Raw genomic sequence first — 142,168 nt, 5'->3', positions numbered from 1 at the left:
TGCCAGCCAAGACAAATGGTGCTTGTAAAGCCTGTAAGTATTAATCCTGCAACTGCAGCTGAGAGACTGTAATAGACCACCTGTTAGGTGAGGCACAAAACAATTGCTAGCACATTACAAATGATCTGAATTCCGGTGAAAACAGATGAGACTTGTGCAGTGTCCCAGAAACTTCCAGACACCCTCCTCCCACTTGCCCTGTATCTCATGCTGGCTCCTCAGGTGTGTGGCTGGATTCATTTTCACCTGGACGCTTTGAGAACCCTTTGAAGGCATGGGAGGCTCATGATAAGACTCTGGGAGGTGGCTGTTGACATGTCACAGGTGACTTTCCCCGGCTCCCCACCCTTCTTTGCTTTCCCTCCAGCCTCCAGAAAGCATTTTGTGACATCCCCACTGATAAGCAGGGGTTGTGCTGGAGAAAAAATGACAACATAGAACATGAACACCGACATGAGGCTCCACAGGAGGTGGTGACGTTGATAGAAGCAGACTTCTGAATACCAAGTAGCTTCTTGAGCCCTGAATAGCTGTTTAGGCTGCTGCTTTTGTTTCACGGCTGCAAGCGTAACTCTTTGCAAACGCATCCCGTGATCTTTCACAGCCGGGTGTCTGCGTCTTCCAAAAGCCTTAAAATGGCCTGAAGCACAGGTCCGTAGTGCCAGCGAAAAAGCAAGCTTGCAATGGGATGAGACACAAGATCGCTAGGGTTGCAGGCGGCCGCGGAATCCTGCGCTCGGGCTGCAGACGGACGCTCGCTGGCAGTGAGCAGCTGGGGGCAGTAAACACCTCTCGGATGGAGCCAGAGCCGCATGTCCCACCTCCAAAGGTGACTGTTTGGGGCAGGAAAGTTCCCAGCCCACAGAAACTCATGCCTTGGCCTTAAAATAGGACTAGGGGAGGACAAAAGTGGAGCCCAAATGTTGTGTGAGATATAGGAGAGGACTGGACCATGCTGTGCCAAGCAATGGATACCAGCTGTCTCCATCATCTGGGTATTTCTGGCTGTGTAACTCACCCTCAGAAGCATCCTGACGTGCAAGCATAGTGCAAGGAGGACCTCAGAAGGACAGGGTGGTACTCCACTGAAGTTTCCGCACCAAACATCTGCCAAGGCAGGGGTCGAGGTTTCTCTCTTTTTTTTTTTTTTTTTTTTTTTTCTGTAGAAAGCCTCCAAACTGAGTGACAGCCCCTAAGATCACATCAGCAGCCAAAACAGTGGTACCAGACAATTAATTCTTGCACTTACGTCCTTCCCAGCAAAACAGTCCAAGGGGTCACTGATGGTGATTAACACATGTATGAGCAAACACATTGCCCTGGGCCCATTCTCTGGCCCTGAGGCCAAGCACCCGCAGCCCAGCTCACGTCCCCGGGGCCAACCTCACTGTTTCTTTGTGCACCACCCACACAGTGGCAAACAGGCCATGGCTCTGCTCTCCAAGCCCATGAAACGTGGCAACCTTACAGTTCAGTGCTGTTTAGGGATGAGCTTGCACTGACACAGGGGTTTTTGCTGCATGGCTTGGCTGGATCTGGCTCCTCCTGTGGAGCTGCGTCCCAGTGCCATCCTACCGGCTGTGCAGCCAGACGGCGTGCAGGCCACACAGAGCTGCCTCACTTGGGTGACAAAGAAAGGTGTGAGTCAGATGCAAGCTTGGTGTATCCTGTGTGTCCATAAAGACTGTATACAAAAGACAATTCTATTCCCCTCCCTGGCTGCTGCAGACACTCTGAGCAGGGAGAAGCCTCACCAGTTCCTCCAGCAAGCTCTTCCTCTGAAGAGCCTCACTTCTCCTTTTCTTTGCAGGATGCAGTCAGACGATTTGCAATCCATGGAGTTAGCAGGGAGCCACGCATGCCTGATGCACTTGTTTGCGCTCTCAGTCTGCACCAAGTGTCCAAGGCAGAGTCTTGGCTGCAGGAGTCAGGCTGAGGACAAGGTCTGCTCATGTGTGAGCAGTCTGAGGCTTGACCGAGAGGGAACCAGAACTCTGAAGATTGTGACCCTCAGCCCCCCAGAAAAGACCCTTTCTGTTTCCACCTACCTCCAAAGGCAGCAACACTAATTTTTGACCTTATTTTTTTTTCTAAGCACTGCATCTTGAGTAATCTGTAGTTCTGCCATCCAAGTCTACCTTCTGCAGTGAGCCAGGTATCAAAATGACATAACTGGGCATGGTTTCAGACATGCCACGGCCATGCTCATTTGCCTAAATGCAGTCACGCAATGCTATTTTAAGTGCCTTAGTTTACCCTGCCCAGCCCCTGAATGGCTGCTTTACCCATCCTAGAATACCCAAAACATCCATACAAGACAGGTACGTCTGACATGCAACCCATAAGAGACCCACGCACTTCTGGACTGGCAGGGAAGGGCTGAGAGGGATCCACACGCCTGCCCAAAATAGCATCAGGCATCCCTGCTTAGGCAGCCCCGTCCTTCCCACTGCCAGCTTCGGTGTTTGGCTGGCCTGTCTGCCCGTCCCGCTGCTCCAGCACTTTTTCTGCATTGGTGCAGTTTTCATTTGCCAGAGGTGCACCTGGGTAGGACTGGTTATTTATTGTCTCAGCAGGATTTGGTTCAAAGTAATTTGCAAAGCGGTGTTTAATAAAGTTCGGGATAACCTGGCACCCGCAAGAGCATAGAGCAGTACAGAAATGCCAGAAGTAATATAGGGTTCGATAGGACTTGGCTGGCTTCATGGTGTGACTGCTCCCAGATCACAAGCCTGGACCTTTATGGATCTGCATCTTGTGCGGTTATTTATTATAGTATAAAACGGGTCTAAGTGTTAGCAGGCAGATTTAGAAGTACTTTGCAGCAAATTTACACCAGAATAAATTACTGTAGAGCCATGCTATCTGTCGTTCCTTTAAATCTACTATCACAACAAAATCTTCCTGCCTTAGTGTTCTGTGTTTTCTCAACGTCGGGCTCCAGCTATATGTGCCTTCTGGAGGAAAACTGGAGATGTGATGACTGCACTACTTGTGCAAACACACCTCGCCACACCACCAAGCCGATGCTGCAGTGGGAAGGGCAAACAGCCCCGGTGGCACACTGCAGCCTTGCTGGGGCTGTCGCACATTGGCAGAGCAGGGCAAGGTGGGAGCTACAGCCCTTCGCTGAGTGCTGCTTGCACCGTCACCTCCGTCATCGATGGCGTCTTGCGAATCAAAACTGCTTCTTTAGGATGCAGCAATGGCTTGCTTTGGCAGACAAAAACTATAGTGTATTGGCTTCTCTCCCCACCAGCCGAAATGGCAAAGCCAGGGCAGGGAAAAAAGTGCAGGCACAAGACGCTAGCTGCTGCCAGAAGTTGCACACACACAGTGGTGCACCCATTTTCTGCCTTTTTTCAGAGCCATACCATGTCACCCAGCAGTACAACTCCGACCTGTGGCCTGCAGTTGTCAACTCTCTTTTTGTTTCCTTTTTCTTTTCACTCTGCTTTCTTCCTTCTCTCACTGAACAAGCCCTCCGATGGCCCATCCAGTTTGGCTGTGGTGTGTCCAGGTTGCGGCAGCAGCAGCCGCTCGGCTGCTACACGGTGCTGCGCATGTCTGGATGTGTTTAAATAAAGTTGTGTTTAATTACAGCTGCTCAAAAATTAAAAGTGTATTTAAGATCATGCTCAAAACCACATCAGCTCCTCAGGCAGATCTGGGTCAGCACAGCTGGAGTGAAATTGCCGGGAAGTGCAGCACGCAAGTGGGGAACGTGCTGACTCCTTTGGTGCGGCAATGCTGCCGACACCGAGAGTGCAGAAATCCTGAGCTCCACTGTTTGTGCAGCAACGTTCTGGCATGTTTTGCACCAGAATTTGATTGTTTTCTCCCTGCCCCTCTTCCCTTTTAGCTGCCCTCGTTCGTCTTCCTGCCTGGACACAAGATCCAGAAGTGTCCCCTTTGCCTTCAGGGAAAGCCGAGATGCTCTTACAAGCACACGAGGTAGGTGCCATAGGTCTGAGGAAAACACTGGATATCCGAGCCCTGAGATGAATTCCCACATTCTGACAACTCCCAGTCACTTTGCTAAGTGCTAAGAAGATGAAAATAAAAGGCAAGCATCTGCACCCCGCCTGCTTTGGCCTGAGGAATTCAGCAGCACAGGGAGTGCTCCTTCAGTGGGTGACGGAGGGAGGGCCTGTGCCCAGCAGAGAAACAGGGGCAGCGGTGGAAATTCTGGGAGTTGTCAAGATTCCAGACCTTTGTGCAAAGGAATCTCAGCGTTTTCTTACATTATTTCTCACAGGAGCAGCACTCCTCACACAGGGACCGCATTTTGCTCCTGCAAAGCACCCTCATGATCTTTCACACAGCTACTGCTTCCAGAGTAGGGCTGCTTTGTCAGGGGTGATGGGGCTGCCCCCGTGAAGGCCCAGCACCCAGTGCTGCATGAAGCAGCTCCGTGCTGCGGGAAGCGGGTGCTGGCAGCATCCTGCACGGATGTCCTGGGCTTCCCCCTCTCGCCCCACTGCCTCCGGCACTTCCAGCTCCACACTCCCTCCCCTCGTTGTCAGCCACTGACCCTAGCATGACACACTACTGACGTCCACAGTTTCAAGGGCCTTGTTTGTCTTTCCCACCCCACCTAATTCCAGAAATACACCAGCGGGAGCGTGAAACGTGCTCTTTTCAGCCCGGCTCTGAACCCTCTGCGCGCTGTTTGCTGGAGGAGGCAGGGTGGTGTTTTCTGGCCTCCTCTCGCGGCCAGCTGCACACCCCACGCAGAGCCAGGGACTCAAGCAGCCTCAGACACACTGACACCGCTTGAGCATTTGCTGGTAATGTGCAAAAGTGATAAAATGCAATGAGCCATGCAGGGTAGCACAATGCTACATGAAGCTGCACAGAGCAGTGCTGGGCAAAGCAAGGCACGGCAAGGCAAGGCAGTGCAGTGCACCACAATAGAACGCAATGTGATGCCGTGCCGTGCCGTGCCGTGCCGTGCCGTGCCGTGCCGTGCAGTGCAGTGCCGAGCAGTGCCGAGCAGTGCCGTGCCGTGCAGTGCAGCGAGCCAAGCGCCAGGCGCCGCCGCCCCGGCGGGAAATGGGTCAGCGCGCGCTTGCACAACTCGCGCCCCGCCCCCACGTGACCCGGAGGCCCCGCCTCCGGCATATGCAAATCAGCCGGGCGGCGGCGGCCAATGGGGAGGCGGCTTGTGCCGTTGTATTTATAGACGCTATTTAAAGAGCCCCTGGGAGGCGCCGCACAGCGCTGGGCGGCGGCGGCGGTGGTGGTGGCGGGGCACGTGCGATCGGGAGGGGGCGGGGGGGGGCCCGCGAGCCGTTGAAGCCGTTACGGCCGTTACAGCCGTTACAGCCGCTGAGGTGCGCCCGGCCGCCCCACAGCGCGAGGTGCCGAGGCTGAAACAGTCCGGGCGCTCTCAGTTCAAAAAATAAAGTCGCTTCTGTCAGGGCTGGCTTGTGGGTCCGGGTTGCTTTTCCGTTCTATTTTTTGTTGTTGTTTTATTGGGACTTTGCGCCCAGGTGTGGCGCCTTAGGAGTGCCTGAGGTCCCGGGGCTGGTGCGTGCGTCTGCTCCAGGCGGTAACGAAGCGGCAGGGTTTTGTAACCGCCTCGCGCTGACATAAGCGGTGAGGTAAGGCGGCGGTGACTCTGAGCCCGTCTCGCAAGCCTGCCCTTACATGAGTCCTCTCTGAGGAAATGGGACCCGAGGAGTCCCCTGTCAGAATGCACAGGCTTGCTGAGAGTCACCGAGCTGCTGCTCTTTCCAGTACAATTTCCCCCTTGTGCAGTGTTGGATTCACAGCATCCAGCGCTGTTGAAATCTGTAGCGTTTACCCCTTTGTTCAGAGACCCAGCCCTCTGTAGCTGTGCGTGTTTTCATGCAGACCCACCGCACATGGCTGCTTGCCTCACGATACCACTGAGCACTGACTGTAATAAGAATTGCAAATGTCTCTTCTCGTGCTTTAAAAAAAGCCTCAGCAACGTGCCTTTTGGCGAGGCAGCACGCTCACTGCTAGTGGGTTTGAGAGGAGATGCTCTAGCTCTTAAGGTTAGGCACACTTCCCACCAGAGGCAGACGGATAGGTTTCCCTCTGGCTTTTATTAGGATTTCTTCAAGCAACCAGGAAAGGAAGAAGGAAACAAAACAAATAAACAAATAAAAAGGCATTAAAATAAATAAGTAAATAGCGCACACACACACACACCGAGCCTACCTCTGTGTAGAGCTGACTGACTGCAGGGCTCCCAGTAGCCTGAAATTTGTGCTGCTAGTTCCCAACAAACAATTTACCTCAATAGTACTGTGAGTGTGCAGTTTGACTTGACCCCTGTTTATCAGCGCATGGCAGTAGTTTCCAGGATAAAGCGTAAGTGGATCTGGGAAAGGGAAAGACGCTGTGAGTAAATCAGTAAAAAGAGCAACAGATTTCTTATTCTTGTGCTCTTAAAACTAAATCATTCAATCCATTCAATCAGTGCAAAGACTTGCTGATTTTAGCAGTCTTTGGGTCAGGCCCTTGCAGAACCTGTATGCTAAAATGCTGTGGTGGGTAAGTACCTCTTACAAGGCTTTTTGAAATGCTCAGGCTGCCAATTTCCTTTTTTGTTAAGGATCTCATCACTGCCACAGTGGGAGAGAAGACGAAACATATTTCATAGATGGAATGTGCTTCAAGCGAGCAGTTTCACTTGGGTTGTGGCTTTTTTCTGTTTATTCTAACCCTGCTACTTGCACTGTTGTTGGCATCCACTTGAAAATGACTGTGATGTCTACATTCAGTTTTAAAGCTGTGGGTTTTAATACACTCTGCAGTTTAAGTGAATTTACGGAAATTTATGTAGTGAACTTCTTGACCGTTTCAGTGTATGACATTGCCTCAGCCAGTAGTGCTGTGGCTTCTTCCTGCTCTGAATTGAATTTCACAATAAATGAAAGCGCAAACCAGCCAGATCCAAAAAGTTAAACTTGTGGAGTGTCACTGGCAAGCACCATCTGCCTAGCAGTCAACGTCTTGGTCACTAATACAAAGGATTCTCAGCCCCCACCCCTCGACTCTGTACATACAAAGAAACGAACCACTTCCAGATTTAAAATGATCAGATACCGGAGGCGGGTGGGAGGATGGAGGCTTTTGTGAGCGCAGAAGCTTTCACGTGATGGGGCTGGGGAGCAGGGACAGCCGCGCTTAGCAGTCCCCTGTGGCTGCTGAGCAGAAGGCTCATCCTGAGGGGCAGGATCAGGTGGAGAGGCAGGGCGTGAGCTGGCAGAGGAGAGGAAAACAAGCACCATCTGTACCGTGTAGCCTGTGAAGAGTTCCTGTCTTGCTGGAAGGTTCGTACATTTCAATCCAGCAACCCCCAGTGTGTGCTGTCAGGGGCTCACGCTTGTCACTGAGCAGCCTGAGCTGGGGAGCAGTGCTGAAATCCCTCTCTCTTACGCCTACTTACCTGTGTTTATTTGTCTGCCTGTTGTTATACTAAAGACTCAATCTAGTTATCAGCTCTGATTCAATTTTGGGGATTTTTATATATTTATTTTTTTTTATCACTACCCCTGAAAACTGAATATCATCAATGTAGCCTCAGGCTATCAGCGTCCTGTTACCAGGCGTGCAACAGCCCCATGGGTACAAAATCCCCCCGAGCTTTGCGAACAGAATACAGCCGGTTACCATAATTGTGTCCGCACTGGCACTTGTGCCAATGAACCTCTTTGATGGAGATACTGAATATGAATTAAGTAATTACAGCAATCATAACTACTTGTGTTTCGCTTCCTTGCAAATGTTTCTCAAAGGCCTGAGTTAGGGATTCTCTCAGTGTGGAAGTGGTCTGTCTTGGGCTTCGTTGGCAGGATTAAAGCAGTGCGGAGCCTGTGGCACAGTTACTGTTACGCCGGTGTTTCCTATTCATAGTTACTTTCATAGATTAACACAAAATAAACCCAACTCTTTGCAGTTGGTGGCTATGTGGCAGGGACTGTGGCTGCAATGGCTTTTTGGCGCCAGGAGGGATCCTACCCATTGCTGCCTTTTGCTACCAGTCATGATGGTGGGGGACCTTGCTCCGGCCCTGACTCTTGCTGTCTACTGCTTGAAACTGGCCCAATTCACTCACACAGCAGAAGACTAGTACCAGTGGTAATGATTGAGAAAAGTGGCAAGTTCTCTGCTAGATGAATGGGCTGAATTATTTCCTTTCTGTTTCGATGAGCAATAGAGAGCTCAAGGGGCCATGCAGGGCAGCCCAGGGAGGGAGAAGTGGAAGCAGTGCCTCTTTTGGAGGCCACAAGCTGCTAGGTGGGTGCAGGATGAGGTGGGATGGTGCAACTAAGACATTTTTGGTACTGGAATTGCTGCATTTGCTGTCTCAGTGTAGTTATTTCAGTAAGGCTGTAGAAAGATGTCACGTTCCACATGCAGCTTGTTGGCCATTTGTAATTGTCTCCTGGAGGAAGACTGCTGTTCCCATCAAGCTGCTTAGTCTGTGGGAGCACGTCCTAATTCCTTGCCAGGCAGAAATCAGGCAGGCTGGTCTGCATGGTAGCAATAACTGGCCTGAGCTTGTCTGAAGTGAAAGGAGGAGCGCTCGCTGGAACTGCTCCACAGGCAGTTAGATGAGGACAACAACCAGCAGAGGGGCACAGGGTGGTAACAGATTTTACCAGCACAGCCAGACTCAGAAGATGACGTGTGTTCACAGCCAAGAAAAATCATCTCTAGATCCAAAATACATCATACCCTTACAAAAAGGAGTATTTAAGCCTTCTTTCGGGTAGCACTTGGACTACTTTAATGTACTTTTTTCAGCCTTTAAGTTACACCAGTGTTTCAGTCCTTACACCGACTTGAGTCATGTCTATCAGTCATGGGTCTGAGGGCATTTGAGCATGTGAAAAGGAGTCAGAGTGCAGAAAAGGGACTTTGAATTGTGAGTTTGGCTTGCCATCTGCCCAACAGGCTAAAGGAAGTGAAGGAGAAAGGGCCCAGAGGAAAGATAAACCCAGTGGCGTGGTTGAGGAAGGTGGTTGTATTTTTCACTTACAATGGAAAGTCAAACAGTTGTTTGTTTGTTTTAATCTGAATAAAGTATACTCCAAAGGAGCATTGAAAGCATGGATATTGGTCTTCTGATGGTAGCCCTAAATGTGTATCTGTACAGACTTTTCTTCTTTCTGTGTTGTTAATTATTAATCCAGTGTGTTGAGAGCAACATTCTTCTGAGTGACTCCTCCCATGTTTCCAACCTGGGCAACTTGTCTTGCATTATTAGTCTGCGGACTGAAATTGCTCCTTCATAAAACACTCTGCTCTGGAAAGAAACCCAGGCAGCAGAATGTACAGAAGGTGTGTCATTCAGGCCTTGTGGCACGTTATAATGTGAGAAATGCCTTGCTTATCCATTATGGTGCATTCCTAAATGACCCCTGCAGCATTCAGTAAAATGGCCTCAGGTTACTGTGGACTTTGTGGTCTTTTCAGCACATGCAATTAATCAGGGGGGACAAATAAATCTAGCATCAGAACAAGTATTTTACTGGAACTGAATTGCAATTCCTGTGCATAATTTAACACTTTGGGGAATGAGCATTCTCTGCTTTCTTGAAATAATTTAGAGGCAGTTTTGAAATAGAACACATTTGTGTAAATAATGTCCTGGGATTAAAGAGCTCATATTTAGTTTTCTCCGACATTGCGTCTCTGTCTATAGCATGTGCTATGCAGTAATCTCACAACTGTGTTCTGCAAACCGTTTCTCCTTCGAGTAGACTCAAAATAGTTCTCCTGGCATATTTTAATTTCTTCCCCTAAAAAAGGGACTGCAGGATAAAACCCAATGCAGGGTAGTTCTGTGCCTGTTTTATAGATGGGAAAGCTGAGAAGTTTGGCTGAAAGTGGCCTCAAGCTAGTGGTTCACATTTTTCAGCACTAAGCAAGGAAAGCAGCTGTTATAACACACAGGTTTCCCCAGAATTGCAGCCCTTGGAGTTACAGATCACTTTTGAGAGCTGTCCCAAAATTACCCAGTTAACCTGCAGCAGAACCAAGCATATGGTTCAAAGGCACTCATTCTCTGCCCTCTCCTGCATTAGTGGTACAGCTGGGTTTATACACCCTTAGTGAGAGATCCCACATTGATAAAGTTGATAATACTTATTGGGATGAAATTTGCATGAAATCTGGTGAGAAATTTGTAAACATATTCCGGCCCATTGACGTGTGCTATTTACAAACAGCTTTGTTTGTCCTTTCTTCTTTGTTCCTTCTAAGACTAAGTAGCTTATTGGGGATCTGATGTTAACGTGACTCAGGGGAAAGCTCACAGATTCTGTTCAAGGTCCGTGAACATTTCGGTGAGTTTTTTTTTTTTTTTTTTACTCCAAAGGCTGAAGGACCTCTAAGCATGCACCAGAGCAGCAGAATATGGATCAGCACAGGCAGCAAGCACTAGTGATGGCATTTAGAGAGAGCTTTTTGCTGTGACTGTGGTATGGCATTTACTCAGCAGTTGTAATAAGTTTTCTGTGCATGCTTTCACTATCAGTAAACAAAAGGTTTCTCAAGTAAATGAACAGCAGTGTTGTTTAATATGTTTTTAAAGCTAGGACTCATTTATTTTACAGTTAAATAAAACCTGTTAGGTAAGTTAGGGTGTAGGTTACCACACTTCAAACTGCAGTAATTTACACTCCTTTGCCAGTGGCATCAGCATTTACCTGCAAGCATGTTATCTGCAAGAGGGCAGAAGTTTTTAATTTCTCCAGCTTGATGAATCTTGTAGATTAGTACAAAACTGCATTATCAGATGTCTGGGTCAAAGCTATTCTTTTTCTCCGGCGTCAAGGGACACCCTGCTTGTAACCCCTGCATGAAGAGGGTGGTGCTGAGTTACCCTGATGGGCTTTTGTGCTGGAGGCTTGGAGTTACGCTAAGGGCTGAGAGTGAGAACCAGAGGATCGATTCCTGGGGTGACCCCTTGGGGGACAGAGCTGAGCACGGTGATGGCACAAGAACGTCTGTCACCTGGAGTGCACCTGGGCTGCGCTGGGAGGCAACCTCAGCTCCCAGCCAGCATGTGGCGAGAGGGTCGTGGCTCAGTCACCTCCTTCAGCTCTGCAGGACAGAGGTCACACCCGGTGCTTAGGGTGCTGCGCAGAGAGGAGACGTGAGGAGGTCTGAAGTCCCCTCAGCCAAAGGAGGCTCAAAACCATACATCTCCTCTTCGCAGGAATGCCACCACCATACCAGGTATTCTGAGTAAGAGCCCTCATTTCCTCCTATTTTGAAGGCCCTCAAATGTTTTGGTGAGTTTGATGGCTTGTTTGTTTCTACTCCAAAGGTTTCCCAGTGTTCCCTTTTTGCAGCCAGGTAGGTAGCTCAGCTGTCCAGCTTGCAGTTGTTAGCCCATTCTAGGAAACAGGCCCCTGAAGACGAGGTATCTGAGGCTTTCATTGGACCCACCTCTACACGTTTTCATTTGATGTCTTAAAGGTGAATCACTGTTGCTCAGAGGAAACCAGCAGCTCCGAAGCCTGAGCCTGATAGCTTGCTTGTGGTGTTATGCAGTCAGGTTCCTGCTTCATCAGATAAGGCTAACGTCATTTTCCTATTGATCAGGTAAGCAAGAAATTTCAGTCTGCTGTTTTCAGGGTACTGCAGCAAGGCACGCTCCTTTCTGGAGCAGGAAAGTAATGTGGCTGCCCCATCTCCCTCCAGCTCCATGGGGGCTGCCTGCTGGGGCTCCTACTGGTCTCCAAACTCACAAGGAGCTGCTGTGTTTTGTTCATTTCCCCATTTTGTGCCTCTGTTGGAGGAACATCCAGGGCTGTCTGACTTTCTGCCCCACCCTTGGTACAGCCCTGAATATATTAGTGGCCCGTGGTTCCCGGAGAACCCCAAAATGGAGCCACAGGGTTGATTTTGGATATTAAATGATCAAACACATGATTCCTTAAACTGGTATCACAACTGCTACTAATGTTATTTTTTTATATTTATTTATTTATTTATTTTGGTAATTGCTCAATTGCAAAGCAAGTCAGAGTTTTGCCAGGAATTAATTTGGCCAAGTATTCTCAGTAAACCTCACAACCGACAGCAAAATGCCACCAGTAAAAACCCTTATATTAGTATGGAGAGCTTCTGTCAATAGGCAGGGGAAAGGTACTTTTGCAGAGCAGACAAAAGCCACATTAAGCTACCTGCATGGAATGGCACACTGAGAAAAAAGAACACCTTTTAGAGAGCAAGGAAGTGTTATTTCTAAAATAGTGTCTAATTTGCGAGACTGAATGCATAGGTCTCGCTTCACTTGCCTGTCTGGGCTGTGTGCGCACCCTTTGAGCAAGAATTATTGCACGGTCAAATCTGAAATTCATTTTCTGCCAATGTACAGCAGAGGAAGTGCACTGCCTGAATATTTTTGCCCAGGCATCTCAAGTGCTTGCAGAAATCTGAAAAAAAAAAAAAAAAAAGCCGTAAAGACTGAATATATTACCGTATTTGTGTTTTCCACTCAACCCCTACTATATCAATACCTTGTAGCTGGCACTTGGATGACAAATGAGCAGACAAGAAATACAGAAACAAAAGCACAAGACTGAGCAAAGTCAGTTACTGTCTGCTTCAGTAAACAGTTCACACATACAAGAAGTTAAGGCTAGCAATTTCACATGGACAGCTGCTGTTCTGTAATGTGTTATCCCTCATCAAACTATGAAGTAATGAGAAAATGATATGCTGACAGTTCCTATCATTATCTGGTAACTCTCTTGGGCTTTATTGCTGGGCTGTTGCAGATTTACTGTGTCATCTTGGGCAAGTGATTTGAATCTGTGGTGCCTCAGTTTCCCCTGCTGCAAAATGGAGGCAACGCCTACCACACAAAGGTGATTTGGCCTTGGAAAAAAGCTTGCAAAAGCAAATTGAGGGTTTTAGTTGAAATAGCCCATCTAGAAGATTGCAAAATGTTATTTTCAGGTTGCACATAAAAGATAGTAATGAACAAGAAGTCTTGTTTCTTAGTACCAGGACGTGAGCTCGAGGTCCCGGGCATTCTCTGTAAAATACAGAATGTTGCATGCGAGTTGTTGCCAAAAACGTGTCTGCTACCGCATTGTCAGTACAGTCATGCCTGTTAACAGCTAGTTCATTAGCACACAGGCTTGCACATCTGTAGCGTAAAGCACACTGTGTACTTCCGTTGTGTCTTCTTCTTGATTCAATTTGTGTCACAGGATAAGTGGAGATTTTCCCTCCCTTCCCTTCCCTTCCCTTCCCTTCCCTTCCCTTCCCTTCCCTTCCCTTCCCTTCCCTTCCCTTCCCTTCCCTTCCCTTCCCTTCCCTTCCCTTCCCTTCCCTTCCCTTCCCTTCCCTTCCCTTCCCTTCCCTTCCCTTCCCTTCCCTTCCCTTCCCTTCCCTTCCCTTCCCTTCCCTTCCCTTCCCTTCCCTTCCCTTCTTTTCCATTTCAGTTAATTGTGAAGTTAACTGAATAATAAACAATAAAAAGAATAACTTGTTTTTTGTTTGTTTGTTTTGGGAATTACTGAAATAACATAATAGCAAGATTTAGGACTCTGGAAGCAAAAGGCTGTCCATTTGAGTTTTTTTTTTTAAGTTTGTTTTATCTAAATTGAAAAAGATTTTTTTTTTCATATCCATACAGACAATAAATACAAATATCAAAAAAGGCATACTAATCGTTGTGAAACATTATAAAGTAAAAATGTACTTATGCCTATGTTAAGGGAAAACAGAGTCTGAAAATAAGAGTTAATTCAAACCAGAACCTGAGATCCAAACACTGAATGCTTTTGAGGACTTCTGAAATCCAAACATTGGTACTGCAGTCTTAAAAAATAAAGCAAAACCATATGAAATGTCAAAAAGTAAGATTGTTTTTGAACGTTTCTCTCTCTGTTCTTCAGCCTTTCATCTTTTGTTGTCTAACTCTTTTTCAGTAGTTTTAGTGTCCATTTACTTAGTCTCTTTCTTCCAAATGTCCTTCCAAACCAAATTTCTACAGAAATGAAAAAATGGGGGACCCATTCTGTCACAAAATCTCCTCTGACACTCAGCACGACTGTCTTCTGCTGGGCTGTTAGTGGTCAGTGTCTGCTTGGTGTGGATGTACTGGAGGTCATACAACATGCTTTGACATGGCCTGCACCAGGACACATTACCACCCTGACTTTGGGAAATACCAGTAGGAGGAGCTTTTGATTAATTATTGTTATTTATGCAGTCATTGTTTCAGAGTGTTCTACTAGGATACTGAAAACGTCACTGTTTTAACTCAGTTGGGCGAAACCTACTGAATCACTGAGGTTTTGGACTATTGCAGGGATGGTTTTCTTTTATTAAATACTTTTACTTATCATATTATCTTGTCATTATATAGATAGCCTAGTCTATGTTTTTATTTATTGCAGATCTTATCTGCAGCTTTTCATGTGTTCCAGTTTTAAATTGAGACAGTAATAAATAGAGGGTAATGGCCTATCTTTCTTTTGTTGTAATTTTAAAGAATAATTTAGACATGATAAGGGAAAGAGCATCACAGAAAAGTTCTCTCACAGGAACTTCAAAGTCTTTCTAGCACCCTGTGGCGTTCCTGAGTGTGGTTTATTTGGGGGAGAACATTGGGAAAATGCCTTTGGAGACTTTTACAGTTTTGATCACTAAAAAGGTAATGAATGTTTGACTCCAGGGTAAAAATGAGGAACAAAGAAACCAGTTCAGCCCTCCCCAGTACTGTGACCCCCTTTATGTCTGCAGTGCTGTTCAAAGGGGACGTCACACGGTAGAAATGGTTTTCTTTGGAGTCCCATGTTGCAAGAGAGAAGCAAAGCAGTCACCAGCTGCCTGCAGACCTTCTGCCTTGCTCCCAACATGGGAACCTGCCAAACATGGAGCAGATGAACAGGGCAGAGGTTACATGGAGAGTGTTTGCCTACTCTTTTGGATTTAATCCTCCTGCTCTTCTAATTTATGCTGAACACTGGGCCAGTCCAGTGAAGAGACAAACATTAGAGGGCACCATTCTGGTCTACAAAAAGGGAGGCACCTTGATGAAGTCTGATACGAGCCTGGAACAAATCATATGAAATCCTTTCACCTCTTTGAGCTTAATATGAAGGTATTAAGGGTGAAAGTGATGGCATTAAAACCCTTTCTGCTTTCTTAGTTACAGAGCAGGCTGTTTACAGCAAATATTGTAGACCATGGAAAATTGATTCAGGGAGCACTGACCTTGAATTACACCACATTACTCCACCAAAATCATCATAGGATCATTAGAACTGAGTACCGTGTGTGTTTCCACTGCCACACAGAACATACGGACACTTACCTGTCCGAAGAGGCTTGTCAGGATAGATATATTGTACAGCTAGGTTTCCCAGTTAATGCAGAACCAATTTGTGGTCACAGAAATATTTTTGAGAGCATATATTATGCCATTTGTAACAACTGATAGACTCTCCTTTTGGCGATGTAGCTGAAAGTGCCTTTTCTGGGAGAGCTGTGCTGCAAAGAAATGGGAGATTTATTCCCATGTATCCACATGGGAACTGTGGATACAGTGGAACTCCTGCTCTCTTGTAACTATACTGGCTTCATTTTTAATTGCAGACCAGAGCAAAGACTTAGCACTTTCACAATTAGCAGTGTAAATAGACATGATGTACAGAATGACTTTTACTCCCATAAAGTTCTATTTGATGCCCAATTTACATAGGTAATTGCCTGTGTAATTGCACGTATAGGATAAGAAAGTAAATAAGCATATGCTTTATAAAAGACATGCCAGAAGGTAAATTTTCTCCCTGCTCCTCTTTTGGAATGAGAGTCTGAGCCTCTTCACTGAGACTTCAACAGGATGTGCCCGAGTCCTCAGAGGACTGAAGCTGAAGCTGCTGATGTTTGCAAGATAGCCTGGTGCAGCTGCAGTGGATGCTCCGTACTGCATTGACTCTCCTGTCCTAGAAAGTAGCTGCTAAAGCTGCGGAGATTTGGACAACACTAATGGTGAAATAGGTAAGCTCTTTAGCCTTGACTTCGAGACAAACTCGTGCCTGTTCTTTGGATGTTGACCATGTTGGATATGTCTGTTAAGTCTAGTTGCTTTCTAAATCTTGCTGTTGTTGTTGCCTGTTAGAGAGAAGCTCAGCTGGAGTTCTAGATTTAAACTTCCCCATTTTTTTTGAGTTCACATTAATGTGCATTAATGAGATCAATGGTGTCGGCCCATCACCATCAATGGCAAAAAGTAGAGAACAAAACAGGACAATAAGTTTAAACCTAGGTGATGAAATACTGGATTCTGTGTCTGTGTTATATTCCATGACAGGAGAAATACTGTTATTTGGTGTAGTACTAATGGTGTTATTTGGTGCAGTACTAATGAAGGTGAGGATGTTGATACACAGCAGGAGACTGATGTGGTCTTTGGATAGTCTCTGAATTGGAAGCAGAAGTAGATGCAACAGGAGACTGTATGAAAGCTAGCAACGAGGGGTTTCAGTGAGACAATTAGATAAATGCACAAAACTTTGGAAAATAAAGAAAAGGAAGAGGGAAGAGTCATTCTTGAGGAAGATATTATCAGGAAGTATGAGAAATCTGCCTTCTGTTCTGCCAAGAGCTGGCCTGTTTCCAGACAAGACTTAGGTGGGACTGCAATGCAGTTGGAGTGCCTGTGCGTGGTGTGAGCACTGCCTCTGTAGCCTTTCTGCTTCCTCCTAGCCTGCACCTGGCTAGGAGGAGCAGTCTTCAGCTCCAGCATACAACTAAGAACACATGGGCAAGAACTATGGTCACTACAAATCTTCAGTCGCTGGTGGCTTGTAGGTGTAGGAGCTTACTTGCTTACTTTTTGACTGCAAGATCTGTGCCTTAGCTGCCAAAAATTCTTCTGAATTGCTACTCTTGGAATCTGTTATTTCTCAATGTTTCAAATATGCCAGAAGTTGGCTGGCAATATCCTATTCTTGCTGGACTGAACCATATAGAATGTTAATGGAAACCTCTTTGATCAAACCGATCACTTGATAAGATTGTATAATAATTGTAGTGAATGGAAGTGGTTCTTGCTTCACTGAAACAATATTGTTCTGCTGAAGCTCTGCTCAGTGGCGGGACTTTTTGATCAGCATTCAAGCGTTAAGTGAATGGAACTTAGCTTGTAGGTAACTGGTTGTTGAGTAGGTATTACACTTCAACTATGTTTCTGATGAGGGAATGAACAAATGAAGATGGCATCCATGTCTATATTTTTGCTCCTGTCTTTTGAGTAATCAGGGCTTTCTTCTGCAACTTCTACAAAGTCTAACCTATGAAATGTCTGATGTAATACACCCAGCAGAGATAAGCAGGGACTGTAGAGGCAACAGCAGGTCAGAGCAGGTGACCTGGATTTTGTTTCCAGCTCAGCTACTGATTTCTATGTCCATTTAAGAAACTGACATACAGCTTCCTGTGCCTTACATTTATATACAATGGGGATAATAGCATTTCCTTTATTCAAAAATAGTGAGCAGTATTCCTCGGGCAATGTGTTTGAAGTACTTTGTGTGCTCCCTTGTGACAGGACATAAACTCCACTGCATTTTTGGCCAAGTCATTCACAGGGGCGCAGTCAGATCTCCCCAGTCCGGGATCCTCGTGGTGTGCAGAGTAGGAAGGCAGACCTGCAGGGGTTAATGTGGGAATGACCTTTGCAGCTGGAGCCCAGCTGCTGGTCCCAGCTGACAGCTGCATGAAGAAGGGAAGGGGGTGGGGAGAAGTGGTGCTAGTCCAAAGGTGGGGAAGAATCTGCACTGGAGAAATTAAAGGGCTCTGTGCTCATTTGCCTCCCAAGAAGCCCATTGTACTTCATTTTCCTCCTTGTTCCCAAGGGAAGGAAGAGCCCTTTCTAAACATGCAGGTATCCTGGAAAAGAGAGAGACCACCCTCTGTAACAAACTGAACTGCACTGAAGTGCCTGAATGTGAACCAACTTTCCTGGACTGAAGACCCACCTATGCCTGATATAGCCTTGGATCGTCTCTTTCTTCAGTCTAGTCTGACATGGTTGGTCTTTGTTCCACTTTAACTTCCTCTTGCATAAATGGATTTTATTTATTTATTTATTTATTTTTCTGGAGACAGCTGTGAGACTGCCTCCATAAATCTGCTTTTTCCAGATGTAGGGGGTGCAGAGAGAAGCTTAATTGATTTGTGTAAAGACTAGGAGTCATAAACCCTAAAAAAAAAAAAAAAATAGATACAAGAATGTTCCAGAAATAATATCATTACCCATTTTACTGCCAAACCTTGCTTTCTTAGGGACCTGAAGGGCTGACAGCCTCTCTTTAATGTGACATTTGGTTTTTACATCTCTACCCAAAGACCTGAAAACAGACTATGTGTTCACTGTAATTATGAGTCAGTCTTTACTGATGGTGACTCAAATATGCAACTCTGGCACCTGTTTCATGTCTGTCTGGATTTCGGATAGCGCTGATGGTGGCACCTAGAGCAAAGGTAAACATGAGTGTGTTCCTTCCCAGAAGCTATTTGCTCAGTGCTTTGGATGATAAAGAACAAAAGCTGTTATAAAAAGGTGCTTACAAAATTGCAGCTGCAATAATGGAACTTAGTGGGGGGTGTCTTGTATCACTTGCTTCATAGAGGGAGCGGCATTCAGACTGGGTGCCAGTGACTCTAGCACTTCCTTTGGCAACTTTTTGCCTGTTTTATGCACTTTCAGGGGAAGGAGGAGGGAGAATTAAGTTAGCTATTAGTATTAACACTAGTGAGGCACCTTGTGGATGAAAAGTGCTACTTAAGTGTTTGATATTGCTATTATTCTCAAGGGAAAAAAAAATACTCAAGTGACCAAAATGTTCTGCATGTTTTCGAGCCATACAACCGCAGGTATGTGGAGGGGAGGAGAATCAAGGCATCACTCTACAATTGTCAACAAGGAGGTGCCAAGCTTTAAATGTATGTACATAAAGCTAGCTCTGATTTACCCTAGTAAATTTATGATGTACACCTGAAAATAATACCCCACCAAACACAGATTTGGTGGCTCAGCTTTCCACTGTATATTATTGCCTGAAGTAAGTCATTAGTGTTGCATGACAGCTCAGTCCGAGTCTATTTAAGTGTAGGGAAATGTTTCTCACTGAATGTTGCACTTGGTCCTGTCAGGTGCGAAAAGGCATTTTACACCTTTTCAGGGACATTTGTGACACAACAGGCCAAGCACGTGTATTAGCATTTCCAAAAACTTTACAGTCTGAGGAGGTGAAGTTTGAGACCGGTTCTTTAAGATGAGATCAGTAATGACTGTAAGCAGGACCAAGACGGGAGAAACACAAAACATAAACCTGAGCTGGCCCCAGACAAACCCTAAACAAAAGCAAAGCTAAAGAGCTGGTGTGCACAGAGTGATGGAGTCCTAACCATGTGGGTTAAGAGTGGATCTTCAGCTTATCAGTTTATGGGAGTAGGGGAAGGAGGATTTAAGGATTTGATCTCGGGATAAATGGTTCTCTTTCTGTCTTCTTTTGACACTTCTACCTTTATAAACCTTTACAACACATTTTGTATGGTTTACATAAATGCTCTTACTTGCTTTTACCTTGCTATGATTCATGTTAATGACAATTGCAAGGTAAGGGTCTAACATCAACATATTCCTTACTTACATGAGTGGCACATTACAGGTGTTTTGTTTTTCCTGTGTATTTTGGGTATACACATTTGCTAGCATAAAACAACATTTCAAGAAGCAGCATTCTTCCAGGGAGATAGGGCACAGTTGCAGAGGAAGGTAACAGAGAGTGTATGCTTCTACTTATCCTAGGATGTGTTTGTTTGTTTTGTTTTTTCAAGGAACAGAAGATATCATCTTGCATCTCCCATGTGTCATGAAAGCTATTTTAACTGGGGAGGAATGACCCTATGCACCACTACAGGTTGGGGGCCAACCAGCTGGAAAGTAGCTTTGCAAAAAAAGGACCTGCAGCTTTACTGACTATCAACTAGGCAAGTAAAGCTGACTATCTGCCTGCAATATGTCCTTGAAGTAAAGAATGAAAGAACCTCCATGACTGCATTAGGAAGAGTATTACCAGCAGGATGAAGGTAAAATTGATCCATCTTTTTTGTTCAGCACTGTTGAAACACATCTGGAGTGCTGGGTCAGGTACTAGAATCCTCAGCATAGACAACACATGGAAATAGCACAGTGAGTGCAGCAAAAAGCCACTAGGATGATTAAAGAATTAGAACATCTGTCATAAAAGGAGAGACTGAGCTGGGCTGAGGAGGCTCAGTGGATTTTATCAATGTGTATAAATATCTGACAAAAGGGTATAAGGAAAACAGAGGCAGGCTTTTCCCTGTAGTGCCCAGTGACAGGACAAGAGGCAATGGGCCCAAACTTTCCACCTTAAAAAAGAAAAAGCTTTTTCACTGTAAGGGTGATCAAACACTGGAACAGATTGCACTAGAGAAGTTGGAGATATTCAAAACCCAACCTGGAATGGACCTGAGTGACCTGGTCTAGATGACCCTACTTTGAGAGCAGGAGTGTGGATGAATTCCAGAGGGGCTTTCCAACCATAAGTATGCTGTGATTTTGTCCAGGAAATGCTACTGGAGGACAGTGAAAAGAGAAATGATTCACAACTAGACAAATCATGATGTACCCTGCTGGAACATGAGTGGAGTCAATGAATGAGACTCCAAAAATTTTACAAAGCCATTTAAAGAGGCGTTGATGGTGTGAGGAAAAGCCAGAGTTAACTCAGTGTATTGCTAATTGCACATGACCATACAGAAGCCATTGGGTCAAGTTTATTCCTGGTTGGTCAGCCACAATTTGGGATAGACAAAAGCAGCTTTAGCTTACCTGGCAGGTTGTGTGGCAGAAGGGACTGGAATCAAAGTAGGCAAAATGGGAGGCTTGAACTATTTTAAACCAGGGGTGAGAAGAGCAGACACTCACCAAGAATCCTCAGACAAGAGCTTTGAGATGAGTGGAACTGTGGGAGCAGGGACAAGGAGCCAGACAGAGTAGGACACGTTGCAACAGAAGCAAATTAGCATCCAGCATCTCATCATCAGCAGCTCACCTGTTGCATCATCTATCCATAGGGGACAGATACATGACAGCATTATAAGGGAGGCTCCTGTCAGGGTGATAACTTGCATCTTTCAAAAGGCTCTGCAAGGCTCCATGTTACCTGCATTACTTTCCCAGGGAAAAAAAGCAACTCTGGCTGTTTTCAGCCCTTTGAGTCCATAATGAATATCACTTAGAGAAGCTCCTTTTGCCAAAGTTTTGTGCTGTTCCAGGGACACTTCACCAGAAAATCTGGAGCTTCAAGAAGTAAAAACATGCAAGTATAGTGGAAGTATATGTTAAATGTTGTAGCTATGCAAAGAACTTAGCTAATAACAAGAGAACAGTGAGAAACATTTTTTTCCTTGAATAGGGAACAAAAAAGAAATAAATCTAAGGTTATCTGCTTTCTTTAACAGCACACCCAGAGAACAAAAGCCCCTTGCTCTTTCTGCCCTCCCTGCATCTAGCTGACAAGCCATAAAAATTTCATAATAAACACATTTGGACATTCAGACTTAGTGTATGTCCTATGTCTTCAGATTATGTTCAGACAGGAAAATCAGAAAATCTCAGTTTGGGAAGGTATTCTGGCTTTCATATTTATCCCCACATTTATTTATGTACCCTATATTTACCTCCAATTTATATTTGGAGGCAGGATTGAAGTCTTCCATTTCTGTTCTCTATTCTTCTCATCTCCGTTAAATATTGATCTTTATTTTATCCAGAGAGCAATTTAATCATTTCCCACTGATTAGCCAGGCTTAGTCACCTTCTGGGCTCAATCCCTGATAAATTGGTAACCCATGAAAATTTAAAATGCTCTCTCCCTCCTCAGTGATGTGCTGACCTCAGTCTGAAGTGTGTCCTTCCTGAATGTATAGATGTGTGACCTGCAGACCATACTTCATGCACACACATCTGGGATCCATGCACCCAGCTCCTGACGGACACTATACCCTGTGGCCGTCAGCCACTCTGGGTGACAAAGGGTGTGGGGGGAAGAAGCCCATCTTCCTATGAGACAGAGACTTCTACAAATAAACAGTTGGTGTTTGTGCCACATGGGTGGGCTGCTTGAGTGTTTTAAAAGGCTTTCCAGTGGATTGAAGTGTTTCAGAAGCAGTGGTGTGCTTTGCCCAGAAGCAGAAATGAGATGACAGAAAGTTCTTCATGTTGTGGAGACCCCAGCAGCTAATTAACTAGAATGATGTGCTCCAAATTGTGGCCTTGACTACACCTTAGCCCTCTAGGCAAAGCCTAGGGAATCCAAGGGACACAAGGCAGTTCATTAAGCTGCTGAATGCATATGTGTAAAACTGCCACTGAAGTCATCATTTTTTGTGCTAAAATCATTTTAATTTGCTGAGGCAAACTTAATTCTTCCCATATACACATCAACAAACAACTTGATCCCACCCACAAATATGCAGACAAATGTATAAGTTAAGCCAACTATTTATTCTCCTGGCTGCCAAGTAAGAAAGGGAGATTGTTACTGTGACTTCTATTTTTAAATACTTGGGAGGTGCTCCAATACTACAGCTAGGGGGACTATATAATACCTAGGCTCAGTCTGAAGGAACTCCAACAGCAACGCTCTCTGAAATAGCTGAGTGGTGAAATTGTCAGTCTAAATGATGTTAGCAGAACTGTACCTTCTGCTTTAAATTGAACCTTCTTGAGCATAGCTACCCTGTGAATTTCTAGCAGGCTACAAATATCCTAACTGCTCTCCCACAGCTTTGTTGTGCATGAAACCCAGTGTATTAAAACATTGCCCAAACCTTGCCCAGTCGTTCCTCTCTGTACTCTATTTTGGGCTGTGGCTAGGTGTAGGGACTAAGATGTTTCATTGTACAGAAGCTAGAAGAAAAGGCCTGTTGTTCAGAACGGGAGGTGTGTTATGGGACACGTCGTGGGAAGGATGTGTGCTTGGAAGGTTTGATGTGTAGAAATCATTAGTAGGGTGTGTACAGCACAGAGGGGGAAACACAGCCATGGGAGGAAAAAGCCAGGAAGGGGAGAGCAAGAAAGGGTGACGGTAGAAGGAGCAGGGGTGGAGGGACAGGGAGTAAGACTTCCCTCTTTGGGCTGTTGGTTTGGTGCAGCCTTGACGTGAAATAGTACTCTCCACAGACTTTAGTAATCTGATCCAAGCTTATTGGAATGAAGAAAAGAGATGGTTACTACAGAGTTAATGTGTAAGTGAAATTTGGTCATTGATAATAAATGATTCAGTGATGATAGATTTAATTTAGTGGCAACAATTGGGCCTACAAAAGTCACTGCTGGCTGTTAAATGCATGAAAATAAACTCAAAGTCATCCTCTGAGGTGCCCAAGAGGATGAGTGTTGCATTTAACTGCTGATGTCCTCACCTTAGTAGTGCTAGGTCTTCAGGCACAAAGGAGATGAACTGAATGCAGAACCTGTGGTGAGAGGTACATCTTTCAAAATCAGTATTTCCTTTCCATTAAAACCTTGCAGGGCTGGGATTAATTTGGCTCCAGGGTATTTTAATCCAAAAGCTGCTTTAAAATATTCTTGTACAGGTGGTTCTGTTGCAGGGGTGCCTCAGGCCTGGCCCAGGCAGTGCCCTATAAAGTTTCCTGGTCTGCATTGAGAGCAGGTGGCGTGAACCACCTTTACGCCACAACTGGATTTCTCTTGTCAAGAAAACACTAACTACAATTTTAGGACAGGTCTTTGCCTTGCTGGTACAACACAAAGAAGTTAGCGCTAGGAGCCAGAACTGGCTTTGGCCCACTATGTTAAAGGGAGTCTAAATCACAGAAAGGAGATTGTGCAGCAGAAGCAAACAAGAGGGTGTAAGTTAAAGACCAAAAATGTACCGTCCTGTTTGCTCTGCCTGCTCCACACCTTTTCTGGCCCCTGTCCTTAGCTATACCTGCGGCTTAGCTCCTAGTCTCCTTGGAACCACTAATTCAAATCCTGGCAGGATTGATTCAGCACCTCTGTAATTTTGAGGTTGAACAAAACTGTAAAACCAAAGATTTTGTGGTGAAGTGCTTGCCCTGGTATGCTTGACCAAAATTGTCCTAATGCTTTTTGTACGTGGCATGCTGAGCCTATTGGTGTCCTGTCATTGGTTCTTCACTTCTAATGTATTAAATATTTTAATTACTTTACTGCCTCAGTTTTACTGAATTAGTCATGTGTTTTAAGGGAGATAGTGTAGTGTATGGTTACTGTCCACATCTTCAGCAAGTGCTAATTGGTGTAGCTCTATTGCCATTCCTGGATTTACGATGACTTCTTTATGAGCTGAGTATCTGCTCATTAAGCATAACCATTAATATTCACAACAGTGTTCTGTGTTCAGTATTTAATGATTATTAGCTGAGATGGATTATTTACTCTTGAATACAAAACAGGGATGTGGGCAAATTGGAAAAGATAAATCTGAAATATCTGTCATTATCTGTCAGACTGGAAGCAGGTTGGATGGGGATTTTGTTGTTTTTCTTTAAAGGAAAAAAAAATACATGGGTGACAAAATATGACCCAACCCATGCTTTTAAAAACTCTCTCTTTCTAAACTTAAAAACAACCTTCTATGTTCTTCCTTCTTTTTTTTTTCTTTTTTTTTTTTCTTTTTTTTTTTCTTAAATAAAATATTGCTAAAAATATTCTTCTGACCTGAAAGCTTTGGCTGCCAAGATTCAAGTCTTCAAGCATGCTTTTATAGCCAAGTTACAAATCCACGAAAAATAGATTTATCGTCTAAGTAGAAATTAACTTGAACATCCCTAAGCCAAGATCCACATGATTCCTTTATACTTTAGGATAAAATGTCTGTTGTTTTTCCTTCTCCCTCCCAACTCTTGTAAATGCTGTCTATAAAAGCCAGGTATAGAAACAAATGCTTTTTAAAAATAGGTCATAACTCAAGTTGTTAAAAGATAAAGCTCTACAACATAAAAACAACTCAAAACAACTTATCATTCAGTTCTTTTCTCCAAAGGTCTTCCATGATTTAAACAAAATAATGAAAACTAAGTCATGACATTGCCAAATACAGCAGTGAATAAGTGGACTCCTGAGCAATAGCAGCAGAAGCAGCATTTAACTTGTTCAGGAGCCCATTTAGTTACTTTTTAGTTACTGCAAATAAAATTCCAGTCCCATGGGACCAAGATTTCACTCTCTAGGTCTGTGGGACTCCTGGCAGGAACATCAACGTCACGCCCTCAACGTGCTCCTTGGGTGGGTCCTGGCCACAGTCTGAACCCCCTTGGACGATGATGTACATAAAGCCAGTACATAAAGCTATCCTTCCCATACCTCATATCCTTCATGTCCCAGCCTAGGTCTTGTTCAGCGCTCAATTCAAAGGCCAGTGAAGTCAGCGAGTTGCCTTGTGCAGGGTTGGTGGCTGTTGCAGCCCTTGGGGAGCCCCAGCACCACTGCAGCCACTCCCTGCATCCTGCTGCTTGCTTCTCCTTTGAAACTGGTGAGCTCCCCGGAGTTCAGAGAGGCTCCACCAGCAGTAAGCACAGAGCTCTGAACTGAGCTACCATACTTCTAACTGTAAAAATGAGGATGAGAAGCTGAAGGTAGATGCCAGGGTAGTAGCATTAAGTAACCATGGGCAGCCCACCCACTAGAGCCCAGGCCTAACTGGGAACGCCTGGAAGTGAGCTCATCCCAGGAAAATCCAACTTTGCCTGACCCCCAGGCATCCCAGCTATCTGTCCATCTTGTCTCAGAGCTCTTTGCACTTCCCAACCAGAGCTCCCATCCACCAACACTTCTATTTCAGTATGGCTACTGCTGCCTGTCACAACAAGGTCTGTCCTCACTGTACCACTGCAGAGCCCTTCAGCCCTTACAGTGCCCACTTCCCCCACCCTCCTGCCAGGATTGTCCTTCCTCCAAAGCTCATTTCCCACCAACATGCTCCATTTCTGCTACAGCTCAAACCCCCATCCTCTGGGTACACCCCAGAAGCTCCTTCCTCTCCCTGACTATGCACTACCTCTGTCTGCTTGACTCCTCCAGCTCTGCCTGATGAAACACTGTTGCCTCATGCATTGGCTCTCCTTGCCTCCTACCTGCTGCTCTCATACTGCTGCCTGCCAGCCATAAATGCAAAAACCACAGTCCTGCTCTCGTGGGAACTACAGAAAACTTGGCTCAGCTTGCACTTCCTACAAGTGTGCCCAGATAGGACTCTGGAAGAACAGAAGAACACATCAGAGGAAAAACTGGGTCTGTGGTAGCTCTCTTCAACAGCCTTGTTTGTTGGTTGGGAGCAGCTTTTGGGAGCTGCAAAAACAGTATTTGTCAATTTTTCCCCCATCACAATGGCTGCAGATTAAAGCTGTTTATATTTTAAGCATTTCCATAGCAACATCTTGTCAGCATTAATTTTGCTTAAAAGCTGTGCTTTATCTGTGGTATTACAGTAAAGTCTATAAGATATCACTCATAGAAGATGTTTTAAAATGCTTGTTTAAAAATCAGATTAAAAATGCTTAAAATGCTTGTTTTAAAAATTAAAGATCATGTTATTTAGGTGAAAAAAAAAAAAAAAAGTTGCTGGCATTTCATAGCATAGAAGAGATAATAGAAAATAGTTTTTTTTGATGTAAAACTACCCAAGATTTTATTCAAGAGTGTAGGGCTGGAATAACTATCTCCACATAGGTAGTAAGGAACAGCTATTCCAAACTATTTTTCCATGTAGATATGTCCATGTGGTTTTAGCAAAGGCCACTTTGGAAATGGATCAACTTAACCACAAAAAGGCCCTTTTAGTACAGAGTAAGAGTGTCCACGTGGGCACTTAGACCACAGTAACTAAATTCACACCCTGGCAAGTGTTACAATAGCTTCCCCGAACAGTGACATGTAATTGTTGCAAGCTTACTGCAGCTGAGGACAGAGACTTGAAGGAGTCCTATGGTGGAGAGGTGGTTACTGTCACTTGTAGGCTAAAAGAGCTTGAAGCAACGGAAGAGGAAATGACTCAGGCTAAGAAAGGAAAATCAACTGATGGCACTGTTTATTAGAGGATGTAGAGAAAAAATAAGCGTAGCATCGTCAGGTCTGTTCAAAATATTTTCAAGGTATCAAATTGTTGGTATGAATTACATATCAGTAGATCAGAGAATCCTGTATTTAGAACATAGATAGACAACAGCTGAAATGTTGTTTTTTTTTTTCCCCCAGCCACCCCTCCCTTTTCCTCTCTTCCCACCCACTCTTTTCCTTCTTTGTAAACTTTGGTAGTTCAGATAAACTGAAACATGGATCAAGCCTCATCTCCCATTAGAGTTTGCAAAAGGAAATATCTGCAAGTAAGATGTTTTGAGACCAGGACCAGTTAGCCATGTGCATCCTTCCTTTATAGTGATTCCTCTGTTGTGGATTCAACCTTCAAGTTTTACTTTCTTGGTGCAAGTAGAACATAAAAATTGAAAATGAAAGCATAAACACGCTAATTGTTATTTATTCATAGCCCAATTTGTAAATGAACAATAGCGGCATAACCACCTACATTAGGCTAAGACAGTAAACCAAAAGAAAAAATGAACAAAAAGCAGTTTTAGAAGTTATTTATAGAAATCCCTTCACATGAAGGGATTTCAATACCATCAATGTACACTATGAACTAAGTAAATTTTTACTCCCTTTTGTGGCTGTGTATGAAGTAGAGCACATTTTAACAGACTCTATACATTTTTGTTTTACAGACTGTAAAATACTGCAATGTAGAAACAGTTGTGGAGTTGTGCTTGCTTTTATTTTTTAATAATTTAAATTAACTAGGAAAACTAAGTAGGCAGAGTGCATTTGTTAGCAGATGTTTGGGCAGGATTTTGAGATTAACATTACTCCTGTTAGGCTAGGAAAGGGTCTGAATAGGCTAGGCAATCGGATTTAGGTAAAAGGTGCAATGCTTTTTTTGTAGGAGCCAGCCTCCCTTGTAACAGGCTAGAGGACAAACAGGGAGTAACCACTCACAAGCGAGAGCTAAATTTAAGCATCAAATTTGGCACCTGGAAGTTCATTGACACAAGCATTTCATAGTGTTTTTGGTCAACCTTTGTGTAGGGGGATATGGCCCAAAACTTTGTTGAACATAATTTTGAAAATTGTCCTCCAGACTTTGCAACATCAGTTTCTTCCAGAAAGCTTTTGAGCGACATGTTTGCTACACAAATTGAATGTTCAATTAATCTAAAGTTTTCGCTGTCTGTCATGCTTGTTTTCATCACAACAAGTTCACCAGTGAAGAAGTATGCTTTGAAAAAGAAGATTTGAAAAAGACAATAGCATCTGTTAAGGGCTGAGGAGGGAGTTGTGATGTGACTTCATTAAATGCCACACAAAATATGTCAAAAATTTGTGAGACGTAGTTCTTGAAATGCTGCTAAAGAAAAGATACATTCTTACCCTGCCCCCACATTGCTACCATGCTGCTTTGCTAGGTTTAACCTTTGTAGCTCGCAGTCAGCGTCTGATTTTTGTACCTCAGCTACACTTAAATATAGAAAATACAAGTGATAAAAATTCCTTATCCTTTTCATACAGCAACTTGTTTGAATTAAAATATGTTTGCTATACTCTATAAAAATGCTTTACTTCTACAATCTAATCCTCTCCTTCTGATCAAGACACATCTTCCCTCAATACCTGCTTCTGTCATACTACAACTGTTACACACACATTGGAGGAGAGTGGCAGCAGTTAAAAAAAGCAGGAATTGATTTCATTGCCAAGTAAAGCCTGAATTCTTATTTCAGCATGATGGCGTACACTGCTGGGGACATACACCATCACTCCAAGACCAGCATCTCAGCAAAATATGTGTATCTCTAAACATAGGTGGAACAAGTTTTTGTGTGTATGTGCACACACGTGTATACGGACAGATAGGATCTGAAATCAAGGGAAGTCGATGGAAAGAGCAGCACGGACTTTGCTGTGCTTTATGTTAAGGTTTACTTCTGTAAAAATTGATTTTTCTTCCCTTTTTCATTTAAGTGTCACCATGCAGGAATTATACTTGTCTTTGTACAGCATCTTGCACAATAGGGCTTTTCAATAAGATTTTACTATCTGATTATTGCATGTTAATGTATGTGATACAAGTTTATTACTCACCTAGTCAGCCTTTATCTTGCTGATCCTTAAAACAAAGAAACTGTAGAACAGAAAAGACTCACATAAAGTCAGCTGAGTTAGATTTCTGTAATGCATTCTACCTATAGTGTTAGATCGCGTATATATAAAAACAACCTCTATTTCTGGTTGTACTGTGATATTAATTCTTTCAATGGGTATTTTCCTAATGAAAGTTTAAAGCAATGGATGGGCATAAGCTACAAAGTTCAGTTGTTAATATGAGTGCATATTTTCAAAAAGTAATGTTAACACAACCACATTTTCTAAAAACAAACAAACAAAAAAATACCAAAACAAAACAAAATCTCAGAAAAACAATTATTTTAGCATCAGAAAAAAATGAAATTTCAGACTGATTTCACTCTCAAAGCTCAAGGAAACTTAGATATGAGCTTTTTCTAAGGAGCATGTCTCTGTTACAAGGAAAGCTTTGATGAAACTGTAAGAGTGATGTAAGATGATGCTGGTCCGTAAGGAGCAAGGGTTGGAAAAATATCAGGATACATGCAGACTAAAGAAGAAGAAAATCAAAAGACTCATGAAAGCAAGTCAGAAATTACTCTTTCATTTAGGTCTCTATGTGGCAAGGGAGAATTTTCATCTCAAAAAGAGCTATTGAGAAAAATAGCAAGCTAAGCTCATTCCCTGCTGCCTTCTGTCAGTCTGACTGTAGGCTCTCAGAGGCTGTTTGAAATGGTAAGATCTTCTAGCTTTAAGATGATACAGCAAGAAAGGAATGGAAGGGTAGATGGTAAAAAGGAATATAAGAAATCTTGCATTACATGTTTTACCTGTCAAGAGTGTTAGTTAAGTGAACTAACTGGAATAGGGGTGGCGTTTGATTTGTTTCTAAGATAGAAAATATAAAAGAAAAAGCAAAAGAGAGGAAAGAAATGATTTTACTGCCTTGATTATTGCCCACCCCCAAAAAATCTCTTTGTTCTATTTTTCACAACCACAAGCCCTAAATAAACATCAGCATCCTCACTAATTATGTATGTCAAGGTGCTCTGAGAACTGCCTGGAGGCCAAATATATTCCATGGTGTCCTAAATGCCATGCTCCACAGTCACTCCCTCCCCATAATTGTAGGGTAAGAACAGGAGTAACAGTCTCCAAGGTCTTATTTTTGGTGAACTACACCATTTGAACAATGACATTTTGCAGTCCTATATCATCTTTCATTCCTGGGTCTCAAGCAGATTTATAAGCTTTACCAGTAGTGATGCTCTATAGGCATTGCAGAGGAATTCTTCAAAAGTCAGTAAGTGACATTCCTTGTTTGTGAAGAACTGTTCTTGACAAAAAGCAAAGCTGTGCTTCTGTGTTTGTCTTCCTGATAGAAAATATATCTGTCAGCTCATATGCTTCCACCGATCCCTTGCTGTCCTTGCCTTTCATGTCATCAGACTTTCTCTCTTCCCCTTGCCCCATCTATGTGCCCTGGTAAAGCTGATCATTCTCCGTTTGCCCTTCACATTGGCAGCAGTGGTGGTGGGTGCACCCTTGCTGGCAAGTGTGCTGGGGGAAGAATGGAAGAAATAACATCAGCTACAGAGATGTATTTGCCTCAGCAGATTTACCCTTTTACACCGCAAAGCTTAGGTCGGTACATGGCACAAAGAAAGATTTAGTAGCACTTGTAGGTGATGGCTTTACAGGCATGTAAAACCTCCCAGATGAGCTCTGGGCTCGCTGCAGAAATGCCTGGCTGAGCTTTGTTCAGCGCTGTGCGAGGGGTCAGGCTGGCCTCCCTCTGCAAATGCAGAGTCCCCGCCGCGGTGGTCATGTTGCTTGTGCCTATCAACGGCTTATGGGATTACTGATTATAGAGGGCTGCTAACCCCCACACATGACCTACCGGGAACAGAGAGCGTAAATGAATCCTGATCATCCCTTTTGGGCTGATCTCTGAATGTAAGTGGCTGCTCCCTGTCCACCAAAATTCACATGTGTAGAGCACAGCTGAAATTGCCTTCCCTCTTTAAACAGATAAGGAAATAAGGCTGTAGGGAGCCTCAGAGTCCCATGCTGACAGTGTGCTTAGGAGCACTCATCCTGTGTGACTTCTCAGCTGTTGTGAACAAGGCTTTCCAACACATACACGGTGCCTGCAATAAGCAGGAGAAAGCTCATCCCAATTGAGAGTGGAGTGGTTCCACTAAGCAAAAGAAAACATTTTGAGGATTTAATTAACTCTTTAGCTATGTCCTCCATAAAATTGTGCAGTCTCTGCTCTTTAAACATCAGGTAACATTGGCAGCCATAGACTACATCTTCCAGTCAGACCAAGCAAAGCAGAAACTTGCACAGTGAAATTCATGTCAGAAACATATGATATGTCTACACAGTTTTTTGGTTCTCCAGTTCAGTCCCTGCCTGCCCCTGTATGGAAAGAAGCCCCACATTGTGTGTGATGGTGTTCACTAAGCCAGCGTATCTCTCCACCAGCAGCCCTGCGCCTTTGCCTGTGGACACAGCCAGGACTTGGGGTGCCCAGCATCAATCTCCTGCTGCTAAGCTCCCGCAGGGCCAGTGGTGGCCCGAGGGTAAGTGCCTTGCTGCTCCCCACTTCTTGTAAGGTCTTGGTGCACGCTTCCTGCAAAGCAAGGTGCAGACTACAGGTATGTCACTTTATCAGGCATTGTCCCTGCCCCTGTCCCTGGCACATGCTCCCATCTCTGTGCCTGGCAACTCCTCCTGGCTGTGGCTGTGCTCAGAGCTCAGCGGTAGCTGCATGAGTCAGAAGCCCTGGCCTGTCACTGAAGCAAGATCTTGCCTCTGTGAGGAGCAGGGATGTCTGCCATCTGGACAGACATAAAACAAGGCCAGAAGGACGGCTTGGCCACAGCTTGGTCATGCTCAGTCTCATGCTACATATGAGTGTGAATGCAGCAATTTAAGAGTTGACAGGGTGACAAATGCAGTGATTCACGGTTCTTCCTTAACCACCATACATTTCATCCTCCGACCTACTCATGGAAGGTCCAATGACAAGGAACTGCTCCAGCGATGCATGTTGTCTCTCATATGGGGCTACATGAATGAAGTGAGATGTTAGCTGTTCACAAGGAGTTACTTAAGACACCTTTGAAAAGTGAGAATGTGAATTAACAGTTCAAAGGGGGGACTTGGGATAGTGATGGGCCTTATGGCAGGAGAGCAATGTAAGAAATTGTTACATTAACATTTGACAGGCTGAAGTGTATGTTTGTAAAGTCAATTCCCCTGGACTAAGTCTTATGAAAACTCTAAGTGTATTTGTGTACCTGGAAAATTAAATTGGCATATTCATTGCATTTCCTCCAAAATATGTATTTCTATAAATGGCAGATTTTTTTTTTCCAGGGAAATCTGAACAAAATCTGACAAGTAATAAGGGAAATGTATTTAAAAACAAAACAAAACAAAACAAAACAAAAAACACAAAACAATTCCTCCACTTATTCTGGTGTTAATTAAATTTTAACAGTGTATTATTACACTTTGTTCTGATCTCACTTAAAATAGTCATTCCTGAGTAGTTTCATTCATTTCAACCTCCTTAATTTTGTTTATACAGCCAGATTCTGATGTAAAATACATAGTGAAAAATCTAGCATTCTAAGTTGTCTGCAAACAGCAGATCATAATTGTGAAGTTTCTGATTGCACTGAGATAGCGACTCCATTTTAATAGATGCATCTAATGCTACAGTTCACAATGTCTTTTAGTGACTTTTTTTTCTTCTTTCTTCTAAATGTATACTTACACACTATTGTGGAAGTCACATATTTTCATGTGTCACCTGGTTATGAAGAACTCTTTATAGAGAAGTATTTCGCTGAAGTTCTTTTTAGAATTACTGTCCCAAACACCATTACAGTTTAAAACCTCCGGCACAAAACTGTCCTCTGTAGGCAGTGAGAAAGGGGAAAGACTATCTTGTCTGGTTTTCTGATCAGCTGCAACTTTATCTTCATTTTGCTTAACACGGTCTCTGGTGGTTTGCCTTGTCTAGTTCTAAATGATTCATATGATAAGAATTAAGTATCAGAAAAAATGAGCAGTAATTTCATTAGATAAATATTTGGAAATATATATTGCAATGTTTAACAGAAATTAGATAAAATGAGGAATGTATTTGCTAATCAATTACTCGATCATAACCTTCATTCATGCTTTGCTTAGGATGCAGTTTTGTAAGGGTTGGTTCTTCTCTCATCACCACTCGTGTAATTGTGGAGCAACTCCTCTAAGTAACTGGAGTCACCCCACTGTAAAACTGATGTACGTAAGAGCTGAACAAAGCATGATGGAGCTACCTCTCCAAGAAAAGCAAGCAGCAGTCTTGTCTGAGATATTTTGGCCCCTTCATCATGCAGCAGCAAATTTTGGTGCCTTGTAGGTCAGGTTTCCTCTCCGAGAGCAGGATACAGAGGTGCTGACTTGGGTATTTCCTTAGGGTAATGTGTCTATTTAAAGCACGTACAGACACTTGCTGATTACCACAAGAGTGGTTATAAACAGCACACAGTCAATTCCCCTTTGTAGAAACACCATGGCCTTGCCCCAAATATCAGATGCTTTGGTATCCTTTCTTTTCAGGGTGCTCACAAAATCCAGAGGCAGCCATTTAGACACATTCAGCACTCCTTTCTCACCTCCATCGCTGCCTTTGACTGGGGAAAGCCTTTGACCAAGGCTCTGACCCTGTGGTGTGGAAAAGTGCCTGGATCATTAAGCCCGGCTTTTATACTTCTGCTCTGTTACACAAAGGAAGCTCAGAAGGGTCTAAATGCTCAGACAAAGCTGAGACTTCAACCCACACAGTACCCTTAACAATTTTGTGTGCGTGGTTACTGCTTGGGATTTTTAACTTTTCTGTTAAGAATTTTATCATGGGTGTGATACATCATGTGCAAGCCATTAACTCCTTTCACCATAGCAATATATTTTCAAAAAACGATAGTCTTCTTTGTTAAAGCACTTAAAAATAGCATTCTAGTGGAAAAGGTTAGCCAGTGCCTTTCTACTGAGTAGTGTGTCCGGGACTGACAATTTGCAGTGCATGCCAGTGATTTATTTGTGAAATTCCTAGAGAGTAGGAGCAAGCTGCATAAAAGTCTTGATGCATCAAATTCAATGACATGTAATAAAAAATTCAACAGCTGATAATGCAAACATATTGGGGAGGTCATGGAGAATACACTTTCTGTCTGCAAAGCTGTTGAGAGTTTGGATCTAAGGCCAAGCAAAAGCTAAAATTTTATTTTAATGCAGTCAGGGAGGGACTTACCAGAGTGGTGGGAAGAGAGGATGAGGCTCACACTCACTGGCACGTAACAAGTGATGGAGGCTGCACAGCTCTACCACAGATCTGACCTGGATCCGACCCTAGGGTGATGCCATGGTCTTACTCTTGACACAGGACACTGGCCCGTAGTGGAGGGCTGGTAATGTTGGCCCTCCTTAGGGCCTCACATCACCAGCTAATGGAACTCAGCACTGTAGTGTTGCTTTCTCTTGACACAGGACGTGAAATGGTTCCAATAATTTTAACCTAGCATGCAGATTTACACCAGCTGAAAACCTGGCTCCAAACAGACTGCAAGGGAATTTCCTTGACTTTTCTCCCCCTTCCCTTTAGAAATAAATTACTACTGCATGTTTTCCATTTTCCTATAAGCTTTCTATCCAGTGACCCAAAAACTCCAAAATAAACATGTACATTTCCTTCCTTGGTACTCTATGTCAGGATCTATTTAACTGCCTCTGCAAGAGCAAGTGATCCTAAAAATCACACAGTCGTGATTAAACATAAGTTTTCTTTATTTTTAGAGCCATCTCTGAGTATATGTGCTATCCTTCAGCACGTGTTCACATTCTTGTGGTGGTTATAGGTGCCTTTCCTAGGCACACTGCTGTGCCTAGGTACACTAGGTTTCCTAGGTACACTGCTTTTGGGCTCCACTAACTGTCATCAGAAAAATTTTGCTTATTCCAGTTCAAGCCTGGAGTAAATGTAGCTGTTCCCAACCAGTTCTGAGTCTATGAGCTGAGAAATGTACAGTGGAATCTCCTGAAATGAAATGGAGTGAACACTCAGTTACAGTACAGCAAAGCAGGACCTGTGATCTTCATGACGGTGACCTTTCCTGGAAACACAGTCCTAGCACTGGAGTGTGGGCATGTGTGAAGAAATAGATACCCAAGCTGCTGCAGATACATATTACTTCTTCCTGTGTTTATTTATGCAATATTGCTTGTATTGTAATAACAACCAAAGGCCTACACTGGGATCGAAGAATTGTTTTGCAGGTGTCTGTGCAATACATATACATAATTTATTCGAGCTGGCTGCGGCGCTGAAGAAGAGCTTGCAGTGACAGGGCACCCGGCTGTCACCCCGCTCACACCATATCCCTGTCAGGACAGCAGTGAATGAAAATCACTGACATGTCATGAAGGTACTGTAGCAACACACACGTGTTTCTTCATCAAAGGGGCAGCACCAGCTCTTCCCAGGGAGAGGCTGTGTAAGACAAGGCCAGCACGTTCCTTGCCGTCTGCATTTGGGATGTCCCAGCGGGAGCTGACACAGCCCAGTGCTGACCCAGCTTCAGCTGGCAAGCAGCTGTAACCAGACAGCAGCCCTGACTGAGAATCAGGGATTTGCCAGCCAGAACCGTCTGTGAGGAACTACTGATTTCAAGTGAAGCTTTCTGGCCTTCTGTCCCTTGCCTGTCATCTTGGACTCCAAACCTGCCTGGGTGCCCTGGCTTTTCAGGCTCTGAGCTCTTCTGCTGCCTGAGAGGTGTGTGGAGCAGTGAGATCTTCCATCCCAACCCAGAACTGCACACACAGACCATAAGGGCCCGCAGGACCTCCAGCTGTGTGCGAGTTTTCTGGCTTCTCCAGCAACTTGGTCTCCTGGGCTAGTTCATGTCCCCGACTCAGCCGCCTCCCAAGCACAGCAGTTTGTGATGAGGGTTGCCCTGGGATTCTGATTGCAGTTTCCCAAGGGAGCTGGGGAAATGCATCCTGTCCAAGACATATGTGAATGGCTACAGCTGCTGGAATACTGTCTACTTCTCTAAAAAAGACACATTAGGTTCTCGTGCATCTTCCTGAGCTGTAGCAACATGCCCAGCTTACAGGTCCATGCAAAATAGGCAAAAGTCCATTGGAGTGGAGAAAGGGATGTAGTTTTCAAAGTGCTGACAACACTTTTTTTATTTTTTGTCCTGAAGTAAAAAGTCTGCAGCAAAAGAGTAGCTGTCTTGGAAAGAAAATATTTAATTCTTTTTCTCTTTATGCAACATTTTAATATTTTTCCATGTGTTTCTGATCATCTCAGGAAGATGTATAGTTTTACCATGCTCCAGAGAAATAAAACCCTTGGTGAGCTAGAAATCAAATACATCTCAAAGATTTCAGTAATACCAAGGGACATGAGTGGAGGCCAGTGATGCTGAAGAGAAGACAAAACTAACATGTAGAGCCAGATACGAGCAGGTCACAGGACCACCATTCACTGAGAGCAGGACTAAGCTCTAGGTTTTGTCCAAAGGCAAAATTAATCCAGTGTTTGGCTCTGATGTGGCTCCCAGACTGGCTCAGCCACACATGCGGAATCCCCTCACTGCTGGTAGGATGCTTTTAAGCAAGAGGGACTTTGTGGAAAGTTTTGCTCCAGGCAAAGCACAGGCACTACTCAGACACTTGTCCTTCCCTCAGTTCTCCCTAGTTGAAGAAAAGAAATGCAAAATTCATAAGGAGGGTATCAGTGAGCAGCTGACTCTCACACAATGCAAAAAGCACAGGATACAGCAATACACAAGAAGCACCAGCAGCATGCACAGAGGACTTGGAAACAAGGCCATGGCTTTCACATGGCAATTCACAGCTCGGTTCAGGTGCCACCCACCTGAGTTAGCACAGGTATTTTAACTCTGACAAGTTTCTGCTGCTGGTGCGAGGAAGCAGTGCCCCACACAGCTGCCATACAGCACTGCCATTCTCCCTGCACTGCCTGATTTCTCCCACCAGACAGTGTTTCTTTTTGTCACCCTGAAGGCATGGGCACAACAGGATAGTGAACTCACACTGTGTCCAGCACTGTCTTTCCCCTTTCAATGTGGTCTTTGTTCCCTTGGGTGGCACATCAGGTCTGCAGTGTGCATAGTCAGGGAGTTTTGGGTGCTGTGCTGTGGATACCAATAACAGGAGTTAAGTACCTAATTGCTTGATTTAGAGAGGCGGTTTGGACACCCCACTGATTTTTTCCAAATGTTTCTGGTCCTAATCTGAAGGAAGCCCATTAACTTCAGTGGGCTTTGGATGATTTCCTATATACACAAAACTTGAAGAACGATGCTTTAAAAGGAATACCAAAGTTAAATCGGCAAATTTTAACAATTCTCTTTGTATTTGAATTTAGTGGCTATATGCTGACAATATAATTAGTGAGATGCTATGTTAATTAATGCCAGATGACAATGGTAGAATGGCAAAAGCATTCAGTTTTCTAAAGAATATTTCACAGTTGAACTGTTCCTCTCTCCCCACCCCATTTTTAGCAGAGAAACATACTCAAAATAAAATGTCAGAGACAGCTGAATTAAACCAAAAGTAAAACCATTTACAAATACCAGTAATGTGTATCTCAGCACATAGCTTTCAAGCCAAATCTAATGTTATTGCAAAAAAATACATTAACCATGTTTCCTTAGAGCCTACATACAGAAAGGAAGGAAGATTTGAAGAGTTTCATTCAGTGGACAAATAAGCTGCCACTGAAGCTGAAGGAGCAGAACCTAGACTTGTCCTTCACATAGCTGAGCATTTGAAAGGTAATTTTCAGTTTAAGGTTTGTGCATTTCTTGGGGTCCACCAGCTATTTTGAAAAGAATTTGCTGTAACATGGAAAAATACAGTCACATGCAGTGTGAGTTTATACATGCTAAACTTCACTCTATACATGTCAAATTACTAAAGAAATTTGATAGGGCAAAAAAGTAATACCACATGAGAACTACAGCCTTTTGAATATAAAATAGCACATTTAAAATTGCATATTTATATATGGATATATCTATATATTTATATATGGATATAAATATTTCTGTATGTAAGTTCATCATATGCTTCCTTACATAACTCTTTTACTGTGTACCTTTTGCAGATGCTGTCTTGAGTAAAATTAGTGAGTAAAAATTTGGGGGAGTCTGATTGTATTCTGCCGTGTCAGGTGAGAAAAATTCCTACATTTTAACATTCCTACTGCACTAGATTGGATGTAAAATCTTTTGTAGGTGGTCTTATCAACAAAAGGGCAGCATAACAAAGTTGGCAGGACTTCCTTTAAAGTCTTCGTTTTCCTGGAAGGAGAAGCCAAAAAGCTAAAAACTAAAGGTTGGTACATCCTAAATGGCAGGGATGTCTGCAGTGCTGCTCCTGCATGACACATGCTCTTATAACAGATCAAAATAACATGCCTGCATGAAACAAAATGAACAGCCAATACAAACCCACACAGCCGGGTCAAATGCAAACACTCTACCTGGGCAGGCTGATTCAGGCAGTGTCTGTCCTTGCACAAAGGACTGTAATGGTAGCCTAAAAGCATGTAACCACCACTAACTTTAGCATTGTGGCCTCTGGCGAAACAAACTCGAGTACCATCATGTGCTTGTGCCTGGCCAGAACTCTCCAACGACGAATATGCCTTTCTGCTGGTTGTAATGGCCATGGACCCTCGACCTTGTCTGTGTGACATACAAGTTCGCATTACTTGTATTTTTAATTCACGGCAGGCAAACTTTTAAGTTGCACAAACCCACCTGTCTTCCCATAGTCACTCTCCATTGGCTTTGCATCTGCTTTGCATACAGTTAAATGCCAGGAAAAGCCACAAGAAAATTAACTCTTGTCTCAGCTTGTCTGACGATCTATGTTAGCAGAGAAAGCTTATTATTTATCTTAAGGCTGGAGCTGTATTTTACATTTCCTCTCCCCTGCTTCACAATTGCTGACAGTCAGGTTGTGAAAGCTAATCTATTATCAATGTTAAAATTTCATTGAATTTATTTTATATTGCTTGGGATTGGGCAAATTTGAATAGGGTAAATGTGTGGCTGAAAGGATTATACCCACATTCAGGCCTAGTGCTTGATATTAATGAGGGAGCTGTGGCTGATGGTTTCTCCTGAGAGCCATCAAAGATCCATATCCATGGAGGATCCAGGAGACTGGGACTGAAATATTTTAATGCAAACATGAGGAAGCCTTTCAATTCATAAATATGCTTTAACTTAACAAAATCATTTAGCTCCAGCACACTGAAGGACATTCATCTTCTTTGCCTGTGTCTGGAATTCTCTGTGAAAATTGCACTAAAGAAACAATCACTAATATAAAGTTGGTATCTCATTGAACAACACTTCTGCAAAATCTAGGAGGCTTTGCATCACTTCTGCTGACTTATCAACAGCTTTCATATCAATGCATGGTATGCAACTCAATATTTTTGCTCAGTTCATTTATTTCAGCTTGTTTTCAAACCACTTCATCCAAAAGCCTGAGAAGGTATTTCTAAAATTAATTAAAGCAAACAACAAGTTTGGACATGGACATTTATAAACAAATATGTGCACAACAACAAATGAAGCTTTGTATCCTGCTTTTCCAGAATCCCAAAAATTCATTTTGCCTTCCAACTATATGTACAATGATTGTTTGCACGTTTCATTGAGATCATCATATGGAGACACGGAGATTCAAGCTGTCATCGGGGCCTGAAGTTTCCACAGCGGAGGCTCTCTCCGGATACTCTTCTGATCCCAGCTGTGACTGTGTGGGTTTAAAGACGAACAGCTTCTCCCCATACAAAGCTCTGTAGATGAGAACAAACCATCCAAGTTGTTTGTGGAACATCAGCATTATGTGCAGGACTGGGCAAGTTTTCCTGTGACACAGTCATTTTCCCACTGCATTAGGAAGAACCACAACACTCACATAGTTTTCCTAGGGGGGGCAAAATATGAAAGTGAGATCCTGCTGTCCTAAAAGAGCTGATCAGGGCATTTACCTCAGTCACTGAACATCTGCATTCAAATCCTTTCTTTGCCTCTTTCACACCACAGACGGGAATGTGGGTTTCCCACATCCCAAGCTTGTGGTTTTACCACCAGGCTACTTGTTCTTTGAAAGCAGGTTTTTCTTTTGGGTTTTACATCTGCTCAGGCGAGATAGCCTACTTAATAAGCATACCGAATCACACAGTTTTAACTCTGATTTGTGAGATGATCTTATCTGTTGCTCTGTCAGATGTATTTTTGTGAGTATTTTTAATTGAGGCTGTTGAGAAACAATCTAATACAGACATCTAACACAAAAATTACCAGGTTGCTAAACTTAAGTCACTGGGAGAGGAGAAATGGGAATCGTAAGGTACTTCCCCACTTCATTTTCCCCGCATTTCATGACAACATATACCCTCCCACTGCATAGAAGTGCGCTGTAAGAATCCTTACACAGGCTCCCATAGGACTTTTGTCACCGGTTTCGATGGCAGAAAAGACTGGTTTCAAGAACACAAGGAAAGCAGCTCGTCTGATCTTTTCCAGGCTCTGTCTGAAGCGACAGGATTTTTCACACAACAGCTCAAAGATGTGTTTGTTTTCTGCCCAAGTCTTAACACCTTCCACGTGAGGGAGTAGGATTGAACAGCGGCATGGGGTCTTTGGCTTATTTACACAAATTAATCACAGGAACACATTTTGTAAATTAGATGGCTTAGTCCCAAAGGGTTAATGCCTTTGCTGTTCAGATGGGTATGGCCCAGAGTCAGAGCGCCTTAGATTCACACTGGGAATGAAAGAGGCTGAAAGTTTTGTCGCACGCAGTTGCGGAGAACAAAGCTCCAGCCTCTTAAATTAAAACCCTTGATCACCAGATGTGTAGGCACGACATGTTTATTTTTGACCTTCCAATTTCAAGAGGGAAAGCAAAATCGCACAAATTAATCCCTGGTGTAAGCCGGTCGACATCAGCGCAGCTACCCTCAGAAAAACCTTCATTAGGAACAAGCTGCACTATCTGGGACCTGGCGACACGTTTCAAAAAATCTCACCTCTTTGGGTGCAGCACGGGCGTGTAAAGGACCTGCACGCTGGATCTTTGCAATTACAGTTCAATTACACTTCTGGCCTTTTAGTAAGAAAACAGGCTTCATCGTGCAATTGTTAGCGTGCTTCCAAACCATCAGCTCTGTTTATTAACTTTTGTACAGAGCACCCTGGCAACTACCAACAAAGCCTCACATTTTACGTTGAGATTAGCGAAAGGTTAACGGGCGCCTAAGCTCCACGGCGATTCAGCCAGGCCCGTTTGACATTTTTGTGACCGGCTAGGGATAAAAACGCTTTCTTATGTGCACCGAGCCAGCTTCCCCCGCGCTCCTCGGCCGAGCAGCCGACGTCTCCCCCTCAGGGCGAAGCCGTGCCGGGACGGCTAAGGCTCCTTTTAGCCTCTTTCTGCCCGCCAGTGGCGGCGTGCGGGGGCGGCGAGGAGAGCCCCTGCGGGCAGCGCCGCGGCAGGACCGCCCTCCCCCGCCCCGCCGCCCTCCCTGCCCTTCCCTCGTCGCGGCCGCGGCGAGGGGCGGGCCCGGGGAGCGCGGAGCGCATCGATCGCCGCCCTCCCTCCCTGCCTCCATCCGGCCGCCCGCCCGCTCGGCGCTCGGCTCCCTCGGCAGCCCCGGCCCTCCCCGTCCCCCGCCATTTCGCACCGGGACGGGCAGCGAGGCGCAGCGCCCGCCGCGCCGAGGCGGCCCTCCGAGGCAGGCAGGCACGGAGACAGGCACGGAGACGCCGGCGTCGCCCCGCGGCTCGGCTCGGCGCAGCGCGGCGCCACGCAGGTAGCCGCCCTCCTCCCGCACCCCTCGCCCGCTCTCCCTCCCTCGTCCCCCGCTGAAGGGGAAGCGGCTGCCCGCAGCCGGGCGCCCCTCGCCTCGCCTCGCCTCGCCTCGCCGCCCCGTACCGGGGGCAGCAGCCGCGCTGCCGGCTGCCCTCAGCCGGAGCCGTCGCCGGCGGCAGGGGGCGGCGGGACAGGTGGCCAACGCCCTCCGGGAGCCCGGCACCCTTGTGCTGAGTCAACCCTTCGGTCCCTCGCCCCCCTTCTCCCCTTCTTTCTATTCAGTGTAAAGTCCGGCTGCCGGGCCGGCACGGAAAGTTTGGCCGGGGCGGCCGCGGCCCCGGCCGGGCGCTGAGGGGAGCCGGGGCGGGGCGGGCGCGGGGCCGGGCCCCGGGAGGTGCGGGGCCGGGGCCGGGGCCAGGAGGGGCCGGGGAAGGGCCGCGACCCTGGGGCTCTTCCTCGGCTCGGGGGGCAGCCCCGGCCCCGGGGAAAGCCGGGCGGCCTCCCGGGAACTTGGGGAGCAGGCAGTGGGGAGGGTCTGCCCTGGTCTGTCCTCTTCGCGGGGTGCTGCCTGGATTTGTGCGTTCCGGCCCCTTGAGTATCAGCCTCTTCGCGGTCGGTGCACGCAGCCCCGCGCCGCGCTCCAGAGGTGTGATTTTGGCTGGGAAATCGCTTTTTTTTTTTTTTTTTTTTTTTTTTTTCCCTCGTTCCTTTTTGTCCTGCCTTTCCGGGAGGGGATCGCTTTCCGGTGCTAGTAGGGGAACGCGGCGGTGAATGAAAACGCGCTGACAGCATCCTTGTTAGTTGGAGCCTGACTCTCTCCTGCTTAACGTTGGTTTCTTTGTCATCAGGTCTGCTAAAAAATGACAGAATATAAGCTTGTTGTCGTTGGAGCTGGTGGTGTAGGCAAGAGTGCCTTGACAATACAGCTAATTCAGAATCACTTTGTGGATGAATATGACCCTACAATAGAGGTAAACAACTTCATCTTGTGCTTCTTGTGATGAGGGATTATCAGCGGTAATGGTAGTTGCTTGCATTTGGATGCTTACCACAAAAAAAAACAAACATCATAGAGCAAGACTTTGTATTAAAAGGGCTCAGAAGTAAAGGTCTGCAGCACACCAGTACGAGCCAATCACTGTAATTCTTGGTCTGACTGTGGGACAACGGATACAGTTAAAACATTCACAATTTTGATCAACTAAAGTATGGCATTAGTTGCCATGTTTTGTTGGACAGTTTGAATGCAAGTTTTTAGGATCTTGGTAAGAAAGTATTCCCCAAAGTCATTTGAAAATGCCTCCTAAAACTTTGGCTTTGCATCCGTCTCTTAACATCAAAAAGGAAAGTCATGTGTAAGGAGCAATTTTACTTCTGACATGCACATGTCAAGCTTTCTCAGCTCTTATCATTGTGATCTGTTTCACATGGTGAGTGATGTATTCTGGGATGCTATGCTGAACGAGGCAAAAATTTGGAACCCTATTTCTTTTTTTTTTTTTAACAGGTCAATGCGTGTTTCTGTGTGTCTAGAAAAAGGTGTAAAGTAGCTGCTATAGTGAATTCTTTGGAATACATGGCATAGGCCTTCAAAATCTAAAATTATATCTAAGCTTTAAAAGTTAGAGTATTTTAAAGGTTTTTAATGAGCAGGCAAGCCTTGGCTTATAAATAAAAGAAAAATACTCGTGTTGTCTGAAATCTCCTGTGGATCATTGGATTTAATAACCTCAGACTGTATAAAAGGAGAAATGACACTATAATTTACCCAAGATTTTTATGTTCCCTGCACTGAAGCTCTTTAGCTTATGACTTCATTTATATGTTTATACAACGGAGCGCTTCCAAGCTCACTTCAAGGAATCACAAAGGTTTAAATCTGGGCTTAAAATGGTGACTCGGAAAATGGCTATGTAGTCATTTTCACGTGGACGTGAGTGAAAGGAGCCAGTGCCCTGAGATGGCAGGAGGCTATCTTTAGTGATGTACAGACCTGAGGTAATATTCCCCAAAGAATGATGTGTTGGCTCAAGTTTGGGATTATCTTAATGTTCACGTGTGTTTTGTCTGTCTGCTAAATGGCCAAGTAACCTCATGTATGCTTGTTGAAGACTGTGAAAAGGAGAAAGGAAGAATGACTAGCACTAGGAAGGCAGCCCTTCCAATTATGAAGATGTGAAAGCTGAAAACAAAAACAATGACAACTCAAAATATGCTTAAAAAACAGGGTACACACATCTCCTTGAGAGGAACAGACAAAATGGACTTGCAGAAGGAACTTGTTGGTATTTGTAATACATGCTCGTAATCATCTGGGCTTCCTAGGTTAGAAGTGTATTTAAACACCACAAAGTACTGTGGAGGTTCTGTAATAGAAAATGTCATATAAGGACAGACCTGTGTAAACAGTTTAGGAACACAAAAACTTAAATGTCAGTATCCCTAAATCACTTGATGGATTTTTGCTAATCAACAAGCTGAGTATTTTGAGACATGCCAAATAATTTTTATTGTAAGACAATACAATTAAAACACAGCACTTGTAGAAAGGACATAAAATCTGAGAACAGTGGTTCTTACTTAGTAATGGGCAGGATGACTGTAATGCTGTGGTCCATAATCAATATCTTCTGAAAGAAAGAAACAACTTAATGTATGTTACCTGCATCAACAGCCTGTTGCATGCAACGGTGTTGGTCTTCTGTAACTCCTGCAGGTTGTCTGAGCGCTAGTTACAATTTTTGTCTTGTAAATCCTGAGACCTTGAAAGTGGAGACTGGATGTTCCTACTCATGTGGTAAATCACCTGGTTTGCTTACAGCACTGTAGAATAATCACATAGTTAAGCTTCTAGGGAAGAAATAGTACTGTTGTAACAGGGGTGGTCTGTCATTCTGGGGTGACAAACGCGTTCCAGCGAATGGGCTTGTAATGGGGTATAAATGCTTCAGTCCTCACCAGGGCAGAATCCCATTCTGTTGAGAGGGGTTGTGAGGTTGTGCTTCCCTTACAGATGCAGTTGTGGTGCTAGGGGTTGATTAAAGAACAATAGCCATAGAGGCTGTCTTTTCATGCAGTATAAGGAAACAAGGCTAAAGTTGTTTTGACAAGTAACTAGTAAGGTGATTTGGTAGTGTCACAACTATTATTTTTCACTTACTACTGTTCCTTTTATTGGCGTGTAGCTGTTACCAAAATACTAACTTTTCCTTACAGGCAAATAATCAAACTAAGTAAGTATTTTGGAGAAAACAGAGAAAAGAGCTGTGTTTGTTATATACAGCGGGTTCTATACCTGTGTGGTTATATAGTGATTTTAAATCTTTCATAATTAACAAGGTGAAATTCAACGCTTCCAAAATTCCTGTATTGCTAAGACTGCAGCTGAAGAGGAGAGAAAAAAAAAAAAAAGGTTACTTAACCACTGATACATTCTGTAATATTGTTGCTTTTTTCAGTGGATTAGAATGAGTGAATCAATAACTGGCTTACCTGCTTGGGAAGCTTCAAATCTCATGACCTGTTTGGGTATAAATATAGAATTTAGATTCTATAGATTTCTGTCTGACCAGGTGATAAGGGGGGAAAGAATTAAAATGAGTGCATATTTGATTGGCTACCATTTCTCAGAAATGCATGCTTTATATGTTTATCGCAATTTCATATCACTTGAAATGGATGTCCAAACACATGTTTATAGCCAAGCAATTTCAAGTGTTTTTTTCTAAGACTGTGTATGCTATCCCTTGGAAATCTGGCCTAACACGGAGAGCAGTTGGACTAGTGCCCTCTACTGGTCTAGATTTGTTAAGACTTTAATTGCAGTATCTTGTGTGATGACTTTAAAAATTTTTTTTCAATAGTTATTTTCACTGCATCAGCATATTTAGTACTAACCTGTGGGTCATATTTTAAATGTCTTAGAGAAAGAACGGCCTTCCTAGTTGGCTGACAAAGGCTTTTTTTTTTTTTTTTTTTTAAATCGGATTAGCAAAATCCCTTGAGTGATTTAGAAATACTGATATTTAAGTCTGTATGTTCTTAAATAACCTGCGCACCTGTGAAACTTCCAACATTTAGTAATAGCTTAGTCTTAGTAGCTGTGATACTCTAATATTAAATCATTGGTATAGTAGATTCTTAAAACAAGTTATTCTCAGAGATGGGATTTATTAAGCAGTAGATTTTTTCAGATAAATTCCATATGTAGTGCATAGCTGAGACCTCCTATCATGTTTTGCTATCAGTGCTAGTTGTGAACAGATGGAATTATTGCTCCTTTTGCATAATTTGTGTGATTTTTATGGCTTGAAAGGCCAACAACAGCAGGCTATGTGATTAATTAAATTAAAACTTTTTGATGTAGGTAGTGTCTGCATACTGGGAAAAATGGCAAATTCATATTTGGGGTCATGTACTATTCTGAGATTCATTTCTAGTTTGCATTTTGGTTTTACTTGATAGTCTTAAATTAGGTGTTTCTTTATTGCAATATCTTCCAGTGTGCAGTGAAGCTACTGAGTTTTTAAAAATTCACAAGAAGGGGTCTTTCATTGTTAAAGGGGAATCTGGCCGTGCTGGGTTCTGCTATTGCATATTGAAGTAAGAGTATTACGAGTACCATAGTGGCATCACTGGCGCTGAGCTTTTCAGTACGTACTGTGTTCGTTTTTTGCTGGACTTGATAACTTTCACAGCATGGTAACATTTAAATTTTATCTGTAATATGTGTAGGCTGGTGTTCACTGCAGTGATGTTGGGGTCTCAGTAACCTGAGCTATTAATATGGTGGTTCAGTTTTCTTACCTACAAATGTGATTCAATGTTTGGCTTCTTGGCAGAGAGGAAACCAAAAACTACCGAATAAGCAAAATGTGTATTTTTTTCAGTAACTAAGAAAATCTCAAACTTGAATCCTCTCTCCCGCATCCTTTGTCTTTTCCTTTCATCTCAGGTCTTTCTAGTTAGTGACAAACTTTTCCTTCCAGAACTGAGCAAAACGAATGTCTTAAGGCATTCCTTGCTTTTGTAGCTATGTTGCGCTTTATGCTGGTGCATCTTTGCTACTGTTGCTAGCATGACATAATAAAGCTAGCACTTACTGCAGGAAGAATTTTTCAAAAATTATTTTCTCTGATGAAAGTTACATAAAATTTTTGTTTAGGACTCATTTGTGGTGAGTTTCTTTTCCTCTGAAGTGATAAGGTGCAAAGGAGTAATACAGGCTTTCCAAGAAATGTTTTTTTTTTATATTTTTAAAGTACCAGTCAAATTTTAAGGGGTGAAAATAGGCTTTTTAAACATGCCTAGTATAATGCAAGAAGTTCTACTAGTATGTCACTAACTGTGATAAAGTTAATCATAGGACATGTGTGATGTCTTGTTGAATTTGAGTAAATTGGAATAGAGATGTGTAGGTTTTCTTATTCTTCTCCTTTAAGCGTTGTCATGGAACATTAACCTTATTTTAAAACTTAGTGGAGCTTGTGTATTTGTCCCATCTGCATCAATGTTTAAACATTGCTTATATTTTTCTAAAATTACCTAGTATTTACTACGAACACTGAGTTTGCACTTCTGTGAAATAAACTCCAACGTGATTTTGGAAATTTAACTTTTATCTTAAAGGGTAAGTGGTCAATATTGTTCTATCTGATATTGCTGAATGATAGCCAGGCTAAAGATAAATAGGAGAGTAGAGAGTCTGTTTACTTCAAGATTTTCATTCTATACAACTACTTGTTTGTAGGATGAGCAACAAGAAAGAACAGAAACTTATTTAAAAAAACAAACAAAAAACCCCACCAAATTGACGAAGTGCATAGAAATAGATGTATAGTGCCTTAAAATGCGTACAAAGGAAGCAAGATCACTTTGAATTAATCTTCAAGTTAGTTATAATTGCAATTTTAACTTGCTTCTCTGTAGCTTAGGCTCACTTTTGCAGAGTTTTAAAAATATCCTGTTTATATAATAAGAACAGAAGCAATATTATGTGAAGCTCTACCTAAAGGATCGGAAAGGTAATGCCATGGTTTCGTCTTGACACCTTTTATGTGTTACAAGTACAGTTTACTGAGAATAATACTCAGTGACATTGTTAAAGCTTATTGACATTGGTTTATTTAGAATATATAGGTACTTACAGCAAATTCAGATTTGTATGGAAAAGTAATGTTCATCTTCTTGTTACTGCTAAAACTATGTACTCAACAGAAACCTAGCACCAAAAAGCCCATAAATATGCATTAACATTTAGCTGTTTGAGACTTTGTACAGATTTCAGCTATTTGAATCAGTGACCTAAAAACTTTGAATTGATAGAGTTGAAATAATTTGTTCCAACGTTTGTTCTCTTTAACCCATCAGGGCTTTTATCAGACTCTGTGCTTTGTGTTGGTCTGTCTTGGCTGAGAAGATTGAACTTCAGTTATATCTAGTAAACTTGGATAATTTAATAACTATTATTGTATGTACCTGCTTAGGAGTACAAAACAGATTTCCTGTCCCAAACACTGGCGGGTTTTTATACATAATTTCTTTTTCAGAGGCATACTTTCTTGGAATAGTTCTCTTACTTGTGAACCCTTTTAATTTTGTTGTACGTTGTGGCACAGTGCTTTCATAAACATCCATAGAATAAAGTCAAGTTTTACTCTTTGTTGGTAAATTAAGTAAACTTAAACTTTTAAAAATTTTTAAAAGGTTTCTTCAATTCTTATATTAACCAAGGGAGAGGCTTTTGATCTGGGTCCAATTTGTACTTTGTGTCCCTTTGTGGGGAATAAGAACTGTCCTCTGTATATGTACACATGCACACACATGCAGGGTTACTTGCTGAAGATGCAGAATACAGATCAGAGCATGTCCTCTAAGTGCTCTTTCCTTCTCTGGATTACTGTATTAGTATAAATATGGGCTACCAATATGTCATTTGCACATCTTTAAATTTGGATTTTAACTCTTAAGTGTTTTCAGTTATGCTCAAATACTAGTAAGCAATTTTAGATTTTTTTTGAGCTATGGGTGCTCAAAATCTTGCTTGTTTGTACTTAACCAAGGCTTATGTTTTTTCTCTTCTTTAGGATTCCTACAGGAAGCAAGTAGTAATCGATGGGGAAACCTGTCTCTTGGATATTCTTGATACAGCAGGTCAAGAAGAATATAGTGCAATGAGGGACCAATACATGAGAACAGGAGAAGGTTTCCTGTGTGTATTTGCTATAAACAACACAAAATCTTTTGAAGATATTCACCATTATAGGTGTGTATATAGAAAGATAATTGACTAACTCTTGTATTGGTGGATAGGTTGTTTGCTCTTACGCTGCATAACAATTGATCTCTTGTGAAACAGCATTTAAAACACAAGTTAGCAACGCTTCAATTTATGTATGCATTTATAGGTCTGTAATTTCGGGTAATCTGAAAGTCTGCTGCTTCATTTGGGAGTTAGGCAGACAACATATCTAAAAGCTCTTCTGTTACAAATTAATGTGACTTAATGTTTCTGCCTCAGTGGATCTTATTTATTATAGTGAAAAATTATCTAAAGGTAAATTGCTCATTCCATAAATAAAATTGTGTGTTAAGATGGGAAAACTTACACAGTTGAAACTTCATAGGCGATAATATAAATTGTTAGCCTTTGTTCTTTGGGGGGAAGGGAAGAAAAATATCTGTGCAGTGTTGCTAGAGTAAGATGTGAGCTCTAACACCTTTAGAAAGAGATACTTATGAAATCTCAGTTCCAGGATGATGGCTGACTTAGATAAAATTTCAACTCATGCTTTCTTGACATCAGCTACAGTAAAATGGAAATAGAAGCCAGTCTCTCCTGGTGATTACCGTACCACTTGTAATTTTGTAGGTTAACGTTATATTGAATTTTAATCAATATTTAATATTTAATATTAAATAATATTAATATTTAATTAATATTTAATATTACTGAATTCTACTTACCTTCTGTTAGAAGGCAATGCAAATCCCACTAAAGATCACTGAGTTTAGCAGCTTCAATTTAAAGTCAATCCCAAACAAATATTAAGCTGTTCCTGGTTAGATATTTAAGTGTTGACAAATCTATGTAAGTAATAAGCATAAACTCAACATCTGCTTCCAAAAACATGCAACTTCAGCTTGTACCAGGTAGAAGTTGCTGCTCTTCATTTAAGGTGGGATACAATGACAGTTCAAAGTAATCAAAGTCAGGAGCTGTAACTGTCCTGATCATACAGCTTCACTTTCTCCTGTATGCTGGCAGCTCAGCTCATTTGACTCTGTTGTGTGTTGATTTGAGTAGCTGAACTGGTAGATTCCTAGCCACAAAAATAGTTTACTACTGGCTTATCTTTCTGGAGCAACTGTGCGATTAGGAGAGTACTGTGGGCTTTCTGCTCCAGGACAGTTCCTTTTCTAAATTTAAATTGGGTTAGCCAGCTTTTGTGTAAATGTCATTAAATATAAAATGTTGTAATTAAAGAATGTATTGGTACTGGTGACTTAAAAAATGAAACACTTAAGTGTTCTTACAGCAGGGATGACAAATACAAAATATCTCTTGGTTTCAGAAAACAAACAAACAACAACAAAAAAAACCACTAAACTCTTGCTCATCTAACCAGACTGTTATGAAGTCCTTATAGTGACTTCTAGTACCTAAAAGGGGGCTCCAGGAAAGCTGGGGAGGGACTCTTTGTCAGGGTGTGTAGTAATATGACAAGGAGTAATGGCTTTAAACTGAAAGAGAGTAGATTTGTATTAGATACAAAGAAGAAATTCTTTACTCAAAGGGTAGCAAGGCACTGGCAGAGGCTGCCCAGAGAAGCTGTGGATGCCCTGTCCCTAGAGGTGTTCAAGGCCAGGCTGGATGGGGCTTTGGTTGGGTGGAAGGTGTCGCTGCTCGTGGCAGGGGGTTGGAACCAGGTGGTCTTTAGGATCCCTTCCAACTCAAACCGTTCTGTGATTCTACAAAAGGGCCTCCTATGGCTGTAGAAGAGGAAGGAATTCTTGTGTAATGATGCCAGAAGCTGTGGCAGTTCAGCCTTATGAGCATTGTTGATGGATAAACTTACTGAAAAATGTCAGCTTTTTTAAAATAGGATAATATACTTGATGGTGATAGGATTAGTCAATTTACTTTTTGGCGTTTTTTTTATAGTGTATGTGTGGTAGATCAATATAACTGATGACATTGGAATACTTTATTTTCATTTTGTTTCAGTGGTTTTAAATCTACTGTATAAACTATTAATGTCTATTAAATCTGTCTTTTTCTTTAGGGAACAAATAAAAAGAGTTAAAGACTCTGAAGATGTCCCCATGGTGCTAGTAGGAAACAAATGTGATTTGCCTTCCAGAACAGTAGATACAAAACAAGCTCAGGATTTAGCAAGAAGTTACGGAATTCCCTTCATTGAAACATCAGCAAAAACAAGACAGGTAAAGCTCAAAACTTACCAGATAAAAGTATGGAACTCCCATCTTAATTATCATAAAGTTAATCATTCTGGGTATTGACAGTTGTTTGGTCATATCAATGGATGTTTTTCTGCAGAGTAGAAATTCTTGTGGTGTCTTTTCTGTCATCTCACTGACAACTGGTAGTTTATTAATGTGTGATTTGCTTCAGTTGCACAAACTTAAAGAATGAGACCCTCAATGCTATTGCACTCCACTGTCAGACAGTTGCAGAATTTTTAACATAAGGCTAGAAGATGAGTTGTTTGTATGCTTAATTAGTAACCAACATAATTTTTCTTTCAGGTATTGATTTAGCATTAGTGGATCATACTTGATAAACCTATTTTATAGCTAAGCAATTGACCATAAGTCATCTTTGAAATTACAGGTCATTTAGATTAGATACTAGGAGTGAGTTTCTTGCTATTCTTCACTTGGAGGGTGGTGAGGCACTGGCACAGGCTGCCCAGAGAAACTGTGGATGCCCCATCCCTGCAAGTGTTCAAGGCCAGGCTGGATGGGGCTTTGGGTGGCCTGGTGTGGTGGGAGGTGTCCCTGCCCATGGCAGGGGGGTTGGAGCCAGATGATCTTTAAAGGTCCCTTCCAAACCAAACCGTAATGTGGTTCTACAGGATTAATTGCTGATGTAAACTTGTACTCCTGACATTTTTAGAGAAAACACTTGTTTATTGTACTCCACTGCTATAGGTGGAAGAGGCAGCACTAGGGCCCTCTCAGTGTTCTGTCACTCATCTGGAACAAAGCTACACACGGTGGTATATTCAGGAGAAGATAAGCTGGAAGCTATAGGTGAAACTGTTTTCTGTGCCTGAGAATGTATTCTTAAAAAAAAAAAAAAGTTGATTTTGATTTTTCTTTTTGTAAGAGTAAAGGCTCTCACTACAGAATTTTACCAGGCCTGAGCAGCCAAATAACTTGTACTCTGCATAATCAGAAGTGTTGCATGCAAGCTATGAATTGGGAAGTAGGTGTAGCAGAAAAAGGCAAATAAGGGCAGAATGCTGCAATTCAAGTAACGCTGTGTAACTGCTGCATCATTTGGCAGAACTTCATCATGGACAGTATGCAAGTTATTTTTGGATAAAAGAAGTGAATATTTCATTAGTGCAAATTTGCTACACCCACCCAAGTTTCTGACAAGTTGAAACCTGGGCTGATAAGTAAAACTTCACTGAGGAATCAAAGGGATTCTAACTTCTGGCAATAAGAGAGCCTGTAAACCTCTGTCAGGTAGGATAAGGAAAACAGAACTACAGAACTTCAGTGGCTGACAATAAACGAGGCCATAAGAGGGTTCTGAAGAGTGTGGCGTATAAGTGGTCTGAATAATTAGAGTGTTTGGAAGCTCCTGCATTAGTGGCTGTCATTGAGATGCTAGGATAAAAAGGAACAACTCTGAAATTACATTTGAGGTTTGAAATACAAATTCTATACTAACATATAGATCTTAATTTGTTCTGCCTGCTGTATAAAGTGTCAGACATTGTTTAGGAAATACTCTTACACAGTTTTAATGAAATTGGGTGTATCTTCGAAGAAGGTTCCCTCACCCACAAACTGCAGATTACTCCCACAAGCATCCTGCCATGCCTAGCCTAATACAAAACTGCATGCTCAAAAACCAACACACCTGTCCACTCTTCTAGTCCTCTTTTACCTGAAGTACTATCAGCTTTTTTTCTTTCATCCAGATACATCTTTCAAGAGGTCTGGCAGAGGTTTATACTTGTTTCACAGGACAAAAAGTCTCATATGAACTGTTACTGCTACAATTTGACTTCATGTTTTTGGTAATGCCAATTGAAATATAATAGAAGGGGTCTGGCTGGCCTTTGTTTTTCAAAGTCAAGCTGTACACCCTCTGCAGATAAGAGGTCCCTAAAGGTCTCAGATTTTAAAGTGAAGAAACATACTAGTCTCTGCTGAGAATGTTGCATTCTGAAAGTTGAATCATTATGTGTTTGCTGGTTCTTTCATAGTGGTGTTCATAACACCACTTCAAAACCACTTCTTCAAAAGTAACTCTTTAAATTGGGGGGGAGGGTCAAGCCATTTTGTGAGCTGGATGTGGTCTGTGGACTATATTTTTATTGGGCAGAATTCAGCCCTTGTCATAAAAAATAAAAATAAAAATCTGATACTCTTTGGCTACGTGCAGAACGTCTGTCTATGAACAAGTGTAGTTGATGGTCCAATAACTCCTGGAATGTGCAGAAGGCCTGACATCATTATTCAGCAGTAGGAACCTTTTTTCTCCTCCTTTCCTATACCTGCCATCACGCAAATGTTGGTACTAATGCACTGCTAAAGGGCTCCCTGCTGCGTAGCTGCTTTAGGTCTTCTCTGCACCCCACCTTTGCTGGAGTTAAAACCAGAGGGGCTTTCTAGGGAAGTAAGAGAGGTAGAAATGCAAAGGAGTTGTCAGTCTACTCTGTTTTGATTGCCAAGGCATATCTTTAAAAATGAAAGCATTTCATGCTCAGGCAAAATCTCACGTCTGTTCCAACTAATTCAGTTGTTATTTAAGATCTTAAAAAAAATGATAGACTAGGTCAAAAATAGGAAACGGAATAACACTGAAATGAAGCGCACTAATAAGTTGTTATGAAAGCTAGTGTATTTGTTTTTACTTGGTTCTGACTGGCAATGAAGGTGTGGATTAGGGGGTATCCTTTAATGTGCCACTGTCCTACTAGTATTAGACTCAAAAGAAAAGCAGGTATGTAGGAGTTACTGTATGCTTTAGTTGTTGAGAACATACACTTTTTGAAGTGTTTAAGTTGACCTACATGACAAAGATGCTGTTTTCATGCTGTGATGTCTGGAGAGAACCTGTGTGTAACTGGTGCAGCGTTTACAGACATTTATTCCTGTGCCTCTGGTAAGATGCACAAATAACTGATAATTTAGACAATTTGCTTGGACTGACTTGTAATTTTTTAGGGATTTGTTGTATCTGTTTAAAAATATTATGTTTCACTCAAAGCTGCTGTTATGTGTATAGCTGTGGAACGCTTTCCATTTTTAAAATCTTGTTTTCGGTAATTTATAACTTGACTTCACAGTGCAGGCTGAGTTGTATTTTTTTTTTTTTTTTTTTTTTTTTTGAGCTTTTGTTTTGTGCCAGTTGTTTGTAAGGTAAAACTTTTCCAGAAAAGTTTGGTCCTTCCCAAGGACAAGGCCTCAGGAAAAAGAAAACGTTTTGATAATGTTGGAACAGAACTTTGGCATCCAACATCTGTGCTGAATGACTCCAGGATGCTGAGGAAAACAGTTTTGCTGTTTACCTAACAACATAAATAGAGGCAGCCAAAAAAGGGGTACATGTGTATAGCAATTGTGAAGTTTCAGGTAGGACAGACAGCTGTAATTCTGGCATTTCTTAACTTTCGAGTGGTTAAATTCGTAATTGCAATTCTGATTTTGTGCAGAATTTTATGTGAGTGTGGTGATGTACGTCTGATATTTAACCTTTATAAGATAACACAACTTGAAACTAAATAAATGCTACCATCCCAACCAGTGAAAGTTACTTCTGCATGTGGCTGAGTTGCAGTAACAGCTTCCAAATAGTCCTTTGAAGCATTGTATTTATAGACAGCAAAAACAAGAAGAGCCTTAACCTCATGTAGCAGGAGCTAGTAGGTTTTTGCAGGTTTATACACCATCTGGTATTGGCTGAACTGACTTTCCATCTGCAAAGTTTTGTCAGGTGTACTGTTGTGCAAGTGAGGATAATTCTTTTTGTCCATGTCCACAGGAATACTTTTGTTTATATTGGTTTTAGGATACCAACTCTTATAAAGTGTATAAAGGTGAACGGAATGCTTTTGAGGTTCAAGGTTAACCTTCATTAGTCTCTTTTAAGCACTATTTACAGAAGCAGAACAGGTGAAAATTCCTGGTTATGCTTATTGAAGTAGCCAAACATTCATTTTAAAATACGCTTACTTGCAAAGAAAGATTATCTTCTAAGTCAAAAGCATCTAGGGCAACATTGTCCTAGAGGTCATGGGTTCTTCAGGCTGTTCACATCTAAACTGCTTTTATGTTTTTAATATTTGCCAAAGGATATTTTTAATTCCATTTATGTCAGCTAAAAGGACTGGTTGATTATATTCCAGATGTGTGAGGCAGGTTCATTTAAGGAAAAAATACTGAGAGCTATTAAAATAAATTGCTGTTAAAATGACTTATTTTTAAAACTGGCACCTGGCTCTTTAAAAATGTCACCTTGTAATGATGAAATTAGCAAATGTCTTTCTTTGTATACAGTTTTCTTTCAGAATAGTTTCTCTCAATAGAGTTCATAAGACTGTTCTTGATGGTGGCAGTAGTAGCAATTTCTTCTCTCACTCTGTCTCTCTCTCCTCTCTCTGCATTGCTAAAGCAAATCACAGCTCCTGATGGTGATGGGGAAATTGGCAATAAACTTTAAGTGAAGAATTATCGAATTATTCATGTGTAAGCTCCATAATCAAATTACGTATTTCTACTGCAAAACAGTAGATTTGCAAAAACGTTGATTCTTGTACAGCCTGTACTTTGGCGAATAGCAGCAGATCAATGTTTACTCTTTCCTCTTTTTAATGGAATAAGTTTCCATGCCTTCTAGGAAAACATGAAAGTATGAGCTTTACTTTTTTTTTTTTTTTTTTTTTTTTTTTTCTGTTTTTGATGGCTCTTTTAAATTTTGCGAACTTTGAGGCCCGAAATATAGGACAACTTGGGAATTTCTCTAACATGCTAACAGGACATGTTTTGTATAACAGATACAATCCAAGAATTCAAATAAAATCCATTTAATATTAAAAATTGGTATGGCTGTAGGTCAGACGTACCCTCAGATAAACAGCTGTGTGTTAAGAATGAGTCTGAAATACAATAACCGATGGTACAGGTTAAGCAAAATGACCCAGTAACTGCAGTAGTAGATGTTAATAATATTTGTTAAGAGTTGTATAATACAAAGGTGGGTTGGAGAGAGAACTTAAGGAAAAACTGCCTGGATTGTGTTTGGATAATCCTGATGTTTTGGGGGCTTACATGGTTGTACTGTATTTCTTGATCTTTAGTCTCTTCCACTGTTATTCCAAATATTGACCTTTACAGTAAATTAACAACAGTCAGTGTGACTGAGGAGACAAGTGATGAAACTGACAGGAAGGCAAATGAAAGATTTACTATCCCCTTTAAAAGCCACAGCTAAACCTTAACACCAACTTGAAGCTGGCGCTGTACCTTTTCATCTTGTATTTGCTAACACCATTCTTCAGTCCTCAGCATCTCTGAGTGATATAAACATATAGCTGCAGAAAGGTAAGGCATGAGACCAGGGAGAATGAAACACTGCTCTGGCGTGCCTGAAGAGCTCCCATTAACCAAAGGAAGATGCAAGCAGCAGAACATCACAGGCTGTTTGTACGTAGTGTTGTTATCTACCCTGACAGGTGCTGAAGTAGCCCAGAAAGAGCAGAGTGGTTGAGCCTTTTGTGTGGATGTGAACTAAGCCCTTAAACATTATCAGTAATGAACTTGTTGCTATGTCTGCATGGAAGAATAACCTCTGTAATTACAATAAGTATTTACTTTGAAAGTTATTCTGAAATAAATATACTTTAGATGCTTCTTAAAAAGCACTTTGCTGTGACTCAAATATTCACTCTCCTAAACCTGGAAGCATCGTGTTTGCTCTATAAGTAGCTTTAAAAAACAATAGTGAAATTTAGTATTCTTAGGGGAATTTATTTGTAACCTGTTACGAAATTGCCTGATTTAGAATTTTTCTATACTTTGTTAGCTTGTGGCACAGATCTTTGCAACTCAAGTACTTCAAGAACAGAAGAAACAAGCTTGCTTTGCCAGCCCAAAGAGTAACAGGTTCTCACTTTGGCTAAGAAGTGCAAATAGTTGGCTAACTGTGTGCAAGTACCCCCTAGTTACCAATCTAACAGGGTTTTGTGCCTGCTAAATACATTCATGCCCACAAAAATGTGTGAAAAGATTCAGAAATACAAGCTCGGTTATTTTCAGCACTGGAAGAAATGGAAGAAAATTGTTCTTATTCTGTTTTGTCCTAGTGCTACCTGGCACAGGAAAAGAAAAGTCTCAAAGAACAGATTTCATGGTAATTGGTCAGCAGTAAATTCTTTGGCATGTCTCAGTTCCTTGCATTAAAAAGTACTTATCAAGCAACAAATATGCAGACCCAGCATTTTAAATATATTGAGGAGAAAAGTTTGCTTGACAAAGTTGGGTACTGGGCTAAATCTTAAACTGTACCTTAAATGCAAGGCTGATCTTATGTAAGAAAGAAATTTTGTCAGCTAGGAAGGCAGGTCCTGTGGCTTATTCTGTGACATCTTTGAGAGTTTTATTCCATTGTGCTGTTCTGATGGACAGAATCTTTGATATTTATCTCTGGACGTAATATGAACACAGCTTTTCTGTGGACCATTTGGAGATCCATATACTTTTCTCAAGTAAAGCTCATAATTTCGGTGTTTTTTTCCTCTGCCATGGGTGTTCCAATATGTCAATTGATAATAAAGCAGTTTTTAAGGAGTTGTGTTTTACAATGCAGAGAGTGGAGGATGCTTTTTATACATTGGTGCGAGAGATTCGACAGTACAGAGTGAAAAAAATCAGCAAAGAAGAAAAGACTCCAGGGTGCGTGAAAATTAAAAAATGCCTTGTAATGTAACAGGGTAAGTCTTGTAATGTAACAGGGTAAGTCTTGTAATGTAACAGGGTAAGTTCTACAAATCATTTGCCAAATAAAGCTGATTGAGAATATCTTGCAAATCAGACATTTTATGATTAATTACATAATTTACGATATAAAACCAATCAGATTGCAGTATAGTAGTCCTGAATAATATTCCTAGCAAACACGTGGATTTGCTTTGTTTTAAAGGTTTTTGATAAATAGAGTAAGAGGAGGTCTTTCCTGCATGTCAGGGTCTCCATCTGTAAAGTGCAGATATAATTTTGTGTGTCAGGAAATTGAGAGGAAAATATTTTAATACAGATCAGTTGCAGATACTACTGAAGTTGGACATTTGAGTGAACCTTTAGCTGTTGAGCTGAGGGGAGAAGATAACATTTATAGGCCTTCTGAGGTGCAGAAAGAGGAGTTTCTCACTTTTTTTCTTCTCCTGAGTCTTTAAAAAGAAAGGGGGGGGGGGGGGGGAAAGGCAACAGTGAAGTACAACTGGAGAAAAAAAAAACATCCAGAATTGTTGCAAATAATTTGTTAATTATGCACTCCAAGAAGAATAGGAAGAAGGAGGAGAGAAGAATCTGTGATGTGGAAAAAGTGCTAGTCTCAATCACTTCCAGTGATGTCTGGATAAACCGTCAAAATAGCTCCTTGCATATATTACTAACCCATTATTTTTTTTACCTCTTTCTGCAACAAATCAGAAAGTGGGTTATTACTCCTTATATACTCTGCAAGCAGGAGGATGATATGGTGTTTCCTGTTGTTTAAAAGGTAGTGTCTATTTTTCAAGAAGTGTTTTTCACACTTCAGAACACTTTGCAGAAAGGTAGTGGAGTTCAAATTCCATCTTAAAAAGACTCTTGTACCTGTAGGAAGATTTCATTAGATAAGACAATTGAATCCTCAGAAGGAGGAGGGAGAGATTTTATTATGTAACTTTTTTTTTTTTTTTTACTAGATCTCAGGATTATTATATCACTGAAAAGCTAAGAGTGAATGACTGCTCTAAGATGCAACTTCAGATATTTGCTTTTGATAAAGATTGCTTTTGATAAGTGAAATAAGAATTAAAATTGTCTAGGCCTCCTTCCTGTAGTCTTCTGAAAGCCAACTATGCCGTTTTTTGCTGTATTACTAATATAGCCATGATGTGAAGTGCCTTTGTTTCCATGTAAGATGTTTTTAAGTGTTTCTACTAAACCCTTGCCCTCCACCTTGGTAATGGTTTGACCTTGTTCCTTGAGCTCCTCTTCCTATGGGAAGGTTTGTTCCTTTTCACTCAGTAAATAATTTCCCACTTGATCCCCATTACCAGAATTAGTCTAGTAAAGAAAGCATTCATTTGTAATCCCTGAAGTAAAATTTCTTTTTTTATACTAGATTTTGACTTTTCTGCTTTTCCTTTTCTTAGACTTCCTTGGGAGGAGAATAGGATGTTGGGAATTGTGGTTTTATTTGTTTTTCAGATTCTGGGATTCTCTCCTTTTTTTTTTTTTTTTTTTTTTTTTTTTTTTTTAATATAGCTCAGGGAATGTATGCTTTCTTTTTACCTGCTTCTTATTTTCTTTCTGCCTGCTTCCAAAAGAAGTATGTCATCTTATTTTTTCCCCATATCAGGGGAAATCTCTTCTGTCAGCAATGGATATTGTTTCTTTTCTCCATATCCTATTTCAAAAATAGTCTTGGATACAAGACTGTAGAACTTGCAGAGTGCCTGCTCAGGAGAGAAGACATTCATCTTCATATTCAAATGAATTCCTTTAAAAATCTTCAAAATACTGATAGTCATTTCAGCAACTTCATATGCAGGAGGTTAAGCTGGAGGAAGCATACTCCAAAATTCTTGTGGTACAGCTGTAATTCAGTAGTGATTCTAGTGGCATAAGAAGTCCAGCATTTAAAACACTCTGGCTTGTATTAATTCCCATTCCATGACATATGTGTTTTATTTCAGTCTGCTGTATAGTAGAAAAGCTAAGGAAAGCAGCACCTAATGATGCAAGTTTTTCAGCTGGTATTCAAAACTTCAGAAATACTCACTATAGCACGCTTTGAAGTGATGCACAGTATTTATTTTCCTTTCGTGTCTGTTGGTAGTCAAATTTGATGGTTCAGAGCATTTTGGTACCTCTAGGAATATTCAGTTATCTTATTGCCGCTTACAAGGTGCCTTTTTAGTTACTTCGATCTTGTCAAAGTTTTGAGCAACCTTGTACTACCCAGGTTATTATTAACTGCTGACACTTTCCAAGATTTTAATTCCTTTGGTTGTTACACAAAGCAGAAAGTACACAAAACCTTTTTTTCATTTCCAACAAGCAAGGAGAAAATTCTGAAACTCAGTGTAAGATCCTCAAACGATTTCTCTCTTGAAAGCATTAAGAAGTTTTTACATTAAAAAAAAATACTATAATGAAAAGCTACTCTGTGGTATAAATTAAGCATCTAGACAAGCAATTCAGATTGAGCTGTGTTAGTAAAAATACTTAAATTATGAAAGTTCATTAACTTCTAGATTTTTGCTTAAAACTAATATAATGATTTTTCCATGGAACTACAGAGAGATAAATGTTAACTTTCTCACAACTTTTGTGTGTGTATTGTAGTATTTATTAAATACATTTAAAAGACTCTTCCACGATTTTAAACTTTTGTAAAGATCTATTTGAGGCTGCAGTACTTTAGGAATCCCCATTTCTTATGATTTTATGGTTTCTTATTGATAGATCCAGCTTACTTGCAAAGGTGCACACATGCCTGTAAACACAAAACTAGACATCCAGATTTCTGTATGGCCACAGGATGATAGAACTGTGGTGCCCCAAAGAGAAGCTGTAGCCAGGATCAAGTTGTTTCTGCAGGAACAGTGGGATTTTTCTGTTCCTTTCATGTTTCTTAGATGCACTTTGAAAAAACAAGAGTAAAGAGCAAGCTCTGTACTGTATACAGCAACCTACTCTCAGCCTCTGTTTTTCAGAGCAAATATACATTTATTGTGGCTGTGTGGTATAGCTTGGAGCATACATCATATATTTTGAGTTTCTAATCCTAAGCCTGGATTTAAAGCACTCATTCATTCAGTACATCTTATGCTTCCTGAAAAGTTTGTGCACAGTAACTCCATTGTTAGAGGGAGAAAAGTCAGCTGCATGCTGTCCATTGCTACTGAAAAAAGTAACTGGGGAAGCTGACCAGATTTGATTTTGTAATATTGATGCCTTTAGGGAACTTCTCTAAACAGTTTCCACTTGTGTTCTAATTTAATTTTTAACACTTAATCCACAGACTGAAAGATCAGCTTATTTTGAATCCCTCAGTCCTAACACAAATACTCTAAACGCTTTGTATGTTATATTACCTAACTTTAAAAGGAATTTCTGTTCAAATACAGAAACTAGTATATATGTCATTAATAACTTTAAAAGCTTGCGTTACAAAGGTGTAAATGCAAGGATGAAAGTTGTTCTTCACAAGTATTTTGCAACATGCACTGTATTTAAAAGATCATCACCTTACTAGGTAGAATAAGATTTCAACCTTAGTTGTGAAGTCCTGTGATTAAAGGCCCACAGTATTACTTTGTATGAGTTGCTTTCTCTGTATTTACTCAAAATATAGTTTAAGGAAGGTAGACTGCTCACTTGAAGACTTCAATTGCAATTTCTGTTTAGTTTGTCTTAGAAGATGCCACTTAAGGCTAACAACTGTCCTTGTAGTGAATGCTTTTCTAGCACAGTAAAAAGTGCTAAAGTAATTTTGTAAGGAAATATGAATAGTCCTGTAGATTAATATTGTACAGAAGTTTTTCTTGTTGTAAGAATTAAACTGTTCTCTATTGTGACTGATTATTACTACTTTCCTCCTGGTTGGCTGTCTGAGATGAGAACTGCAGAAGATATGCTTTGAACCATCGCTATTTGTAGATCACTTCCCTACATGAACATTGCCAAATATACTTTGTGCATTAATGCTGAAGTTATAAGTAAAATACAGTAGCTGTCTATGAAATAATACCTAGCTTTTCTAACTTTCAAAAGACATAACCTTTTCCAGAACTGTGGGTACTTTTACTAGGTGTGGTACATCAATTTTATTTTGACAAATAGCACTTTAAAACTAAGAGAAACTTAATTGCAAGAGTATTTTATAGGTCATGAGATCTTGCATAGTGTACTATTAGTTTTGGTGGTAGGGCTACTAAGGACTTTGATCTAACATTAGTTATTTGTAAACATGTTTATAAACTTGACACATGAAAGCTTTTAATAAATTTGTTATACTGGAAGCATTGCTTTCTAGGTGTAGCTAGTTAACACCTCGCTGTCATTTGGACTTAACATATAATAGTTTCATCACCATTTGGTAGTTGACTGAAACAGCAATGAATAAGCTGATTTTTGACATTTTATTTTTGCCCTTTTTTCGGAGTTCACTTTATGCTCTTCCGCTGAAGTAGGTATACAGGAATAAACTAAGACTTGATTTTAATTGTCAGCTTGAAGGCAAACTAGCTGAGAAGAGGTAGAAAGCTGCCTGTCAGTTGTAGGGCCAAATTTCTAGATCAGTTTCTATAGTGGTGCAGTTGGCTACTGTGATGCATTAACATTACACAACTATTTCTGACATATCTAAAAGATAATGCAAGGAGTAAGGCAGTGAAAAATTAAGTTCTTCTTAATATTTTTATAACTATCAGTATTAAATGTAAAGGGCTTACTGAGAACACAGATACTCAGTTGGGATTTGAGGCAACTTGAAAGGTAGGCAATAATATAAATAAACTGTATCACATAAATAGGTCATTTCAAGTATATATACAAGTATACTGTATAACACTCGATTATGGTTCACATCAGGCATACAGATCTCTGGTCAAAACAGCTAATTTTCCTCAGTTATAATTATCCCCCCCCGCCCCCAAAGTGGAGAAGTTACTTAGTGTGAAGAAACATTAGCATTTGTGTCTGTAGCTTAACTGTTGGAGCTGTGGAGATTTTAAATGACTGTACGTGATAGAATACACAGCTAATGTGTTTCATGTGTCTTCATATAGGTTGAATGGAATGATTTATCAAATACTAATCTATCATTGCAATGCGGGATTGATTTGATTGTCTTGCTTATCTGATGATTAAGAAAAAACAACAAAACAACACTATAGTGTGATTACTGTATTAGTGTGCATGACAAATGACACTAAATGTAGATTAATCATAACTATCTCTTTGGTACCAAATTCTTGCTGCAAATAGTTATACTTACTTTTAAAAGCCATGTAGATTATTAAGGCATAAGCAAAGCTAGCTAATGCTTCAGAGTTTTATTCTGAAATTTAGTAGTAGTAATATACTTGGAATCTAAAGATGCGGTGCCTGTGCTTTTCTAGTCTGAGGTGGGATAACATATGCCCCACCTATGTGGACAGGAGAGCAGTACATGTTCCCGAGTCACATTATTAACAGAGTTGTATCTGCAGATGTCTGTGGTCAGCTCCTGGGCAGTAACTCACCCGCAGGCTGCTCTTAAGTCCAGCTTGGGAATAGTAGAGAAAGGGCAGGCAGATGATGCTAGCTGTTGCTGGTGTCAGAATAGTTCATTTGGGTGTCTAAGTAAGTGTTCCTCAGACCTCTGGAGAGGAACAGCCTGTAGCCAGGACTTGTTCAAATGCTTGACTGGCTGGCTGCTGCCTAGAGCTGCTCTCCTGTGGGCCCTGCTGCCCATGTACAGTGATGCAGTTAGACATGCATCTCATATGACAGGAGACAACTGTAGTCCCCCATCCATCTCAATCCGTTTTTCCCAAGGTGCCCATTCCCAAAATCTAGAAATGCTCGAGAGGGTGTTGGTGCCCCAGCAATTCCTCCAATGCACAGCTTGATTTAGGGATGTTGTAAAGGCTTCGGCAAGAAGACAGTGTCTGCTCTCCTGGCAGGCAGCAAGAGTGCTGATTGAACACACTTCACCTGAAGTCACTTCATCTGGTCAGATGAAAACAGACTGTACTTACCTAGACAATTAAGTCTGTTAATGTGATCTTAATGTGTGCAACTCTGTGTTTTTTCAGGGTGTTGATGATGCCTTCTATACATTAGTTCGAGAAATCAGAAAACACAAAGAGAAGATGAGCAAAGATGGTAAAAAGAAGAAAAAGAAGACAAAGACAAAGTGTATAATTATGTAAATACAATTTATCCTTATTCTTAAGACATACTTAAGTAATTTTTGTACATTACACTAAATTATTAGCATTTGTTTTAGCATTACTTTACTTTCTGCTTCATGATCCTGTTAGCTTTACCTGAATGCTTGTTTTAAATGACAGTGGAAACTTCATTCCTCTTAAAGTGCCAGTATTCTTTGAGTGTTGGTTCTTGAACTAGCAATGCCTGTGAAGAAAACAAACAAAAAAAAACAAACAATAACAAACAAAAAAAACAACCAACAAACACACACAAAAAAAAACCTGTCTTAGGACTCTTTGGTGCATGCACAGTCGCTAACTTCCTATTTTTCTTACTGATTGTGAACTTTTGTTCTGTGTGCAAACAAAACAATGAAATGATGCTCTACACATTCTAACATCCCCTTTCCTTTTTTTTTTTTTTTTTTTTTAAATCTAGTTGGGAAAACAGATTAGTTAGCAAAAGAGACTTTCATTTCAGACTTCCTTTTAATTTAGACTGACTGCAATATAGAGAGACCAGAAGCCTTTATAGTCTTCCTGTAGATTTTGCTTTTAGGCATCTAGTCTTGTAGCATTTCAGATCAACTCTAATGAATGTAAAGATAAAACTTTCACAAAAAATTTTTCACTGCAATTTGTCACGGTCACTCCTTAAATACTATATTTTTTCTATAAAAAAAAAAAAAAGAAAATTTAAAAAAAGACAATAATGCACATCTGGCAATGGAAAAAGTAAAAGTTCTAATTAAATTGATTTGCTGTTGTTAATGCATTGCTTTAAGACTTTCGCTTAACTTCTTGTGTCTGAAGACACCAAGGTGAAATCTTAGCTCTCCTGACCCCATAGCAGTAAATTATCTTTAAGTAGCTTTGTTCAGTAGGTACAAGATTTCACCCTTAGTGTCTGTAGGAAAAACTAGAAAGCCTTAATAGATAAGTTGATTCAAATTCTTAGGTTAATTCATACATGGATCCAGAATTTATCATAAGAATTAAATCAGAATGACTCCTAAATTATATAGCAAATTAAAACCATTTGTTTTTTTCCCCAAGGGTGGCATGAAATATTTCCAGATGCCTATTTTATGTAAAAATAGGGGAGGGATTTTTAAATTCTAGTAACCTCAAATCAATGAATTAATGAGCTTGAATTTAGCTGCTTCATACAAATAATTTGGAAATCCACAATGCCATAAAATGGTGTGGAATTTGCACAAATCTTCAGCGTAGAACATTGTTCCCATACTCAATGTTTGTGTGATGTTTGTGAAGTGCTGGTTTTGTTGCACAGATTATATGGTTGGTGAGTGGCATTCCAGTGTCTAGACTGTCATGAAACTAGACCAAGATTTTAATGTTGTCTTTTTCTGTGGTTATATTTTCTTGTGATTTTTTTTCCTTTTTTATTTTCTGATCAGAATTAATGCAGAATTTTTGCAGAAGCTTTCCATTTTGGTACTCAAGTAGTCCAGCTATTCTGCACCAAAGTAAGAGCCAGTAATTGCAGTGCTACCAGTTCCTGTCATCTTACTGCAAATGTTGCCTTGTTAGATGCTTTTAGTGTGGCCTCAGTTCCAGAAGGTACACGAGTCCCTAAGTCAGCTGCAGAGTAAAATTTAAAAGTGTGACTTTGGTGTACCCTAAAAATTTAAACATGACGTTGACGTAGGGTAATTCAGGACACTGGACTGGTAAATCCTGGAAGTTTGGAACAGGGAAGAGCACCATTTCCGTAACCTAAAGTATAGCTAAACCATTACATGGAAATTTTACACAGTAGAATTCTAATATACCAGTGTAACTTAGACCTTTTATATGATGTCAAAGGTGCAACTGCATAAATGTAATATTTTTCTTTCTACAAAAAAGAAAAACACAGCAGTAACTGTTAGGTGGAGAGCTGCAGAGCTGCTAGGGGAAGTGTACTGTCTGGATTGCTGCATGTTCTTTAACTAATGTGGCTGAGAATTTAACAAATGAATGCCTTTCCATGCCTGCACTGCTTGTTCCCCTAGGCCCCCACCAAAACCCAGTCTCTCCCCTTTCAGCTTTGATACGAAATATACTTCAGATTATGAAAGATTGTGAAAAATAGTAATAGGAGAGACTAGCACTACATTTTAAGGGCCAGTAAGGAATACAGACAAATTCTTAATGTTACAAAACATTTTACAGCATCCAATGTTAAAAGATGTATTGGAGACAACTGGTTATTTGCACATTTTAGATGCTCTTGATTATATATGAAGAACACAGCAAAACTGGATAGTATATCTTGAGCAAACAAAAGCAATCCTAAGATGACTTACGATTTTTGGTAACTGAGTCACACTGCATGTAAAATTAGGGCTGGTCTAAAATTCTCATATTAATTTAATTAAAAATGGTAGGAGAAATAAATTTAGCAGAAACGTCTTAATCATCAAATGCAGATCAATATAGCTCTAACACGAAGCTATATGTAAGTACTTTTTTCAGTAAGTGTGATCTGTAGCTACCAATCAAATTATTACAGTCTATTTACGTTTGCCCTTATAGACATAAAAAAAAAAAAAAAGCTCATCCTTGCCACTGTTGTGCAGTTTTGTCTTAATATTTGTAAAGATTTGGTGAAGCATGTTGGATTGCAGCTTGCACACGTTGATCTCATAATTATTCCGTCTTTTCCCTATTTGAAATGCTTTCAAAAAACATACCTGGATGTACTATCATTTCTGATAGTAACTGCTAAATAAACATGTGAATCACTTACCATGTTAATACATTAAATTGCCATGTGTCAGGGAGTAACACCTTATGGTAGCTTTATGTAACACCAGTAAACAACTTTATCATTGGTTTTCTCAGAACTGAAAATTATTTTAACCAGTCTCATTGCCTAAATTTTTTCCCTAACTTAAGAAAAAAAAAAAAAGTTACACTGCATAGAATTTGTTACAATAACAGGATCTCTGTCATGGGTAAATCCTGACACACAATCTTCTACTCGTTGCTTTATAAAGCAATACAATTATTACCTTCAAAGACCATCAAACTGTATACAAATCATTTTGTCTGAAGTTTACATAAAGCTACATAGATGGTAAATCTTTCCTAACATTTCTTTATTCCACTGTCTCGTGTTTTCATGTTGAAAATACTTCTGCTTTTTCCTCTTGAGTGCCAACTTCTTACTAGAATGACTTCTTAATGTAATATGTTTACCTGGAATGTATTTTAACTATTTTTGTATAGTGTAAACTGAAACATGCACATTTTGTACATTGTGCTTTATTTGATGTGGAAAATATGCAGTGTGATCCAGTTTTTCCATCATTTGGTTGTGTGACCGGAATGTTGGTCGTACCATATACTAAGTTTAAAAAAAAAAAAAAAAAAGACCACTGTTTGTTTTAAAATTTTTAATGTTTTTAGGAGTATGTGCTGTGAAGTGATCTGGAATTTGTCATTTTTTTTGTCAAACTGTACTGCTCCTATTTATTGTAATGTAATAAAAAAAAAATAATAGGTATTGTGAATTTCTGTCCCCGTTTGCTTTTCTCTCGAAGAATTTCAGTTCATCATCTTTGTAATGGGGTAACCCATGAATTGCATGTGTTCGACGATTGTTTTCAGTTTATTTCTTGTACTTCTCATTACCTGTCATAAAGTGGTTGTCTTTGCCCAGTGGTGTTCCCTTCCTCTTGAGAGGGGCTGCAGCACTCTGACAAAATGCTTTGTAATACTGATCCCTCTAGCGGTCTGTGCTATTTTTGCATCCTGTTCTCTGAGCAGAGCCTTGTGAGGTTGCACATCTTGTTCCTTTTTCTGGAATTAAAGGGCTATTAACTCCCAGCCATGCCCAGAGACCTTGCTTTTGTTAGTCATAACAGCAGACTCGATTCAAATTTGTCTACAAGTCTAAAATATGAGCTGTGCTCATTCCCAGCTGTGCATGTTTTCTTCTATCAAATGCCTTTTGTAAACTTAGGAGAAAATACAAAAGACACTCCTGTGTCCTATGGGGGGAACAAAGTGTAGAATTGCTACTGTTCTACAACTTGCACATTCACCCTTCTTAGTTATCCCATCTGGATAATCTTTTACCAGTTACCAAGAAGGGTAAGTTGAATGTTGTATGTAGAGGTTATTTGTTCAGGGTAGTTTTAAGTGCAACATGTAAAGGAGTTAGTAAATTATATGGGAATACTTCTTCACATCAACATGGTGCTACAAACTGAAGCACATACTTCATCTTAAGGTAGCATACCTTCTAATTGGCCTTAATTTTTTTTTATTTTATTTATTTTTTTTTTTTTTTACTTTTCTGTACTTTATGCAGGTATAGACTGTTGCTGTTGTCAGCAGTTCTACTGCAGTGAGTACTTACCTATATTTCAAAGATTATTTCTGTTCCATCTCCAGTGTAATTTAGTTCTGTGGGGGGAAAAAAAAAAAACACCACAGTATATACAGAGTAACAGTTATGGCACAAGTTTGTGCTAGCTGAGCCAAAGTCTACAAAGAATTGGCTGTGGAGCAAACAGCTAGGGTCAAACTTCTCTTCCAGAGGAGAGGATCAAGTTCTAAACTCCTGCTACAGGAGTTACGCAACCTCAGAAATCAGCAGTAGGTGCAGGAATTGTCTGTAGGATCTAAGTACTTAAACCGTTGTTGTTCTACTCCATCCCCTTCCCAGAGTGTTCTCTGTAACACTACCTCTGTCAGCCTGCCGTTGGGAGTCTTGCACGTGAAGCAGATGTAGCTAAAACTTTTGAGAACTTCCTCCCTTTCAAGCAGGTGCTCAGTTATGGTGGGAATGATGCTTTAAATGTACAAGCCTTGAAAAAGCATATTAATCCTCTAAGTAACAAGAGGCATGCAGCATCTCAAATAAACACTCAGCTGATCACCAGCTAACTGTTCAGCACATACATTGAAATATAACAGAAGCACACTGCCGCTGCTCCCTGCAGAATTATTTTCATACGTGAAGTTTCAGATCAAGGAGGTCAAAGCTAGTCAAGAAGAACCTGCTACCCACACAATACAACCCCCAGATCTTTCAAGCACCTACTTAAGGGTAAGCAAAATCATAATTTGTACTTCAAACGGGTTGGAAGGATCTACATTTCTTTCGAGGTTACAGTTCTTTTATTGATTGCTTTTATGGATTTGTAGCATTACATAGTCATTAATACCGGTTACTCCTTGTCATCATAGTAGCGCTGTTTCATTGCTCTGTATTTTCTGAGGAAGTACAAAGCCTCCAACTCTTTTATCACAAATTCTCCTCGGGCAATTAGTTGTTTAATTTTTTCGGGATCTTTCACATCTTTATTTTTTAGAAAAGCTGCTTTCAAACGGCTTCTAAAGTAGTCTGCTCCCTTGGGGTACTCCCTTCCGAGGTACAGCAGCTTGAGGGAAGAAGAAAAAACTCCTTTTAGACAGGCTTCCAGTTAAAAGGGCTTTGTCCGGTTAAGCTCGACGCATGTAAAGCACTTACGTTTTTGTAAAGATTCAGCACTTCCCCTCGTAACGAACTGGCCATTCTCCCATTTCCCCGAACTCTGCAGCCCTGCGCGATTGCTTGCGTCTTTAATTTACCTGAAGAATAATCGGTTTGCTGTTAGCCTTCTGTGGAAGTCCGTAAATCCCGGTCCAGCCTCCTGTAAGCAATTACGGTTTGGCCGTTTACAGTTTTTACCCAGACGGGGCTATTTGTTGGGGCACTTACTGGGTCCCCCGGTGCGGAAGGGAAGGTCAGGGGCTCCCCGGCCGCGCGCCCTGTCGTAACAGCGCGCCGCTTCACGGCAGGGCCGCACGGCGCGGCACCGCCCCGCCGCTGGGCGCCGCCGTCACCCCGGCAACGCGGCGGCGACATGGTGAGGGCGGGCGGCCTGCTCTTCGTGTCACCCCCTGTCGCGCCATCTCTCCGCCTGTCGCCGACTGCGGACGGCCCTGAGCAGCCTCGGCTGCCGCGGGGTGTCCCCGTGAGGGAAGGGGGTCAGACCGTGGTGGGCGCGGCGCGGCGCGGGTTATCGTTGGGGCTGTCGGCAGCGCCAGGTGGCCGGCTCAGAAACCGCTGAAAGCCTCTTGCTTTTGGACTAAAATAGTGCTCTGGGCTGAGCTGCCTGCTTGGTGCGTGTCTAACAGGAATATACAGCTGTAGCCCGAGTGTTAATTATGCTGGGCTGGAATCGTTTTAGCAGCGAATTGTCCCTGATACTGAAATTATCATCCATTCTTGGCAGGCAGTCTCAGCGTGCTTTACGGAGTAGCTGGCTTTTCTAATGATTTGTGATGTTCTATACCCTGTTCTCTGATGCTTTTTTTTTTTTTTTTCTTCCCTCAACTTCTAGGGTCCAAAAAAGAATAAAAAGGTGGGTAGGTAAAGTTATGCTCTATTTCATATAAAACACTTTGGACCTTGCAGTGCTCATTTCAGTGGTGTGCTGTTATTTCCTGTTGTTTTGTAAATTCAGTGAGTAAAATGTCTAAGTGTTTCATGCTGAAATTAAAGTAAACATCCGATATTTTTGGACTTTACATCAACAAAATATTTTTAAGCTGTTCTGCAATAATAAAGGTGCTGTGACAATAGTATGCTCTTTAAAATCAATTTATTTATTTTTTGAACCATATTTCCTGGCCAGTTGGTTAGATGGAAAGAGCGGCAGGTGCCTCCGTGACACTCCGCGTGTGCACATTGCACAAGGAGGCTGCGTAGCAGACCTGCAGAACTGCTAGGGAAGAGGGGGCAAATTTGGCCCAGGTACAGCATTTGGCTTGGTACTGGATGGCGGGACAGCAAGCCGGTGTCCTGGCTTTCAGGCCACTGAGCTTGATGCATAGGGGAGATGGACAACAGGCAGAAGTCCACAGGAGGTGGGATTTTGTTAGTTCGTGTCCATGGCTCATTCTCAGTTGCAATGAAAATGAAACTATCCCCACCCCCAGAAAGAACACGTTCAAATGTGTTCTTCGGGGAATTGTACATCTCACATTTGTCAGTACTACATTAAGTCATAAGATTGTGAAAGCAAGTTGACTAAAAGCGATTATAAGTAATTGAAGCAAGATGATCTTTTCATTTTCACTGGAAGGAAAGATACTTGGATTTTATTTTATTTTATTTTATTTTATTTTATTTTATTTTATTTTATTTTATGTTATTTTATTTTATGTTATTTTATGTTATTTTATGTTATTTTATTTTATGTTATTTTATTTTATGTTATTTTATTTTATGTTATTTTATGTTATTTTATTTCAGTTGGAAGGAACTGACCCTTCTATGAAATTGCAAAAGGTAGAATTTTTTGTTGACTGTTGTAGAAGAGTTTTTGCAAATAAATGTTTTGGTAACAAATATGGCAAGATGTGATGCTAACTGCTGACTGTATGTTTTTTGTTGGAACTAAACTTTCACCATTGTTTTTGTTCAAGCTTCATGGTAAACTTTGTGTTCAAAACTACATTTGTGCATTTATTTATTGCTGTGCAAAGTAATATAAAGTGAGTAGCTTTCCAAGCAGTTATTTGTTTCTGAAAATATACTTGTCAAAATCAAAGCGTGACATTACAGTACTGAGGACACACTTTCTGTGTGCTGAATGACAAAGGTGTTCCTTGTTTATGTCTTAAATAAATTGGTTTACTTTTAACAATATTTACCATACTAAAAGAATACTCAGGTGGAATGGGTGGAAAGAGTTCATGTGCCATCGGGTTCATTTGCAGGTGTTTGGACTTAAGTTTTCATTTGGTCTTTCTCCCTGTCAGTGGTGTTGGATCTCTTTCTCTATTTCTGTGTTTACACCTCTGCAAGAAGGGCGCTGTGCTGATCTGGTACAATTCTGCACCCATTTCTCAGCTGAAAAGGTGAATTGCATTCCTAATAGATACCTTTGGTCCTTAGGTCTCCTGTACATTGTGATACCATCCAAGTGTATTCACTTGCTGATGCTTTGGATGACAGTCATACTGGTTTAGGCATTTTACCTTCCCAGATTGAATCCTTGTAAGCCCTTGTATCTCACCAGTGAGTATGAGGATTTAGGATCCTAATTTCAGCTCTCTAAAATACATCGAGGTCAGATGTCTAAATAGATGATGTGTCTCCTTTTTCATGTTACCACATCTACTGAACTGATTTACATTCCATATTTTCTCTGCTTTGAAAAATTAAATACATGATTTCATTTAATTTCTTTTCAGTGGCGTTTCAGCAGCAGAATGCCATTGTTCAGCCAGTACACAAAACACAAGTCATTTGTCTTCCTTGCTATCTTGTATTTTGTCATCTGTAGCTTTGCTTTCAACCTTTGTTTAGCCTGCTGTCACTCCTTGTTTTCTCCATACATTGGACACTATGCAGAATACTGTTTTTTTTCTCACGTATGCAAAAAAAAAAAAAATCTGCTCCACTAAAGCAATACTGTTGGCTGTGAATTCATATTGCAGTTCACTACGAGGTCAGCTTCCTTGTTTTCACAAGCTCCATGTACTTGCTTTGATTTACTTCTTGGTCCATCTTTCTCTTTCATCTCTGATAGTAGTCTCTTTTTTTTTTTTTTTTGTTTGTTTGTTTTTCTTTTTTTTATTTTCTTTTTGTTTTGTGTGTGTGTTTCGTTCTTGTTTGTTTGTTAATTGTGTTGTTTTCAGGCCTTGTCTTTGCAGCATCTGCCTTCAGGAGCAGCCCTCCTCCATGGTATCATTCCATCAACCCCAGCTGGAATCAAGACACACTAACTGCAATATATTATATGCAATGGCAGCATTTGCCTGTGTACACCCTGAGTAAAACTGAATAAATATAATTGGATTTTTACTAAATATGCACTTGTTGAGGGTTATAACTCTAGGCTGCATTTGCTACTGCATCAATAGGAAATCAGTATTTTCCTTGTGTGTCTTTAAGTGCAGTTTTATAGTGACGTTGCTGATCCTACACGTTTGATTGAACACTATAAGACTGTGTCAACATAAAGTACTTTAAAAAATCATCCAAGAATCTGCATTTTTGCTGGAGAGGGAAAAAAAAGTGAGGGGCCATTAATATCTTCATGCTGAGGGAGAATTATGCTTTACATATAGCTGTTCAAGTCTCTAGAAGACAGCTTGGCTTTGTGCATATTATTACAGTTTCATATATATTTATAAATCAGTGAGGTGTCAATGAGACCTATGAATTACAGGGCAAAAATAAGTGTTCCCTTTTGGTTACATGACTGTAGGTTATATGTGGTGTTTACCTTTTATTATTGAAATGTTCTTCATGCAAAGATTTGATAATTTCTGAGAAACACAAACTTAGTATATTATTATTTTAGGATTAGCCTAGAGGTTAGTGCTAGTTGGAGCAGTTAACTGTTTTGAGTTGCAGTTTAGATTTTATAACAGTAGAGAGAGCTCTGTTGTTTTGTGGTGTAGATGCTTCTAAATACAAGACTTGCCAATGTCCCAAAATGCATTTCCTAGAAGTATCTTAAGATGTTTGAAGTTGTGACATCTCCTATCTTACCAGATCTACTTGTTATTCCATTTCCACATTCAAAATAATATTCCTGTGTTCAGGAATGCCTAGCACAGAATGATCCATTACGTATAAGAGCATATATTACATCATGAAATGTAAAGAAAAATGGAGAGTGGGATGTATATTGCCATTTTAGGGCATCAATGGCAGTCTAAAATCTTAATTTGGATTCAAGGATCACATTAAAAGAGCTCAGGTTACAGAGGGTGAACACCTCCCCAGATATATGAAAGTAATACTGACATTTGTTTTCTTTTAATTTGTTGCAAAGAAAAAGTCCAGTGGCAAAGAAAAGGCTGAAAAACTGAGATTACAGAAAGAAGAGGAAGAAAGGAGGCTGAAAGAGGAAGGTACTATGTACTTCATTTACAGGGGAAGTGATGGTACAAATCATTTATTTTAATTAGACAAAAAGTAGTCCGCCTAACTGTATGGGCACTGTTATCAATGTATTTCACAAATACAAATTATTCATCTCTCTTCTCTTCTGTGGGACGAATTCTCTGTTACTTGTTACTGCTGCCCACATCTCACTTTCCTATTACAGCCACACTTTTTCCTTTAGTTATTTTTACCATGATTAGGAACCTGGGAGTGAGAATAGCAGGAAGAATTAGATTTTCTTCCTCTCTTATCACTACATTTTGAAACACTCTCAGTGAGTTAGAAGTGCAGTGTTCTGTGGTTTTCTTCTCTCAAGCCTATATATTGGTAGGTAAGAGAAATTCTCTGAAGAGGACTTTTTCCAGAGAAGACACACAGGGTACATCAATTGTCAGGAGGTGGCTGGTGTCTGCTATCCCTTTGCTGTCCCTGTGGCAGCAAAGAAAAGCTAAACCCGTGATCAGGAGTAACTGATCCTGAAGGGGATTGACAGCCAATGAGACATGCCTAAAACTTCATCTATTTTAGTAAAGAAATAAATCTAAGATTGAGTTTCCCACCAAAAGATGTAGTAAAGGAAGAGAAGCTTAAAACTGAACCGATCAGGCAGTTTCACCATTGGATTAAGAACCTGTTCAAGCTGTAGGTAAAGGAAGAGGGTGCTCCTGCTACTGTTTGAGGGTGAAACAAGGGCTTGCTGATCCCTTTCTCCACTTGTGTTGTCATGGGCTGGTTGAGGAGCACCACAGGTAGTGGGTTTTAGTACTATGTTTCAAATTCTTATCATTTGGAAGATTTCTGGGCAATAGCAGATGCCTACTTATGTTGTTTACTATTATACTTGCTTTGTCACTGCAGCTAGTAACAAAATAATTTGTCTTGTTTTAATAAAATGTAATTATGCTGTTGTTATATTTCCCAATCTTCAGAGGAAGCCCGATTGCAAGCTGAACAAGAAGAAGCAGCAAGACTTGAAAAGGAGAGGATTGAACGAGAGCTGATGGAAAAGCTTGAGGCAAAAGTTAGTTTATATGCAACAGTTACTGAAAAATTCTAACTCCACTTCTAAACTTGTGACAGGGTCTGTAAAGCATTACTAATTTAGTGTGAGAATGAAAAAGGATTTCATTATGTCCTTAGTGTTGGGAACAAAGTAGAGGAGATTTTCAAGCATTGCTACATTAAAGTTAAGCATGAAAAATTTAGCCAAGCCACTGAAAGTTGAGAAGGTAGCAATCTAGATTAGTGTTTAAATAAAGCACAATACACGTACAATCGAGATAAATGGTGCTGAAATTGTAATGTATTCTGTTCTTTCTCTAAGCCAATATTTGACTTAGCATTGCTTTCAGAAAAATTCCCCGAGACAAGATAGTCTTGCCTGGTTTTGTTACGTGAAGATGTTGTGGTTAGATATGTTAACTTTTGGGGTATGTCATATTCCAGTTGGAATAAATACTTACTCATTTCCACTGACTTTGAATTGCTTATATTTTTTTTGTCTTCCTCGGAATTATATGTAGTACAGCTGGAGCAAGAAAATTTTGGTATAAATTTTAGAAGTGATTACATGTTAAAGCAGACATACGGATATGCATATGTATATATACATGTATATAGGTGTATTTGAATATGTATGTTTATGAACTTGAGAAGAGTGAAATTCAGAAAAAGACATGATCAGTAACATCCAAATATTTTTGTGAGACCAATTTTTACCTTTTGCTTTTTTCTATCTTTTGTATTTTTTTTGTTTTTCAGAAGAAAAACCACTCTTGCCTGTGCATCTTGTCCTTCACAGAGTATTTTTTCCCTTACACACAAGAAGAATTTTAAATAGCAGAAATTATAATAAAAAATAGCTGAAATTATAATTTAAAAATTTACAAATTTCTTGCACCCTTTTGTAGCCTGAGGATAAAAGTCATATGACACATCAATGTTTATCATATGGCTCAGCAACTAATGTGATGATACTGGCATATTGCTAACTACTGCAACGTTCTGAATTAAATGTTTCATTAAAAAAAAAGTTAATCAGCATTTGGATTTGTTCAAATTATAACTTATTCAAATATTCCAAATTATTTTCTTTGATATAAAATAATTGTAAGAAGGAAAGCAAATATTTAATTTCTCTGCTTGTTACACAAATATTTTAACAGGATCAAGAGCGAAGGGAGTATGAACTAGCAGAACTTCATTCACTGGAAGAAAAGTTTGTGTCTGCTCAGTTGTGGAAAACAAAATACAGAGCCCATGCAAAGGTAAGGTTTCTTTCCAAAATCTGCCCAGTGTGGCAGAGTTCAGACAACAAAGAAGCTTTAGGCTACGTCTCCATTACAAAATCTAGGAATGCTTCAATTTCTTGAATTTAGATATGTACTGTGACTACCTCTCAAGTTCTGTCTCAGGGTAAGAATTGGCCATGCTTACTTTCTTTTATGTACCTTGTTTCACATGTAAAAGAAAAATGGCAAGGAGGAGACTGTATGGGTTATCAAGGTATTAGGACCCCACAGCTTACCCCAGCAGTGGAGGACAGTTGTAGTTTCAGATGTTCTGGTATTTGTTGTTTCTTTTTTATTTAAATTGTTCTACTCTTAAACATTCCACCGCCATCACCACCATTCCAAGTCACCATTTGGAGACAGGTTGGCTAAAACAAACACAAATCTGGGACACATATCAGAGCCAGAAACACATGAAAATGTAGTTAATGTCTATAATTTAGGGTGACATACCTGGAGGCTGAATTATTACCCAATATTACTATATATCTGTAAAGTTAAATTTAAAATAATAAGATATGTAAGTAGACTCATAGAATGTTTCACTCTTGTGAACCCATCTTACAGAAACATCGCTCAGTAGCTATCATATTTGGTCAGTTTGCTTCCAGTTAATGTTAAATAGACTTGTTGACAAGGGTTTTCTCTTTGTCTTTCTCTTTCTCTTTACTCAAGTTACAGTACTCCAGATGCGGCCTCACAAGCACTATGGAGGGAACAGTCCTAGCAATGCTGGTACACTCTTATTGTAGACCGCTGTGGCTTTAGCCTTTTGTGGCTGCACAGGCATAGTATGATAACTGCACAGTTATGTCTTGACGCATTTGGGTGCTATTTAGTACCTTTTCCAGTAGACATCAAACTCTGACTTTATTATATTTGTGAACAACAGGATCTGGCAGTCATTTTGAAAGAGCACAGTTTTTTTATGGATTTTTCTGAAAAGAAAAACATTTTCTGAAAAGAGAAACATTTTCTATTGTGAAAAATAATGGCAAAATATGCCTATTATTTTAAAAAATAAATCTTCAAATACAATATTGGTAAATTATGGGAAATACCAGAGTTTGCATTGGTCTATTGCTGTGAATACTTAGGGCAAAAGAAATACATAATACCAACTGCTACGTTTCTATTTCTAAGCAATTTCAAATCAGAATAAGGCATATTTATATATTTTTATGAAAAGTATCCTTTTCCTTAAAGAGCAAGTGTTCTCATTTATGAGAATGTGCTTTCTTAATGATGAAAATGAAGCTCAGTCTTAAGTACAAAGGTGTAAAAAAAAATATTACCAGATGCTTTTATTCCTGGAGACTGATCAATCTTTATACAGGAGTTTTCAGTGCACTGAGTAACAGTGCACTGTTGTTACTGCTTTTGAAGTCAGTGTAAATTGTTATGCAAGCAGTTGGGAATGCAAGCACCTTTGCTTTAGAAGATCCATTTTAGATTTTAACACAAACTTCAGTAACATTGCATTACTGACCGTCACAGTATACAGAGAGGCAGGGTTTCCTAAATACCTTACTGTATGGATTAAAAAAAAAAACACACATTATAGGTTGTAGATTGATCCTATGAGCCAAAGTTAGGCTTATTCATAGAGTTAAGTGGGTTGTGATTGTTGATTAATTTTCACTTATAAAAATGACCAATAATTTATGTGAAAATTACATCATTTTTTTAAAAACATCATTCTATCCTTCTGAGATTCCCACTGGAGCTTTCTATGATACCTGAATGGGTGCTAGAAAGGAGAAGGAAATCTTCAGGGGCTGAGAAAGGAAGAATAAACATGTTGGAGTAGAAATCTCTTAAGGAGCTTTATTGCCAATGTAAGAACTCAATTTTATTGGCCATATCTGTTTTGAGAACCATCTGCCCCTTCCACCTGCCCTGGTTCCTCAGTTACATTCTCAGCCATTTATTCTTTCACCCCCTCATTCTGTGTCAAGTACTGAATTCATTGCTTTTGTAGACATGCAAGTTTTATTGAGGAGAACAGAACCCACTAACAAATGAACAGAAGAAACAGTAAGTATTAGGTAGGCAGAAGTATCTCAATGCATTAGTACGGAAGTAAACCATTTCTTTTCTGGCATAGTGATCACTGGTAGTCCAGGTAGTATTACAGTCCTGTTTAGAGGCACTTGTGAATGTATCACTAAATGTATTTGTCTTTCAGAATCCTCCTTTTTCTTCTAATAATGATTTGCACCACATGCCCATATCTACTTTTCTTTTGATTGTTTTCTATAGTGGAAGCATTATATTGCTTGTGATGGAAGTCCTGACCCAACTATACCACAGGAAATAAATACTTTCATGAGCTTATGGCGTGAAGATCGAAATAAGGACATTCAACTTGTTGTGGAGAAGGGACAACAAGTACTAAATGTAAATGTTAAAATGGTATCCTTTGGTTTAAGGTCACTAAAGTATGTCCTTTTTACTGCTCCCCCCATCTACTTTTCTTTTTAACAGTCAAGTGACTGAAATTGGCTATAACCTTTGTCAGCCAGTAATCTTTCCTCAGTTTTTATTTTTTTATTACAGATTTATTGTTAGGTCTAAAGGAGAAGACTATTGACTTTAAACATGCTGTGCCTTTGAGGGACTTCTGTGTAGTATTTCTATGCTGAGCTCTAGTATTCCAACCTCCATCTCCCCTGCTATCTACATTTTAAAAGCCTTGAGCCAGAATGTATCAGCTCATGTCACACTTAGATTCTTCAGTGGACAAAAGTCTTACTACATAATGTTTGTGGTCAGTAAAGTGTTGTGTAATAGCAGGGGTTCCCAAAATGCACAGCCAATCATTGATGGTTTCTGAGGCAATTCAAAGCAATTTGTGTCTGATATCAAATTTTAGGATTTTCTTTTCATTTATGTTAATTTTATAGCATTCTGCAAGTTAGAAGGTGTCTTACAGAAATGGGGATGAAAGTTGCATACGTAATACATCTTTCACTGGGCTAGTTTGGTTCTGTGTTAGACTTCCCATCTTGCAATGCTTCCGGAGTGCTGCAATTTTCACCTGCCACATACTGTCTTGTTCTGAGCCAGTGGGGAATATGCTAGTCCTTTCCAAGAATTTCAACAGGTAACTTCTCCCATTTCTCTTCTACACTGCAGACCAAGCAAAAAGCATGACGATTGCCCACTTCCGTTCCTTCTCTCCACTAGACTCCCTGCTGTCAACTCTTTCTGCCAAACACACTTCTTTCCCGCTCCTCCATGTTTCCCATCCAACACCGAAACAGTTACAGCTACTCTAGGTCCTGCAGATGTGTGCTCCCTTGCACTGTATGATCAGTAGAGTATTATGTGATACTATGATATAGGCATTTTTATTTCGCTCCTGTTGGAAATGCGAGGTGATGTCAAAGAGTGCTAAAAGAGTGGTTATCTTCTTTTGGTCCTGAACATCTAAGCATTTCTTTCCTGCTCTGTTCATGTATCTGGAGAAAAATTTTAACCACTCAGGACTGTGAGATCTTGTAGATCCTAGTTGATAGGGGTCACCTCACTATCAAGGCAGAGTGTGTTAAAGTTAAATATAAAAAGACAGTAATATTGTTATACATCTGCTGCTGCTTTGCTATTCCTTTAAAAAGCAGTAGTGCTGTGATTTCACAGGCTAAGAGAAAAACAGTCCAGTGAGTCTGGAAGGGAGGTATAAAATGTAATCCAATTTTCCCTTTGTCTCAGCACTGCAGGCCTGGGAGAGCACAGGGAAGAGAAGAGGTACATAATATGTCTTTGCAGTGATAGCTCTTCTTCTGTCTGCATAACAACAGTGTTTCTCCTCTCTGCCAGATAAGTGGTGCTGCTTCCCATTACAGGTGAGGCATGCAGAGATGACAGGAGAGGTGTTATTCAAGGGGGACCACAGATGGATGATGTTTAATGCTTCTCATCCTCTTACTGCGGACCTGTGGCCCAGAGCTGTGAAGAGAGGCATCACTGCAGGAATGACACAAGTAGAGAGATAGAGGCAGTGGTGCAAGTCCCTCAGAGTGAAGCAGGGTGCAAGAAAAGAGAAAGGGAGGCTTCTGAGGATGCAGATGCCTGTGAAGTGGCAGGAGTCAGGCCCAGGGGAGGAGGGACAGGAAGCAAAGATGCCAAGGCACGGAGGAAAAGAAGATGGCATTTGGGACAGTAGTCTAAAAGGATGGGAGCCCCTGAATGAATTTAACATCTACTTGTAACTTGTGACTTTTGACTATAGTCTGACTGAGCAGATACCATCACTGGCAATGATCCACAAGGTTTTTGCATCAATACATTACTGTTAAAATTCATTTTTTTTTCATGGTTTATCATATGCACTGATAGACCCCATTTAAAAAACCCTATTTAATTTTGTTCTGTAAACAGTTTACTGGGGCTTCATAGACCACAGATTGTCCATAGCCCACTGTGGTAAGCTCTTCTATCATAGATTCATTAAGGTTGGAAAAGACCTCCAAGATCATCTGGTCTTAAGCTATTATAATTATTCTGATCATTTCTTCGCTTCTGTGAAGGTTGATTTTTATTTAACATCCTCCCTCCAGTTAATGTCTTTATTTTGTAATTCTAATGATAGCTAGAAGGTATTCCAAATATAGCACTGTGAAGTTTTCCGTAATAGTCAGGTGGTCAGCATGAAACAGCAGCTTTATAAGCTTTATGTACTACTTTTTTTTTTTTCTTTTTTTCTCCTGTAATCTTCATTTTGAAGTTTGTTTTAAAATGCTAATATTTACAGTCATTTTACTGTTGTCATTCATCTACTTTGAAGTTACAACCTTTGCCATACAGAGCCCCAAACTCACCTTTTTTTCTTGAGAAATAAGCAAGTCATACAGATAAAGTGAAACAAATTATTCCTGATTCTGTGCAGCATTTATTAACATTAATGGCTATAATTTGTAGATAGGAAGTGAATAGTAATACAAATTTTATCAACAGATTTGAAATTCAGTTTTACTAGACAGTATGCTAATAAATACAATGCCAATGAAATACTGTTTTTTTCCCCTGTGATAGATCAGTGTCTTTAAAACTTCAGCCAACTAGGAATATTTTTTAGTCTTGTACATGTGCTTAGATGTCAAGATACTAGCATATAATGGAAGATAACAATGTTATCACAGAGTTCCAAACTTCACACTAAGGATTGTTCTGAGAATTAAAATTTAATTGCTATGTGTTTCACTATTACATATTTTTTTAGATTTAGCAGTTGAGATTTTTGCTATAGAAGATATGTTTCAACAAGGCTGTAAGCTTTTCATGAAAACTAATTTTTGACCAACAGATTTATTCATGTGACAAACTGGTTCAATAAATTTTATAAGCTAAAATTCTATACAGCCCACAGGTTAGGGAATGAACACACATTATGCTGGGGTTGGTGTCAAAACAGAGGCACTTTACCTGCATATAATGTCTTCTAGTTAATTGAGAAGTTGCAGTTTTTCCTCTTGGACACACCACCAAGTGAGATAACAGACAAAGAAATAGTCCAGTACCAGGAAACTATTTTGGAATTGCAGAATTTACTTCATCAGAAATACAATGAAGCAACAGAACACCTGCTTAAAGTAAGTAAGATTTACTACTTCAAAGTTGTAATATACACAGTGCATAAAAGTTTTTGCTACAAGTGTTTTGCTGTGATGTTTTTTCTTATATTGTTACACAAATCACATGTAGAGTAGATACCAGACTATTTTTTCATTACCTCTTAAGATCTTAGTTTTACAGTGGAAACTACCATTACCATTAAGGTGTTTGATATTCAATTACTTTGAACTTTTGTGATAGTTGGAGATGTTGGAAACAAGGGACTCAGTGTGAAGTTTGTTTCCTATTTTGTCACTGTTTTAAATTAGAAGTTAGCTGACTGTACGAAAAAATTGCAAATGTGAAAAGTAGATCATATGATTAGCTTATATACCTTTTTAATACAAGTAGATATGACTAAAATATTATCATAGAATATCCCAAGTTGGAAGGGACCTATAAGGATCATCAAGTCCAACTCCTGGCACCACACATCTACCCAAAATCTTAGACCATGTGACTAAGTGAAAATATTAGGAAGCGTAAAAGGCATTTAAACAAGAAAATGAAAACGTATTTATGAATCCTTTTTCTGGGTTGCATATACATAGGTACAGATGGTGATCTTGCTTGTATTGGGTTTATGTGGCAAGGCTTTGGCAGCTGCGGGACTTTGGCAGTGAGTGGAGTGAGAGCAGCATGGTGGTGCTTTGCTATCTACCCATGTTAAACCACCATAGCATATGCTATTCTAAGCATATTAATCATATGTGTAAGTATGGTTAGTAAAAGAGTATTGATAGAGGAACCAAAAAAAAAAAAACAAAAAACAACAACAACAAAAAAAAAAGGAATAAAGGAAATAAAAGAAATAGTGAACCAGTTGTGTGTTTCCTGAGAGTCAAAACTTTCTGTAAATTCTTGATCATTTTTCCTGAGTTTAGGATTGAACTCCTCATGTAATTATAATTTTACAGGTTTTATATTAACAAAAATAAAAAATACTTTTTGTAGTGACTGTGGTGTAGGAGTGTTTATTATTCAAGAAATGCTTTTTTAAAAATTTTTTGTTTTAAATTTGTACTGAGAAGTATTTTTGAAGGCAAATAATTAAGAGAGATTGGCAGAACCATTGAAGGGGATAACGTAAGACCACATATTTGGCAGTATTTTGACTGACAGAATTGATGATGTCAGAGGAAGAAAAACTAACATAGTTCAAGTTTTACCAAGGGATGCAACTTATGTGCTTTGTCCAGTGTATTTTTGTTCTTACATGTCTTTTCTTTTAAATTTATTTATTCCAGTATAAATTTAAGAAAAATAAATAAGAAGAAAAAGTGATTTAATCTGCTTCTTCTTTGTAGACAGCTAGTATGTATGAAGATTCTGACACTGGAAATATGCAGGCAGTCATAAAGGACAAAAATGTTACTTTCTGTATTTGGGCCAATCTGAAGAAGAAAGTAAGGTACAACATACTGAAATTCTTAATTGAAGTGAAGCCTGGCTTTGTCTAATCAAATCAAGTAAACACAAAGAACTGGTTTCTTGTGATCCCTTTATGGTGAATAGCATTTATTCTACAGACTCCCAGCTGATGAATTTCATACCATCCTGTTGCTAAGGAAGATCCCGGTTACATCAGCTTTTTATTGAACAACTGGAGTGTTTTTATATGTGTATCTTTAGATACACATACACACACACACACACACACACATATATATATAATATATTTTTTTCTTAAAATGCCGGAGTAGAACCCTGTTTCTGACAGAACAATTTTAAAATAAAAACAATAAAACTCATGCAGAGAATTGAAATTCCTTTGGAATTAATGTTTTTTTGCTGATGCCTTAAAATAATTTCTAAGCCTTCACAGTTCCTTGCAAAGTGGTGAATGATGCTTTGTGCTCAGTGCTCTGTTAGATAAATGATTACAGAGCTTGGAATGTAAATATCCTCAACGGTTCATTCTGAATCAGAGTTTTTAGTAGATACATTTTTCAGAACAAGTTCCAAAACAATTTTTTGAGCAGCCTTCCTACTCCCTATCTGCAAATATGAGGAATAACATGACTTTGCCTTGACTGAGGACCTGCTGTTGTAAGTTTTGCTAAGGTATCTAGAAGGCTGATCCTGAGCAATGTTAGACTGACCTCTGGCAAGTGCCCATTCGAGTTAAAGCCTTTTGGTGTACAAGAAGCACATATAATTAAAAACAATAAATCATATTAAATAAAAATTAAATAATGCTTTACTAGAAGATGTTTTTCTATTGTTAGGCAGAAAATCAGTATTATTTAAATTGTTTTGCATTTGGCTGGGCTGGAATTGCAATGAGTAAGAAACTTAAACGTCTACTCTGACAGATGCAAGAATCCTGACTCAAAAGTTAGATAAGTGGTCTGATGCAGGCTGGCCTCCTGTGCTGCTCTTAGCCTGATTCCTATGCTGTCAAAAGGATTGGTGGGTCTGTAATGCTGTTGATTATCAGAATTGCTTTTGTATCCCTTTGTGTTTTACGTGGAACATGCTGAGATTGTTGTAACACAGACAAATAGTGATTTTACCTGTGTAGGACTTTGCCCATTAAATTAATCTGTTTTATCAGAAATGTACTATGTAGAACAGCTGCCATCTGATTATGTCGCCTTGTCTTCCTAGCAGGACCATTACGTTTTTGCAGCTCCTGATGCCCTTCATGCAGTTGCAGGTTTTCTGGAGGAGCTTACAGACAGCTGTTAATGCAGGGCAGGAAGAGTATTGCAACATCCAAATCTAATTCTTACACTGTACCATGTGACAAAAGAGGATTTAGGTGACTTTTAGTGTAGAACATCAATTTGAATACTCATGAATAACTGTGAAAATAAGTGCTGCCGATCCTACTAGGGAACTTTTTTATTTCTTTAATTTATTTACAGGTTCAAGAATCATGTGTTTTGTGATACACATCATGGATTCGATCTTCCAAAGTCCCTGGCTGTGAGTAATGTTGCTGTTCGCATATTGCACACTCATTATGACCATGTATCTCCACTTTGGCTGCAGTGCCAGAGTGTGCCGAAATTGGAAGTCTTAGAAAGCAAAGAGTCAACTCATCATTCAAAGGACAATGTAGAAGAACTAGAAGTAGAAAAGAAAGCTGCAGAAGAGCCCAATGTGCCCACTGAGGAAGAAGCACATTCTGATGAGAGAAAGGTAGGCATAAAATCTCACAAGAGGATATTTTATGGTGCTGTTGTTACTTGAGGCCTAATTGCTGTGTAATAGCTTCTTCATGTGCCCTGTGCCTGAGAGAACAAAGTTCTTAAACTTTTGTGGAAAAAGACAACTTGTGTTAAGATTGTCATAGATCTTCTGAGGGTGTGGAAAGATGAACGACTGAAGATTGTCATAAAAATGGTAGAAAGGAAAGTTTTGACAGGCTGTGACAGTTGCAGGGTATTTGCATGCTGCATGGGTTGGCATTTGATTGTCATTTTATGAGTCGGATCATGCCATGAAGAATGCAAGGTTGTATCTCTTGTAAGATATATCCAGGTGTCTGTGACATAAGTCAAGATGGATATATTCTGCTTCGGAGAAACTTACAGCTCACTAAAATCACTACAGGAATGCAGTATTAGGGACATCAGAAGAGTGCAAAATAGGATTCAGAGTTCAATAGGTCTTGGTTGTGCAGTTACATAGTTGCTCAGTTCCTGTATGTTGAAGCTTTTGCCACTAGAGAGCTTTCAAAACCTGTTTCTGGCAGCTGAACCCTCTGCAAACTTCAACGGAGGATGTTGGCTCTGGGTGTTGAGGGATCGGTTGTTTTTGTATTCTTGTTACTGGGCTTGAGTTTTTCACTTGGTCGCACCTGTGACCTGCAGATAAACGACTCGGGTTCGCTATCTAAAATTTCTGCATAAAAAGCTGTAAGCCATCATGTTTCATACCTTCTTAATACCTGGATCAATGATTCTTGCCTTTTTGGTCCCTGAAATCCTCTGTAGTGAATCAGTGCCTGAAATCACATTTTTCTTGGTTCCTTTTTTCTTATTTTGCATGATAAGTCTCATCCTTCTGCAGTTTTCACATGCGTTTTTCAGGCTTTCTCCAGGCTTCTCATTCTATTGCTTCTCTTTTTCTTTTACAGGCCTTATTCTCCTTCTCTGAATGCAGTTTCATGAATTTTCCTGTTCTCTCTGTAGCTTCCACTTCTCTCAGATATTGTGGTCACTCCTGTCTGGCTCTGCCTTGATCTCCTCCACATTTACGTGGGTAAACACCTTAGTGCCCTCCCATTCTGTCCTAGTTGAGGTGTTTGTTCATCCAGCACAATGTCAGGCACGCCACAGGACACAGGAGGTGCCCGTGCCTCCGAATGCCTGGTTTGTGTGTTGAACTGCCATTTGTCTACCATTGCGCTTCCGGAAGTCTACTATGACAGTGATGAATTCATATCTGGGTTGGAATTTTGCCTAGAAGTCTAGGGTAACATTTTGAAAATTTGAAAAACGTTTTGAAACATTATGGGAAAGGGAATAAACGTTACAGGCAAGGCACAGTCTAAGACTGGAAGTGGGGAAGCTGACAGAGTATCAGCATGGGTTTGGTTTCAACATTGGGTTAAGTTTTCTTTGTGTCATTTTTTCAGCTGTAAAGGCAGCAAAAGCATAATATTTGAGTGTACACATTGCTAATATGATTAAATGCTTGTATGGTATCTGTGGGGTTTGGGGTCAAATTTGCTGTGGAAATGAAGTAAATATTTTATGTTTTTCTCTATTTACATGTTCAAACTTCCATTGGAGCATGCCTTTAATAAAAAATATTTTTCCTATATAGGTAAAAATGATTTCTCCAAAAACCTTGACCCTGTAGCAAGATTGGTACAAATATGGCTACAAGAGTAGAACTGCACTCTTTCTCCTTAGACCGTTGTTTTAGAGGAGGTGATATGCTCTTTTTATTGTTTGCCTAATAAAAGATGTCTTTTGTTTTTTCTATAGAGTGCTATTTCATTCAAAGAAAAATACAATAGCGTAACTGACATAAATGAGAAGACAGAGGAGGCAACTGAGAAGAAATCAGAAATCTTAGACATACCATCACAAGGTATTTGGTTAGTTTTTATTTGCAGCACTACAGAATTACTGATTTTAAATGTCTTGTTTTCTATATGGAAGCATGGTGATATAGATCTCTATGCAAATGGAACAAAATTTATAAATACATTGCTGACTTTATAACATGAGTTTTGTTGACGCTTCTGTTAATGATTGTTAAATGCAGAGGAAAAAATGAGATAGGGAGATTGATCTTGTCCCTACACTTTTTTTTTCCCCTGTATGTGTTAATTCATAAATGTACATAAACATAGTAATTATGTATATGTTTATGTATGTGTATGTTTATGAGCGAGGCAAACAATATTTATGAATCTGCCAGTTTGCTTGGTGAGATTAACTTCTCCAGAAGAAAATAAATCCAGTACTTACACTAGTATGTACTTAGGCAGCATAGGTATTACAAAGTACTACTTAAACATCTACTTAGAGTAGGATATAGACAGATGTGCTTTACTAAAAGAGGGTCTAATCCAGGAATTAAAACTGTCCAACATAAGTTATAAGTTTCTGTGGTGCTGTAGTATCCTTTGGTTTAGTAAAAGTGAGTTTTCTGGTAGTACTGTCTTAAGTAAAATGCAAACTGTTCATCAGAGTTCAGCTGAGCTTTGCAGCCTTTTGCTCATTTGAAAAAAAAAACAATAACTTTCTGCTAAACAGAGTTGCAGCAAGCACGTTGTCAGACTGTACCTTATGGATCACCCAAACAAGGTGGTTTTCAAGAGAGTATAAAGGACTTTGTACTTCAGTCAGAGGGGGAGTTATATTTTATTTCTGTAAGGCGTAGAAAATCCCTATTATTAGATTGAATATATGTACCCAGAAATGTACTACTTATATCTGAATGACTTTGAAGCTACTATTTGCTTTAATAAGGAGAGAAGGCTTTTAAAATCATGCCTTTGCTGACATACTAATGATTTGCAAACCCATTCAACCATTTTTGGGAATGGGGCTTGAAAGGATAGTAAGTTACCACAAATTCATTGAAAAGAGGCAGCTAAGGTAAAACAGTAGAAAATCAGGAGTGTGCAACACTGAAAAGAGCAAGAACTAGTGCAGGTTGTTCTCTGGATTTAAGTTGTACTAGTGTTAAGAATTTATCTTAACAGAATTAATAGTTTTGTTTAGAAGACATTTAAATATTATTGTATTATTACTTTAGAAAGCACATTAAAGTGCAAGCTATATTGTGACTGGTATTAAAATGGTTTTTAGTTTTTGTAATTTTTTTGCTCAGAATAACTGCAAAAGGATCTTTGAATTGCATCTTCTAGTCTGAGTACAGTAGAGTAAAAGCTCTACATAAACTATGCAACTAAAGCTGGTGTTACAAAATTAACAGAACTTTCACTTGTTTTGTAAAAAGCTTGAAGGCAGTTTATACAGATATTTGTCTTTTTTTTTTTTTTTTTAAGATTATCTCACTCTCTAAAAGTGTATTTTTTTATAACACAGTAATTGTTTTGACATTATGAACACTTCCTTGATCCCCATTAACAATAACTTTCTCCTTCTGTAACGTCTGATACAATGTTTTGTGATTTTTTTTTGAAGAAAGTGGTTCTAGTCATTTTAGTTCATTACCTTGTTGCCTTCTAATAACTTTTTTCAATTGAGTAAAAGTTGAATTCATACATACAGTTATACATAGAAAAAAAACATTATGAATTGTCTTTTGTTTTCTAAAAATTTTGTTTAACATGTTAAACGCCTTATGCTCTTTGTAAATAGCTTTCACCTGTAGTCTATAGCTGCCTTATACCTTTTGATTTGCCTTGTTTCCATGCCAATAAGATCTTACCAAACCTGGCCAGAATCTACTGTCTCGTATACTTGTAAAATTTTTCTGATTACTGATGCAACTGATTTATTTTTGTCAGTAAAACCTTATTACTATATGAAACAGTGTGAGTTGACTACAAAGCAAGAGTAGAGATTAATCTGCTAGAAAGCTCAGTACCAAAAAAAAAAAAAAGCTTTTTTTCATTGTCCAACTGTTTCCATTAATTGTTCAAATATGTGTAGCATACCAGCAGATGGAGCTGAAATACCACAGAACGTAAAGCATTTCAAGTACACAGACTTCTTGTGGAGATGTAAAAAAAAAAAAAAAAAAAAAAAAATAGTAGTATGAAATTACAACGGCTTAGTTCAAGCACCAAATTAACACTTCTTACTTATTTGTTTTGTAGTTCTGAGTCCACAGATGCAAGAAGAGACCAATGAAAAAGAAGATGAGATAACTGATGAAAATATTGTTGATTTGCAACAGTTTGTACCAGTGGGTGGCGTGTACCATATCGATGCACTGCAGCTTCCACCTCAGGTCAAACAAGTCAAGAACTGGAATATGGTGGAGGTGAGTGAAAAAATGTATTACACCTCATGGAGTCTTCATCCCTGAAGAGCTGTTCTGGAGTTGTTTCACCATAGTATGTATGCAGTTTATATATATGTTGGTTTCTTGAGCAATGAACTAAAGGACCAAGTTATGAAATCGTGTTTTCAGTTAGACATAGCCAATTTTTGGAGCAGCATTTACTGAAGCACGCATTTGATCAGCGTTCATCAGCACAGCTAGCATGGATACATTAAATTGTTGTGCTGTAAATGCTCTAGGGTGAAATAAAAGCAAAGCCCGACATTCTTTTTTTTTTTTTGGTCTATGAAAAGTACATTTAAGGAAGTATGGTAACAAAATTACTGCCCACTCAATTCTGGGCTCTGCAAGGTATAGATGGTCTATAGAAAACACATCATAGTTCTCCTACTTGTGGTGCCTTATGCAGCATTAACCTATGTCACAGTTTTTATTGTGAGATTGAAAACCATTAATAAGTGAAATTCACATACAGACTAAGAAAGCAGGACTGTGAACAGATTAAGAAGTATGGGATCTTCCTTTCTAGCCACATGCAGAGACCTGCCTTACCAATTGAGTTTGACTTCTTTCATTACCTTTGACACTGTGCAAGCAAATTGGAGCTGTATCTCTTCTTGCCTGTGAAGTGCTCTTGTTTACTTTGAGTACCGTGAATCTATTAAGGAATGATTCCACTTAACTTTGTGGTGCTGCCTGAAAAGTGCCACAGACAGCATGCAAAGGGTTCAACTGCCCATTGGTACTTACCTTGAATACTGTCTTCAGTGGTATAGTTCCCATGAAGGGAAACGTTTACTGCAGCAGACCTTGTGCTGATTTCTATATTAGGGGGTTTCACGTTAATGCTTGTTAAAAGTAAAGCAAAATACTTTAGCAGGAAGATGTAAGAAAAATCTTTTTTGGAAGTGGGCCATGTTAGCCAACAATTTCAACTAGTAAATTTTAAATTGTATGTTAGGAAACTCCACAGGTAACTAGGTGGATTTAAAAAACAAATTCAGGCTACTGCATTTTCTAATAAGTGTTTTTGTTCGTCCTTTTTGCATTTTGCTAAAGTTACTTGACAGTGGCTTGGAGGCATACAGATATCCCCCAGAAGAGTCTGACGATACCCCATATCCACCAATACAGATAACGCTTAGGCTTTCTGACAACGTGATCTATTGCGAGGAGCCTGTGATAGCCCGATGGGATCCTGCAGGTACCAACTTAAGATAAACGTATTTCATTTAACTAATGGACTCGATACATAATTTCAAATATTTCAGAAAGTTATCAGTTAAGAAAAGAGCCAATTCACAGCCAAGAAATAGTTAACACAAAACTCCCTTAACTAATTTGTGTGTTTTTTGTTTTGTTTTCTGGTTTGATTCTGCATCATATGTAATCAGGGACTGCTCAAGGATTTTCACTAACTTTTTTTTCTTTCATATTAATGGGTGTAGTAGTGAACTGTATACCACAAATGACATTTTGATACAGCAAAGTCCTATGAAGTCCACTTTGAGCCAAATTACCCCCTAACTACATGTAGTCATATTACCTCAAAATATTAAATGTTAAAAAAAAAAAGTATACATTACCTCTGATGTTACGTCATTAAAGGTAATAGAACTTAAGATAGTTCAATGTTTCAAGTTACTGTTGGAAATAAGGTTGAAGAGTGCTATATCCTACATTAAAAAAGATACAAATACTAACATAACTTTCTTTTGAGCTTAGCGAGCTTTCACATCAGAATTAGTCTAATTTTGTACTTAAAGGAGAGAAGGTTTTTGCCTTACATGAATTCTCTTTACTTTGTGCTTTATCTTATCCAACTCTGAATATCAGTTTACCTAGGATATCTTTTACTAATTCTTCACCAGTACATATTACAAGCAGAAACTTTATGTATATGTTTTTTCTTTTTGCATCTCTTGTAAAGGCCAACAGTGGAGAACTGATGGCATCAGCAACATAACATATGAAACACAGAAAAGTATCACTTTTGAGATGGGTGCCTTTCATACAATAGCACTTCTCCAGAACGTTCATCTCAACATGCCATATCAGGCATGGGAATTGCGGCCTATTGGTATAAATGAAGCACTACTTACAGTTACTACAGTCTTTGCAGAAGTTCAGATACAAATTAAGGTACTATTTTTTCTTAAAACACTGGTAGTTTGTTTTTTAAAAAACAGAATTTTCACTGTCCTTTCTTAAGAACATGGGATGGTTCCACAAGAGCAACTTGAATCTCACTCCTTTGCTATTGAAAATAAGGAAGGAACTACTCCAAGCTCTAATGTAAACACCAATATTATTGGTGATTTATTTTTTCTGTGAATTGGTCAAAAGAAAGCATCTGTTCTGCAACATTCCGTTAAGTTCTTTGATATTGATACTACTTTGCTAGTCAGCTGCTTCACTGGCATGTGAGAAGTATTGCTCTCTCTTACTGCAAAACTGCACAAAAAGAACTGAGCATTTCAAGCAACCTGCTTTTTTGAACCGTTAGAAAGAACAAATACCAAGTTATGCGTGATTGTGCATATCTTCCTTGTCATATAAATCAATATCTGTTACTAAAACGACAGTGTGATCATAAGTGTGGACCAGTAAACCAGTGTCAGTTCTGAAATACAACAGTAAAATGGCTTCCTACAAGATCTGTGAATGTTTAAAGACGAGGATGATAGCTAATGTAGGTAATATCCAGGATAGAAAAGGAGCAAATACGTCATTGATACCTGAAGCCAAAAATAGCTTTAGTCATCAGTAAGATGCTTTGATTGGTTTATACAACAGGGTAATCAGTGTATGGTGGCTGCAGTCACAGTGGAAGAGAAGGATGTGCTTTCTCACCTGACAGGAAAATGGATATGTCCCATCACCTTAAGAAAAGTTTTGAAGGAGGCTGGTGTGAATATTTTCCCAGGAGAGTATTCATATAAATACGTCTCTGTGAACAAGAAGGTGAGTGGGCTTCCCCCCCCCAAACTTTCTCAGGGAGGCAACATTTTCTTGTATGAGGACCTGTTGTACAGAATGAGGATGAGTGTCCGTGCAGCTTAGCCAGTGGATTCTGCTTAAAACAAGCTTTTTCTTACCTTCATATAAAGCAGAGATTTAGTGGATGCATATCTTCTAACTGTACTTTTGCATTACAGGCTCCCCTAACAGAAGTTAGGGCATACCATCAGATGGCCCTGGTTGCATCCGCTTTTGCTTTTGGCTGGAGCAAATGGAATCTAGAAGCGGGTCAAGATCAAGTAGTGTTCAAGGTTTGTAGCTTTAGACCAAATGTCTAGAGACCAACCAGTACAGAAGCATATCACAGAAAAGACAAATAACTTTCCTCATTTATGCTCATTTCAAACAATCTTCAGGCTCTGACCTAATGCTTAGTGCAGCAGTTAAGATTCGGGGTGACTGTTTCACATAATAGTATTTTGTTTAGCAAAACTTCAGTGCCTACTTCTCCACTGCTTCACACCTCAAGCCCATTCCTCACAAATGTAAGTTTCAGTAACAAAGATACTTGCTAATGTGCTAAGATGTATAGCTGACAGGTCAGATATTGAGGCTCTAGCTGAAGCTGTGATGACACAGGTGGATGCTGATTTTTCAGCAAGTAGCTTACTACGGGGCTATCAAAAGCCCCCTCAATTACCATCTAGAAGTTTCTTCTTGGCTTTGTGTGTGTTTTCAGTTGTTCTGTACTGTAAAGAAGGGAATAAGCAACTTGAGTTGATAAGTTTCCCTCTGTAAACTAAAAAAAAAATGTGGTTAAAACTTCTCCCAGACACCGTAATACTCTCAGTTATGACTGTGGATATAGAACATATCATACTGCTGAAATCTTGAGAGATCTTGAGTTAGACTAAGACTTTAACACAAATGCAAATGTTTAGCCCAGTTCTTAATCCCAGCAGGAAGAAGTAAAGTGTATGATGCCTGTTGCACCTAGCTACTCTTTTCATATGAGTCAGGAACAGCAAGAAAGCTAGTGACCAACCTTGCATTTTATAGAGGCAAACAAGATGAAGATTTTGATACATGGTACACACACATTTACTTAAAAATATAATACTATTTTAACAGTTCAAAGCAATGCTTTGTGTTTTTTTTTTTTTTTTTCCTGTATTACACTCGTAAGTACACTAGAACTTAGAATTTTATACTAGAATTTGTTCTTTGTCAGTGTCATGGACTTCATCTTACAGCCCATTTTTTTTCTGCACTAGGTAGGTGAGCATCTTAAAGATGATTTTGTCAAAGACTGGTCTCTTTACATGTTTAATGGTCAGAGAGCCCTGAAACTCAAGATCACAGAAACCAGTGAAGCGTTTTCAAAAGAGCTAGAAGAAGATTCTGAATTTCACTCCACACTCTACCATATGCTTAAAGACTTTGCCAGCAAAGAAGCAATTGATAGAGTGAGTACAGCTAACTTCCTGTTTATTGATGTTGTATTTCAGCTGCTCCTTGCTACAAGAGTTTTAACATACTCATAAATACTGCATGCTTTCCTTTAAAACTTTATTATCAAAAGCTTTCAATAAAGTTACATTTTAAGTCTTTAATCGTTTTCTATTCAAATTATTGGAACAGGTTTAATGACTAAAGTGTAACCATCTTATTTTTGTTAAAATAAGTTATTTATTCTCTTGTGGCTGGACCATTTAGTCATGCCTACTGTTAGCTATGTTCAAAATCACTAACTGTTTTATTCTATATCTGAATGGAATTAAGACACTCTTAGGTACTTGAAAAGAACTTCTGTCAGAATAAGGAAAAAATATTTTCTCAATTTCAAGTCACACTTAAAAAAAAATCCCCCGCTAACACCCACAACCCAAACAAACCAACTGAAACATGTAACCTTAAATACAGTATCTCAGCTTCTCATACTGTCAACCAGAACTCAGAAGGATAACTTTACAAAATTCAGAACCTTTGTTATACTGGGGGTGGTCCATTGTGTTGAAGTCCTGTATACGGCCACAACAGTTGCTGTAGTGAAGTCCAGGAGTCCCCAGTGCCGACAGGTGCTGCATCTGCTGGTCTTTGAAGAGACAACCCAGTGAGGAAGCTTGTAAAAGCAGCAAGCAGTACCAGGATGGAAACAGAAACCCAGAGAGTTTTGTTAGCGTTGGAAAAGGAAGTCTTGAAATGGGATGCCCATGATGACACTAAGTTGCACCTGTAGAAAAGAGTAAGTCATGTAGTAGTTCCATCTTTCTTCAAAAATAGGAACCCCTCTCCCCACCCTTACCCCAAAAACAAAACAAACCAAAGCTTATAACAAACAACGATCAGAAGTGACAAGGTAGCTGATGCATTGGGAGCTATGTACAGTGATAGCTTGCATTTCAAAGACTTCAGTTAACTAGTTTTTGATAAGCTGTTTAGGTGATGGACTTGACCCATAAGCCCTGTTCAAGCAGCCACGCTCCCTATACCGCACCATATGTCTGAAGAGGATTCACAAATACTACCTTGCAGATTGTGAAGAATTCATCGTGCTTATAGAAAAACACTAAAAGTACTGGCTTAAAGCTTTGTTTTCTAGGGCTTTGGTGCCTTCTGTGAAGTTAGGTGAGGAAAGGCTTCTGCCTAATAGCCAAACTTTAAACCTCTCACAAAATTGGTACCTCTATCCTTTGTCAAACAGTAGGAAGAAAGTATATTTTTCTTGCCATCTTTTCAGTTTTACATACTAGCGTGTAACTGTCTCATTTCCCCTTTGATTGGGAATACTTAAAGTGTAGGTTTAGCATAGGGTATCAATGCAGAACATGCATTCTCTGCACATAAATTGTATAACCCCTTTTCTGTAGGGCAGTTTAGGGGCTTGCAGGGGATGCTTCTTTAGGACAGCACTCTTTTGACCTGTGAGATCCAGAGAAGTTAGCTGCAATGACCCTGTTAATCTTGATAACTACTTGTCCCTCAGTTTGCGTCAAAGCTGCTGTTAAGCATTGCACAGGACTCACTAGTTAAGGTTAGTTATGACTCCCTGGTGGGGTGAGCCTCTGGCACTTTATATTACTCATTCCTGGCTGGTTTGTTTCAAAAGTCAGGATTAACAACCAAGCCATAAGCTACAGCTTTGGTTCCTCTTCCCATGTCCAACCACTACTTTACCTCATGACCATTTTGGGGAATACTTACGCTGTCTCCAGGTTCCATTTTGATGGACAGTTTCCTGTTTCAGAGACGCTTTCCTTTCTTGATGTTTCTTCTTGCACTTCAGCAGGCAATTCTGACTGCTCATTTCTGTAAGCAAGCATCAACAGTTTGAAAGCTTTTCTATCAAGCATTTGATTTCACAGAGCTCGCCCTGCGTTCACTTTATAGCCCTGATCAGGTTAGTGACAGGTGAAGAGTTCATTGAAAATAAACAAACCCTGCATGCATACCTTGGAGGATGTTTCTCTTCAACTTACTTTGTTTCTGAATGTTCATTCTCATACTCTGCCCAGGAATACGTGCTAATGAATCGCTGTAGTGAAGGACGCTTCTCATTTTGCTTTGCTCCTAGTCGGCCCCTGTCATATTTGAAACACATTTGGTTTACTTTTCCCCCAGATACCCAGCATGAAATTAGAAATTCTGCACCAGCTTACTCATTTGGTTGGGACGCAGATAAATAAGCTTCAAAATTAGTTGCCTGATTTTTTTTTTTTTTTTTTATTATTAAACTACATCCATCAGTGTCAGCTGCCTAGTTTTTAGATTTGATTTCTAATGCAAGACAGTCAAGGTAATTTTTCTTCTAGTTTCTCAACCCTTAATTAAAAGGGAAGCTGTAACGTTTAGTCACAAAGGCTTATTTCTGTATTGAAGCACGGGGAACTAACATGAAAGATGTAGCCTAATAATATTATGCCTCAAGATGCTCAATACAGGCACAGTTTGAGCTGAAAAATGTTTAACCCTATTCAAAGAAAAGCCAAGTAACTTTACCAGCTGCTTGATCTCCTGTTGAGTTTATCACTCCATTCATCTCCATCAGTTTCTTGTAGTTGGGCCTAGAGAAGAAGTTTAAGCCACTTTACTGCATTTGCCTTTTCCCACCAAAACCCAGCCAGTTATGAGAAGGGTGAAGCACCTCAATGTCTGGGAACCCTTACTTACCAGCGGTAACCCAACACCTGCATTTCCAGCACTCCTAGGCACTGTTGCAATGCTAACTCTTCGTAGGGATGATGGTGGCTACACAAATAAAAGGCATTACTGGCTCTATCAGGGAATGACTGGATTACTCACTGAGCACACAAACACCATCTGTTGTTGTATGAACTGTATAGAAACTAGAAGTTGTTGCTTAGCTTGAAGTGACACAGAGAGAAGAGTTGAATCATAAGCACAGCCCAAACCATACACTTTTAAAAGCAGCATCTTTCCACAGTAATTGGTCCTCCTACTTCCCCAGGCATCTAAAGTGAAGCTGGATACACAGCTTCCAGCAAAATACCAGAACTGAATATGTCTAAATTCTCCTAATGACCCTCACAGGAGTTCCTACAGTCAATATGAATTTCTCCCATCTATTTTTTCATCTCTCTGCTAAACCCTTCTTCTGTAAGCCCAATGAAAGAACCACATGTGAACAACAGTTTTTAACCACTACAAGAACGCAGAGCCATTTCAGCTTCTGTGGACACCTCATCTACCATAAATGGGACCACATGCAGTTCCCTCAGGCTGGGAGGAGGGTCAATTGAACACATATCCTCGTGTCTGATGACATCAGCCAATATCTGAGACAGAAAACCACTAAGTCATGCATGCATCAGAGCACCAGCACATGACAAGGCAAAGGAAACCACACACAGACGCTTAACACATTTGAAATTTCACATTAACCTTTAAGGGCCATACCTTGAAGTTAAAGGAATTGGATAGCTTTTTATTTGTAGATTCATCTGTGAAGAGATTGAACATCAGAAAGGTTTACAAGAATGTAATGAGCTTTAGTTGGAACTAGAGGTCTGACTTTTTGCGTTAGTTCAGCAGAGAGCTCATCAAATTGCTCCCAGAAAGCAGAAATGAGACTTAAGGGGATAAAAGCTCTCTGTTTCATTAGATAAGTTGTTAACATTCACACATCATACGTCCTCTACAGGGATCAAATTCAACCATTATCAAAGATCAAAGTCAAACGTCCTGTTTTAGGTTAATCTCTTACAGTCAACAGCTTGTAGCCAAAAAGGAAAGAGCAGCCTGTAATTTAGAAGGCTCCTGAGAAAATTTTACTAGTGCACAAGACTGCCCTTTCCACTTATAAAATACATGCTCCATTTTTTTATTTATTTTTTTTAGATTTTAATACTTGTCCTGGAAAAGCCGTAAGTGCACAACACTGTCTGAAAACCTGACCACCGTACCATCTGTGTAAAGGGGGAAATTCAGAGCACCTGCACTTATGGAGTCTGTGATTCATACTCAGAAAAAGAGCAGAAAGCATCTGTAAAGAACAGTCAAAATTCAGCTACTTAGAAATAGCTACTGGGAATGCTCCAGTGTGAGTGAACACCCAAATATTCTACTTGAAAGAAGTAAGATCATCACCACCAAATGCAACGCACTTTTTCTGAAAGCTGCATACTTGTAATGTTTTCACCCTGTCCCAAGATTCCTGGCAATTTATACAGAGTTTACAATTGTTTCCATATTGTTAGCATATTGCCATTTCTTCCTTTGATTTTAGGAAAGGAGGTGCATCAGCTGTATAACCTCTCCACCTAAAGTGTTGACCTTTAATTAGCTAAGGGTCTGTCTGGCCCCTGGCCAGCCATGGAAAGGCTAAGCAGCTTTGCTTAGGTTACCTCGATCTCCAAGAGAGCTAAACGATCTCTCATTCTGGAGCAGGACCTGTTTCAGCTCCTCAAGTTCTGCATGCTCTTTTGTGTACATGCGCTTCAGGTTTTCCACATGTTGAATCATTACTTCCACAGCCTTGCTGACACGGCTCTCCTAAAAGGAAGAGACCAACAGCAGTAGGAAAAAAAAGTGTCTGAGGAACATCTTAATCTAAACATGATGCAGTTTTTTTCCCCTTGACCATCTACTGTCATCTTACATCATTGTGGATTAAAGTGAAACGATTTTGCATCATACTTGCTAAGTTTCACCATCTCTCATCTCATCAAAAACAGTGTGGCCAGCAGGGCAAGGGAGGTGATCCTCCCCTCTGCTCTGCTCTTGTGAGACCCCAGCTGGAGCCCTGTGTTCAGCTCTGGAGCCCCCAGCACAAGAAGGGCACGGACCTGTTCGAACAAGTCCGGAGGAGGACCACAAAGATGATCAAGGGGCTGGAGCACCTTTTCTCTGAAGACAGGCTGAGGGAGTTCGGATTGTTCAGCCTGGAGAAGAGAAGGCTCCAGAGAGACCTTACAGCAGCCTTCCAGTGCCTAAAGGGGGCCTACAGGAAAGCTGGGGAGGGACTCTTTGTCAGGGGGTGTAGTGATAGTTTAAACTCTCTTAGGACAAGGGGGAATTGTTTTAAATCTACCCTAAAAGGGTAGTTTTACGTCAGACATAAGGAAAAACAATTCACTGAGAGAGTGGTGAGGCATTGGCATGGGCTGCCCAGAGAAGCTGTGGATGCCCCATCCCTGGAGGTGTTCAAGGCCAGGCTGGATAGGGCTTTGGGCAGCCTGGTGTGGTGGGAGGTGTCCATGCCCATGGCAGGGGGGTTGGAACTAGGTGATCTGTAAGGTCCCTTCCAACCCAAACAGTTCAATGATCCCATGCCCAAGTTATGCAGGTCTCATTTCTTCAGTGATCCCCCTCACCCTAACATAGTTCAGAACATTTTCTGAATCGTTACAACTCCTCATTAACTTTCTCTGATCTACAGCCTCAACAGGCACCCACATTTACTAGTACTTATTGTCAAGAAAGACTCATACTATTCTTCAGCATTATACTACTACACGTAGCATTTGAGTAGATATTTGTCAACTTGCATAGGTTTAGCATATAAGCCTTGTCCAAAGCCCTGTTAAAATCCTTTCCATAAGGCAGGGATTTACCATTACAGTATAAAGACAATCATTACCACATCCTATTCTTGTACACTCTACTGTATACAGCCCTACGCTGCCTTTTTTTTTTTTTTTTTTTTCAAATCAGCACCACATTTTTGGTTGTGTTTTTGCACAGTGCTAGTGCAATGTAGCTGCTCTTACAATGCCTGAGATTTGTCATAATGATAATGCAAGCAGAGACGTGAGAAGAGAGAGCTAGGACTAAACTGTATCAGTTTGCTTCACATGCATGACATTCACACATTTAGATCTGGAATCAGCAGCCTAGCAAACAGGTAGTGCTATTCCTTAACATCTAGAAGCTTTTGTATAAGACACATGTACATAGTGTTACCTGATTAATAGCTCCCAACATCTCTGCTCTGCTGGCGACTCGGGCTGCATACTGGCTAAGGAACTGCAAGCTTTTCTGCAGCTTCTTAATAATTTCTTGTGCTTGGTTATCTTCTTCACACAAAGGAACTAAAGCCTAAAGAGGCACATTGGTAAGAAAAACAAATATGATCTATTAGTAAGAAGGGCAAACTCAAGTGATGGCACTGAGGGGCTGTGTTCAGGCTCACACAGTCTCAAGATTAGCATCCAACAGTCTCAGCTTACACTAACCTCTAACATCTTTAGAGCATTTGTGATCTCCTTTTTCAAGTTCTCTTCAGCCAAGTCGCGGGATCTTTCTTCAAGCCTCACCCTCTTGTCCAAGGTAAACAAGTCACATTTAAAACCTAGAGACAGTCTCAGAAATTCAGCCTGTTGTGCAGAAGAACAGATTTCAGAATAATCCAAGTGATGCAGACTTTTTTTTTTTTTTTTAAAGTAGATCTGTATATTGAAGTGACATTTGGGAATATGCCCCATGAACAAAGCTACAGGTGAGATACAGAAGAGAAGCAAACATAGCTTGCTTCCCCAAAGACAGTCCTTTCCCTAAAGACAGTCCTCCCATCTGTAGTGGTGGGGGGAAATAACCTGCAACCAGAACAAGTAATATCCTGGCAGCATGCAGTATGTTATCTGTGTCCTTTGGGAGAGAAAAAAAAAAGTCTTAAACCTGCACACTCTGCCTGGGAGGAGGTCACAGCTATGCTCCTCAACACTTACAAACATTTAATTTGCAGTGAATGTTTTGTTCAGCTTTACAGATTTCTACCTTATCTTGTCCCTTCAATAGTTTGTTGAATATGGAAACATATTGTTTATGCCAAGAGGGTTTAGAAAGATTTCAAAAACCAATTTACAGAAATACATCCAATTTGAGCTACTCAGTGGCATTCTTTTTAGATAGAACAAAATATTAGTGATGGCTATCTACAAGATCTTGCTGTTGTCCATGATATCTAAGGATACAAGCAGTTGAGACTTACTTCCACCTCTTTCTCATTAGGCGAATCACTGTAGGATAAGAAGAAAACAACCATGTAACAGACTGTAGCTCTAAATTCATACCTGCAGGTGATCACTGAAAGACAAAACACTTACAGCTCATTTTGCTTTGTTTTATCCCCTTTAATGCCACCTGCAATGGGTGAGCTCCCTGAGAAGAAGAAAAAAGAAGTTCTCAGACCAAAAATGGTTTCTGAAAGCATTTAAAGCTCTAACAGCAGCCATGGCTAAGGTTTCCAGCTCTTGCTGATAAAAGCACTGTGTACCTCAGTACATTGGGGTTAGAATGCCAGCTGAGACTGGAAAGCACTCTTGCACAGAGCCACAGAAGTTAGCTGTTTAGTCAGCTTCAACTAGTATCTTATTAGTATGGGAATGGTTAATTCTAGGCTTTGGTGCAAGTCCTCAGCCCATAGGTTCATCCCCCAGGATGTTACGTGACTTACATCACTAGCTTTTACTCAACTCCAAAAGCAAAAGGTCAGGTGACCACAAAAGTGGAGGTGTCTAAGCACAGATTAGCAGAAACATTGTCCAGCTTATCTATACCATTTTACCCAAAACTCCAGTTAGTGTAAGGGGTGCTGCTTTATAAATCTTTGGGGAGGACATGCATGCCAGTTTCAAATAGCCTAGCTGCTTTGCAACTTCTAAGAAATTCTGTCTAGAGGAAGACTGAGTTAGATCAGTATCTGCAGAAATCAGAAGCAGGTTTTTGCTTGATAACATCTTCCTTTTGTCCACCGCTAGCCCATTCTGATTTTTTAACCGCAGCTACTACCCCTTAAAACAAAAACCCCACATAATAATTGGTGTAGTCCAGGCAGCTCTCTACAGCTGTTTACACAGCTGTTGGCACAAGTGACCAAGGTCTGCACTTCAGTAAGTTATGCAGATTAATTCAACAGCAAACTCTTACCTTTCCTGCTGGGAACTATGGCTGGTGTTACCTCACTCTGCTCTTTATTAGTTTCCTTTTCCAGGCCCATCTCCTAAAAGGAAGTCAGAGAGTAGTTGCAGTAAAGCAACAGCCACAAAAACAGCGGTGGGGCCCGCGCCCTCCTCTGGTAGTCACTGCTCAGTCAAAGCAGTTTGACATTTCAGTGTCACTAGAATTCTTACCGGGTCTTTCTTTAAAAGATTTTGCAGTGAGGTTTTGTGTTCTTCTACCACAGGGCTGAATTCTTTCTTGATTAGATCAGGCCCTGGGAGGAAACATTCCAGAAAACAAGTGTAATAAAAGCAAAACAAGCCTCCAACACACTCAGAGTACTAGCCATTGACCAACAGGTCAAAAACCAAAAACAAATGAAAAACTGTAGCAAATGCCAGTAGAGGACATTAAGGAGAGGCAGGTAAGCATGCTGTAAAGGTATTAAGGAAGGAACGTGATAGTACATTATCTTTGGCTTGAAAATAGTAAGTCACAGTAAGAAGTGCTACACATTTGTGAGACATTCTTCTGATAGTAGTTGCTCTAAGTGAAGCCACAAAAGTAACAGTAATATTCTCTCAGCTAAGTGAATCTCAATTTGCTACCAGCAGGAATTTGTTATTTAGAGAGACCAATTATAATGAATATTTTGATGTCTATTGGCAAGGTAGCAAAAAGGTAGGTAGCAAAAAAAAAAATAATCACATGCACAAATTAATAGCAGAAGGGATGATCGTTTATAATTCTCCTCTTTGCGAAAGATCAGACTTGATCTGATGTTTCACAACATGCTACATCAGCTACTATTACAGTATCCTGAGCATAACCAGATCATGAAATGCACACAGTTGTGGTATTTCAGGAGCCCATAAACTTCAAACATCCTGACACTTGGACTGTCCTTCGTACCTAAAAATGAACTAGCGGACTGATGATAGAGCCAACAAACGAACTCTTTGCCAGAATTGGTAAGTTTGAGAGTTGATGATGCCAGCTCAAATACAACACAAACTTGTAACAACCACAATCTAGAAGTTTAAAACATTCAAAAAGTAAACTACAGAATGACAGCTATTAAAAAGGGATTAATTTTATTTTATTTTATTTTTAAGAAACTGATGAAAATCTCAGAATTACATTAATTTTATGTGCAGCAGTAACTCTGGTAGCTATTTATACCTTTTAAAATATCTAGGTTTTTTTCCTTTCCATTTACATAGTCATGCACACATACACACAGATGCAAGCCAAAGAAACGGCACAAGTAAAAAAAAAAAAGTTTCACATCTGAAGTGCTTTCTCTTTTCAACCTTCACATTGACAGCATCCTCTGCTTAGTCTGCCTTTTGTCCCTGCTGACTTTTTGCAGCAGCCCTAAGTATCTGACCTGGCTCCCAAGCACCTTCAGAAGACATGGTGTGGTATTATTAAAAACCACAGGTGAGATTCATCAGTGTCTCCATTCTAATGCTAGAAAGGCTTTCTATTTGGAGGTGATGTACAACAAGCAGCAGGATCTCAGACTTTAAAGCTAAAGCTATTTGGACTCTTTTTGATCTGTTTTGCATATCTGTTTCCTCCTTGTCAAAGGCACCTACACCAGATATGAAAATTAACTGCAGAGGCAAATCAGTTGAAAGAAAATATATTTAAGTGAGGGGACTAAATTAGATTTCAGGAAGACTACTAAATAAAGAAAACCAAAAGACAACAGCAAAAAGAGATCTCGTATTTAGGTAAAGGTTAAAAAATAACTACAAGCAAGCACACTCATGTATTCTGTGCTGCTTATTCAGATCAACTTTTTAAAAAATAGCTTAAATACACTGTACACACACAGTTTAGTTTTGTTTTACTTTTAGTTTATAAGTGAAATAAGCACCATCAGATCTGGTAAGAATAATTTTTCTGGATGTTTGTGACTATAGAGTTAAGGCAGGATTGTACACAAAGGCCCTGTCCCCATCTCTCCTCCTGACCCACCCCATCTTCTCGTGCTCTGAGCTTCAGTTTTGAAAGAGGAAAACATTTTTTAATCCAGTTGTGTGTCAAACTTTTTAGAACCATGAAAGAGATCATCTTTCTCCTCCTAAAAATTGCATGGGGTTTAGTACCCACACAGTGTTCTGCCAGCTGAGCAAGCATCATGATGTCACTAAGTTGTTTCATGTTTACTTCTTGTAGCACTATAAGGCCACCTGCCTTCTACAACCAGATAGACCTTATTCCTGCTTAGTTCTGGGGAAAGTTTAGAGCGCTTGCAGGTGAAAGCAAGTTGTGAATGTCTGTTGTTGCAAACATCAAGTTATTTTTCTTACTCAGCTTCCTCACATCAAAGATGCACTGGAAGCAAGCTGTTTCCTCACTGCGTGAATGCCAGCGTGGCTGCAGCAGTTACTGTACCTGATACAGAACCAGCAGGATCCTTATTGTTTTTCTCCATTGCTGCGGAAGTTGGCACAACTTCCTCTTTTGCACATGAGTGCTTGGGTGGCTTTTCCTCCATAACAAGACAGCCTAGAACATCAGACAACAGAAGACAGGGCACTTACTGTTCATTAAATGCAGACTTCAGCGTATCTGTTTTGAGACTTTCAGCACAAGAAGTTTACCTGTCTGTACTCCAGTTTAAGGGCTTACCTGTTACTGGCACAGTGCTTTCTGAAGAGGATGTAGGAACTTCTTGGGGTGAAGTTAAGTGATCACTGTCAACAGAAAATTATTTTTCAAATATTGATCCATATTATATAACTACATTAAAGACATCACCCTCCCTTCCCCCCAAAACCTGACCTGGATGGGATCGAGCTGACTGGTATTGATGGCTCTGCACGGTCCATCTTAACAGAAAGAGAGAAAGGTTAGTGTTAGACAAAAGGGTTGCCCCACACATAGAAAAAAAATTATGTCAAAGTTTTTAATAATTACTGCAGCTGTACCTGAATTAGCAGAGAACTGGATGATAAGTGGCTGCAGATTCATCTGCTAGTCTATAGCCACCTGTACATATAACATGCAGCTTGCCATATCATCATTAAGAGTGATAACTTTCTGCAGAAGTCTTACCTCAGGAGTATCACATTTAGAGATATATTTTGGTTCCTGACTTCATGTTTTGCTTCCAACCTGTTTTCAAATGACTGAAGTATAGTACTGAAGATGGTATTACTGTACCACCTTGCTGTCCTAATGCCGTGCATCAGGTTACATCCATTTTCTGAGGTCATAAAGTGCACAGAACTTCACTCAGCTATAGACATCCGACTCATTTAGGTAGATAAAAGCATTACTTTTAACAACTTTACTGAGCAGATGATTTGGAATGCAGAAAACCTGCCTATGGAAGCCTGCCTGTTCTGTTGTGCATTCTAGAGCTCATTTTGGAGTGACGCTTGTTTTCATGATGATATATAACAACTACCTAGGCTTTTCAGAAGGCTTCAGGCCTCCTTCTTTTCATGAAAGTAGCACAGAGGAATGAGAAATAACCTTTTCTTCAGGCAGAGGAGGTGTGGAACCATCCAGCTTTGGATAGCTCCCTACAAATCCCAAGAGCACTACACAAGTGGTGTTGGGAACAGAAAAACCCCATCAGCAAGTGATCACCTAGAGGTATCTGTTATCTTCCTGTTTCCCTTAAACATCCTTGGAGGACCCCAGAAAGGGGTGCTTGCACAGTAGAGAACAAGCTGTTGCTGAACAGCAGATGGCCAAGCCCCTGGGGGCTCTGTACAGCATTGGCTGCTCCCAGCATCAGTAAGTACTTGATCTTTTTCCTCCACAGAGCTTGACTGCCATTGCAGAGTCTATGCCCCAAGCCAGCCAATGTTTCCTCCAAAGCAAATCCAGGCTATTTTTATTCATATTTGAATTCTCTTTTAAGCTTAAGGAAGTAAAACATAGTATTTGTCTTGTCCAGGACATTAGGTCTACAGGAGTAACAGGGAATGAGAAGGTGAAGGGTGAGTAGTATGTTGGAATGAAGCTAAAAGAAACCTGGAGGACAGTTAAAACACATGCACACACCACCCTACCCAGAAAACATATGCCATCTGGAAGCGACCAAAGCAATGCGTTGTTCTACATGCTTCCTCCCTCCCCAGGTGACTCATGGCCAATGATTTTCTGTTTGCAATGAAGCAAAATCCTCAATTCCATTTAAAAAAAATCCATACTAGCTGTTCACATTAGGATTGCACAGGTAAACTTAAAGAGGAAAAACTATAAAACACTTGCTACATTTCCTAATAAAATAGGATTTTGCAGAGCATTAGAAAATGGTTCTTCTTCCTAATAAAAAGATTATAATGGTGAAGATCCTGCATTAGAATCATGATCACTTTCCACCTCCATCCCTTGAATTAGCAAAACAATCTAAAGATCCTCTACCACAGCAGGTAAGTTCTGACCACAATCTTATATAAACTCCATGAAAAAGCATTAATATTTTGGAGACCTTTCTTCTAGTTTTTGAACTACAAGACTTTCATAAAATCAAAACAAGCATAAGAAGCCCAATATTCATCTGGCATCACAAGAACTCCTTTATTTAATAGCCCCTGAACACCTACAATGACAACTCTGACAGAAAAACTCAAGTTACTTACATGCTGAAGGGCTCACTCTGATCAAACACACCTGCAACCACTGTGCAAATAAAAAACCCTAGGGATACTTTTCCTATTAAACGAGGATATTCAAATTTTGCTGCACGTCACAGTTTTTAGGAACAGATACTGGATACAATTCCTTTACCTTTTTCTTTGGGGAAAAGCTTTAATGTTTTCATTTTTCCCCTCTAGAATATTCTCGGTTTTTATATTTGTGTGTGTGTGTGTGTGTGTGTGTGTGCGCGCGCGCGCGTGTGCGTGTGTGTGTAAAAACAAAGAAAGTGACACTTGTGAATCCAGCTGGATTCACAGGAAGCTCCAGAGCTTCATTAGTGCTTCATTAAGCACAGATGTTTCAAACAACTTTGAGAGGCTGTCATTTCCGAGAAGGGCTGGATAAAGCAAGAGCCTCCCTTGGGATTATCCTCTTTAAGGTAATTTAAGTAGCAGCAGCACAAGTGAGGGAATTCCTCACCTCCTCTACTGCAGCCAAAAAGCAGGCTGAAACCATGGGCATTCCCCACCCCTCATACTTTCTACCTTGACTGCACTTTCTGCCTCAAGTCATCACTGGGATGCACAGCACCCAGGGTAGGGTTGCTCACTGGTGTTGCGTGGTTTGTTCCCAGGTTCATCAAAATAGCAGACCAATATCCTTCCATCACTGCCACCAACGCTGGCATTTGTAAAGCTTGTTATAAAACCATGCCTGTGGGGCTGAGGTTTGGATTTCGGCAGCGAGTATTACAGTGCCGTGCACAAAGCACAGCTGAGTGCACTGAGCTGGGGCTCATCAGGCTGCTGCCGTGAAAAAGCTGATTGACAGCTTGAGCTGTGGGAGGGAGTGCTCTGATAGATGCTGGATTCAATACAGCCATGAAGGCATATCTGAGCACGCAGCTGAGGGAAGGTCTCATGTACTGCAAAGATGCTATTTTTCAGCTGTTACATGGTAGCTGTGGGAGAAAGTGCAAAGAAAGGCAGCATTCACAACTAAAACATCCCGTGATTACTTACAGGTGGGTAAGTGAAGTCACTCAGACTTCCCTAGCAAAACTGAGTATTACTGCAGAAATAACACTTGCTTAAGCCTTGAAACCATTAAAAAAAATAAAAATAAAAAATTACTCCCCAGCTAAAAGCATGACCCAGCTGCACATGAACATCAAGACATTTAGGTCCATCCCTACAATATTCCAGGGTTGGGCCCAAGTAGAAGGGAGTGCCCCACAGAAAACAAGCTGTCACAGCACCCTGCTGACTGATGCCAGCTTGATTACAACACTGGTTTACAGCTGCCCAGTCTGGATCTTAAGGGTATTTATAAGGCATAATTACTTGAACCCATTCAAAACCATGTCTGGGGTGTCAGAGACAGCACTCACCTCAGTAAGTGAAGAGTCCATCATTGTAATGGAAACAGGAAGGTCTGCATCAGTATAGTTATCAGCAGAGTATATTTTCCACCTGGCAATACACATTTTATTTGCATATTGCCCAAACAACAGTGAGATATATAGCCTGTTTTCCTTAAGCACATAACAACCAAAGCCACCACTATCTGTAGAGACAGACAGCCAGTCTCTCAGAGAGAGATTCATCACAAACATCAACCCCTCCTCCCCCAGACAGCAAGAACCACCACCTGTCCTTCTCCTAGCCTCCTCCACACTGCACTTCTCTAGAAAAAAGGGGGGAAAAAAAAGTGGCAAAAAGCTTCAAGAACTACTAAGCCTTTTGCTGCAGGCTGCCTGCCTCTGCATCTTCAGGAATATCCTTATCTTTCTTCTTAAATATTCACTGACAATAGTTAGCTAACTTTCATAGCCTTACACTGTTCAATCTGTTTGAAACATCTAAGGAGGCAGCTTGATAGGCAAGATCTCAGAATTCCTGCTCTAAACTCTGCCAAAAAATTGACTCCTCAAAACCAACAGCATTTTGGCTCTTAAGTGAGAGTGTCAATCATAAGTTAAATACTGAAAATAGACACAAGAACACCTACCTCATACCTCAGTTTTCCAAATATCAAACAGGAACACCATCACTGTGCATAGCTGGTGGTCATAGCAGCATTTCAGTGAAGAGTTCTAATATTACTCTTGTGAAAAGGTCCAAGGTGTTACACCCAAAATGCCATTAGCTGAGCACTGAGTGTCCACTGTTTCTTAAGAGATGCCCTACTGTTGAACTCAGTATGTTCTGGGGATACATCATCCCCCAGGACCTGCTAAATCCCATGGATTCTTCCACCCTTCACCATAAAGAGATGTTTTTTGCCATCTTACTTGCACTCTACTGATGTCACATCCGAAGCAGACGTGTGACCCAGATCACAGCTTTCAAATGTGCAGCTGCTAGAGCACTGTCTGCACGGGGGATTCCAGCTGGGCACAGGAGAGTTATCTGGTACCGAGGTCTCCAAGGTCAGAGCATCTGTTGAAAGAGAAAAGTGTGAAGAGCAGTGGTCATAGGAAAAGCTGGACATAGACCTAAGAGTCAAATATTGCCTTAAATGACTAAGATAGTCATTTAGCAGACCAACTTAATAATGATTTAAAATAAGACACCTTTCATCTTGCTGTGAAAGAGGCTAGGTGGGCTTCACATATTTTTGTACATGGAGAAAAAAGTTATAGAAACTTCTTCATAGGACAGTACTGGTCTAGTGAAGCATTGTCTGACAGAGGACAGCAGGAAATAGATTGTTTACTGTGATCTTTTCTGTATTAATATTTGATTGGTGCAAGATGCAAATACCTGCCTTATTTGTGGCTGGATCACAATATTACTGCAAGCTGTAACTACACTGAGATAGCACATGCAGTCAAACAAATTCTTCTTCCATTTCTCCCCAGTATGGCACAGGATTACATCTGAGTATTTTATAGCTTGTACAAGAAGAGTCATTGTGTTGTACACAGCAGAAGAAACACTTTGTTTATAAAATACCAAATGAACTCTGCAGCACAGTGGAATTGTGGGGAAGTACAAATAGCCTAATATACACAGGAGAAGTGTATACTATTACACGATTCTTAAAAGCTGTTACTCATCCAGGTTTTTAAACCAGGATTGGCCCTAGCTCAGTAGCAGGGCATCAGTTGCTACACCACATTGTATTCCAGCCAAGAGGATGAATGGGGAAAACAACTCAAGCCCTGTCAATTCACACTTGCAAGTACTTTGTCAGGAGTATACCTGACTACATGATTTATTACAATACCTCCTTAGGCTTTTTAGGACTCCTGGTAGACTCACAGGCAGTCATCTTTTCAAACCTCTAATGGAAAGCATTAAAGGCATGATTCAGCATCCAATCACATGCAAAATAAGCTAAAGCCAACAGTAGGCTTTCCACAGCTTATTAGCATGTTTAGCACCAGTGAGATTGTTCCATTCCTCCTATTAACTATTTTTGTGTTTCAGGAGAGAGACAGAAGATTGGCCAACACCACTAGGTCTTACCTAGCAGAGGTGTAAGACACCAGTCTGAAATATCTGAGGGCAAGGTCCTGTGAAGTTCAGCGTGCAAGGTGAGTCCTTCACTCCACAGTCTTTTAGGGCAATGGAGCTGATAATGGAAAAGTGGAAAGAGCTGATCTTCAGTCATGTTGAATACACAACTGCCAACAGCTCCCAGCCACCACACACACAGAAATGCATCTGTGTAATAGAATTCTAATTTATACATATATATGTGTATATTTCTTCTTCTAGAAAAGCTTATATCCTTTATGAACAGAATGAATACAAGAAAAGGCAGAATAATTAAAAGTTGAAACTTTACACTTTTGACATCTGTGTTGGTTTCAGCTAGGTTTGGGAGAGGTAAAAGAAATATAAATGGATGGGATAAAAGCAAGACAAGCAGGGTGGAAGAGGGAAGAAACCAAACCAAACCAAAGCCAATCTTTCCTTCTCTACCTCTTCACAAGCCAAATCAACCATGCAGGCCAAGACAGAGAGCACTTCCCCAATGTCTGGCACCTACTAAGCAGAATGTGTTTCCTTTAGCAGAGGCATGAGGACAACTCCAACTTGAGCCCTGGTGCATGCAGAGAAGGTGCTGCCTGCCTGCCTCACAAACATACACCACCTATTTGCTGGTTAGTGCTGAAGAGGTATCATGTGAAGTTGGTTGGAAGAAACTTCTGAAATAACATTAACACAGCTGCAATTTACTAAGTGTTGCATAAACAACAAGTAATGGAAGAGAAATTAAAGAGTGCATCTCCATTTTCAGCTTCTGATCCTTCTCAAAAGGCAATTTAACAAGTGCCTATATTTTGTCACAGAGACTGCTCAAAATCAATAGGAAACTAACTTTGCAATAAAGTTTTGAATATACTTTTGTATATGTGCATGCGTGTGCATCTACACATTTTATATATACACATTAAAAAAAAGTAGTTTGTTTGACCTGGCAAAGTCTCTCACAAGGAGACTTATTTCCTCCAGGTCATGAAAGAACATACAAACAAAGCAAGTACCACATTTTAGCAGGCTTGGCAGTGATCAGAACAAACACTTACCTTCCTCTTCACTGGCTCAGCTGATGTAGGCAGTAGACCGTAATCAGATCCTTCATCTACACAGTGCTGTTGCAATAGAGAAACAGTGTAAGGAAAGTAGGCATAGGAGATTTGGGGAAAAAAAAGGAATACTACAACTGATTGTGAACAAAAATGGAATTTTATCTTTCCAGCTGAACTATTTTCAGTTATCGGGAAAAATATGCAGTTGTTTCCCCATGCTAGTTTCAGCCTTTATTTCTTCAGACCATTATGCACAAATACATGTTTTATTCTCGTGCAGCTGGTCCACAGTTCTGATTCTGCTCCTCTGATGTCCCTGTTACCGCTTAAGATACATTTTAGGATCTTCTGCTTGTCTTCATAAATACTTTGTTATTCTGTGTTAAATCTAGACTGCTCAGATGCTGAGCTACAGCGTTCTTTACTAGAGCCAGTTGGGAAAAAAATCTTCCCACTATAACTCCCCCTCCACCCCCTCCTAAAGTTGAAGAAAGTATATTTATTCAAAGCAGAGTATTCCAGAGTTATATAACTTCCAGCATATTTCCACAGAGGGGCATGAAGGTAATAACTATTTTACTGGATATTCCAATGCCTGGATATTGGAAGTGTTTTATAACAAAATTTTAAGCAGTTATTTGGAAGACTGCCTGCAGAAGAGAGGGCTGATTGTGGGGGACAACTCACACCATCCCATCAAGGAAGGTTTCCCTCACCTACATTAAGCATGATTGTGAACAACTGTTTACAGCCAACACAGCTGTTTACAACACCACACCACTGCTGTAAGTTTGAGCCCATCTTTTCAAAAAGGTTGAAGGTAAATGATGTGTATTGTAGATCAGTACAGAGAGTTCACTTTGTCTCCACAGCCAAAAAGAAGAAAGCTGCTGCCAAATTACTTGCAGTTCACCTCAGCTATAGATGTCCTTCCACCAGAACATGTAGTGTGCAAACCTACCTTTTCTTCTCCTACCAGACAAGCTTCATACCTGGCACTGCCATTCACAGAGTCGTCCTTTAAGCAGTTCCCCTCTCAGTGCATTAACAGTAGCTATGAAGAGACATTTACAAGTCTTAGAGGGTCCCTTATAATTTGAGAAGGAACAGTACAGCATTAAAGTGCCTGTAACCCAACTGCTGCCTGTCACAAACCCATTATATTTCACTTTGGCCCAGTCATATCTACATCAGTTTTCACAGAAAGAGTTTTTACCTTTTGTTTTGCAAGTTCCACCATACAGAAGACCTGGGCACTTTTTTCCACGTGCTTATGTTTCCCTTGTTCTACTCTAAAGCGAGGGGTTAATTCCCAGTGCCATCAGTGTTAATGTGCTACAGTTCCCTGTGGAAATGGATGACTCCATTACAGCTCTACAGAAGAAGCATTTGTACAAAAGTTTTCAGGCAATCATGGAGTAGTTTAGGTCGGAAGGGACCTTAAAGACCATCCAGTTCTAACCCCACTGCCATGGGCAGGGACACCTCCCACTAGGCCAAGACCAGGTTGGGTTGGATGGGGGCTTTGGGCATCCTGAACACTTCTAGAAAAGGCCTTAAAGTAGAGTAGATGGGCTTTATTTCATACTTAGAAACATTCTTTCTCCAAGTTTGATAAACAGAGGCAGCCCCTGGTGTGTTTTGTTGTTGTTGTTGTTGTTTTTTGTTTTTTACACCTTGATACAAGTCTACTGTAGCTTTTATATCACATCTAATATTGAGGGACTGGAGAGGAGGAAGAAAATACTTCATTAGCACTGTCACCTCAGTGCCCAAGCAAAATTTGAACACTACTCTCAGTGGCTCTTTCAGGCTTTTTTCACTGTATAGTGGCTGTAGCCATTAGCTGCAAGTCATGGTTACGTGGGCCTGGCCAACATGGGTTGAGTAGAAGCTTCTTCAGCCAACATATTACCCAATTTCTTATCTCTTATCATGCAGGTAGGGAAAGTAGGGAAACAGAATGGGGAGGAAGGGGAAAAAAAAAAAAAAAAAAAAAACAACAACAACAAAAAAAAACAGTTCTTTAGTCAGAAGGGGCACTAGACCTGGCTTTCTGCAGGAACCAGTGTAGAGCACTGTCCTTCCCCTACCCCCCATCCTTGTTTCTGTCCTGTTCTTTATAAGATCTTCCAACTTCTCTACAGATCTACCTGTTTACTTCTATCTATCTACAAAAACACTTCTGCAAACTACCTAGAATCATTTAAGAAAGGATGAGACTTTGGCTGTAAAGTTGGTAGGGCTTTTGATTTTGTTTCTTTGCTGTTTTGGTTTGGGTTTTGTGGGTCAGTGGCACCAATCTCTCTCTTCCACAGTGTCTGAGGTTCTCTCTTTTTATTGATGCTAACTTGCTTTGCAGAAGTGCTTTATCAATTCAGAGCTGAAGAAAATACATTTCCATTGCCATGACTCTTGCTAAAAAAACACCCCACAGTTTGAAGAAAACAGTAGACATGAAAGGAACATGAACATACACGTGCAGACAATGCCAAAACATTGGTCACAAGTCAGCAAGCACAGCTTGGGGCTCTGGTTGCCACATCAGTACCATAGAGCTAAGGCATAGGAATCAGTGTAGTTTTTCTACAAGACAAATTGTAGTTTCACTGAAATGTGTTTAAAACACACACATCCCTTAAGCTTTTTGCCTATCATAAATTATATTTTGCATTGCATTCGGAAATGCATGCCTGATGCCAAATGTTCAGTGGGCTTAAAAGCAGTCAGCTGTTCTCCCCAGCAGCAATAGGTTCTTCAGCATTTGGAAGAAAAAATCCACGTGATGGAATTAAGCCATTACCTTATGTAAGTGTCCAGCCTTTTGTGCAAGCAAGGAAGATGTAGTATGAAGTTTTCATGGTTCCACAGCAGAAGTTGCACATGCACAATGCAATAACACTATTGCTTTCCACCAAAGAAAGCAGCTTTTGCATACCACACAGTTATTTAGGTACACAGAGCAAATCCAAACAGTAAGAGGAATGTAGAGCATAAAAATCAAGTCTCCTCGGTACAGAAAGCTTAGACCGTTAGGAGTAAGGTGGGCTACTCAGGTATGCGAACAGCACCTTCAGTAAAGAAGTGCTATCCATGGAGTTACTAAGCCTTCTTCATATGGCAGGAGATTGTTTTAGGAGTCTGCAGCTGCAGCACAGCCCAACAGCCACTCATGGGAATCCCACCTGACACACTTTCACAGACCATTTTACCACCAGGTGACCCACAGGTCAGCCTTATTCCCCTTCATCACAAATAATCAGCTAAGGATTCGCCCATGCAAGAGCGAATGCTGGTACATTGCCAAGAGTTACTCACTTTTCTGCTCTTCCACCTTTTCTTGAAGCAACTGGCAAGTGCTTGTTAAAGCTGCATTCACATCCTTGAGATTTTGCTGCTCAGAAATGGCTTCCTCTAACTTGCATTTTAAGGATGCGGCTTCCTCACAAGCAGAGTGAAAGGCTTCAACTTGATCCTTTGCCTAAGCAAGAAACAATATTTAGAAAAAAAAAAAAGGAGGAAAAATAAATAAAAAAGATCAGCCTGGTTAATACAAGGAGACTACATTTCATGTAAATGAAACTGAACTGCATCTGTTCTCTCTCAGGAAGTGATAAAGCTCCCTCTGAACTTCTGCATTTTTACAGTTGGGGTGGACTGTGTATGGAAGCTATTTTTGGCTTTTTTCTCTTTTTTTTTTTTAAGCCACCACAAATATGCAATGCTGCCTCTTTCATCAGCAAACTGTTGTCACCACCCCCTCAAATTTTACTTCCTCTGCTGGTTCCACTTTTGCAGTGAGGCACTCCATTCCGAACACACGATTTCCTTTCTCAAGAGCAGCAATGCATTGTATATAGCATTCTGCATTTGCTTGCTTGTTTTCTGTGTAGAATAAACTAGGTCCTCTCTTACCTGTTTGCTAGCATCCTCAAGCTGCTTTGTAGCTTTCTGCAGCTCTAAACCAAGGGCTTCTGCCTGGCCAGCAGCTTCTTCTTGCAACTGTTTGACAGTTTCTATCTCACGTTGTCTGCAGGTTGCAAGAGCACAAACCACAATCCGTTACTGACATTTTAGAGCAGGCATGCCTGGGAGATGACACACACTAGCTGTTGAGATGTGCATTAAAGACCATATTCAGCCATCACACATCATGGCTCCCCACGATCCAGCACCAGGGAGTTTGCACTAAGCAAGAACAATTTAACCTGGTAGTCAGACAAGTTTTCTCCCTCTAACAGCCCTGAAAGTAGGAAGGGAATGGAGGTTTTCCCTGGTTTCTTCCTAGCTAAGCAGTGAAAGGTCTGTGCCATCCCCAGACAGCTGGGTACCATAGTGGAAGCTTGGAGATTACCTAGAGACACTAGATAAAAAGCTTAGTTGACCAAGTTGTGAAAAAATTTTCCAGTTTGGTCAAAATAACTGAATATTGAGTCAATTGTCCTGGCAAAATAAAAAATGGAGTTATGACTACAGGTACACAGCTAATTAGTTTCCAAGTGATTCAGATGGTATTTCACTTGACAGTGAGCAGATGCCATACCGCAGGACCAGTGCTAAACACAATTGCTTTTGAGAAACCTCTTCTTTTTCACTGCAAAACAACCCTTGCCCTCTTATTCTCTAACTTTTATATGTTTTTATTTTTCCTTGTTGCTATCACCACAAAGAGTGGTAATGCAGTGAGAATCAAGAAACCAAGCTGTCAGTATTTTTATCAGCTCTTTTCTGACTGAAGGAAAAGCAGGTGGGAGGTCTACATTAACAATGTGAGTTGAATATAAGTAATGTAAAAGAGCAGTATGACTGCTCTGTGTTAGCTCTCAGGGATGCAAAGCCCTAGTAATCTACTTGCACCCTGAACCCAAGTAAGGGCAAGCATGCAAAAATTTACAATTTAGTGTAGGATGGTGGAAAGCTGACACTATGAGTAAGTCTATGTTGAAACAAGACAATGAATCCAGATCAATTGTTCTGGAAAAACAAACAAAAACCTTAACTTGACTAGCTACTTTCCTGAATGTCTAGGAGAGGTGGGAGGGAAGAAGTACAAGGGTTTACATCTACAAATATGGCAGCAAAAGACAGCAACATCAAAGCTCCCAGCAGGAACTATGGGCTAATAAACTCAGATTTAGAGTTATATTTTCATATGTAATGAGGTAACTCACTGCCTCAGTTTCTCAACGGTATAGCTGCAGTAATGCTAGAAACACCAATACCCAGATGTATGTATTTTACAGATCTTCAGCTTCACACACAACCAGCAGTTTATTTAATGGTTGCATCTGCTAGGTAGGCAGCATTCCTACCCCTTTTACCCACTTTTAACTGTTCAGTTTGTGGTCTTCCCTGGTGTTTTCAGAGACATCTCCAAGCTCATATGTTAATTCATACACAAGCCTTAACTCCCACATGGAGAACGGATCTGGGTTTAGCATAATATTACACTAAAACAGCAGATTTCCTCCATGGCAAAAAAAAAAAGGGGGGGTGGCCTTCAGAATTCAGTAAATTTTGTTCCACAACACAATTTAAACAAATAAATGAAACACATCTGCTTTAAAGGGATACCTGGCAGAGAGCTCTTTCCTTAGGTGAAGTTGCTCTGTCCTGTTTCGCCTCAGGTTGCTTGCCATTCGAATAAAATCTTTATCTAGAGATTCTTTGTATTTTTGCAAGAGGTGAAGTTTCTGGATCCAAAGATGTCTTTTTTCCCCTAGCTCTTGCCTGAGAACCTGTGGAATTTTGAAATCGAGTTGCCACCTGGTTAGATGAGGAGCAGAGACAGAGGGTAAACCAGAGCCCTGAATTACACACTGAACTGATTTCCCTGCTTCACCGTATCATCACCCAACACTGCCAGCAATAATGCAGAGGAGAATTGACAAAACCTAACCTTCAGACCTGTGCTTTATCACTTCTAGAACTGATGGGATGTGGGGACAGACAGGCTAAGCTCCTGTCAAGCATTAGTACTTTCAGAGCAGTAATATTTTTTTAATTTTTTTTTTTTTTTAAACAAGAGATCTGAAGCATTCTGTATCCCAGTTCAACTTGGCAAACAGCTTCTACTTTTTTTTCCAAAAAAAAAACCACACACAAAAAAAAAACCTTCTAAGACAGAAACCACACTCAGCCTTTTTTTCCAATCTAGGGTGTACAGATAGCAAAATTAATATATGGTTAACTAGCACTTATAGTAAGCAGACACTAAGAGTGGCAGAGGATTACATGGTTCACAAGGAAGTTGTAAAAACTTCCTTTAGAAAGATGCCCAACAACAAAAACGTACTTGGTAAAGGAAAAGTTTTAATAATGACCATCTTGCAGAAATCTAAATTTCTATGACCTCTTCTTCAACATCCAGTTAAGTCCATTGGAACTGATTTGAATGCATATTACTGCTGAAGTGTGTGTGTGTGGGAACAACCCACCACAATAAAGTTCCCATTTCATTTTGTCATACGTCTCTAGTAGGTTAAGTCTATCCAAGGAATGACTCCTGTGACAAAGATTTCCTTTTCCAAATCAGAGGTGAAATTGGAAGAAGGAGAAGATGATTTACAAAAAACAAAAATAAAAAATGAAACTTTAAGTGATGTTGCATTGACTGTATTTCTCTGAACAGTGATTTGCAATATAAAGTATTGTGAAATAAAAATAGTCCTTTTTCTCTGACGTAATTCAACTGAATGTGCAAAATGGAGGCCTCAGCTTATAAAGAATGCTTAACTACAGATCCCATTTCTGTGATGTTATATTAATTCGAAGGGGAGAAATGATCCTACAGATGTAGGACATGTTATTTCTTTGTAAATTAGAGTTTAATATTGATCATGAGCTTCAAAAAAAAAAAAAAAAAAAAAAAAGTGTAGCACATCAAGTATCACACCATAGAAAAGAGCCTGAACTGCTTCACTAGATAGGTTTACTGGAATGACATGGGATGTGACCACGTGCAAATGCCCACATCCTGAAGATAAGTTTCTCAGCCAAGGCAGTCAGCAGCTGCTGTTAGAAATACCATAGTTTTGACGCACAAGTGGCACAGGCTTATCAGGGCACATGTACAGTGTAGCACAGTTATCTTCCAGCAGGAAAGGGGCAAAAAGTTTTTACTGCTACCATCTACATATATGCTTATGTATATACATAGAAAAACACAGGCTCAATTAAAATTTACTTTGGGTATAATTTAAAATGAACCAGCAAAACATGCCCATAATATATTTTACAGAATATAGAGGGTGAGGGAAAAAAAAAAGTGTTAGGCTTCAAGTTCCACTGCATAGTCCAAGATTTCATTTATATTTCTAAAAAAAAAATTTCCGTAAGACTACAAGAAGCTACCTTGTTGTTTAACTCCCTATAACATATTTCCCCCACATCCATCTTTTTCCAGGTAGATGAAGACAATATGCTTAACATGAAGACAATTCCCAACCCCAATGTTCAAGAATCACAGGACCTTTTATTTTTAAAGCATCTTTCTCTTTCTTGAACCTTTGCTAGCTTAGTTTCCAATTGCATCACTTTAGGCGAGAGAATGGGATTTCCCACAGCCAACACTTATACCAAAAAAATTCAACTTTACTTGTTTAATAGGAATACAGCTTTGGCATGAATGATAAGGTAACCAGTATCTTTCAGATGTGAAGTTTTGAAGGAGGAAGTCTTTAATTAAATATAAAAAAGTTATAACAATGCACAAGACAGCAGTTTCCTTGATTTGACTTAGAGACATGCTGGGGTGAATAAAATGAGACTCTGGCACCTTCTCCCAGGGGAAGCTTTCAGGATTTAAAACCAGAAAAAAGGAAAAAAATAGAGACAAAGCTATGAGTAAGATGACCATTTGAGAAACTGCTATTACATGGAAAATGGTGGGAGTGTGAGTGAGGTGCAGCGAGCAAACAAGAGCAAGACGGTTAAGCAGTATCCACAGACTGCTGCTTACATGAGGAAGTTATTCTTGCCACAGTTACTTTGAGCACAAGCATACATTATGCAAGATGAAGTATAAAATATTTTTGTAATAACCTTTCTTGAGGCATATCCAGCAAGAGCTAAACATTTTGTCTTTCAAAAAGGCAAACCTGGTGATAGGACTGATTTGAGAAACTGGTTAAAAACCCTTCCTTCCTGCTCCTCCTATTGGAGGAACCATCCATTGCAGTAGTCAAACAGAACATGGGAAAAAAAACTAGTGCTTGAGAAACAAGTTTCATACAGTGGGCAGAAAAGCTTAATTGTCATCTGACCTCATTTTCTTTTTCAAATCTACTTGCATCATCTACCCTTTCCTTCAAGCATAGCTTTATCAAAGCGATAAGTTAATCAAAGTGCTAAGTTGCACTAGATAAGTCAGGAAAAGCACAGCACTTAAACGAAGAGCTATTATTTCCCCCCTCCCCCCCAAAAAAAAAAAAAAAAATTATAACAAGAGATACTTCTCTATACAGCCATATCTAACCCACAGATGGACTGTTATGACCTCAAGTAACATACATAGCACGCAACAGTAAGATACTGGGACTGTGCAAAAATTTTAGGCAGGTACGTCAGAAAATAGCTTCAGAGAAAGAGTTACTTACTACAAGTTTTCTTTCCCAGGCCTGCTGCATGTTCACATCAGGATCGTCTATCCATTGTAAAGATGTCATGACAAGTTCCTCCAATTCAGAGGCTTCTTCTTGCTGCAAAATAAGATAAAATTAAATTAAAATTAAAAATCAAACCCTGGCATTTCTAACACTAATCTGAAATAGTGCTGCCCAGAATTACCTATCTGATACACAGTGGTAGATGGGATGCCAACTGATACTGTTAGGGTAAATATGCCCCACCTCCACCACCTAAGAAGCTGTTTTTTTTTTTTTGTTTGTTTGTTTTTTTTTTTTTCCCCCTAAAAAGAGTAAACATGAGCCAATTATTAGTGTTTGGGGAGGCCCTAATTAAAAGGCTGACAACAGACTACATCATTATTCACGTAAACTATGCCACTGACCAGGTTTTGCATAACAAGCTTAAATTTTTCTCCCGCATATTCAGGTCCCTGAAGTAAGAACAGTACTTCACGGTCCAGTGTTTCATCCAGGGACATCCATTCAGCCTTGGTAATCTTTCAAGAGAGAGAAGAGACAGCTAGCTTATTTTGACATCTTATTACAGACTGGTATCAGTGACATTTAGACTTTTCCAACATATCCCTGCATTGTATTTACCAGAAGGTCAGAGCTACTGAAACTTTTAGCTTGTAAGAGCTTTTCAAAACCATCTTGTCATGGAGATATATATATATATATTTTTTTTTTAAAGGCAAGCCAAGCTCCTGAGTGATCCAATGCAAATTTTCATGTCAAAAGCAGGCAAGAGGAAGTCAAAAATTAGGTATCCTTATTTGGAGTAGGCTTTACTAAGGGAAGAATAAACAGAGCACTAACTTGGCTTTACAGGTGATTTAGTGGAATTGTGTCTCCCTACAGTATTTGAGAGGTAAACACAGTGACTCACTGCATCTGTAATAGGTGACAATACATTAATTTTGAAACAGAATCTGCCTCACAAAATAGACCTTTCATTTCTGGGCCTGCATTTTCAGTCCCACCAAGGATTTTCTTCTTCAGATGCTACCTCTTTGCAAATGCACCAAACGCAAAAGTATATAGCAGTATGAGGAAATCTAAGAAGAAGAAAAAAAAGTGTGCTGTTGCAGTGATTTTATTTTTGATCAGTTCTGCTGAACAATTTGTATCTGCAGGGGAGACCAAACTTCCAGCATCACGTGAATTGTTTCTGACCAAATGCATAGTTACTAGCTAGGAACTGCAGAGGACACGGGACGCTACAACTCCAAACCAACAGGCTTAACTGCAGCATTAAGATTCTGTCAGCCTGTGCCAGGCTTCTATGAAGAATGCCTCTCCTGCTCTCTTTTAAGTAACTACCAAAAGACCTCAAAAAAAAAAAAAAAAAAAAAAAAAAAAAAAAAAAAAAAGCACGGACAGAGATTAAGGCCCATTGTTCTTGTTGGGGGACAATGGAATGGTACCTGTAAATAGATGTTTGTCAGAGTTTCTAAATAATAAATAAGATGAAGGCTCTACAACTTTCTCAGATGTTTACTCAGTGCTTATTTTCTTTTTTGCCGCAATAGATTTCAAGGAAAAAAGTCTCTCCTTCTGCAATTGAAAGCCATTTTTTGTGTCCAGTGTATGCAGTACAAGAAACAGACCATTATCTTTTTCAGTGTAATAATAGCCTCTTGCATATTTGTAGATTTATCCCCTCTCTGTTCTTCTGCCATCTTCTGTTCATCTAAATAATTGACCCTAGCTCTTTCAGATTTAGATCTGCAAGTTCTTGCTTTGTTTTTATCTGGACTTTCTCCAATACACATGGAACAACACTGTAAGCCTCATGTTACGTGCTTGCATGCTAGGACTAATGAATCATAACACTGGGATTATCTAACAATTTGCAGGGAAAAATCTTTGTTTTTCATTTACAGATGCAAGACAACTAGAATAACAATCAAAAGGATTTTTGATTCGTACCTCAGAAGACTGAGCAAGTTCCAGTTCACAGTGAAGCGAATTCATTCCTTCAGGAACACTGCCATTAAATTTATACATCACTGGGAAGCTTAAACCATTTCTAAAGAAAGCAGGAAAAAATAAAATCAGTCCTTTTTACTTTTTAATGAACTATGTTTCCTGGAACATGCTCACAATACTCACGAGATCAATTCTTGCTGCATGTGTCGCATATTCTCCAGTAAGTTATTTTTTTCTGCCCTCAGAGTCTAAAATATATCACAACCAGTTAGAGAGTTAGTCAGTTCTGCAGAATAAGTACAGAATATGCATATACCCGCTGCCCGGGCAGTCAAAAAATAAGACCGTTCCCATACCTCTATTATTGAGGAACACTCCACAATGGTTAATTTCAGTTCTTTGATGTCCTGCTCCTTCTGCAAAGATTGTGGAGAAAAGAAACTTTAAGCATACAACCTGAAGACTAACACATTGAACTGCATTTGTAATATTTGTGACTGAGATGCTTTGCAACTGCCATAATACTATACTCAATCCTATACGACTGCAGCAGGCTGAAAAAATTTGCTTCACATGCTGTCTAGCAGAAAGCACTCAGAAGACCTTTTTTTTTTTTTTTTTTTTTTTTTTTTTTTTTACAGAATTTAAGGGAAAGGAAAACTCCTAGGTGCTGCGTTTCAGTTTATTTACTTTTCAGTTTATTTACTTTTTGTTGTTGTTGTTCTCCCCCCCAGCCCCCCATCTTGTTTCTGTACTGGCTGTAGCAGGCTAGACAGAAATTCTACTTTTAGTTGAAAACCTGAACTGTAAAATGCCTGGCATGAGTTTTAATCCTAAAACTAGTTGCAGTATTCTCCAAGTTTACTCTCGTTAGCTTGTATGATTAAAGGCGTATAGAGTAGCACATCAGATTAAACTATACCTAGTGAAAGGGCTGATAGAGAACATATCAACCTCATGGCAAGACGAATTGGCAATAGTAGCTTTCTTAGCTTCATGAACTAGCAATGGGCTTCAGTCATGTTATTCTATTACAATAGAATTTGTTAAACAGACAAGCAGAGCATTTCTTAGAGAAAATACCAACTTAACAGAATCACAGAAGAGGCCGAGTTGGAAGGGACCCACAAGGATCATCAAGTCCAACTCCTGGATCCTCACAAGACCACCGAGCTCTATCTTCTCACCCCTTCTAATCTTCCTCTTTAAAAAGATTTGAGACTTTTGAAAGAGATGAAACAGACAGAAAACTAAGTGGATATAGAGGGGAAAAAATGAAGTTAGAGTCAAGTTTCCAGTCCTAGCAAAGATGCTTGACCTGTGGTACTGAAGTTTAACACAAACTTCATTTTTTCCTTTGTCTTTATTAAGCGTTTTCTGTCTTTACATACCTTCTGCAGTCCTGGGCCAAAACCAGAAATGTCACTGCATTAGTTTTTAGTGGCCATCAATCCTATCTAGTCTCTTTGGATGAAGAGCGATGAGAATTTATTTATTTAAAGCTTACAAGTGAACACTAGTCCCACTGATCCTAATGCAAACAATCAAAATGAAGTTTTCCACACTAGTTTCTTCAAGATTATGCAAGCCAGTCACCTTGACCTACAAGAACACGCACTTCAGTAGACTACATTAAAAATTCCCTTCCAGTCAATAGACTAAATAAGCATTGGAAAACAGCATTCTACAGGGGCCACAAAATGTCAGAATCATTCAAGGAGGAGGAAGTAAAAGCTATAAATCTGCTTCTGGAAGGAAAAAAAAAAAAGACCAATTTATCAGCTATAAAATTATCGTCTGGATCACATGCAAGTTTTTCTGTTTTGTCACTATTTAAATTTCAAACTGCACTCATTTTTGCAGAAAGCCTGACAGTCAAATATTTTGTCAGCTGACTTAGGCCATCTTCTACTAAATGGAAGCTTCATTAATCTAGAAGGCTGTTTGCACAGTTCATGAGTCCAAGAACTGCCAAAACCCTTACGTGGTCTTGTGTTCTTGTATTTTAGTACAAAATGCAAGTTTAAAAAGCATCAGAAGTGTAGTTATCTAGGTCTGAAGAGTACACATGTCAATACTGAGAACAGATTTGCTTTTCCATTGGGTTCAGGATCACCATTTTTACTTTGACACAAAAATGTAGTAATTTAAGTGAAATACATGAGGGGGAAAGGATCATCTGCAGGTAGATTCTTTTACCATTTGGTGAAGGAAGTAGTCTTCAGAAGTTTTTGTACATTTTTCTGAGGTTTTAAAGTTTGTTCTGTTTTAAAGGGTTCTAAATTTTTATTTTATTTTTTCAAAACAAAAGCAAGTTCTAGAAGCCGTTAATTATGCTGACTCATAACCAGGTCCTAAAGCAGATCTCGCCTACTTTGAAAACATTTATAGGATCAGGTTCTGTTATGTGAGAACATTAGAAATAAAAGCACCACATACTCCACATTTTTCAGTCATGAAAGTAACGACAGCAACGAAATAAAAGCAACTAACCTGTATTAAGCTAGCCTCTTTATTCACCACAGTGCTCTCATAGATATGTGCTTGAATCTGAAGAACGAAGAGAACAACAAGTAGCTATCAGCACGCAGTATAATACAATTTTATTGCTATCTCCTACTTGGAAATAAAAAAAATGACATTAATATTCTCTGTGTAGAAAAATCAGATTCTTCTTTTGAACACTTTGCATGGAGTGTTTCAGAGTTCAAACCTTGCACCCAGTTAAAAGTGAAAACATCCTAAGCTATCAGTCACATCTTTTCCCCTCATCTGCCCAGGCTAATAGTTACAGCAACATGAGCCAAAGCGCAGTTTCCTAATACATCTCCTCAGTGGGGAAAGGGTTTCCTAAACGCTTAACTTTAAGGGAAGAATGAAAAATGTGGATTGCCTATATTGGCCCAGTTTTTAATCTCCAGGTTGAAACTTTCTCTATCAAAGTTGTCATACTGGCCCAGCTATGACTGCACTACAGTTCTTTAGCACAGATTGGTTCAGCATTGCCTACCTTCCAGTGGAAGAAATTTCCCCCACTAAACCTGAGTAAGCTATAGCCTGTGCACGTCTCCTGGAGTTAGAGTGCTTACTTGAAGCTCTGCTGCGTTTTTAGACAGCTCCAAAATCTTCTTTTGAAGTCCATCAGCGTCCATGTTACTCCTAATATTCTGAACAAGATACAGAATGTTTAGGCACAGCTGAATCGATTGACAGCTTCTCCTTGATGAAACTAGGAATAATGACATCTCCACCCCCAAGATACTGCCTACTCTAAAGCAGCGATGACATTTACTCACATAAAAGCCTTCTTGTCCTACTTTCCCTCATGTTTCTATACCTTTCAAAATAAAGGTTTCATGCTGCAAACATGTTGGACAATAGGACTTACTTGGATTATGAAAACGCACATCATAGAAGAACAAGAATTAAAGCTCAAGTCCTTCAAGTCAAAGGAATTTTTTTTTTTTTTTTTTTTTTTTTTTTAAGAATAACATGAGCTCTATCTTAAAGCATGCCTGCACTGTAGACAAGCTTTTGGTTGAAAGGTGAAATTGTAAGGATGAGGTTAATTTGGTAACACCAGCATCTCCAATACATTTCTAAGGATTCCTTTTCTCATCCAGGTGACCTAAGTTTGCCCCACCTAAACAGTTTCTCCTCCATTTCTTTCCATTTCTCCAGAGCACTGTTTGAACTAAAAGTGAAGAATCTCAGAACTTGATTTAAAGCACTACTAGAACTGCAAAGCAAAAGAAAAGCTTTCAGGCCCACCACTTGAATATTAGTTTTTGGAACTAGGCTGTCAATCAATAGCTATTGAGATAGTTGTATTTGGGAAAGACTAATATTCTGAACATGGTAAGCATGCAACAAACAATGGCTCCTACATTGTTATATGACAATAGATTCCTGAATCCACGAGAAGATTCTTTTCATTACTTCTTGTGATTTAATCTGTTTCTCTACTCTCATCTTAAATACTGTAAAAGTGCAGGCTGTAAGCTAGTATTAAAACATTTTATCATCTGATGATAACTTTTATTGAATACTTACTTCACTGAAATAAATAAGAGAAAGTAAAAACAAACAGCTCCCCCCGAAAAGGGCCACAAACAAACAGAAAGCTTAGAGAGCTCTGTTAGCCTGCTGTAGGTCCTTGGCCAATGATGGGTCTCTCTCTGAGTGGAGCCCCCTGGCCACTGCATTTCTTTAGAAATGCAGAACTTCTCCTTTGGATCTTACCGGAGGGAAACAGAAGTGAGTATCAAGTGAGAAAGGGTTAGCTAGAGATTGAAACATTATAGAGTTATTGTATTCATAGTTGTGTTAACTAAAAATAGTTAAGAGTTTAATCTATCTAGCTTTGAAAGAAGGAAAACTAAAAGCTGCTTTAATCCTGTCCCCTACACTTCCTCAGCCTCATATCCTTGCTTGCCCAGCAAATGGAAAGTCTAAAGCACAGTGCAACTTCAAGATAGAGTGTATTATGGTAAGCCATTCTTGTTGAACATCAGATATTTTGATAACCTAACAAGCATATCAGGCTTCGAAGTCAGAGAAACACTTCATTTCTTAGTGGTAAGCTTTTAGCTCAACAAGAAGATGTACTTGCAAAGCCACGATTTATTTTACCTCTTCCTGAAGAGAAGCCATTTTGATGATGAGAGACTGATTTTCTTTTTCCTAATGAGGTTTATTAATAGAAAACAAACAGACAAAAAGAGAGAGTCATTTTTAGCACATCAGATTCAACATTCAAAGCCAAACTGAGACAAAAAGCAGAGCACAAACACACACAAGGCCCAGTACAAAGCTGTTGTGCTGCATTCCTTTGCTTCAGAGAGTGAAGCTGAATGGGGTGTATTGAAACCGGTGCAGTTCATGAGCTCTCACTGATCCCACACTTCCAAAATTCAGGGCTTGACCCCAATATTTCATATTATAATAAAACTCAGACCACTAGACAATAGGAAGGATGTATTCGGACTCAGAGTGAGCAAGGCTAATTATGTGTAAGTTCAGATAAGTCTGAAAAGCTTACGTGCCACGCTGTACTTTGTACTGCCCACCACCACTGCAAAGGAAGAACAGTAGTAGTATCCCACTCAGTGCCTCCACAGCTCAGGGAACAGTTACTACATTACTTGTAAGCGGAACTACAAGACTCCTCATAATATTTCTCCCTCCCATCTCCTTCACAAAAGGGGAATTAGGTGTATAACCCAAAATTAAATCAAAACAATCAAAAACGTATACACAATGGATCAAAAGTAGCATCAAATAAATCTTATGTTCTTGCTCTGCATGAAAGGCTTTCCTGGTTTCTAAGTACTCCACATCAGCAGCACACCAAGTCATGGAACACCCATTTACAGCCTATGCCCACACAGCAAGACACAGAGATACCACTGTAGCATGAACAGCACACATGGCAGCAACACAAACATATGTTTTCCAGACAGCATATGCTCTCACATCTGACAGCACCTGCTACAGCTGCAGCAGCAGCAATGTTGTTACCATGCTGCTTTATGAATCTTACAGTCACATTGGCTTTACTACTCCTTTACTACACCTGAGGTGCAATTCAGATACCCTTGTGTAGGAACCTCATGCCTCAAAGGAGAGATGCCAAGCATACTGCATGGCTTCTGGCTGTCAGCCTAGAACAGCCTTGTCACTTCTGCCAGCCCATGTGGATAACTCCAGTAAGCCTAGGGAGGTTTTGGAAAACAATTTCTTTGTGCAGGTATCTAAACCAAGCTTTCTGTCCTGCTGGTTCTAAAAAAGCAGTCATGTGCAGCACTTGAATTTCTGACAGAACACTACCAACTTCAAATCAGACAGAGCTCAATGATGGTGGTGTGAGAGCTGTTGTCATAACGAAAAAGCAAGATCAGTTTCCATGGTAGACTGGCCCTTTTAGTTGTTTTCTTCATTGTAATAGATGATAGTTCCATACGAAAACTTCACGATACTTTCCTAACACTAATAAATCATATTTCAAGCCCCAATACCTATGAGTACAGACGTGGTCATGCTGCTGATTTTTTATGGTCTGAGTGGTCATGCCTCTGCTACAGCAAAGCATGAGAACTTATTCAACATAAGCTAAGAAGTAAGAACACCTACTAGCTGTTTATTCTGGCAGAAAATCTGTTGTCTCTTCTCTTCCAACAGGTTCAGGTTGTTTTTTGCTTCTTCTAGTTCTTCTTCCAGTGATTTGGCTTTCAGCACAGAATGCTGGATGCTGCATGTACAGAAATAAACCCAATTAAACTACAGCATGTTGCTGTTGGTCAGGCTTGAAACACCAAGAACACAGCATTTTTAGAAGCCATCAGGGACTTACTCTTTGGCACAGATACTTAAAAATGATGGGCTGTGCTGTTAATTAAAGGCTTACAGATTCACTGTCTATTTCAGTCCCCTTCCACACTCAGATTAAGGGATGAAAACCCAGGCAAGCATAGCACCAAAGTTAACATGGTTTTTGTTTGTATCCACCTAACCACCTAGCTTGCTACAGTCATATATCTGATTAACTTGAGCACATAAATCATCTTTACAGTACCTCATTGTTAGCAGTTAGGGAAGCCATTTCAGTTCAGTTTTCAAGCATAAGCTCTGCATCATTGTTTTCCTGATCAGATACCGCAATCTATGTATATTTAACCTGTGTGGCAAGGCCCTGTTTCTGGCTAGCCATGGGCTGTACAGCACACCATGGAGCATGTGGTCTGGTATAAGGGTGCATGTCCCACACCAGCTATGCTGCAGGACTGTTGTCGTAATCTCCCCAAAGACTCTGGGAACGGTTTGGCAGTTGACATAACTATGCCACATTTGAATTAGTTGGGTGAGATGAGCATTATGAACTCACTGCATAAATAGGCTTATGCTCACAGCATTGATGGTTCCCCCAGACGCAGCAATACTGATCTAGTGAGACAACTCACTCTGGCTCCTCAAGGGACTATCAAAATAGCTCTTACACACTCATTTCCTCTCTGCTTGGCAAAGTGGTCTAAGACTGGAAACCTTACAGTGCTGGGCTGTTCCCTTGGTAATATTAGCCCTTTTTCATCCACCCACCCCACAACGATTTTGCTTCACCCTAAAAGTTTGCCTATAACACATGCAAAGCAAGAACCAGGCTATGAGATGAATGATTGTTTTTATAAGAACCAGGAGGTATAGAGCAGGACAATTGAGGAAGAGGGTTAAATATTATAGACACAGCATTAAGTCAAGAAAGTTGCTAGCATGAAGCATGAATGAGGCCACAAGCATAAAGCAAGGCTAGACCACTTGGTAGAAGATATGTCCACCCACAGCCATTACACAGTAGCCCAGGTCTCCTACCTTTTTATTTGTTGACGTAAATTCTCATTATCTGCCAATAACTTATTGTTGGTCTCATCCACAGCTTCCAGTGTAAGCCTCAGCTTGTTGTTCTCTTCCTGAAGCTTCTGGTTGTTGTACTGCAGGTCTGCGACACAGGTTATCAAGTCCGAAGTCTCCCTGTTTCAGTAACAAACCAGGGAAGATCAAGATAAGTCACTGTCTCTAACTTAGACTTTTTTTTTTTTTTTTTTTTTTAAATCCGGACATTGTGCTACAGCAATAAGAGAAGCAAGAGGAGAGCTCACACAGGAGTTTTGCATTGTACAGTCATTTGCTCTAAACGAAAATATAAGTTCTGCAATTCTATGGACACCAGGAAATGTTTTGTCTTTAATCATTGTTTTGTTTTTTTCCCCTCCCTGCAATGGAAGTATGCCACCAGACAAGTGCCACCTCTGCATGCCTGCAGGACAGCATCTTAATTAAGCCTTTTCTAATCACCTCTTAGGTGATCGCTAATACTTCTAACTTACTCCTTAAGTTCTGGATCCTTTCACTTCTCCTAAGCTACCATGCACCTACACTTTCAACTGAAACTTTAACAGGGATCACCTTTTTGAGGTTCTGAGGAATGAGAGGAAAGCGTCAGAAGGTATATCTGAATATTTTGACTATGCATAAAATGAAAATATATATATATGTATTTGAAACTTAGTGCTTAATAGCAAAGCATTTAATAACAAAATTCAAATCTGAGTCATGATTACTAAAAAATAACCTAAGCAAAACTAAGGATCAGATTTTTCAAGAGAAAATATCTTCTATTGTCAAACATCTAAGAACTTAGAAGTGTTACGCTAACTTAGGAGGTACAGCTTAAAAAAGAAAAAACATAACTTCCTCTCCCAGTAAAACTCCAACCACAGAGAATTCACATGGTAAATGAACACAAAAGGACTAAGAAACCAGTAGGGAAAATTACTAGAACGTTTTTCAGTTTGAGCACAATCTATATGGAAGAATGTGAAAGCATCAAAACTCTGCACAGACTGAGGTCAGCATTAGCTTCAGAAAACTGTCTTGGCAGAGCTTCCATCAGTTTTAGTGGCTCTTGGAATTTCTTGGGTAATCCAAAGGCAGGACTACTAAATTATCAGAAAGAATTGCTTAAATGAACTTACATGTCTCCTTTAGACACATCACCCCCAAAGGCTTCCAAGCTTCCTGATGTAACATTCATCCGAACAGGTGTCCTTTTTACTGAAAGAGATTTGGTTTTGGTTATGGAGTAAGAAAGCAATGTTTCCTGAATAAAAATCTGAATAAAATGGTCTGTACCTTCAAATGTGTTTTTATGTACTTTAAATTCCAGGTCTTCTATGCTTGCTGTTGGTTCCTCAGTTGTACCATCTTCCCTGAAAGAGAAAGCATTAAAAATCACATACAAGAGTATAAAAAAAAATAATCACTTACCAACTTTGTAATACTTGAAACTTTTCATCCTAAAACCACCCTGTGATCACAATGCCCTAATTCCAAGGTACAAAACACATAAGCCATGGGAAAACTTTCTACTTTCCTGTTTCCACAGAAGCTTTTATGAGATAAATTGATAAAAAACGATTACCATTTCCTCTTGCAGTCTTCAATCCACTCCTTCATGATGGCATGATATGTTTCAAGGTCCATGGATATGTCCTTCTGCTCTGGATCAAGCATGTTACACAGCTCTTCAAGACCACTGTCTTCTGATCCACGACTTGTTGTGTGCCTCAGATAGTCAACTATCTTGGAAACTGCTACTTTTCCTAAAATAAATATAGGTGACCATGTACCAGATTCCAAAGTCTATTAGGACACTGTAAAGAGCTGTCAAAGGGCCTCCTACTGATCTGCACTGGTGCACAGTCAGTTGTTGTAGGCAAGCAACTGATCATTGCAGTTCTAGCGTGATGCGGTAAGAAGTAGTTCACGCTTTTTTTTTTCCCCTTCATCTCCTAATATAGAAGCGTGAAAACTGAGTTACTAGTTCTGTGGACTTCGGTTTAGAAAGAACAGACTCACCTCATTTGCTGTTACTACATTCAGATATCTCATCAAATTGAGTAGACCCAGTGACTGACATTATTTTACCCTGCTGGACTCCTTTATTTACCATTTCTGGAATATTTGAAATAGAACTTGGAAGAATAGCCTTTCAGTCTGAAGTTTCCTAAATTTCTTTTTCTAATAGGAAACAAACTAAAAGAAATTAGCAGTCATTTCTAATTCATTTGATTGGTAGAAATATGTTGCCGCTCTACTTCTTCTGCACTAAAGTACCGCAAAGATTAACTTGTGGGTGGGAAGGCAAGAGAGAGGTAACATGCAAAAGAGGCACAGGGATTTGTTTTGCATCTGCCATGCATACAGCCACCTAGCTAAGGTAGCTAGGCAGTCTAAACATACTAGAGGTTACCATGTCTCAACATGTAACATAGCAGCTTTGAAGGTTTTTTTTAGGAAAGACTACAGAAGAGCAATAGCCACTGACAAACCTGTATGCTCTACGTCGCATGCACAGAAAATAGTGGTAAGCAAGTCTTCTTCACAGATCAAGCTCACATCATACATGTTGTCGGTTTTGCAGCCCAGTGACTGCTTCCATCCTATGAAAGATAAGTTTGTTATCATCCATCTATATGTGCTCATAGTTATTGTCATGCACCATAGCTTCTAACTGCAGTGTTACTTTTGTGATAGCATGAACATACACATAACATCATGATGCACACATTCGGGAGCTCTGGCTTTTCTTCTGCATGAGGTAAAAGCTACATAATGTGTTTTCTTCTCCTCCACATCCAGAATAAGATTTTTTGTGGAAAAATTATCATAGCCAAATTACATTAAAACACACCAAAAAAAAATAATCTGAAATAATATCTTTTTACATTAAAAGCAGACTACACTGATACCCAAACACACCTCTCCCCAAGAAGAGAATCAGTAAATTTGAAGTTTTTTGTTGTTGTTCAAAAAAAAAAAAAAAAAAAAAAGAAAGCCTTCTTACTTCCTCACTTCTTACATTTAGATTAATATTCTTTAGAGGAAAATTAAGATTCTGCGATTCTGCTTAGTTCTATTTGTAATCTTATTATGTTGGAGTGATTCTAACACATTTTTACTAGGTTAAGGGGTAAAGAAATTCATCTACATAGGCTTAATATTCATACATTTAGGCTTTTGGATTAAAAGGTATTTGTTTCAAGAATTTTTACCTCCTTCATTCAGAGATAATCTCTGTGGTGCAGGAGACTGGATCACAGCACTTTCTGACTTTTTATCAGATGTGAAGAACTGTAAGTAAGGACTTGACGTAAGGTATTTCTTTTCATGATGTGCATCTTTAGACTCAGTACTTGCTAAAGCACACCATTGGTTCTGGGCATCATCTTCTCTGGGTGTGAAGTAGGATGGAGAACTGTTCTCCATGGAGCATACTGGCATCCATGGGTTGCTGGTCCTCTCTTCACTTTTAATGACTGAGTATTTAGTATTTGCAGAGCAGCTGTCAGAGATCTCCCCAAAACAAGGAGACAGCAACTGCAAGTCTGCAGAGAAAACACTTTCACTGCTGGGACTGATGAAGCGTGGACTAGTACTATCACGACTTCTAAATGTTCTTTTCTTAAGTATTTCTTCTAGATTTTTTCTGATATTGCATTGTGGACTGTCAAAGTTCCGTGACTGAAATTTTGGTATCTGTAAAGTGGGATTAGAAACTTGGTCCATCATTTGGATAGATTTGATCTTTCTGCATATACTGTCCACTGGGTTATGATGTCGTTTGTTAGTGCCATGCTCTGATGACATTATAAATTCCCCTCTCTTACAAAGTATCTGGAAAGAAAAGGGACAAAACAAAACAGTCAGGTACATCACCATGGACAACTTTTTAAATGAGAATTTTCCTTTGAGCAGGTATCCTGGAGCCTTGGTATTAAGTGATCTGAAAATCCTTGGTTCATATACAGACTAGACAGGAACCTTCAACCACATTGTTTAGTTGTCCAGGGAACTAGAAGTGATAGAGATCTGGACAAAACAGGGGAAAAAAGAAATATTTTTTTGAAATTTCACTGCTTATTCTTAAATACAATAGCCATACCAGAGAGGAAGGGGTGAAAAAAAAAAAATAAAACTTCTCTCTCCAACCTAGCAGTTTACTATCTTCTTAAAGTAAGCTCTAAGCAACAGTTACTCAGCCCAGTTTATCCCAAATAAGATATATATGTTTTTTTAAATATAGAAGTTCTCATTAGAAGAGCAAAACAGCAGCAAGAACCCACACAACTTTCATAATGATTATTTTTGGTCATATTTTGGTCACATACTTCCTTCCTGATACCATGGGTTTTTGCTTGTGTCTAACAGCAACTGTCCAGCTCTCTACCCAAGGTACCTCCAACCGGTTTAGGCATTAGTAGTTCTTACTTTCATTCAGAAGCCTCTCAGTCAAACCCTGCAGCCACAGCTATACAGGACATTTTAAGTACTCCAAGGCTGCAGCATTCTTGATATCATCTTGCAATAGGTTTCAGAAGCTAAGGTTTAAGTGAAGTTAGCTTTCAGGAAAATATTAGTCTGCCTTTCTGAGTTTACTCTTCGTGGGTACAGGATTGGGGGATAGCAGGAAGCAGGAAAAACAAGCATAAGATTTTCAACGAGCCCACAAAAAAAGAAAAAAAAAAAAACACATATGTTCTTAGTTAACAATTAACTACAACTACAGCTGCCACACTACCACACAAAAAATGGCCCAAAAAACATGCCCTACAGAAGTGTTTCGGTTCTATTTGCAGTTTTATTATCTTTCCAAATGTGATATTTCTGATCAGATATGCACATGTGCATTACCAAACCATGGGAGTTGCATTTTGAAGGGATAAAAACCTTGTTTCAACAAGATTTCTGTCATTATCCTGCAGTTTGTAACCTCCTCTGAACTGAGTAGTTGGGAGCTTTCCTCTGACACTAACCCACTGTGGACTTCCCACACAGTTCCTCTTCCAAAGAAGATAATCTGCTGAATCAGCAGCACCATGAGACACCATCCACCAGCCCATGAATGTTGCTAGACTCCAACAGAGCTCTACAACAGGTTTCTTAAACTTTGTAAGTGTAAAGAAACAAGAGGGAAACAAGCAATGCTACTAGAAGTTAGCTATGACATTTAGATCATTATTAGAGATGCATTATAAAAGATAAAAATAGCACTAGGTAAGTCTAGCTGAAGCTCCCTAGAATCAGATTTTAGTTCTTATTTTGCATCTAATATTACAGCTACATACCTACCTTTCCACCACTCTATCACTTTGAACTCATCAGCACTATTAACACATTGTACCATTTCCTGCAAAAAGGTTATGTACAATGCTTATAGAAAAAAAAAACATGCTTCACGACAGTTAACACAAGAGTTACCACTTGTATAATCTTGTGGTGAAAAAAGGAAAATCACATGCAAATATTTAAGAATCCAGATTGCCTACAAGCATAAATACTTCACAAAAATTGGTCTACTACGAGCTTTCTGCACACCAGAAGCTGAGTTTCATAGACAGATAGACAAGATCCCCAAGTTTATTTTTCTGCTGTTAATTCTGCAAGTAACAATACTTACCATAATGAATATATTGTTGGTCACAGGAATAGTTAAAAAAAATAACAATAGTAAGAAATGCAGCATGTTTTTTGAAGAAGGAGGAAAAAAATAAAAGAGAGAGAGACTGCTTTTTATTATTATTATGGTTGATTTGAAAGATTTGTTCCTAAAAGCAAATACTAGGAAGTAAAGGAGTTTCCTATATTAGAGATAAAGAATACCTTTAGAAATAATTAAAAAAAAAATAAAAATAAAAACACTGCAGTTAGATTTAATTACATTCCCTCAGTACATGAAAGCCTTTAAACATAAGCAATCATTAAAGAACATTATCCCTTTTAACAATACTTTTAAAATATTGTCTGCATTTTCCTGTTACAAAAAGAAACGTAAGTACAAAACCTTATACCTACAAGTGTATATATAAAACCTTATATCTACAGAGTATCACATAGAAAAATACCTTCTATCCCTCTCTGGTAGAGATAGAACACTGTAACTAAGGATATTTTAGCCATTCCTCTATATGAAGACTAACTGAACAAACTTCAGTACCAAAACTAGCAGAGGGTTCATTTGCTAGAAAATCAGCCTTACAAGGTACACCTGTGGCTGTCTGCCACTCAGCTCTAAGGCTAATGGACAATTGGTTGCAATGAACTGCAAATTAAGTATCAGTCTCCAAGTTTTTAGCTCTTGTTTTCTTGTAGTTTTCCTGAACCTGCTAAGCAAATAGTATGGAGTTTCAGCACATCCTGAAGTTTCACTGCTATCCACACACACGCACACGGCCTTTTAAAACAAACAAAAAAGAATAGCGAGTAAAATAACAATATAGTTTACTGCTCAGTATGTTCTTAGGTGCTTGGGATGTTTCTCACTTCTATTAGTTCTTTCTTACTTTTTCCAGCTGCTGTGAACTTTCTTGCAGCAGCAGATCTCACCTCATTTCTTGTGTAGAAGTTTGAGGAGAGAATACAGAAATCATATAAAAAACATAGCTCTTGCCAGTTTTTGAAAGAATTCAGAAGTTAAAACTTCTTGGGTTGATGGTGTAGTAAAGAGTCTTTGTGTTGTATGCCCTCCCTGTGTTGTTGAATGCTTTGCCTTTGGGTCTGTGACTAAAAAACCTATCATGACTTAAATATTTTAAGTATTATATTCTCCAACAAGATTTGCATTTTAACGCTGTGGATCTTTAGATATATGCTTTACCAAAAAAAAAAAAAAATAAAAAATAAAAAAATAAAAAAAGGAAGTAGAATAGGCTAATATAATGTTTTTAGGCAATATTATTGCCTGCCCTGTATACTAAACATTCAGCCCCTCAGACTTGAAACACTTGGAGAAACACCACCTCCCAATCTACAACAGGCTATTTCAGCACTTCACAGAAGAAACAAATTTAAAAAATTACAAATGCTCTCACAGGTGCATTGTGGTTAAAACTCAAAACATGGAAGTGTACTGACCTTTCTTTTCCCATTTTTTGTAGGAAAACTGTTAAATAATTAAAAAGTAGGCACTTTTTATTTATTGTCATCCAGCAGCATTGCCAGAGACCAGGTGTTGATAAAATCAGTTCTGACTTCACTAGCAGATGGGTAAGCATTTTGACTAGATACACTTTTTTTTTTTTCCTTTTTTTTTTTTTTTTTTTCCTCCAGGAGTAAAACTGATATTAATGCAGAGGTAAGATTTCTGAGATCAAGCCAATCCAGCTGAGCATTTCTTCTCTTGTTCCTTTTACCTTTGAGAAATTTATGCACACAGGAAGATTTTTAACTTACTAGTTTGAAGAGAAAACCTCCCAAATTGAAATAGCATGCATGTTTTTTCATATCTTGATAGGAACAAGTGACCTTTTGTCAGGAGGTTCCTGAGATAACTGGTGCTGTTGTACAGCTCATAGAGTAGGCACAGGGGCAAACAACATGCCTGTAGTCCTTGCAATCTAAACTGAGGCAGGTGGAGTAAAAAACAGGGTGATTGGAAGAAGTGTTTCATTTACAGGCTATGAGGTTTAATTAGACCTTTAATAATCTCCTAATAGTCTTGTTGGCATACTAGGTAAGGGTTAGGTGTATGTCATATTCAAGGTACATTGCCAAGTATAGAGGACAAACATTTTCAAAGTATAGTGAATGATAATAGAGCAGAGTTCGTAAGATACTTGTCTTCTCTTGAAAATACTTCTTTAAATACTTCTTAAATCCATTCTGTCTTTAACAACATTTTTCTCTACATAAACTATACACTTTGCATATAAATATATATGCACATATAATACACATATAAACCCTTCTCTATTCCCTCCTGCTATGCATGGGTAAGGAAAACAAGCCCAAGAGACCATGCATTTTATGGACTATGCAAGCACAGTCCATACACTTTGTAAAAAACATGAAGCAGGCTGTTTCAATCTCTGACTCCTGACTGTCCAGTTATCACTCCAGCTCTTGGTGTGACCTGCTTTTTTTTTTTTTTTTTTCCCTCCTCTTTCCCAGTTCTACCCACTGTTTACAACAAAATGTCAGCATCCAGCTGCCCAGCAACAGCATGTATTTCTTGTCCAGCTCTATGGGTGAGACTCTGTGACAAACATACAACTCAGCCAAGACAAGACGACTGCATGCGTAATGTTTAGCATAGTTTGTAGCCCTCTAGGTAATTTATTGACAAAGACAAAAATCCTCTTTGCCAAGTTCATGGGGGTGGATGAAAAGGTCAGATGACTCCCTGGCCTTTGGTGCTTCTGCCATTATAGAAAGGTATGTTCTGGAAGATGCGTTTGGTAGTAGTATGTGCTGGTCTGAAGAGCTGTACAACTTCTGCTAACAGACACTGTAAATGCCTGTACTTAGATGGTCAGATTTCTTTTCCATTTTGCAAACTGCAGAAAACTTTTTCAGCTGGTGCTTTCTTCCTGGTGTTTGCCCCATACTTTTTCATCACTGAAGAAAAATGTCTTACTATCCTATGGATCACTAAACTTCAGAAGTAATACCTCTTTTTTGTGATGCTTGCACCTTTCAAATATTTGTTGATTTCTACACTTTCCTGATACTTTTAAATATCCCTTACCTCACATAACACCTTTAACTTTTACTTATAATTACCTCTAGAAATCTCTTCTGTTTTGTCAATACACTTTTGAGAAAAGTAGTGTCTGGACCCAAATATAGCATCTCACTGCAGTTCTCAGCAAAGACTCTGTTACCTCTACTGTGTGAGCCATTTACACAGTCCCTAGCAGACTGTCTTTTCTACATCTTGAACTCTACTTTGAGTAGTTTTTAGTACAGCTAAGTAGTTTGTTGTATAGTTCTTCTCGTGAGGTCTAGAGAAAAGAAGAAAAACATCTCCAGTAATGATACAGTAGCACTGGTATTGTGCCTCAAGATATTCTGGCTTTGAAGGATACATAAAAAACAGGACCGACATTGTTCAGAGATTGTACAGTTCATCACCCTGTCCACAGGCAGGAGCAATGTACCAACTAGTCCTAATAGGGGCTTGGCTAATATATTCTCTGATCTTCTCAGTGATTATAGATTCAAAGCCTTCTAAGGCACTATGCTACCATTAGAAAGTCTGCTTTTCAATCTACATGTAACTTAAATTCCCTTAATGCAAGTTAAGTACAATACCATTTGTCTACAATTCCTGTTTTGCAGACTCTCCCACAATAGTTCAGTCTTTTAAGATATTAAGACTAGCATGTACAAGCCATAACTACACTGTGCTAGATGCTGTTCACATGACAGACAGAAGTGAGATGAATTTGCCAAAGAGTTAACAAGCTAGCAGGAAAGCACAAAAGAAATTAGAATAAACATAAGAGACAAGGGCCATGGTAACAGGGGATTTGAACCTTGACACCATCAGGATATTGTATTGGCTGACGTATAACTACCTCCACACAACAGCTACACCTTCTACTCAAGGGCAAGCAGCAGAACATTGGTGACATTACCAGCAGTTTAAAAATAGACAGGGACAATGACTGTAGCCTATATTTTTAGGGAAAGATTTGGGAAAACACATGGTCATGACGTAAGTCAGTGATGTATGCTTGACTCCACAAGGTAAATCTCCTCATGCAAGAACCTTCATGCACCTCAGCACTGAACGCCAATCCCAGAAATTGGCTTTTTATCATTTAGTGTCAGGATAAGCAGCCTCTGCCCTTTAGATCATCTTTAAAAATAAAGATGATCTATGCAGGTTATGTTCTTTCTAATAAGGGATCCTGCTGCTACAGCTGCTACACTCTACTTCCCTCACTTAAGGTATTGATTATATGCCAAAGCTGCTTCCTCATTTATATGAATCAGCTGAGAAATCGCAGGATTGACAATGAGTGTTTTGTGTGCAGCTTATCACCCTGAAGTGCTGTAGTTTTTCAGTGTGTCATGAACCATAACCCAGTTACATGCTGCTTCATTTTCAACAGTATAGGCTTATATATGCCTATACAAATCCTTTTTTTTTTTTTTTTTTTTTTTTTTGTGAATGCAAGAACCTTCAGTATGTGCATTTTACAATGTATGAAGTATTGCCTTCTGTTGCTGTTTGCAAATAAATCAAATAAATCGAGCATATCCCATATGCTATCCCAGAAGTGGTTAGATTTCTGGGAAAAGTGAGAGGACCCCCTTCTCATAGAACCACGACAAGAAAGAGCTATGAAGAGAGAAGGAGAGTCTTTTAAAATTTAATCACTGAAGTAGAATTGACAAACCTGGAGTTCCTTGTTCTGCACACAGACTTCTTATTTCCAGGGACATGGTTTGGAAATACATTTTTTTAAAACACCGAAGCAACTTAGAATCATTGTTCATAGTGAAATTAAATGGATTTAGGGCCATAAGTCACAAAGGCACAAAGAATTTAAGGAAACCAAGAAGCTTTCTTCTTTAGTCTCTGTCTGATTTCCACACTTTTTCATTAAGGATTATGAAGCTCCTAATTTTAGACCACGATGGAAATTTGATTTTAGATTGGGTTCATTTCACCTGATATGGTCTGTGCAAAATACCAGCTGTCTAGGCTCTGTCTGAAGCCAATGAAGAGAAACAGACATCTCCAGATGGGAATTCAGTCCTTCTCTCTTAATGTCAGATGCTCTGAGGGCAGAGGGTGCTCTTCGAGGTCCTGTTTCCCTCCACAGAAAGGGAAACTGTGGAATTGATTCAGTTCTAGTCACAAGGAGCTAGTGACAATTTAGGTGCCCTAGGAACCCTGCCTGCCCCCACCTCCTTCTCCACAAGTGCTTGGGTCTCTTGCAGGCCCTGTGTCACAGCTGGCAGACCCACATGAGTGTCTTAAGTGTCCTGGATGGTGTTTGGGGAAAGCAGACTGTTTCTTGCTACTGGATGAAACTAAACCCTTCAATTTTAGACACTTTAATGCCATTGAGACACCTGACAAGACAGCATTAAAACAGTTCTGACTAATTAGAGGATGCTGTCAAGGTCCTGCATTTGCCCTTGAGTGATTTTTTGCCCTTGGTCACCTGATCCCACAATAAGCCAGCTCAGGTTTTGACCTGTCCAGCTGAGCTCCCTTTTACCCTCTGGGCAGCCTCAAACAAGCCACAGACACCACAAGGAGAAGGGTGGGACTGCCAACAGAGACAAGTTTGGAAGAGAGAGCACAACTCCAGCAACACCAACTTCAAGCAGCTGAAGACTTTGGAAAGTGGTCAAAAGATATGAAAGGCTGAAGTTTTCTTCCTACAGTGTGGTAGTGACATAAATCTTTATCCATGCCTCCCATTTTTTCTCTTTCTCCCCACTTCCAACAGGAGGAGAAGACCTGGTTGTCTTCACACTTAACTTGCCTCATTCTAGTGGCAGGAGAACGAGGACTTATTGTCTGTGTCAAACACATTCTGGTTGTTCTACCACAAGGACGACCATTGTGAAGACAATTTACTTTGCAGTGAGTAGTGCTGAACTTTGGGGGTTAATTTTCATAGACTCAGTTGTACTTTGTGATTCTGGCCCTTTGGTCTGTGCATAAAGAGAGGCTCCAAAGCAGCTACAGGGGACAGGTGAGTAGCTTTGTCTTTTCCAAGTCTCTGCTTGTTAAATGTCTTCTGGATGCAATGCATAACCCTCTTCTAAGGCTAAGGGTAAAACATCATCAAGAAATGTCTCTGTCAGAGCAAGAAGAAAATAGCAGGGAAAATGTAAACTTCATATTGAAGAAGATGCAAGTAGAATACATTTTGCTGGATAAAGGTGCATCATGGCATGGCCTTTTTAGAGGACAGAGGTACAATGGCAGTTCCCAAACATCATGAGAGCTGCATGAGGCCAAAACCTAAACTTCCCTTTCAGTTCTTGCATCTATGCCAGAGTGAGTTGTAGTTAACATGAGTTCTCTAAGTTGCATGACTTAGAGAACTCTCTCTGTCTGGCATCAGCACAGAACAGAGAGAAATTTCCCCCAAAAGCAGGAGAGTAATTGCATCTTCAGTATCAGTGTGGTTCAGAGCAGTCTCCAAAGACACCTGATCTCAGGAAAAGGCTTCTACAAAGCCTTAACATTGCCTGTACACTCTTAATTCAGACTCCACATACACGAGCATGTGCTTGTCACACCTATAGGATGACTTGTATTTTTGTTACATAACAAGGTGGTTTGGTTTGTGAGGGTCCCAGAGTAGGTTTTTTTGTTGTTGTTCAGTCTTCCAATCAGCAAATTTCTGACTCCCTGTTTGCTTCCCTTCCCCTTCTGATCCTCTCTCATTTTACAAAGGAAAAAATGAAGAAGCAGAGATAAAAACACTAGCTGCAAAACAAGCAAAGCTAGGAATCAAGCATGTTTCACTCTTTGCCTGAGGACCAAAACGACCATCCATGACTGTGATGAGACAACAATCACTTAGAAGTAGCTTATGCAAGTGGCTTCTCTGATTCCCTCTTCCTGCCTTTCTTCTGTTAACTGCTCCACTGCTTGACCAATTCAAGCCCACAACCTGGGCTTTTATTCCAATCAATCCAGGAGACAGTAAAGTGTTTCTGGCTACTAAGGATATTTTTTTTATTTTTATTTTTTTTTAATTCAGCTTAGTATTTTTATTCATGTGTAAGAAAACCATACGCAAGAGATTGTTAGAGAAGCAAACAAGAGACTGCCCCCTCTAAGCGTATGCTAGGAACAATCTCAAGTGACCCTTGGATAAGTCACCCTTTTCTCAATGTTGGCATGTTATGACTGGGGAGCTATTTACTACCTTTTCCAGTGTCCAAAATGACTAACAACCTGAAGTTAGATTATCCTAGGTAAATACTC

General features: G+C 40.0%; 3 protein-coding genes across 16 annotated transcripts; 1 reads left to right on the top strand and 2 right to left on the bottom strand.

The window, feature by feature from the left end:
- The first annotated feature begins 41,969 nt into the window (after positions 1-41,969).
- Positions 41,970-110,984, top strand: LOC309884735 (GTPase KRas). 6 transcript variants are annotated; one of them, XM_082773978.1, is made up of 18 exons: positions 41,970-42,152; positions 43,000-43,122; positions 49,237-49,415; positions 51,436-51,595; positions 74,343-74,415; positions 75,379-75,470; positions 76,615-76,716; positions 79,003-79,140; positions 82,188-82,334; positions 83,664-83,767; positions 85,227-85,503; positions 87,300-87,405; positions 89,612-89,778; positions 90,859-91,003; positions 91,730-91,941; positions 92,596-92,763; positions 92,958-93,071; positions 94,035-94,327. In XM_082773978.1, exons 2-18 carry the CDS (start codon positions 43,012-43,014, stop codon positions 94,302-94,304), a joined length of 2,565 nt encoding a protein of 854 aa, XP_082630104.1. In that variant the 5' UTR covers positions 41,970-42,152; positions 43,000-43,011; the 3' UTR covers positions 94,305-94,327. The 6 variants fall into 6 exon arrangements, 4 of the variants coding, with proteins under 4 accessions (XP_082630104.1, XP_082630103.1, XP_082630102.1 ...); XR_014318679.1 differs by lacking the exons at positions 41,970-42,152; positions 43,000-43,122; positions 49,237-49,415; positions 51,436-51,595 and adding exons at positions 70,375-70,409; positions 70,887-70,907; positions 110,202-110,308; positions 110,790-110,984 and having other exon boundaries at positions 74,337-74,415; positions 94,039-94,226; XR_014318680.1 differs by lacking the exons at positions 41,970-42,152; positions 43,000-43,122; positions 49,237-49,415; positions 51,436-51,595 and adding exons at positions 70,375-70,409; positions 70,887-70,907; positions 110,202-110,308; positions 110,790-110,983 and having other exon boundaries at positions 74,337-74,415; positions 94,035-94,226.
- On the bottom strand, positions 44,383-70,327 carry ETFRF1 (electron transfer flavoprotein regulatory factor 1). Of its 9 annotated transcripts, none has more exons than XM_082774033.1 (7): positions 70,031-70,324; positions 69,726-69,941; positions 68,915-68,961; positions 68,185-68,352; positions 64,660-64,747; positions 45,644-45,671; positions 44,383-45,535 (listed from the first exon to the last, which is right to left on the bottom strand). In XM_082774033.1, the coding sequence occupies exons 1-2, from the start codon at positions 70,073-70,075 to the stop codon at positions 69,729-69,731; spliced, it is 258 nt and encodes an 85-aa protein (XP_082630159.1). In that variant the 5' UTR covers positions 70,076-70,324; the 3' UTR covers positions 44,383-45,535; positions 45,644-45,671; positions 64,660-64,747; positions 68,185-68,352; positions 68,915-68,961; positions 69,726-69,728. The 9 variants fall into 9 exon arrangements, with proteins under 9 accessions (XP_082630159.1, XP_082630153.1, XP_082630156.1 ...); XM_082774027.1 differs by lacking the exon at positions 68,185-68,352 and adding an exon at positions 64,369-64,442 and having other exon boundaries at positions 44,388-45,535; XM_082774030.1 differs by lacking the exon at positions 68,185-68,352 and having other exon boundaries at positions 44,389-45,535.
- IRAG2 (inositol 1,4,5-triphosphate receptor associated 2) lies at positions 94,746-133,071 on the bottom strand (the record flags this gene model as incomplete). The annotated part of the gene is made up of 39 exons (XM_082773964.1): positions 94,746-94,993; positions 95,965-96,069; positions 96,240-96,341; positions 96,760-96,824; positions 96,931-97,008; positions 97,678-97,721; positions 98,625-98,772; positions 100,183-100,317; positions 100,455-100,595; positions 101,210-101,237; positions 101,325-101,379; positions 102,148-102,220; positions 102,351-102,433; positions 104,566-104,679; positions 104,803-104,867; positions 104,956-105,002; positions 108,158-108,239; positions 109,061-109,208; positions 110,241-110,346; positions 111,308-111,373; positions 112,303-112,364; positions 114,629-114,791; positions 115,226-115,340; positions 116,885-117,048; positions 119,908-120,009; positions 120,321-120,434; positions 121,870-121,969; positions 122,053-122,117; positions 122,226-122,285; positions 124,363-124,419; positions 124,959-125,036; positions 126,502-126,552; positions 128,002-128,119; positions 129,235-129,393; positions 130,398-130,476; positions 130,555-130,631; positions 130,844-131,024; positions 131,754-131,864; positions 132,477-133,071. The coding sequence occupies 39 exons, from the start codon at positions 133,069-133,071 to the stop codon at positions 94,750-94,752; spliced, it is 4,380 nt and encodes a 1,459-aa protein (XP_082630090.1). The 3' UTR covers positions 94,746-94,749.
- Between the last annotated feature and the right edge of the window lie 9,097 nt (positions 133,072-142,168).

This window comes from Aythya marila (assembly GCF_965140915.1).
Source record: "Aythya marila genome assembly, chromosome: 1".
NCBI lineage: Eukaryota > Metazoa > Chordata > Aves > Anseriformes > Anatidae > Aythya > Aythya marila.
The sequence above is the reverse complement of the archived record's forward strand: the minus strand, read 5'-3'. Positions and strand labels throughout refer to the sequence as shown.

Coding starts and splice junctions, on each gene's coding strand:
- ETFRF1 (XM_082774026.1), bottom strand. CDS start 70,075: ATGGCCAGTTCGTTACGAGGGGAAGTGCTGAATCTTTACAAAAAC. Junction 69,942..70,030: donor TGCTGAATCTTTACAAAAAC/GTAAGTGCTTTA, acceptor TCTTCCCTCAAG/CTGCTGTACCTCGGAAGGGA.
- LOC309884735 (XM_082773978.1), top strand. CDS start 43,012: ATGACAGAATATAAGCTTGTTGTCGTTGGAGCTGGTGGTGTAGGCAAG. Junction 76,717..79,002: donor AATACAGAGCCCATGCAAAG/GTAAGGTTTCTT, acceptor TGTTTTCTATAG/TGGAAGCATTATATTGCTTG. Junction 91,942..92,595: donor AAGTTCAGATACAAATTAAG/GTACTATTTTTT, acceptor TTTATACAACAG/GGTAATCAGTGTATGGTGGC.